Raw genomic sequence first — 144,179 nt, forward strand, 5'->3', positions numbered from 1 at the left:
GTATCTTGCAACCTTGACAAACTCACTTACTAGTTCTAGTAGATTTTTTTGTGGATTTCTTTAGATTTTGTATGTATATAATCATATCATCTACAAATAGAGATAATTTTTTTCCCTTTCCAATCTTTATGCATTTTATTTCCTTTTCTTGCCTTTATTGCACTGGCTGGAACTTGTAGCACGATGATGAATATGTGAAGCCATCTGAACCTAGATTTTTCTTTATGGGCAACTATTTAGCTATATATCTCTAATAGATGGATGTCTATCCATGTTATATATTTCTTCTTGAGTGAGCTTTAATGGTTTATATCTTTTAAGAAATTTGTATGTTTCATCTATGCAATTAAATTTACTGGTGTAAATTTATCAATAGCATTCCTTTATAATCCATTTAATGTCTGCATGATCTGTAATAATGGTTCCTTATTCACTTCTGATATTTGTAATTCACATCATCTTTTTTTTTATCATTCTGGCTATAAGTTTAGTCATTTTAGTTTAACTGACTTTTATTGCTATCTCATTGATTACAGCTTTTCATTTCTTTCTTTCTTCATGCTTTCTTTGTCATTTTCCCCCTAGTTTTTAACAGTGGAATCTTAAATCATTTATTTGAAACAATTCTATTAGTACAAGCATAGATGGGTGTAACTTTCCCTCTAACTAGTGTCTAGCAGTCCTGCTAAAGCTGATTCAGAAGCACTCCACAAATTAGAAGTCCTCATTTCATTTTCTATTAATTTAATATATTTTCTAATTTACCTTGTGATTTTTTGGAATATGGCTAATTGGAAGTATGTTATTTAATTTCCAAATATTGAAAGATTTTCCGGATATATTTTTATTGATTTCAAGTTTCATTATTGTCATTAGAACATACTTGTGATATTTTAATCTTTGTAAATCTCTTGAGATTTACATTAGAGCCCAGAATATGGACAATCTAAGTGCATGTGTAATCTAGGCCTATATACACTGATGATAGTAATCAGGAAGTAAGGTCTCTGGGACACTTTCTTAGAATCTTGCAGACAAAATCAGAGAGGTGGCACTTCTGGATAGCTGACACACATGGCAAAATTAAGCACTATTTCTATTCTCTCTCAGTTCGTTTTTATCCCCATCTTTTTTTTTCTCTTGGACACATTTTAATGCCTTTTCCCATTTCAGCTGTGTCTAGTTGCCTCTTTGCCCCAGCTCCCTCTCTTCTTTCTTTGCTTTTTCTTCTTTAGACCCCTTGTTCTCCTCATTACTACCCTATCTGGCTCACCTTCTCCTCCCAGCAAATACTGGCCCTTTTAAACAATAATGCTTACTTTTACATAAATTAGTTTTTCATCTTCAATTCCTGAATACTAAGTCTGTAATAAGAATGTTTTATCTATAACAAGAATACGTATCTCTAATATCAGCCCATAAGGACAAAACAAAAGGAAGATTAAGCATTTTAATCCTTCATAATCTGAATTGGTACCTAATGGAACACAGACACTGCCCCTAGAATATCTCTGATCAATTTCCATCTCCATAAAGCCTACATGGAGCCCTAGTTTACAAAATTTACAAAATTGAGCAGTACTTAGACTGTCCACTAGATGGCAAAAATTACACGGAGACCTAAAATAGAAAAATGATTTTATAGAATGATAGTTGTTACAGACAAAAGGAAGATTTTTTTTCCTTTTTACAAATGATGTAAGTAGCAAATAAAATATCCTAAAACTACCTTAAGTCTTTATTCACGAAAAATTCCTTCCAAATCCTATTACCTTATAATTTGTTATGAATCAGAAACAAAGCAAAAATAAATAGAACAATGATTATGTAGAGGAAATGTTTCTCAGCTATAGGGACTAAGCAGAAGGTGGACAATTATTCATGATTGAAGTAGGAATAAATAAAATGAAAATTTACTATAAGTAGTCCTGTGAATAAAATGGTCTAGATTTAAAAAAACACTATAAATCACTTATAAGTAATAACTTTGTCTAGAGGGGAAACATTAATGATCATGTGAAGGGGACATATTCAAATAACATAATAGTTCAGTAAGGATGAATATATTATTAGGGGTGGAGTTGATTACTATAATTAATCACTGACTTAAGATCTGTTGAACCAAATTAAAATCATCTCCATGTACTCTGTCATATGCAATAAAATGACAAATAATAGGTCAGTGACCTTGATATTTCACGCATTCATGCAAATCAATAAACAAGTGGAACTCCATCAAACTAAAAATCTTCTGCACAGCAAAAGAAACAAGCAACAAAATGAAAAGGCAACCTATGGAGTGGTACAATGTATTTGCAAATCATATGATAAGGGATTTGGATTTTGATTAATATCCAAAATAGATAAAAAAAGAAAAAATGCATACAACTCAAGAAGCAAATAAGCTAATGACCTGGTTTTAAAATGGACAGAGGAACTGAATAGATAATTTTCCAAAGGAGACGTACAAATTGCCAACAGGCACATGAAAAGGTGCTTGACATCACTAAGCATCAGGGAAATGCAAATCAAAAACATAATGAGATATCACTTTACACCTAGAAAGCCATTATACCTCATACCTCTCCACAAGATATACATTATTACACAAAGGGGAAAAGATATAATTACGTTAAGGGTCTTAGGAAGGGAGATTATCATGGTTTTTCCAGGTGGACCCAAAGCAAACACAAGGGTCCTTATATGTGGATAAGGGAGGCGGGACTGAGTCAGAGAAAGAGATGAGGGGGTAGAAGAAGAGGTCAGAGGAATTCTATATCTGGGAGTCAGCCAAGGGGTGTGGGCAGCATCTAGAAGCTGGGAAAGGCAAGGAAATAGATTCTCCCCTAGAGCCTCCAGAAAGGAACACATTCCACTGACATCTTGAGTTTAGCCCTGTGAGACCCATTTTGGACTTCTGACCTCCAGAACTGTAAGGTAAAAAAAATTGTGATGTTTGAAGCCACTGTGCTTGTGGTAATTTGTTATGGCAGCCATAAGAAACTAATGCAACTCCTTAGAAAAAACATATCAGGTATTTATTTTAAAGCAAACAGGTAATTACTTAAACCTGAGTAAGATTCACTTATGTCTCAGAAAAGACTACATAAAAGCATCCATCTTATGTTACACAAAATGAAATTTTTTTTCCTTGCAGCTGGTAAAATAATTATTTGTGAAGAAAGGCCTGACTCCCTGAGAATGTACTTGAGTAAGCACATCGCAAGTAGGATACACACTCTGGAAATGACGAGTGTGCAAGTTTCACTGGTAAGAGGAAAATAATCCTACATAATAAAAGAAACCAATGAGGGGGTGCAAGACTGAGCTGCGATGGGACAATTGTTGGAGAGGGGGATGTGGAATCTAGGAATAGGACACAGAGTACATGTCCTGGTGACCGTGTGAACAAAATGCCAGGAGCTACATGCTGTGACCCTCTCTTCATGGTTTCTGTATTACTCAGCTGTTTGCTGAGACAATAAACAGTCCCAAAGTCTCAGTGGCTTAAACAGTGAACAATTATTTCTCACTCATAGAGTGTTGGCTATGGCTCTCCTGGGCCTAGCTGGGTTCCTGGTTTCAGCTGTGCTTTGTTTCAGATCTTTACTGTGTCTCATGCTGGGACTCAGGCTGAAGAAGTAGCTGCTGTCTAAGCATGCTGCTCTCCCGGAGGATGGTAAGAGTGAAGGACGGTGATGGGCTTCTGCTAGAAAAAGGCAACCTGTCACTCCCACCCATGGGAGTCACATGGGCCAGCCAAGTCAGTGGGAAAGGGAATTAGGGTCAGGGAGAAAGAGTGTATATTTGCTGAACAGTATTTTAATCTACTATAAAACTTCAGTCAAATTAAGAAAATTACGATAAACCTGGTATCACGTGAAATTTGGTGAAAGCCAGAGTGTATGATGAGTTTTGCATTAAGGTCTTCACAGAGCTGAAACAGTGAGCCCAAGTGAATAAGAAAAACAGCAAGAGGGGGAAAAAATGGTCACGGTCTTATTTATTCAGCCCAAAGTAAAAGGAAAGTAAATTAACACTTTTATAAGTGACATCTCTTCATCAGGTACTATGCTAAATAATTTCATAACAAGTTTTTCAGATGAGGAAACAAGTTCAGGAAGGTTAAGGTTGTTGCCCAAGTTTGAGTTCCATGATGGTAATTCAGGAATGTATCATTAAGGAAAGTTGAAGAACTAAGGAACAGAGGGGCTCTGAGTGGAATCTGTGGGCATAGAAAGTCATCATATGTAAAAACACAAAAAGATGGCAACCTCCATCAAAACTGAAACAGACCTGATTTATTTGGAAATGAGTTTAAAACAAGCTGGTTCAGTAGCCAAGGCGAAGACATGGTCCAGGGGTTTCTGAAAGATAGCAGGACGGCACCAGCACCCAGGACACTGGCTGGTGCCAGCAGAGGCTGTAGTTTTAGAGAGAGAACCAAGGGAACAAATTCAGCCAAGTCTGTGGTGGAGCTAAGACAGGACCACTCGTAGCCCATTAGAAATACCCTTGAAAGTAAGAAAATTTGCTTTTCTTCCTTTGGCACAGACCTGTGTCAGGACACATAGCAAGTCCCACTTGCTCCCTACAAGAGGGTGGCCCAAATCTGCACAACCTTGGCATAAGAAGAGGAAGGGTGAAGGTTGCAATACAGGACGTCAACCATAAATAAAGGTATTCCTCCAAGCTGTTCATATGAGTGAGAAGAGTAGTCTGTTTATATGGCTGCCTCAAGGAAGTTTAAATATTCACCTAAAATTGAATATATATTAAATAGTTGTCTTCTTTTGTTAAACTTCGTAAAGAGTAAATGTGCTCTATTTTAGATACTACTACCAGGAACACTGAAAAGTAATTCTCAATGTAATAGCGTTCTAAGATTTTAAATACTTAGGAGAATTAATAATAATGAGCTCGCAATTAAACTCAAGTCAAATATTGTTCCACTAGGCCTGCATTTAGAGTATGCATTTTCCCCAAATGGGTAGTAATTCAAAAGTAGTTCAAATTATAAAATATATAGAAAGTTCTTTCTCTGTCTTACCTAGTTTTTTATGAGATGTCCCATGTCAAAATTCCATCCAGCCTTCATCATCTGATTCAAACCCTCTCTTCTTCTCCAAGGCTAACCTTGGTCAGGCCTCCACAAAGGAGCCCTCCCTCCTCTGATTCTTGGGTCCTTTGCTTGTGCCTCTGTTAATGACTTAACTTTTATTATGATGGGTAAGTTTTGATTGGAACACCCAGAAAAACTACTTATGAAGGCAAGCCTGGCCAAAAGTTTCTCTTTTATTTGAAATCACCCCTGACACTCTCTAACCTACTCTATGTAGTTAATCACTCCCTCCCTGTATGCTAATTGGAAAGGAAGTGTTCACATAGCCTGACCTTTATTAACTTGAACGTTGAGAAGGATTGGGGTGGTGGCAGAAGACTAAACATTTGTGAGATCATTGAGGGCAGAGGATATAAGATACCTTTTTGTTATTTGCTCCCTTATACATAATATAGAATCTAGATCAGAGGTCTCAGCCTGGGCACTTTTGTCATTTGGGGTCAGATAAGGGCTTATAGGGGGCTGTCTTGTGCAATATAGGATAGTTAGCAGTATTCCTCCTCAGTCCTGACAGCCAAAATTCTCTCTGGACATCGCCAAATATTCCTTGGGGAACAAAATTACCACCAGTTGAGAACCACTGACTTAAACCAGAGTGGAAATTAAGTGTGTGTTGAGTTGCTGTCAGAAATTGTCAGGTTTTTCCCTCCACTTCAGCACTTCCACATCTCCTAGCACTAGCGAGGCGTTCAACAAACATATTTAAATGAATGAGCCGTTCAAATAAGTTGCAAATAATGCACAAGTCTTTCCTCTGAGCCATTAAAAGCAGAGTTTATAAGACTGATATATATCCATCTATTCATGAGAGAGATGGTATGGTATATTAATTAATGGGGCGAATTCTGGAGTCAGACTGGGTAGGTTCAAACCCAGAGTGCGTGGGTTCACATCCCTGCTTGCAGCTTCGTAGCTCAGTAAGCTCCAGCAAGTCGTTAAGCCTTGCTGCACCTCAACATCGTCGTCATAAAATGAGGATGCAAACAGTACCTATCTCACCAAGACTGTGAAGACTGCATAGGGCATATGCAGAGCACTTGGAACAGTGCCTGACATGCGTCAGTTATCATGTAAATAGCAAACTGAATACCTACTGTACTCCGGGCATTTTACGGGTGATGGAGGTTTAACTATGGACGAAATATTGAAGCTCTCATGGAGCTTGCAATCTGAAAGGCTAGGAGGAAAGGGAGAAATAATAAAGAGCTGTAAGTGACAGAACGGCAGGACAGACAGGAAAGCTGCACTGAGGTCCCAAATGAGGCAAAGAAGCCGTCCCAGGAGACAGCTAAAGGAAGAGCCTTTCCAGGAACAGTCCTGAAGTCAGACCACACTGCATGTGTTTAAGGTATGGCAAGGAGCACAGTGCGGACTACATACTATATATTATGTTTTTTAAAAGGAAAGAATATTATTTACCAATATGCTAAAATTCCCTTTGAGGGAAAAGAAGGTAAGTAAATTTTAAAACACTACAAAAACATGCCAAAAATATAACATGTTTTGTTTGGGTGATGAGACTACAGTTGATGCATATTTTTTTCTTTTCTGTAATACCCAAATTTCCTGAATACATATTAATATAATATCCCTAAAAAATCAAAAGCACTTTATCAATGAAAGTACATAAAATACAAGAGGATTTCCATTTATACAGGATTATTTATTATTTTTTTCCTCTATTTTATAGCCAGAATGTTAATATTTTTGCTTTATTTTGAACGTTCTAATGCAGGCTCAACGTAGTATGTTGCAAAGTTTACTTTTACTAATATCTCATCTAATATTTTGACTGAAAAGTTTTTTTCTGCCCATATATTGAACACAAACTGTATTTTTTCAACTGACAAGTCATGATAAGAGACATATGTCTTTTGAAATTTCTTCACATCTTCTACGGTAAAAATGGCTCTCCATGTCACAAGCTTTTCTTCAAATGATTAGTCGGCAAAAATGCTGTGATAGTTCACTTAACTGTTCTTTCAAAACAGACTTTTCTAATCCAAGGCAGCAGCAAAGGATTTGCAGGCATGAAATTACACATCTAGAAAACAAGTGATAGCTTTAATGTCTTCATTTATGTTCAAGTATATTTCTTAAATTCTGTGCCTCAGCTACAACACAATTATAATTTAGCATTGATACTTCCGCATTTCACAATCATTTTTAAATGAATAATGAAGTTACCCACTTTGAGTCTGACAGAAATATAACTTTTTAAGTTTGCTGTCTTTTGCAGTGTCTTCTGATAATTTTCTTGACCTAGTATTTCTATTATACTTTAACACATACAAAACTAAAATTTCACTAGAAACTGGAAACATGCATTGCCAGAGTGAAAGGATTGGGGGTGGCTTTAATTGTTTGCCCTCATGAGATACACAAAATGTGGGAGTGGTGTTTCCACGGGTTCTACTGCTTTATTTCCCTAAAGAAGTGAAGTGTAGATCACAGAAATTCTTCTCTTCTTATAGCTATGTGGTCATTAAAAAAGAGAGAGAGAGAGATGGTAGGAGAGAAAGATGTAGATCGAATCCAAAAAACAAAATTTCTTGAAAAATAAAGATTAAGCTTTATAAAAGGGGAATTTAGGGAAATTCTCTCTTAAATTTATCTACCTAGAATCAATAGGGCCAAACATTCTTCTAAGTATCATAACTATACCGTTGAGGGGATGGAGAGAGTGTGAAGTTGAGACTTTTATATGATCTCCTATTGCCATCAGGCTCCCTCTCTGCCCCTCCTTTTTTTTTTCCTTTTTACACTATAGGTGAAGGGTAGGTTAGTACCCTACCTAGTGTGGTTGCTGGTAAGTACACAGAATAACTGTATGAATTTTTATTTCATGTAACTATTTAAAAGAATGCCAGTGTAAGACATATTCACACATACACACACAAAGGTATTTCACATACCTAAATAACTATGTATTTTTTAAAATAAGCACCAAAAATTATTTTAATAGATGCATAGCATTTTCAGTTCTTCCCAAATATAATTACTTCATTTTAAGTTTTATGTAATGATTAGGTATGTATTATATTAACTATAATCAAATGTATTTATCCGAAATATTTTTAGAATAGAATTTAAAAATATACTAATAGCTTTAAATCTTTGAAAAATCTCTATATGCATGCAAAATTGTATTTTTTATAACTCATTGAGAGACTATAAATAAAAATGTCTTAATCATTCCGTGTATTTTCACATTACACTTTCACTCAACAGTGTCAGAATATTAATTACCAATATGCTTAAGAACAGTTCTTAAAAATATTAAGCATTTCAAAGTTGAAGAAAATCTCAAACTTGGTTATTATATGCAAAAGTGGTGTCCCTTCCTAAAAAACAAAGAAATAAAAAGCAACAAGAAAAACTACTTGTTCACTTCGTATCTTCTTACCTTCACTCAGTTCTTGTATATCAAATGTAGTGTCCAAAGTTGTATCTGCAGATATCTCCTTTCCATAATTAGCAGTTAATTGATGATATCTACCCATGAAGAGAAAATATATATGAATTCCAGCACTCATGAATATTTAGCTCAATTCAGAATATATAATTAACAAACCAAACCCTTAGACATTAGCTAATGCCTTCCCAAGTACATCACATGCTCACTGCTGACCTCGAGCCTCTTCTGAAGCCAACTCCAGCAACAGACATCATTTTTATCTCACATACTCCCATTCTCTGGCACTTCTCTTCTTGTTGTCATAAATAAGCCACTAGCAGGGTAGAAAAAGTGGCTTTAGGTTATCCTTGGTGTGTTAGTTCGCTAGGGCTGCCATAACATGATACCACAGATTGGGTGACTTAAACAACAGAAATTTATTTTCTTGCAATTCTGAAGGCTGGAAGTCCCAGATCAAGGTGCCTGCAGGGTTGGTTTCCTCTGAGGGCCATATAGGAAGGATCTGTCTGTTCCAAGCCTCTCTCCTTGGCTAAGTTTTCCCTCTGAACACCAGCACCCTAGATGTGTCTCTATTTTCCTGATCTCCTCTTAGAAGGACACCTGTCAAATTGGATTACAGCCCACCCTAATTGCACAGTCATTTTAACTTAACACCTCTTTAAATGCCCTCTCTCCATACACAGTCAACTAAATTCTGAAGTACTGGGAGGTGGGACTTACACATGAATTTTGGAGGAGCACAGATCAGTTAAGCTCATAACACTTGGGCTTACCAGTAAACTGACAAAGGGAAGACAATTAACTCAGTCTGAGACTGAAACATATCTAGTAAAGAATAAACTTTTTCTCCTTGCCTGAAAAGAGCTCATTCTAGCCACTCATGAACAGGCATATGATTAGAGAATTTCAGTGAAAGAAATGAGGCAATGTATGAGTTACAACTAACTGTAAAATAAATATCTAAATATAATTCCCTCATTTGAGACAGTTTCACTCATTTTTTAAAAACTATGTATATGAAAAACATATTCTATGTTCCCATTCTTACCAAGCCCCAGAACCAGGAAAGAGATCTAACAAATGGTCCTAGAAAGCAGAGGCTGTGTACTGAATATGGTGGATGGCCAACCGCTACTCAAGCAACAAAAGTCACAACTACAGAGAGCTTAGTTCCTGTTACAAAAGAGGGGCAAAAACAAGCAAACAAACAATGACAGGGGAATTAGATTGCAGCTTAGAGTTATTTGCAGTTTTTATTAAATGCTAAAAGTTCCCACGTCCTAAAAGTAATTGCTTAGTCATTAGGAAGTTACCTCTCTTTTACGTCTTAGGGAAAAAGAAAAGTAATATAATGCTGTTAGAATTTTCATCATTGAAAATGTTAAAGTAACACTGAGGTGGTAAAAATTCCACGGTCATTTATTTATTCTTAAATTAATGATGGAGCAAACCACAAAAAGAATGTTCTAAAAACCACTTGGGGGAGATGAAAGAAGTTTGTGAGATTTCCTTTCAATTACATACCCAATGATAGCTTCACAAGATATACAAGCAAGTTATTTAGATATACAATCACTGTTTTCAGACCAACAGATCTATTACTATACAGATATATGTGTCCCGTAGTTTCATATATCCAGACTTTCTAAGTGATGAATGAACAGTTAGGAATCTCTGTTATAAAGCAAATAATCCTTTTTATAGTATAGATATTCACCAGTAATTTATCTCTTTATTTCATTTAAATTTTTAAACATATGGTTTGCTTAAAAACCCAGGTAAAACAAGATACACATGTCTGATATTGCAAAGAAGGAAATAGTGTTTTCAATTATGGTTCATATATTTAATCAATTATGAATTCCTTAGTTTCTAAAGTTCAATTAAATTAAGACTTTTAAAATAAATATCTGAGTGTGTATATGAAAATTATTTCTTTCCCTCTCTCCCTCTCCCCCTTTGATTGTCACATGAAATTAATGGCTAAAATATGAATTTTAGGTGGAAGAAGAATAAGAAAGCAATAAAATAACAAAAATACCTATGCATAATTTATAATTACTGTTAAAATTATAAAGAAAATATTCTACATGTTTAAATTCATTAGCTGTGAAATAATCTGTTCATTGCACCTTATTTTCTCACTGATTATTAAAATCAGAAATTCGTGTTCATTATTAAAATTTTGTCTTTTGGGTATAATGAGAATATACTTAAGAATTCTGAATTCTGAAAACTTATCAAACTATCGTTATCTAAAGACACAATAACAATAATATTGTTTTTGAATAAACTTGAAAAAAACTTTACTAATATGTAAAAACACTTCAAGGGTCTTGTGTGGATTAATCATCTTTTGCCCAATTCTATTGCCCATTTATTTTTTTGTTGTTGAAATATAGTTGATGTACAATATTATACAAGTTACAGGTATACAGCATAGTGATTCAGTTTTTAAAGGTTACACTCCTTTAAAGTTCTTATGAAGTATTTGCTATATTCCCTGCACTGTACAATATATCCTTGTAGCTTATTTATTTTATACATAGTAGTTTGTACCTTCTAATCCCTACCGTTATCTTGCTCCTCTCTGCTTCCTCTCCCTACTGGTAACCACTAGTTTGTTCTCTGTATCTGTGAGTCTGTTTCTTTTTTCATTATATTCACTAGTTTGTTTTATTTTAAAATTCTACATAGAGGTGATATCACACAGTATTTGTCTCTTTCTCTCTGACTTACTTCACTCAGCATAATACCCTCCAAATCTATTCTCCATCAGATCTGAATGAGAGCCTTGCTGGGTAGGGCATTCTTGGTTGTAGATTTTTGCCTTTCATTGCTTTAAGTATGTTGTGCCACTCCCTTCTGGCCTGCAGTTTCTGCTGAAAAATCAGATAGTCTTAAAGAAGTTCCCTTGTATGTTATCTGCCGCTTTTCCCTTGTTGCTTTTAATATTCTCTCTTTATCTTTAACTTTTGTGATTTTAATTACAATGTGTCTTGATACGTTCTTCTTTGGGTTAATCCTATATGGGACGTTCTGCCCTCCCTGGGCGTGGATATCTGTTTCCTTTCCCAAGTTAGGGAAGTTTTCAGCTATTATCTCTTCAAATGTATTCGCAGCCCACTTCTCTCTCTCTTCTCCTTCTGGGACCCCTATAGTGTGAGTATTAGTGTGTTCGATGTTGTCTCAGAGGTCTCTTAAACTGTCCTTGTTCCTTTTCATTCTTTTTTTCTTTTTTCTGTTCAGCAGCAGTGATTTCCACTACTCTGTCTTCCAGCCTGTTTTGTCCCCAGAGCTATTTGCTCTAGGGGTTCCCTCTGTGTGGGCTGGGTGGGTCCTTCTGTTGTGACAGGCTGATTACCGTGGGTGGTCTGGTAGGCATGGTTGGCCCCTAACCAGGCTGCCAGGCCCTGCCTTGTGCAGGGCCTGCAGGACATTGGTTGGCAGGGCTGGGTCATGAGGCAGCTGACTGCAGAGTATTCTTTGGTGTAGGTTTTTCCTGGGGTTCCCTGTGGCTAGTGCTGGCTCACAGGTGGGTGCAGACAGGGTCCAGGATACCCTGGGGCTGTTGCCCACCCTCTGGTAGGTGAAGCCAGATCCTGGGGCTAGTGCCAGCTTACTGACTGACAGAACTGGATCATGGGGTCTGCTTGCAGGGCCCAGGGGTCCCAGAGCTGGTGTCAAATCGCTAGTGGGTGAGGCTGGTCCCAGGGAAGGATCTGGGCTGCTCATTGTGGGGGCCAGGTCCATGGGCTATGGGACTGTGGCTCATATCTGCCTGAGGGTGGGTGAGGCTGGTCCTGAGGCTAGAGCATGCTCACTGGTGGGTGGGGCCAGGGCCCAGCAGGTCCCAGGGCAGAGTATTACCTGCTAGTGGATGGGCTGGGTTTGCAAGCTGCAGAATTTGTGTCTGCCCACTTGTGGGTGGAACTAGGTCCAGGGTTTTCAGGTTGGAGGGCCCTGGGGGTTCTGGGTCTGATGCCTGCACACTAGAGTATGGGTCCAGGTCTGGGCCCATGGATGGCTGTGGGTTCAGGGAGTCTTACGGCAGCTGCTGGTGGGTAGAGCTGTGTCCCTGCCTAGTTATTTGCTTAACCTGAGGCATCCAGCACTGGTGCCTATAGGCTGTTGAGCCAGGGCAAGGCTGGGTCCTGAGGCTAATAACCCAAAGGAAGGTTTCCAAAATGGTGCCTGCCAGCACCAGTGTCCACATGGTAGAACCAGCACCCAGATGGCTGGCACCAGTGTCTACATCCGCAAGGTGAGGTCCAGTTGCTTCCTGCCCCTCCAGGAGACTCTCCAAGATCAGCAGGTAAGTCTGACCCAGGCTTCTTTCAAATTACTGCCTCTGCTCTGAGTCCTGGAGAGTGTGATGTTTTGTATGTGCCCTTTAAGAGTGAAGCCTCCATTTCCCCCAGCCCTCTGAAGCCACATGCTCTGAGGGCTTGTATTCCCAGTGCCAGACTCCAGGCTGGGGAGCTCGATGTGGGGCTCAGACCCTTCACTCCTGTGGGAGAATCGCTGCAATTCCTATTCTTCCCTTGTTTGTGGGTCACCCACCTCGGGGAGTGGGACTTGACTATATCATGACTCTGCCCCTCCTGCCTGTGTCCTTGTGGTTGCTTCTTTATCACTTTCCCTGTAGAAGATCTTTTCTCGTAGGTTCTGGTCTGTTTTGTCAATGGTCGTCATGAAATAGTTAAGTTTTGGTGCGCCCGAGAGAGGAGGCGAGCTCAGGCTCTGCCACTGTTGCCGATCTCCTCTTAGGTTTTTTATGTTTTATTAATGGCTTTGTCACTGTTGGCTGGAACGCCTGTTCTGGCCTACTTGAAATGCCTGTGCCATTGGGAATTAATCTGTAGACTCGGCCTACCTGCAGTACTTACATTGATCGGGCCCTACAAATGGAAGAAATCAGGCATCTCTGGATCCATGGGTCCAGATTTCTGTTTACCCTGTTGTGGAGCCTACTCCAGCTTTGTACTTTGGGGCTCGCATTTCTTTCCTGATGCTCAAATTCCACACACTTGCTAAAGGATACGCAGCATCACTTACCTGGTAAAACCATTGAAGGAAGCATATTCCTCAGCTGTGAATCCATAAATATCTTGGCGGGATAGGTCCACTTCTTGCTGAAGAAGAAGACTGACTAAACTCGATGGTTCATCGCTCAGAGCAATCATAAGGGCTGTTCTGGAGCAGGAGATATAAATAAATGTTCATTTATGAATCTTAAACTTGTGTTTTTAAAAAGTTAAGTCTTTTAAATTTACTGTTCATATGTAGGATCTCTACCAGGAAAGGAGTCAGGACAAGGATGTAAAATGTGGGGCAAATCTGCTCAGAGAGGTGTGCCAATCACAGGTCATGTCGTAGACTGAAGAAAAGAGACCCTAGGAAGCAGCTAGTTCAGCAGATCTCAATCCCTGCTCCCTGGAACCCTTTTCTAGGAGATGTCTCAGAAATTCTATGGAGGGGTGTATCTGAGACTCTGGGTGCCCCATCCCCATTTAACTATAGCATCTGGGACTGAGAGGTTGAGTTCCTGTGGAAGGTTCTAACATTACAAAAAATAATAATAGTAATAACCAGTATGGCCCAACTCTTTGATACTACAGATGGAAAAATAGATCCTGGGAATTCAGGTAATTTGTCCAAAATCATATGGCAAATCTTTTCAATAGCAAATATATATAGGCTTAATTCAAATTGTGGGCAAGAGCAGACTGGAGTATTTAAGAAATGAGCACTTAGCATTTTATATATATTCCTGTTAGATAGCTGTAGTTATATGCTCTTGTTTAACATTAATTATACCTTTGATTTTTATCTGAAGCATTCACATCTGCCCCTCTCTTCAGAAGAAATTCTACCATTTCTGCATTATTTTCAGTAATGGCAAGTAAAAGTGGAGTATACCCATCCTGAAAAAATTATTTCAAAGTGATTATTTATAATACTGTACCAACATTATATGCCTTTTAGAATTAAGTTCAATTCAAAAATAAGGATGCTTATATGAAACTTCTGAATGTACACTCAAATTTTAAAAGATTTTGACATATAACAAAATATGACTTTAGAGATCAAGAAAATAAATTGGAGTTGGCCAGTCAAAAAATAAAAGTTTCTACTTCAGGCTTAATTCAAACTGTGGGCAAGAGCAGCCTGGAATATTTAAGTAATGAGCACTTAGCATTCAACATAAATACTGCAAACCATTAATTCACATTTCATGATTTGTTACAGTTGGGTTTCCATAGGGTTTCATTTAAACCTCCAAGGTTAGCACTTATTTGAGGCTGTCACATAGATAAAGTATCAGTGATCTAAAGTGTTAAGAAGCTTAAAAATAAATACTCATCAGTTATCAATAAAGTCTTAATAGGAGAGTTGGGTTACTTTGAGTATAACAAGTGATTCTCTAATACAACCCTATTCTTATAATTATTCATAAGTTTTTAAGTAAAATTTAAAAAGATGTAGATTTTGTGATTTTTAATCAATATTCATTTTAGGGAAAGCAAACATGTCTCATTTGATATAGACCTTTGATCAGTTATAATTGTTAAACATAATCCTTTGTAGGTCAGGGGTATACTCTGAAATGAAATGGAGAAAGATTTTTTTTAAAAAGGAAATTCTCATCAGTATTGGATCACCTTCTCCTTCACCCTAATTTCACTTTGGAAAATTCACGCTTTGTATAACATGTGTTTCAACAGATATAAATGATCTGCGATGAATTACCTTCTTTCACTACTTTCTAAAATATAATGTGTTGTTTTCAAGAGAAGACTACCTTATTTTGAGCTTCAAGGTTAGCTTTGTGTTCGAGCAATTTTTCAACTAATGAGATACTTGGATGACAGGCAGCGTAGTGAAGAGCAGTATTGCCATCTAAATCCACCAGGTTTGGGTCTGCACTGTGCTCCAGAAGAATAGCAGCACAGCTCTCCTTGTCACGCTGCACTGCCTGGCAGTACAAAAAGAATATATGGGTAACCGATTTACTACTCAGGATCTGATATGTCAAACTAAAGTCTAATACTATGTTCTAAAATATGAAATATAAGAAAAGCTAACTAGGATTAGAAGAAAAATTCAACTGAAAAGGAAAAACTAGCACACCTTAGTCGATGGAGATCTGTTTGCACCATTCCAGACACTTTCTTTGCATTGTTTCTCAATTAAGAGCGAGACAATATTTGAATTTCCATTAGCACAGGCCAGGTGCAAAGGTGTTCTGTATCAATATAATGAAACACAAAGTTAGAGGTAAGTCTTAGTTGGAGAAGATGCCTGCTATACTCAAGAACAAGCAAGATCATATATTGTTAAGGTACTTGCTTCATGTACTTATTTATATTTATGCAACATTTACACTAATTATAATTGCTTTTTACAGAATGAAAATGGCTGTGCAAATGCCTTAAAGATCAAATATTTAACTGGTTTTGCTTTGAAGAAAATTTAACTGTGAGTTAAAAAATGGTTTGTTTTTCTTTTAAAAACACCAAAATGGAGCCTGATCCTTGGAAAGAATGATAAAATTAGACATCCAATAAAACCTAGAAATGTCCTCCAAAATCTGAGGTACATGTGCCGGCTCCCAGGAGGAGGGGGCATTGCCTGTGTTTGGAACCCCTATTCCATGGCATCTGCCCCTAAGAATGTGTCTCTCCCTTTGCTCAGCTATAAAGTTGGCATTTGCATCTAAGAAATGAACACAAAGGCGAAAGCCTAAGGACCCTTTAAGTTGTAGATCTCAACCCAATTTTAACTTATTAAAATAATCTCTGCTTCTCAAAGAGCGATGTTCTGTGTAGCCCTTCCCAGAAACCAAGCACACACTCATGAAGTATGTCAGATAGGAATTAGTTCCGTTTAAACTTTGTAGTGTTTAGCCTGGACTGGCCCTCAGTGAACGTTTATTTATTTGTGAAGGTGGTATCGTCATATCCTTGCTTTTAGGTAATTTTAAAATACAGAGTCCTTATATACATAGCCCCGTTCCCAGATGAGAGACTTCAGATGCCATTGCCCCACTTAATTTTAGGTCCTCAGAAGTAATTTATGGGTCCCCAGACAGACCTGTTATTGACACTAACAGTAGCAAAGTGTGTCCCAGAAGGACTTGAAAATAATGTAGCTTTCAAAGAACTAGACTGACGAAATCCATACATGATGATATAACTTACCATTTATGGGAATAAATCAAGAAAATATTAAAAATAACTTTGAACACTTAGAAATCCAAAGTTCTAATCAAGTTTACCTGAATGTAATCTCTATCAGCAAGACTATAACTACAGTACAAAAAGCGGACACCTAACCAATATATTATTCTGTTTGAAGAAACACTATGATCAGAAAGAGAATGGTCAGCTTGGATGACAGACTAAAGCCAGAAGTTATACATGATTTACATCCTCCATGATAAAGAAGATCTGAATTTAAGGAACCCATACTTGCCAGTCATTGGAAAGGAATACTTTATTGTAGAACAAAAATGACTCCTCAGACATCCACGTGTAGATGAAATATCCCCCAAAATTACCTACTTTATTTTGCTGTGATTCCATCCTTACCAAACACACTTCTGATAACTAATTTGATTTCTCAGAAATCCTGATACAGGGAAAACACTGATTAGCCTTTTTATTAACATCCATAATTTAGCTTAAAGATAAACTTCCTTGCATAATAGGAAGTTTCTCCAGTCTTCAACCCAAACATACAGGGCCAAATGGCTTTAAGCTGACCTAAAATAGCTTCTTGCGGTAGCACAGCAAATCCAACAAACATTTTGATCCATCTCCTTCACTTTTACAGATATCTCAAGAATTTAGTCTTAAGGAACGTAGATGGCTTTTACTCAATTTTTAGATCCATCTCTCTCTCTCTAACTCCAGTTCTCTTTTCTATGAATTAAAATATACAAACAAAACCCAAAAACCAGAAACAAAACCCAATTTCTCTTCTCTAAGAGAAGGTAAGTGGCATTTGTTAATTCCTGGTAGGTCCTCCAAACGTGGCTGCTGTAGCCCTGCTGGATAATTTCACTCTACAAATTAAGTCTTAAACACTATGTGATGAACTTTTATAAAAATTTCAGAGCCCATCCGTGTGTCCCAAGAACATAGGAACTCAGCCACAAATTCAATAGAATAAAATAGCTATGAAAGCTTCAGCTTTCTAAGGAAGTGCTGAGCAATACAGTCCTGTGGTCTTTTACACAAAATCTGAAAGCAAGACTAATTCATGTACAGCAGGAAACATTACAAAGTTTATAAGATCACTCTGCCTTTATAAGACCACTCAGCCTTCAAGACAGTCTTCTAAAGATTTTTACTCAGAATATTTGGCATCCTTTTAAATGACTCATCCTGATTTAAAAAGACAAAATATCTTAAGCATATGTGGATATAACATTTGCCTTCAAGTTTTAGATTTAACTGTTCTTAATCCCAAAGATCACAATTAAAATATTCATTCTTTGTTATGGCCATTTGCCAAATGTGTACACATATAAGGAAAATGCTTCAAGACCAATGTGAATGTTTTTTACCTAATGTCAAAAACAAAAACCATTCTGGTTTTTTTTTTTGAAACAGTTGGATGCAAAACATATATTTACAAAAATTTAGAGAAATGCTTTAAAACCAAGGAAACTATTCGATTTCTAAAAAATCCGTAACTTTTATTTTATTAATGTATTATATTCTTATATTCCCAATTGAAGACTTTCTATTGTTACTTTTTATCTCATAGTACTTATCTTACAAGAAATCTGAATTCTCTGGGGCCTAGTGCTGGTTCCTAGGGTTTCAGGTGAGCTAGTGTCCTGTTTCATTCAAGTTCTGTTTTCTCTCAGTCTGTCAGTCTCTCATATACCAGTGAAAGAACTGTCAGCATAGATTGTGGACAGGTGAAGAATTGTCAGATCCAAGAAATCTCTAACTGAACTTTAGAAAAAGGCATGACTTGGATGTGAAGAGTCATTACTATGGAGACTGAAACGAGAATTGTTTTCCACCACACAGGGGGAGACACCAGGACACAGCTGCCATCTTCAGTTAGGTCCTGTCATGAGAATAATACCCTTCTCATCAGCAGACTTTGTTGGGCTCTTGATCATTTAGAATTCAGGGTAAATGGAGAAGCAACCAGGAAGCTACCTCATACTGGACCATTACATTATTTCCAACTCTAGGCTGGGCATGTTATATCTAATCTGGGTTTGAATAATGTGACTAGAAATATTCATTTGGATTTGACACTTTACCTACCAGGCTATATATAGATCTGAAGGACTTTTTATTAAAAACCATAGAAGTAATTTAATTTTATAGCTGGAAGAGCTATTCAACATCTCCTGTTTATTTTCAAACTTATTAGGCACTGTGCTCTTGAAATAAAACTTATTAGGTGCTTTTGAAGTAAAAACATAGGTACATGCCAAATAAGCAAAGCACATTAACAGAGAGCTACTTGGGTTAAATAAGAAGTAGTCTGCAGTAGGGCTTTGCAGATCTTGGTTTGAAAAACACTAAATCTACTAACAGTTCTGATTTGACAGATGAGATTTAGGAGCAAGGTCATACATATGCAGAGCAGGCCTCAAATTCAGATTTTTATTCCTGAAACAATGTTCTTCCTACTGGGCCACTATGGCCACCATAAACATGATAAAGAACATTTCCATCACTCTAAAAAGTTCCCACATGCCCCTTTACAATCAGTCCCTTTCCCCCAGTCTCCATCTGAAACTATTAATTTGCTTTCTGTGGCTATACTTTTGCCTTTCTAGAATTTCACATAAATGGAGTCATTCAATATATATAGTCTTTTGTATCTAGTTTATTTCAGTTAGCACGACACCTTCAAGATTCATCCATGTTGTTGCACGTGTCAGTAATTCATTTCTTTTATTAATGAGAGATATCCTTTTATTGCTGAACAGTATCTCTAAATTATTATATTTATCTCTATGTATGTATGTATGTGCACATTCATCAAAAAATATTTATTAAGCACTTGCTATGGCTAGGCAAGATTCTAGGTGATAAAGATATAGCAGCAAGCAAAACAGACAAAAATACCTGTGCTTTTGGATCATACATGGCTAGAGGAAGACATCAACAACAACAACAAAAAACTTAAAATACAAGATACAACAGACAGTATTAAGTACTAAAGAGAAAAATCAGGCAGGGAAGAGAGATGGAATACGTCAGCGTGAAGGGGGTACAACTGTAGGTGGAGTAGCCAGGGAAGCACTCACTGAGAAGGTGACAAACTGCTGAAGGAAGTGAGAGAGCACGTCATGTGGACATCTCCGGGGGAAGCACTCCAAGGAAAGGAACTACCAAGTCCAAAGTCCCTAATAATGGCATGTCTGGCATTTCTGTGCAACACTAAAAAGGCCAGGGTAGCTGGAGATGACTGGAAGGGAGAAATGTAGGAGGTAAGAGCAGAGAGATAACAAGGTGGGGTGACGGTCATGTAGGGCTGTATGAGACTTTGGAAGGACGTTGGCTTTACCCCTAATAAGATGGAAAGCCAGTGGAAGTTGTATAGGTAAGGGATGACATCATTTGACAAACATTTTAGAGGATCATTCTGGCCAATGTGTTGAGTATAAACTGAAAAAGTTAAAAGAAAACTAGCTGGGAGGCGATGGCAGTAATTCTGGTTAAGATACAATGGTGCCTTTGATTCGCATGGTAACTGTGAAGGTGGAAAGGAATGGTGGGGTTTTAGATATATTTTGAAGGTGGAACCAAAAAGATTTGCTGTTGAATCAGATGAAGGATGTGAAAGAATGAGAGAAGTCAAACTCTAAGAGTTCCAGCCTAAATGAAGGAAAGAAAGGCTTCAGCATTTACAGAAAGAGAAATGTCTGAGGAGTAATAACAGGAGTGCGGTTTGGGTATGTCTGAGATGTCTGGGCACTGAAGGGATGGAGCCAGTGGCTCTCAGAAGCCAATCGTTAAATTTTCAGTAATTATTCAGTAAACATAACATTGGCAGCCTGAAATCAGGTCTTCTCCGCCCTTTGCCCCACCCCCACCCCTACTCAAGAGCCTGTTTATATTAAACATTTACCAGCACACCTCAGCCTACTAGATACACAAGTGATAGTGTAGGCATTTATATATATGAGTCTAGAGTTCAGGGGAGAGGTCTACTGGAGATAAAAAGTTGGAAGACATCAGAATATGGATACTTAAAGCCAATCTCTCCTCACCAGGCAAATGAAGATAAAGAGAGGGGGAGAGAGAGCGAGAGAGCGAATCCTTCAAGGTCTGAGCCCTCCAATGTTCACCAGTCAGGAAGATGAGGAGAAACCAGGAAGGGAGTCTGAAAAGAAGGGTCCACAGAAGTGGGAGAAATGCCAGGTGAACCAAATGTCCTGAAAGACAATATTTCAAAAACTAGTGATAGGGCACGTGAGAGATGTGGCTGAAATGCCAGCCAGGTAAGACTGAGAACTGACCACCGAATAAAGTCGTGTTGAGGTTATTCTTGACCCTGTAAAGTAATTCAAAGGAGTGGTGCAGGATAAAAGTCAGGTAAAATAGACTGCTTTTGTTAAAAGAGAAGGAGGTAAAACAATCAGCAAGCTGTCACCAAACCTCTAACCACTGTGTCCAGTTGCCTGATAATGATGAAAGGTGATGCCTTTCATGCCCTGGGACTTGAAAACTCCCCAGAAGATTTTAGGTAGGTACATGCAGTACATATTTTCTGTTATTGGTGCCAAATACATAGCATCTACATTTTTAAATATTTATACATAATTTTTTTTTTTGCAGGGAGTGGTGGTTAAGTTTTCTGAGGATCCTCTGAAACTGGAAAAATATTTTCATATGAGATCACATTAAAAAGTTAATTGTTTTGCTGTTTCAAAGTCTTAAAGTCTTAGTAACCACTGTATCTGGTAAGTCACCTCTACTCTTTTCCTATAAGTACATTAGTAATATGGGAAATCTTAGGTGGCTGGGGACAGTATGTACCACAGGATGGGGAAAGGGTGGAGCTCGAGGTGGAGATTAAGGCAGTGGGAGGGGCAGAGGGAATCAGGGAGGACACAAATGCCCTCCAATATCCAGGTAAGCATTTTTATTATTAATTAATTAATTTAGTTAGTTATTTTTATTGAAGTAGTCAGTTACAATGTGTCGATTTCTGGTGTCCAGCACGATGTCCCAGTCACGCATATACATACATATATTTGTTTTCATATTCTTTTTCATTAAAGGTTATTACAAGATATTGAAAATATTTCCCTATGCTATACAGAAGAAACGTTTTAAAATCTATTTTTATATATAGTGAGTAGCATTTGTAAATCTCAAACTCTGAAGTTTATTTTTAAAACAAATAAGCTGAAAGTCAGTCGGGGGAGTGACCCTCTGCCAGTGGTTATCAGACCTCTCCCCGAAGGGCAACACGCAGTGACAAGCAGTGGAGTCCCCCACACAAGTCCCGTTTATGGTTAGAGAACGCAGTGGCCCCAGCTTCCCCTCCATGCCGCCCTTCCTCACTCTGGTCACCTGTGTTCTCGGTCCAGCATGTTCACGTCATGTTTCTTGAGCTGAAGGTACTGCTTCAGCTTCTCCAAATCCCCAACTGAGGCAGCTTTGTGAAGTTTCTTTAAATCCTTATTTCGAAAGTTGTAGCCTGGCTGGGCAGGGGGCCCAATACTGGCCTGGCCTTCAGACAGGTATGAACAGGAACTGTGGGGCTCAACCTTCCTCCGCCATAAGGTGAAAATCTTCTTCATGGCGGCACAGGAGACAGTCCTTCAGTTGGACCAAGAATGTTCCTGGGCCTCCTAACTGCCCTACCTGACCCGCGGGCCCGGGCCCCCTGGCTCGCAGGCTCCTGTGGCCAGGTCTTCACCCCGGTGTAGTGGAAGCTGACCAAAGGTCGGAACCCGGCTGGACCGCTTGCCTCGGTTACCTGGCAACACCCGGGGCCTCGCGCAGCCGTGGTTAGGACCCAGCTGCAGGGTCTACCAGTCAAGATCTTGGATTAACTGTTACACTCTCAGTCTTCCTATTAGATGGAATGCCTTTGGGTAGAAAGCTACCAACTTTCTTACAAATAACCCTTTCGCCTTCAAGGACAGACCTAATGGCGTAAACTCTTGCAGACTGAGATTTACCTTCCTCGTGGTGGAGATGAAACTCCTCTAGGGATCTTGCCTCCAGCTTACCCCTAGCCTGTCACCAACAAGGTTCTCGTGGTACAATTCATCTTTAACAATAACTGAGATCCCTTCATAATCTCAATTTCAAACATACTTTTGAATACCATCTTTCATAATTTAAGCTCACTTTCTCTCACCACAAAACTCAAAAAATCCTTCCAACTCATTGCACCCACAGTCCATTAATTCTGCAACCTTTCTCTGACCTTGACCACCCTGTTCTCTGTCCTCACTTCCCTACTTAACTAGATCAAAGTCCATGGTTAATCATTATCATCACTCCCCTATATATACCTTCAATATCTTTGCCCCACCCCCATTTCTTTTTACTCATCTACCTAAACCACTGACCTAGTTAAATCTAAAACTCCCATCTAAACTTGTTTTCCCTGGGCCACTGGATGTGACTAAAGGAAAATACAAATCTATGCTGTCTTTTCTCACTTTTAGTTCATAAAAACCCTCCTGAAGTGGATTAGTATGCTTCCCGGCAATCCTTAGATATTTCCCTGATCCATTCACACTCACACATTCCTTGAACATTTCATATATTCTCCCTCTTCAAACTCATTCTTGGCTGATGAGCTGGCTTCCTGACCCATGGAGAAAAGAGGATGAATCAGAAGAGAAATTCTGTAGGCTACCAGAACATCTACCTATGTACCTACCCCTTGATAAAAGAGTATTTTTTTGTCTCTCCTGTTCATATTGATGATATGTCCCTGTTTCTATCAAAGCCGGGACTTCTATTATGTACTAGAACCCCGTCCTCTGTATTGCTTCAGCAACTACCCTCTCCTGCTTTCTCATGTCTTTAGTTTCCCTCTCTGATGATATTCTTATTAATGTAAGTACATGCTATTATTTGTCTATCCTAAAAACAAAAACAAAAAAACAAAAAACAAAAAACAAAAAAAACCCCAACAAACTCTTCCTGCAACTATTGCCTCATTTCTCTCCTTTACAGCAAAAATCCTTAGAATTGTCTATAATCTTGTGGCCTCTGCCTACAATCTTTCTTCCTCTGTTCTCACTTTTAAAGCAATTCCCATCATTACCCTATCTCCCATTTCTCTCAATCCACACTGTTTTAAGTATGATTGACTATGAGCTCCATCATGTGAAATCCAATTGTCAGTTCTCAGTTTTCATTTTAATACTTGTTAATCCATCGCTTGCTCCTTGAAACACTTTCTTCACTTGGCTTCGAAGACATCACACTTCCTTTCTGATCATTACTTCTCAGCCTAGGTTGCTGACTCCTTTTTATCTCCAGTAATGGAGAGCCTGAGGATAAATCCATCAGTAGCTTAATTTTTTTTCCCTCAAATTCTTGGAGTCATCCTTGAATCTTATCTTTTACAGTTACATTTAAACTGCCAGCAAATTCTGTCAATTCTACCTACAAAATATATCCAGAATCCATTTAATTTCTTCCCCTATCCCTGTTCCCTTCTGGGTGACCTCATTCAGTCCCATGGTTTTAAATACCGTCTGTATACTGTCAACTCCAAATTTGGGAGTTCCAGTCTGGTTCCCTCTTCTGAACTGCAGACTGTACATCCTGTTGTCCATAGACTCTGTAAGCATCTCATACTTAACATGTCTCAATTCATCTCCTGACACTCCACTCTGTTATTATCTTTCTTACTTAAGAACAGGTAACTCCATTCTTTATGTTGCTCAGGTAAAAGAGTGTTAGCTTTGACTTCCCTCTTTTTCAAAGGCTACATCTAATCACTTATGAAATTGGCAAGAACTACAAATCAAGACTTGTCTTCAATACTCTTTATATATACTCTCAGAAATAAAGAAAACAACAAAAAAAGGAAATTTAGAAAGAATAATAACATCAACTAGTAAAGTATACAAGCAAGATTTATGAAGAAAAAAGCCTCTAAAATAATGTGCCAGGGAAGATTGTGTATTTAGTTACAAGTGGTTTTTATATTTGTTTGTGGTTAATATTTTCCATCTTTTTTCATCAGTTTTTCAATTTCTATAACTAACATTAATATTTGTATAGAAATTCTCATAATGGTATAAGGAAACTATTCTTGGAAAATACAGGAATAGAAATATCACAAACTTAAAAATCATATCTCTCTTGTTAGAATAGTTTCTTCGAATTAATTGAAAATAGACCGTTCCTTTTCCAAATTAAGGAACATATTTTTACCCCATCTTATGAATTTTACAAAGACTAGAATTAGGTCTTAATTGAGAACATTGAAAATTAATAACAGCAAAAAGATGATACTCCAACACCAAAATTACTACTTTATAAGTTTCCTTTTAAAATTGTGAGTTCTCCAAGTGCATTTGTCTATTAATTCTTCCATTCATCCGTCCATCAAAAGTGAATTGAATTTTACTGGGACATTTACTCCCATCTCTCAGGGCCCTTCCAGCTATTAAACAATTCCTGTCTACATCTGGCTTGTGTAGGTTGAGAGAAGTAAAAAGGAAGTAAAAGTACTATGTGCTAATTAAAGGTGTCCCTCTTTCCTTTTAAAGTAAAGCATTTCTGAATAATGGCAATTGTACTAGGTGATCTTTCAAAGTTTCTTTTACAGTAGTGTTTACTAAATGCTAGTCTAGTCATTGGAAATGCCTGATGGACAGTCATTTCATTAAAAATTTGCTCTACTCATTGTAAAATGACTATAACTCAATAAAAAAAATGTTTAAAAAATTTCCTCTACTGAGCTTAAAATGCTTGGTGCTAATGACAGTCCATAGGTCCATTTACACTCCCACCCCGTGGACCACTAGGTCATACCTTCTCTATCTATCTGTCTCTTCCTCTGATGAGCTTGTTCACATTTCACTGAAAAGAAAGGCAACCAGAAGGGAATTTGCACAAGCCTGGAAGACCACACTGACCCACGTGCCTGCACCTGGCCCACCATTGTTCCTTCTTTCCTGTTACTGTGGATGAAATATCCCTGCTCCTAAGGAGGGCAGTCTCTCCACTTGGGAAACATGATCACTTCTTGACTTATTAAGGATGTTGCGCCATCAATTTTCCCCTCTCTGACTCCAACAGGATCTTTTTTTCTCTTTTCCTCAATATATGCTGTAATATTCCAATGCTAGAAAAAAACCAAACAGACAAATAAAAGACAAAATCTGGAGCTACTGCCCATTTCTCCCTTTCTCTTAGCATAAAATTCCTTGACAGAGTTGTGTGGGATGATTGTCTCCAGTGTTTCTCTTCATATTCTCTCTTGAACTCATTTCCATCAGGCTTCTGTCTCCTCTTCTTTGGGGAGATGACACCCCTGTCTTACGGACCACCCTTCAGTTACCAGGAGCTCTATGTTTGTGTAAGACATATACAGACATACTGAAGGGTTATTACCTTCTACATCTAATGAGCTGCCCCATCTCTGTTTGTACCCTTGTCACCCATTTCTATTGCCATAATGTGGGCTCTTACTTCTTCCTTAAATTATTACAGTAGGTTCTAAATGATCACTAAGCCTCAATCTTCACCACCCACTCTCACTCACCCTCCATACTGCTACCAGCAATAACTTTGTACAAACTTTGATAAAAACTCTCCAACAGATCTACACTGCCTGCAAGTCAAAGTCTAAACCTTTAGCCTGATAATGACATGGACAAATTACCCCAAGCCGTGTAACACATGTCCCCCAGATAACACAGAGGAAACAGAGCTAGCTTAGAATAGTTTTCAGATAATCTGTTGAGTTCCTGATACCTGCTCATCCTCTTTGCTCCCAGGTGGTCTCCCAAGACCTATGTACTGTGTAGCCACCTGTGTCAGGCTATGAAATTTCCTAGTCATCTATCCTAGAGCAGTGGGGGACTACTTACTTACCTTAGATTCTCACTGTTAAGGTCAGCTACTCAGATCGTGAGTTTGACATAATGATGAAAATCTCTATTGTGACTTGGGTTTCCACCTCCGTTTTAGGAGAGGCTGCAATAATTTTCAAGGTTCAGCAGGATCCTTTCTCTGAATCTAAAGGAACTAAGTCTCCCAGAGGAGGTTCATTCAAAGGTTATCTCCCCAGAGCTGGTCAGGGCCCAGTCCTTTGTTTGGAGTGTGCAGGATATGAGTCTTTGGTGCACAGATAGATCAGTCTATTCCTGTGATTCAAGGAATTATTACACTTGCTCATTCCTGCCTTTGTGTCTACCAATTTAGAAAGATTTCCTAGCCATTTATGCAAATCCTTACTATCCTTAAGGGCCCAGCACAAACCTGTCCATTTCTTTGAACTCTCCCCCGTGCCTCCCCACATCTCTACACATGGAAGCGTTTGCAATCTCTGACACGCATTGGGCACATTTGTATATTGCCTTCAAATATCACTTTACTGGGCATGTTGTCTGTCAATGTCCTCATGCAGTAAATACTCAGGAAATGAAATATGATTGATGAATTGCTTAGGTTATTCATTCTTTAATGTAGAATTTCATTTGCCCTAAACTATTCTTCCAATCTTCATAGGATACTTAGTTTTAATATACAAAATTAAATATGCAAATTCTTATTCATTTTTCATTTCCGACTGCTAGCATAGTCCCATTTCCGATTTACCTTTTCACACGGAAGAGTTTTAATCTTTTTGACTTCTAATCGCTGTGACTTTAATTGCTTTTCTCTGTGCTTTCTCTGCCTCTGGATTAAAAAAAAATGTGGTGATTAAAATGTCACATCACCTTTTGCACAAAGAAAAGATACTTTGATTTCCAATAAACTTATAGGTCTGAACAGAATTTTGCTAGTTTTTCTTTTTTGTATCAAAGAAACTTATCAAGGAATACTCTTAATTATTTTTGAGTACTTTCCCTAGGTCACAATAGATAACCTGAATCCATCATTCAATGTTAGGATAGATGTTAGCTACTATTAACATTGACAGATTACTATGTTCCAAGCAGTGTTCTAAGTGCTTGTTATCTTAATCTTCACAGCAACCCGAGGAGGGTTGTCTCATTTTCATTGGAGCAACCAAACATGGGAAGATTCATTTGTTTAAATTGCAAGCTAAGTCTGACTTCCCTCACTGCCATGCTACACTGGCCTCACCTGACTCTAATATAAAAATTCCTAAAAATGATACTTCCTATGTGTCTGAAGTGTCTTTGACCCTTTTCTGCATAATTAAATAAAGTTTATCCAAGTCAGGTTGAGAGATCTAAACACTTTTTTTAAATACAATTTTACCTTTTAAGATAAATAAAAATTTAGCTATCATTACGACCTCTTACAGATCATTTATTTTAAAATGTTATATTAACCATATTGTAGCACTCTCTGGCAACTTTTATGTTTTAGAGTTTTCCTCTTTGTAGAGACAACTTATTATAATCTATAATTTTCCTCATATGAGGCAAATTACATGAAACATAAGATATTTTTGTGCATATTTTCAGACATCAAATAGGAACATCTTATTTTTCTGCCTGTCTGCAACCCCAACACACACACACACACACACACACACATTTTTCATACATGACAGAATGTGTTGTATCCCCTGAAATGTCTTTCACCCCTGACCCTTGCTCCTGGATTCTTTCCCTTTTAATATATTTCACATGCAGTAACAATTTGGTACTATTTTCATTATGTGGTATTTGTAAAGCCAGTATATGGGGAAAAGCAAACTGAAAACAAAATGTCTACAGTAGAATTGAAAATTACCCTAATGGGAAACGAGTAGAAGCCATTTCATAGCTGAAACAACACCAGAGTAGAGATAACAGGAGAGACTCTGCTCCTAGTTTTACCAATACTTGACCTGCGTCACTCTTGACAAGTAATACACTTATAAAATAAAAGGGGGTTTAAAAAAGAAACATGTACACAAAAGATGGAAGTAAAAGGGTAAAACAAAAATTATAATACAAAAATTAGATGTTTAAAAAAATTTATTAAAATTTATTAAAATGCTAAACCTAAGAAAAGATCTGGAAGATGGTTTAAAGAATAGTTCTCTGTTCCTCTATTCACCAAAGGGATGATAGTTTAGGCAACAGATGGTACAGTCTTAACCAATGAGAGAAGTCTGCTGGCCAAGCCCTATTTTGCCTTTGTCCTTAGTGTTATGCAACCTACACAGTCTTCAATCCTAGAACAACAACAACAAAAAAAGGTTGGGAAAATTACTAATATGAATTACAGTCACTTAAAAAGATAGTATCTGGTCACTTTAAATGAATCCAAGCCCCATATTACCCCAGAGTACTGAAAGAATTTGGTGAAATAACTCATAACCTTGGACAGTAAATTTTTGTGTCAAGGGGATTTGGTTGACTTGCTACGTAGACAGATAAAAGCTTCACAAGGACAAAAGACTTGTTAATATAGTTTCCTGGTGTAGCCACAGCTTCAAGCACATTATCTCCCATGCATTAATGGCTTGACAGGTGTCCCTGACAAAACTCCAAAATCTACTTTTTTAAGTTTGTAGACACATGGAAAAGGAAGCAGTGATCACTAGGAGGCAGCACTGATTCACAAAGACCAACTGTCCTCATGTCCCAGGTTCCCCACTACAGAGAGGAATGAAGATTTATATATTCCACTCTTACAGAGATAACGATAGCAAGTGGGACTCTGAAAGACTAAGGTGACAAGACCCACGTTTGTAACTTTTCCGCACCGGCCTCTGAATACCTAGGATAGCTGTGTACTGTTAGAGTCCACAAATCACACCAGGTGTTTTAAATGCAGTCTGAGCTCACTTGTCCCAACCCTGGAAGACAGGTATTATCTTCTCTTAGAGGTAAGGATTCTGAGACAGAACTAGGGACTCATCCAGGCATATGACCAGTGCTAGGTCTTTTTTAATATTTCCACCACACTTTCCTTACTTAGCAATTTAGTGAGTATTTCTTTTGGCCCATTGCAGATCTGCTGAACCACATTTCAGATCTACTGAACCATGGCCCAGGACTATTCAGAGCATCTCAGGTAACCAAATGAAAATGGTCCACAACACAGCTTTGGGAACTGCCTTAGTTGTCTAAGTATTTCCTTCAACCAGGCTTCTGATAGATATTTGACAGCAGAGATTTTGAGGTTATACTTTCTGCTGATAGGCAGTCTTATATAAGGAGTACAAAGACCTGGCTGAATTAGAGCCCTGTTGCCCACAAGCACGACCTCCTGTAAGACACTTAACCTTGTTGAGCCTCAGTTTCCCCATATGTAAAATGATCAGTACTATAAGCACTTGGCATCCTGCCTGGGACATGATATCCACTAAGTGCTCCCTAATTTTGAAGGTGAAGACCCAGAATACACTATCTTGCCAGTTAAGAGTTGCTTTTTAACCGTGGCTCCTATACAAGTAGGTTCACGTGCCATTATGAAGGGACTGTATACTTTCTCATCCACATGGCTAATCTATTGTGTTACACAGCTGAGAAAAATGCTGACATGGATAGCTTACCTTTGTATCAAATACTATTTAAAAGTTGTTTTTATTGTATTTATTTCACATTAGGTTAAAAATTCAGAATGACTTCATAAAGGTGTTAAACAGATGTTAAGTAAAGCAGATATTAATAAGATTATCTGTTTTAAACTGTTAGTATCTTTTCAGTTAAAAAGAAATGAGTCCTTTTTGCAGATAATTGCCCATTACAAAAAACTTTAGTGAAAATATCTTGCCAGGAATTTCTCTGATTCGTTGTTAAGCTGGGCTTAGTGTCTGAGTTATAAAGCAGAGGTAATTACAGGTTAAAACTGACTTGAGCCTTTTTATAAATAAGAAACTGATTATAGAGTAAGTCTCATTAAAGAATATAAAAGACTTGATGGTGCATATTAGTCAAGTTGCCACTTGGAGTTGCGGCTCCCTTACAAGGCTCATGCAAAATGAAATCCAATTTGAATTGGTTACGAGCATAAAGAGCCTGCCATGTGCACTCAGGAATAAAGAATTGCATATACTACTTGGTGTATTTTCATGCATTTCCCCTACAAATCATTAACAAAGACAGCCAGTTTGCATTTTGGGAATGTTTTTTCTGGCATCAATCAGGAAAATATATCTTTATTAGGAATTTTAGATTTCAAAAGGATACATCATATTAGAAAACTCATTACTGTGAAGGAGAGGGACTGTGGTTTGTTTACTGCTTTATGTGTAATTTGCATTAGGGTAAGCGTGTTGAGAAACATCTGACTCTGGATATTATTTATACTTAGCAACTGAATGATCTGTATTCCTTATTTGATTTTTGGAATTAGTTTACCAACTTAAAATACCATCATTTATTTATATAGAACATTCGGTTTACAGTGCCTGATTAAAGTAGTCTGTTTGCTTTACCCACTTTGCATTATTTTCATTTAATTACTAAATTGATTATAAAACTTTATACTACAAAAGCTGTTTTTATAAATAGCCAGTACTGGCTAACCTTCCTCTAATCCTCCAGAGACAGCCCTGAACATCAGAAGATCAACCAAGTTATTCTGGTTGATGGTTCTTGCTGACCAAGGAAGAAAACTGTCTCAACAGTTCTCTCCTTACAAGTCCTGTTTCTGTGAAAATGTAAACAAAGATATTTTCCTCTGGAAAATGTTTTGTGAACCAAAAAACTACCATGTCTAATAAGTAGTTTTCAATATTAAAATATACAATGAAATTCACCTTTAAACTCTGAAAGGATCCATTCCAGAATCCCTTTTCAGAATTTATACAAATTAGCTGTCATCTCTTCCTGTTGAGCTTGTGTTGTTTAAGCCGAGGGTCAGCAAACTACGGCCTGCAGGCCAAATCTAGCCTGCCACCTGTGATTATAAATGAAGTTTTATTGGGACACAGCCACAACTATTCATTTACATATTATCTATGGCTGTTTCCATGCTATAACAAGAGTTGAGTAGCTGTGACAGACCATATGTCCCTCAAAGCTTAAAATATTTACTAACTGCATCTTTACAAAAAAAAGCTTGCCAACTCCTATTTTAAACACTTTTATTAAAAGAAAAGAAAAAGAAACTATAGAATGTAAATATTTTTCTATTCTTACCACAAAGTTACACACTTTGGCCTACCTGACTTGATTTTAAGTTCTGGGGACTAGCCTGGATATCTGAACACTACTTATAACGTTGTTTCTATGGATTCTTTTAAAAGTATAAAAATGAACTGTATAAAGGAGTTTTAGGAAACAGCCTATTTGTAGATGAGGGACATTAATTACTTAATTGATTCACTCAAATAATCAACCAAAGAATAGGCCAGACATGCTCAGAGAAAACATGTTTACTTCTTTTGAAATCAGGTTTATGGAAATAGGGAGTCATGGAAAGTTGTTGACAATAATAGCGAGCACTGCCTCCATATAGACTTAAGGTGTATTTACTCACATTTATAAACAACACAAAACCCCTTTAATACTAGAAGTTCCCCAATTCTTAAAATTAAAAGCTCAGATGGCTTATAGGACTATATATGGAAACAATTTTTTTCAGATAACATACAACTTTGTTAGCATGTTTCCTTTTCTCAACCAAACACACTTTTACACGCACTTCCAAAGTGGTAGGGGGCAACCAGCAGGGCAGTGTGATAAATAGGGATGGGTCAGATAATTGCAGAAGACAAGACTTACCTTCCTGTGACTTTCTTAAAAATCAGGCAAAGAAACATTTGTATGCTGTACAACAAATGGTATTTGTATGCTTAATCTATAGAGCACATGAATTTCTCTTTTCAACTAGTTTTCCATAAACATTAAAATACCAGAATATCCTTTCTAAACGTTCTCAAAATAATGATTAGATTTTACACTATTTAATAGAAAAATAAAACCAAGCCACCAATCTTACGATTTTTAAAAAAAGTTTTTTCAAGAAAAGTGTAGAAATATTTTAATTTACATATCATATTACAATGAATCAATATGGAGTCAAAATCCACAATTACACATTGATAAAAATTCAGCACATCATCCTCAGAATAGTCAGTTTCTGTACAAAGATTTACAGATGTCCAATGTATGTAGTTTTTTCCCTCAGTGTGCTACAGAGTTCAGAGGTTCTGCTCGTATATTCCCCAAATCAAGTGCAGAATCTGTCTCTTCATCAATTTCTCCAATGACTGCACTGTAATTATTTAAGGGAAAAAAAAAGTTAAAACAAGCTCATTTCTGACTAAAACTGAGAAAAGATAGTAAAAAGAACTGCTTATGGTGAAAAACATTTTCATGTGGTAGTGAATTGCACGTTTGAGTCACAAAACTCAAGAAATAACTTGAAGACAACATTGTTACAGGAACAAATATTAAAGGACAGACTGCATATAGCGTTACTGGATCACGAGTCTTTAAAGGAAAAAGACACATAAGGGATAGATATGGTACAAAACCCAAAGCTTCACTGGGGCTGGGGGGTGAGGGAGTGGGGAAGTCACAAAATCACTACTAAATAAGCAAGTAAAAGTGTATTATTTGAGTAACTTCAATGAATTAAATCCATCAATGGTATATATAATATCTACTAGTTTCCTTTCCCTGATTTCTCAGTTTACTCAACTTAAATCCAATACCAAAAAGAAGTACAGTTCTTCATATACAAAGATAATCATAGATACTTAGGTATCTAATAAATGAGTTTTTGATATGACTGGCTAGGGTTAAAGCCAGCAAACTTTTCCCTGATTCGACATTAACATAACACCTATAACATCAGTTTCATTAATACCATGGAATACCAGGTAACCAAGCCATGGCCTCCAGCTGGATGTAGTCATTGCTACATCCAGACCACAGGACTTGCATAAAGCATTATTCCATAAAAAACTGGTTGTGTAAATTTGTTTTGTTTTAATGATAGTAAATCCTACAGACAAATACTTGTAATACGGAATTTGCCTGATTTTGCTTTAAACTATATAAAGTTTTCAGTTCGCTAATAAATGGGAAGCACCAAACCCTAGGGGAATATATTAAGTTTTCTCAATATGAAACAAATCAAAGATCTCAATTCCATCCTTAAAAATTTAGTATCATTTAAAATCCTTATGGAAGACAGTGGAGTGCTGGTAAATATTTTAAAACCAGCTCTCCAAAGAAAAATGGGGAGGCTGATTTGCAGTGTTGACTGATATCTGCAGTGTAATACTCCCACTATGGCCAATTTCAAGCTACCAACAAGACATCAATCAACCAGTTTGCAAAATTCCCCAAAATATAAAAATCTGCTTCTATAAACCAGTATAAGCTGGCTCCAGCATACCACTGGGTCTACAGCAATGTTTTAAATTCTTTAAAATTGAAGTTCAAAAAAATGTTTTATTTCAATTAAAGTAGGAGAAAGCATCTTAAAATCAATTATTAGGCAGAACCCCAGTATAAACAGTCAGCACTGTTCTGGTCAGGGGAACTGGTCTGCTTTGCCTTCCTCTCATTCTTTACAGCTCACTTCACCCAAAAGTCATCTCTCTAGAATATTTTATAAAGCCCCGATTTTGATTAAAGAACAAATAAGCTATCCATCTAAAAGTGATTTTCTTAAGACAGACAATTAAAATGACTAAAGTATTCCTCCATCTTCCATACCCTACTTGTCCAACAAAATAATCGGAGATACCAACATTATCTTTTGCTGCCTTCCAGCTGTGTTTTAATTCTAAACAGTACTCCCTAGAAAACTGATTCAACAATCTTCTGGCCTCTGTAACTGCACTGTGTAATAAAGTAGCTGCTAGCCACAGGTGACTATTAAAATTAATTACAATTAAATAAAACCTAAAATTCAGTTCTTCAGTCACACCAACCACCTGTCAAGTACTCAACAGCCACACACATGGCTGGTACCTACCACAGTAGACAATGCAGATACACAACATTTCCATCATCCCCCAAAGTTTTACTGGACAGTATTGCTCTACACTATTGCAGACTTTTCCTAAATTGCTGCCACTAAAATATATCTTCTTGAACTGCCATATCAATGTGTCCCAAATTAACTGAGGCCATGACATAAACACGGGACATCTTAAGTGCTAATTATACTAAAAAATTAAAAGAAAAAATAAGTAATGGATAAATACTTGTTAATGAATTCAGCTATGTTTTAAAGCATTAATTATTTTGAACTGTTCACACAGGAGATTTCAAAGACAATTTTAAACCCTAGCCGTGAACCCTAGAAGTATATTTATGTTCCTCTGAAATTAGGGGTATTTTGTAAGAACATTTTAAGAAGTCTCTCCAATGAAGTATTCAGTGTCAAGGCAGAGCCCTTTCTGGACCTTATCCAGGCTACTTCTATTAGAAATACAGACAAATCTCAGTAGATTAAAAAACTTTTCTCCATACAGCAAGGTAGTACATGAGTAGTATATTTAACTTGCCTTAAAAAAAGATGCATTGTACTTACACATTATCTCCTCTTACAATGTATAACCCTAGCACCACTTGTTCTACTCCCTGTGAAGAGCTGAACACTCGTTCATGGCTTTCATCCAAAATCAAATTAATGGTCTGGTCAAAACCTTTCAGTGTTCCCTGTAAAGAAAACATTAAGAGGAAAAGACAAATAATTCTGGTTTATCTGAATGCATACACAATTTTAGTTGCCAGGTACTCCAAAAGAAATACCTATTTTAAATATGTATCTATATATCCATATCTATATATCTACTGTAAAACAAAATACCTCTTTATGAGCAGCAGTATTCTTGGGCACAAAATTTACCTCTTGGTTTTTTAAGGGGGGAAAAAATAAAACTACAACACACTTCTGAGTAGCATGCAGAGTTGTTGAGAATTACAAAGGACACAAATGTACTAGTTTATTTCCAAGGAAGCAGCATAAAAGCCTAATAGTCCAAGAGCAAACATTTTTAAAAATATAAACTAAAACAAGGGGAATTTAAGGGAAATATCCCTATACACAGCAGCTACAGCAATGTCACAGTATCACTTCATATTACCTACCAGTACTAGACCTTGTGCTAAACATGCTGCATACAGTACCTCAACTAAACTCCACTCTTCGAGGTAGATACTATAAATATTCCCTCATCAGAGAAAACTGAGGCACAGAGAGGTAATCCCTCAAGGTTTAATGGATAGAAATTAGCAGAGCTAGAATCTGAATCATGAAAGGCTAGCTTCAAATCCAGACCAATGAACTACTGTTTTATACTACTATGAACAAGCAAATATAATCTACCACTTTAAAGAAATTCAAATCAGTCCCATAAGTATACAGAAACTTCAACTGGTAGTAACAGCTAAGACTTAATGAGTGCTGAACGAGGTATTTGCCAAACAGTGTTCTATGGGCCTCAAGTGGATTTTCTTACTTAATCCTTTCCAATAACCCAGTAAGAGTAGGTACAAATGTGACTGTAACAATTAGAACGTTCCAGAACTTGAAGGAAATATTAGCTTTGGAGTCGAATCCAATTTAAACTCCAGTTTGGTTCTGCCATGTATTGTCCACACGACTCTGGGAAGGTGACTCACGTTTTCTGAGCTTGGTTCCTAACCTACAGTACAAGGTTAATTCTCCTTCACAGAGCTGGACTGAGATCAACTGACATAACACATGTAACGTGCACGGTACCTGATATGTTTAATAAATGGCAAAGTCTGACATTTTGGTAATAGTCACTTAACAACCCACTGAGAAAAAGCAAAAGAATTAAACAGAAAAGAAACAAAAACAGAACTGCAGAATGGGAAAATAAAAGATTAAATTATATGAATTAGATAGTTAGAAAATAGAGAAAGTTTAGCAGCCTTAAAACTTATTTGACAGTGAACAACAGTATGAGTTATAAATAAAGAAATAATTAAGAAGCCAAAAATCATGGGATAAATTCCTCAGATCAAGAAACAGGTCAAGGAGAGAATCTAGGATTTTTCTGGAATTAAAAGGGGATACTGTGATAGCAGCACAAGTAAATTTAGTCATTCATCATAATTTATTCTACAGAAGACAGAGATCATACCAACCCAAGAATATCCAAAGATGATCACCATAAAAGCCTTACAAGTTCATTATTTTATGGAGGTAGTCTCTAAATCATAAAAAAGTTTCTAAGAGGCAGACATAAAACTTCAAAAAGATTGTATGATTCATGTAGAGTGGATATCAGAGCACTGAATGCAGAAGGAAATAAAAAATGGAAAAGGAAGAAGAATAAAAAGACAGGCAGATATCTGCAGACTAGACTAGAAGCTCTCTGAAGGCAGACTCATCCTAGCTTCTAGAAGCCTTGAATGTAGCATACACTCAATGTTTGTTAATAGAAAAAAGAATGCATTGGCAGCTATTTATCACAGTGATACAGGGCTGAATCATAAAACTGCAATGCAGGTGTACTGTGGTGCCTAGGCATTAGAGATCAGAGGTTCTACATAATAATTTACAACCAGTAAACCAGCTAGAATACAGAGAATGAACATGCCAAGTACTTACCACAATCATTCTCCCGTCAGAAGTAATAACAGCAACAGTTCCTGATAAATGAATCAAGGAAAGCATTTCTCTTGGAATGCAAACTGAAAACTTAAAATCTTGCAAGGAAAAGATTTAAATTACTAGGGAAAAGGTGACAGAATTAACATATAGCTTTTCAACACAGCCACATTTACAACATAAAAACTATGCTCCTCATTTTTTGTGTGTGAAAATTACACAATTTAAAAACGTAAAGAAATAGGAAAAGAACATCCCTTTCTGTATATGATCAGTGTATCTTATTCCAAAACAGCTGGGGTGTTTGGTACTCTTTTTTCACTGGGGAATATTGCCAATCTGACAACTGAGCAAGACATTTTCCCCTTTCTTAGACCTGTATATTTAACTCTAAAACGAAAATTGGATCAGTGTTAAACTAATGAATGCTGACTGATTTCAAGCACATTAAGACACAATCTTCCAGGACCAGGCTTTTGGAATTCAAGAGAAAGAAGCAATAATCAATGCCACTAGGTACCAATATGCTTGCATCATTAAAAAGCCTTTTAGCATTTCACTTTTGCCCAAAATTTGTACATGAGAGTACAATGTAGTAGTTATGGCCCGAGACGTTAAAAAGGTAACAGGTGTATAGGGTACTTCACGTGGGCTTTTTAAAGTTATTTGTCCCTCAGGACGATCCATTACAACAGCAAGCATTATTTAATTCCATCAACAAAGAAGCTGGGATTTCAAGTGGTAAAGGGGCAGAAATTTTATTTGTGCACCATCTGCAAAGTTTTTGCTATCCTCAAACAATGAACAATGTCTATGAATGAAACAAATGCATGGATTTACAAGACCATTGTCGCCGCTAGTAAAACTTCAAATATTCCTAAACCTGAACGTATAGGCCCTAGGGAAATAGTAAGGATGAATCAATAGCTGGTTTCCATACAGACAAGGAAAAGTTTGGAATAATCATACTGGTTTTTTTTTTTTTTTCCCGGGTTAAAATTAAAAGGCGCCTTGGGCCCGCAGAAGCTGCTGGTCCCAGCCCTGGAGGCGGGACTGGTGAGTCCCAGGTCATTAAACCCCACACCCGCATCCCAGGCCTCCGCAGTGGCCGGGCGTCCCAACCGCCCGCCGATCCCGACCTCTCCAGCATCAGTCCTCTCCGGTGCAGACGCGGGCCTCGCCACGGCCCGGGCTAATGCCCGCGGCGCCAGCTGGAGGATACGGTTGATGTAGTTCTCCAAGGCGGACGTCATTATGCTCGGCCCGGCCGCTGTCCACACAGCAGCGCCGGCGACAAGAGGAGCCAAAAAGGCCCGCCAGTACCCTACGGCGGCTTCCGCTGACTGGCAGTAGCAAATACCGCGAGAGTCACCGCAGGCCGCCTCCGCGAATCAGAGACTGAAAGAACCCGGCCAGCCATACCCGAGAGGCAAAGCGCGGGCCGGTTTTAATGCGCGTGCGCAGTGTGTTTCCACTGTTTTTCTGGGCGGTGACCTCGGAAGCTGAGGGGGACAAAAGCAAGCGCCAGGAGGAAGAGAGGAGGAAGCTTCCTGAAGGTGGGGTAGTGGGGAGACTGGGCGAGCGGGTTTCCTAGCGGAGTGGAAGGGTTTGTGGCAGAAGTTTCTTACCGGGGAAATGTTGAGGAAAGACAGAGAAGGCGGGAGAAAACGAAATAGGTGTTTTCGTCACAAGTGAAATAGCGAGATAAGCGCTGTTCTGGTATGAAATGTAGACGCGGGGAGGTGGAATCTGGTTTTCTGCCCCACGGGCCAAAAATTAACCGTTTAGCAGCTACAGGGCCCAGGACGAAGTTGCACACGTAACCATGTGGTATACATGTCTGGAAAACACAGCAATAAAAAGCATGTTCGCTTAGTCTGCGTTTCCCTCTAAAAGCGCACCAACGCGGAGGCGTTGTTACTCATTTATTTAAGAAACAATGCAAACGGAAAAGTATTGAGTCTTCCTTAGAAAAACAGTCTTCCTTCTACCACGCCCCAAGGCCTCCCTGCCCTCGGTGAAATTAGTGACTAAAAGGCTGGCCGGCTGCACCGCCCTGGAAAGGACTGATTGAGGAAGAGTCTTCTAGATAAGCACCAGGCTGGGTTCCAGTCCTGCTATGCTAACGACATTGTGAGGGTGGCCTCGCAACAGTAACATCAGCTCCTCCGGGCCTCAGTTTCCTTAGACCCCATTTGGATATTACCATATGTTATTAGAAAACCTCACTCTTATTTTACTGCGGTACCCTAACTTCAAAGGACTTGAATTTATGAAAGAATCTGTATACAAAATACTAGTGATAGTAGTTTCCCCTTTTTACAAAATAGCCTTATAATTTCAGTTAGACTTGTGATTTCTTAACTGGAGAGTTGTGGGTTTGAAAACTTTTGCAATGTTGTCAGTTTTCTTCTGAAAAGTGAAGCGTCTGTTTTCAGTACAGCATACCCATGAAACTACCTACAGATCACTCCCAGATATTTAGTATCTTGTATACTGAAACTTAAGCTCTGACCTGTCTGAAACCACATACATTCAGGAATCAGATGATAAGTGCCCCGTTTGTACTGGGTGGGGTGGGTGGTGGTGGTAAATGAAAATACCTTCCATAAATTAAAAAACGAAGATACTGTGTGGTTTGCAAATGTTAGACATTAAACTGAAAGAAAACCAAAGTACTAATTAGTGATAAATGAGGTATCATTAGTAAGGAGGTTTTAAAAATAATGTGCCAAATATTTAAAAGTGAATAATCCATGTAGTTTTTCATCTCTTAGAGTGCATTTATACTTGAAAATGTTTAGTAACATTATGTAGTAACTTACAGAGCTAAGTTCATCAGAAATACATTATACGTTTATGACCCTGTAGTTTCCATTAAATTAATATGCCAAATAAATAACAGATGTGCAATGTTTATAGGGCATCACAGAATCTCTTTGATTTGAACATTTTTTACACACACATCTTAAAACCATGTTTTCTGTAGTCCCTAATGATCACAGATGTGGAGAGAAAGCCTATGAATAAAGAAAAGTCTTTAATTAAAGATAAAAAATGAGTTACATCTAGATGCAGGTCTTACATATGTGATTTATCTAAATTAGCCTTGTGGCCTTGGGAGTACATGGACATAGAGAGTTTAACACCTCATAATGGAAAATTAAAGTTCCCAAAGAGGGAAGTGATACATATAAACATCTGACAACTAAAAAGTCAAGTAGGGGTTCGGTGAGATTTTTGAGCTTAAAATCTTTCAATGTACTACTCATGTAAATAATATTCTCACTGTTAAAAGAGTCAAAGTTTGCTGGAGTGCCTTTTTATTTTAGTGATGGAACATTCATTATATTAGTTCTAAATCTAAACTTTGAACAGAAAACTAAAATTTTCTGATATGTTTAGTTTATTTAAGATTTGCCCAACATTTTATGTATCTCCAAACCCAGTCATGAAACTCTCTCTCATTAGTAATCCCATTGAGTGTATCTAGAACAGTGATAAAGATTTTTCAAGAATAGGGCAGAAAAAGAGATAAGAAAGGATAGGATATCTGACATTCCTGGAGTTACTTCCTATTAGTAGCAACCAATATATATAAAATGGGTCTCTCTCTGGAAGTACTGCTTAATGATTCCCATGAGAAGCAGGGCCCTCATCTCCCTTTGTATCCTGTATTCTTTTCATTAATCTGAAGAATCAAACTCATACTAGATTCTGAGGAAACTGAATTTACACTTTTCCTGTGAATGGTTCATGGAAAAAAAATGACAATCATAATTGGAAAATTAAGACATTATTTGTGACCTAATATGATATGATCTTTTATTTACTTTTATTTTTTATTGATTTGTATTTCTACAAGTTTTACAAATGTTAACCAATTAGCAAAATATATTTATTAGATCTTTCTAGGGTTCTCCAAGGCAGAAAAAGACATAAATAAATCAGGTTCTCTCCTTACAAGGAAATTTCTGAATAGGTACAGAGCTTTAATTATAAACATGAAATAATTCATGTATGGAAAAATAATAAATATCCTAAATGATAAAGGTAATTGATGTGGAAATATTAGTTCATTTAATTATAAATTACTAAGTTTTTCATATATTATGTATTTTTTTCCTTTTAAGTTAAGACAGACATTTTTAACTCTCATTTTTAAGAGATGGAAAAAAATCAAACATAACAGCCTTGCTAATTGAATAGCAGTATAGAATCATAATTAAGGACACTATCTCAGGAGCTAGCCTGTTTGGAATTGGATCCTGTGTGACTTTGAGTGGATTACTTAACCTTCTTACTTCAGTTTTCCCATCTGTAAAATGGAGAAATGATGGCATTTACATCATCAAATTTTGGGGGGACTAAAAGTAATTCTTATGAAGACCGGCATGTAATAAGCACTCAATAAATGTCAGTTGTTATTGCTCGTGGACATAGACTGCATCACAGGCAACCTTTTTCTCAGTCCCAGAGCTTATTCTGCTACAATATTTTATTCACTGCCTTTTTTCCTTATTGGACAAATTGAGCAGTACACATTTTAATTGCTTGAGGAAGAGGAAGGTGAATGTTAGAATCTTGAAACATTGTATGAGAGAAGTAAGATGTAAATCAGGCTTGAGAAAAAGTGCACATGTACTTTAGGAAAATTAATCTGGCAGTAATTATTTAGTAGAGATAGGAACTGAGGATAAGAAGGCTAACAAGAATCCAGGTTTGTTTCTGATTTGTAGCAGTAGAAATGGTAAAGCAGAAGATGTGATTCAAAGGTAGTGGTTAAGAAAGGCAGACAGCAAATCATGGACGGCATAGTGATGGTGGCTGGTGAATCGGAAGAATGGCAGGAGTAGGGAGATCCAGGGAAAGACGGCTACTTGTTAGTAAAGTAGATGGGACCAAGCTGTAGAACTGGGTGGACGTGACACTGCTCACCAGCCAGTGGCGAGGCCACCAAATACATGGTTATACTAGTGATGGCATACACTTCACCCTAAAGGTCTGGAGAGCCAGTCTGTCTCCAGAGGCCCACTGTTTCCTTTATAAAGGATGATGCATGTTAATAAAATACTTACATACACTTTCATGCATTCATGCTTTATATTTTGGAAACTCAGAACAGTAATGTAAACATTTTGGCTACATTGTGGTATGTGCATTCCTGAAAACCAGCACACTGAAAAAAATAGCTCACTTAAAATTAACAGACGTTAAGGAGAAAATACGTGTGGAAAAGACCACTCAAAACCTGAACAACAGAACTAGAGTGGTGGTTCCCAAACTTTGTTGCTCATTGAAAACACCTGAGGGTCTTTGGAAACTGCTGATGCCCTGGCTCCCACTCCGAGACGTCTGAATTAAATGGTATGAGGGGAGAGCCTGGGCATCAGGATTCTAAAAGCTCCACAAGTGACTGTCATGTGAAACAAAGTTTGAAAACCACATAGCACTGAGACAATAACAATCCAAATGAAAATAGCACATTTAAAAGGACATGTTAAATTCCTAACAAGTAAAGAAATGCTATAGTAACTTACAGAGCTTTACCTTTAAAAAAAAAATTGAAGGTAGATTGAAAAATGACAGTCTATGGAAGAGCTGACACTTCTGGGTGACAGAAGCAAGGGCAGGAGAGCATCATCCGCAAAAGTAACAGGTGGAGAAGCAGGTGCAAACTTTGCACAAGGTTTAGAGGTGCAGAGATGATGGCTCTGGCTCATTGTCTGATGTTGCTTTTGCGCAGAAATCTAAGAGAATTGCAAAATAATCACGCCCAGAGTAGAGCACGAGGCTGAGCTATGCCAAGGGAAGAACAGGATGCCACACAGTGAAAGGGTGTCATTTGTGCACTGTATCCCTCCAGGCCTCATGTGACCATGCAGTCAACTGTGTGACTTTACATTCAGCTGTTGGATCTTGGTAGCACAAGACATTAAGGTGCTAGGAAGGATTAAGTATGAACCAATCAATGCACTTTCCATGGTATTCTAACGTTACTCCCGTAGTTAACAGTCAAATGTGAGCTGATTTGTTATTACACAAAGCAGAGCTGTAGCGCAACAGACTGTTAATATTCCATCGAGAATCTGGACCTTCGCTTTGGTTAACCTGCCCCTGTTTTTACTTGCCTCCTGTAGCACCAGGTGAATTTAGGGGTGGGCAGGTCTTATACCTCTGACGTTGCCTAGGAGGGTACTTGAATTCGTACAACTTGGGACGGCTTTATTTAAATAGCAAGCAAAGAGGATAAGTAATCCAAATGGAGCACCTAGATCTGAGCCTTTTCAATATCTTCTGTGTGTTTATGTTTGTAAATTACCATTTTTGTGTTATCACTATTACAAAGCAGATTAAGAACATTATTTTAAGCTGAGTGCATTTACTTGCTTTTTTGGTTATTTTTGCTTGGCTTTTAAAGATGATTGTCTTTGGTGGCTTTGATTGTAGTACAGGTAAAATTACACTGTCCTTGTGATTTTGGCATGACAAACTTGGAAAATAATGTTGATGGCAGAAATAACTTAGGTCTCCTGGATCTCCAGTCTGAACTCATTCCTGAGTGATATAATCCACACTGAAAGAATAGCGTGATTTAGACTTGGAGACATTAGATTGTAAGAAAGATCAAAGGTAATTTTTTGATATACTGAGGGTTAGGCTATGAGGTAAGAATAACGTGAAAAAGTACAGAAAGATAAATGGAGTGGTAGTGTGATGTGTATAAAAATTGTCTTGACAAAAACTTAGTTACCTTGAGTCACTAACGGAAAGCAGATGCCTGAAATTACATTAAAATGTGTATGGAGTAGGAAAAAAATGAAAAAAAAAAGTTTTATCGTACTGTTTCTAAAGAATTCTCATTTTGCTGTGGTTGTTTGATTTTATACCTAAGATATAACTACTCTCTCACCTCTACCCTTTTTTTTTTTTCCAGGCCATGGATCTAGATTTTAAGAGCTAGAAGGAAATCTAGGAATTTCTCAGTCCACTTTTCTCCTCTTGTATATAAGAACACTGAGTCCCAAATAAGCTGAGTAACTCTCTGAGGTAGCAGAACGTACAGTGAAGGTCTCCTGGATTCTAGGTCAGTGCTCTTTACAATAATTAGTAATAAAGTAACTTTTACTCACAGGATAAAATTTGAATCTATCTACAAGTGATCAGCACATGTCCATGGATAATGTCGTTGTCTGCCTTTGTAGGTAGACTTTTTCAAAGATCAGAAGGAATTGATATCCAAGAGTATACTCTAGGGCAGCTTGACATTTTTCAGATATCAGAACCACTAGAAATAATAGGAAAAACAAATGGATTATTGTGGTAGGCAGACTAAAGGCCCCCCAAGGATGCCCACATCCAAATTCCCATATCCTATGATTATGGTGATTATATTACCTTATATGGCAAAAGGGAGTTTTCAGATGTGCTTAAGGTTAAGGTCTTTGAGATGGGGCAATATCCTGGATTATCTTACTGAATTTGGAGGAAGAAGGCCATGAGCCAAGGGAGATGGTTTTCTTTACCTGGGAACACCCTTACAGTTTACAGCCAGCAAGAGAACAGGTATCTTGGCCCCCACAAAGGCAAGTAAACTGAATTCTGCCAGTAAACCAAGTGAGCAGGTCAAAATATAATACATGTCCATCCCTGAACCAGTCACTGACTAGGTACATGATGCTCTGCTGGACTTAATGTGGGGGTGGGATCTATCCTCTCAAACCACACAACTGCTTTGTATTGGGGTTGGGTGAGTTCTCCTGTGGAAAATGAGGTCCTTCTGGTTGTGGAACAAAAGGGGAAGTGGATGCTCTGGAAGAAGCCAACAAATATCCACTTTGCTTTAAGATGTATTTGAAATGAATGCAACAAAGCTCCAGTATTAAGATACTTAAGTAGCTCATAAATTTAGTTATATTGAGTTGAATCATAGTCCGTACTTAGAATAGCTGTGTAGTATCTAAAATATTATGAAAATGTCTATTTTTCCTTTTAAGTTTGTTTGAGGTTTTTTTTAATATAAAAAATCATGAACCTAAATTTGGAAATAAAGATTTAAAGTTATTTGACATTTATAATTACTATCCTTTCAGTGAGGAACCCTAAAAATCTTATGGTTCAGAATATAATTATTTTTTTCCAGAGACCCATGCTCACAACATTTCTGGACAAAAAGTATTAACCCGGGGCCACTGCCAATTGCAAGTCAGAAAAGCTTTTCTGAGGCTTTTCCTCCTGTGTTTGCACCTGATCAGCTCCCCTACACATTTTCAAGTAGCCTCTGAAAATACACAGTCTGTACCTTTCCCAACAAACCCTGTAATTCCTTATTCTTCTCTTTTCTTTAATAATTACTTTCAAAGTTTTACCACATCTTAGGGTGCTATACACATTGAATAGAACGAGCTGTGCAAAATAAACATTTTGTTATGGGTCCAAAAGAGCTATACCTTTTTATGTCTGAGAAAATGTTATAAAACTCACCACCTACACAGCAATAAGTGGTTTAATGACAGTCCTTTAAGTGCGCCATCAAAACTCTTTTAACAGAATTTCATGAAAGACACATTAGTTTATTTCCATGGAGAACTGGTCTCATTTTAAAGATGTTATACTACAGAACATTCCATATAAACAACTCATATTTTCTGTAGTCTTTTTTAAAAGTTTCTTTTAAAGTTTGATCTAGTATTCTCATCAGGGTTTGATGAATCAGAGCAGTGCTGTTGTGATAACAAGGTAATAACTTTGCAGTCTTCAGTAACAGGCCAGAATTGCATGGGCTGTATTAGACCTTACATAAGATACAAAACAATACATCATTTAGCAGCTGTAATAATAAATGATGGCATATGTATGTTCGTGGGTAGTAGTGAAACAAGTCAATTTTAAAAAATATTTTTATTATTCTTATCAGTTATTTTTACTTATGTCAAATATAGCCTGAGTTGCTAATTTAATGGTAGTAATATAAAGTATCCTTTAAAAATAAACTTATATAAAGACATGAGTTTATTTGATGAAAAAGAATCAGTGAAATTATAGTTGTCCTCAACATATAATAAAAATCATGAAAATGATATAGGTATGACTAAAATTTGGGGAATGTTGACTTTGCCCTTCAGCATGTGCTGATGGACTTGTACGTATAAATGGAATGTTGTCTTTTATATGGAGGTGATCCTAGATGTCCTCAAAGTACTCTGAAAATCAAACAATAACAAGTACAGTGTATTCAGTGCAGAGAAGAGCAGAATCATCCTAGAGAGATGTTTCTGCTCCTATGCAGAGAGGTACTAACATCTTCAAGGAATGCTTATGTATTTTAGAAGAGGGGTGTTTAGAAATACAGGTGCAGAAAAAGGGAAATTTGCAAGAGCATGCCTTCATGTAAAGAGGGAATGTTCTGTCAGGAAGCCACTTGACGAGGATATCGCATGGAAGCCAGCTGTCATTACACATTCCAGTAATGTCACTCTTTGTTCTGCTTCCTTGTTTTCCAAACACCCTCATGTTGGTCCTGCTCAGTGGTCAGGCTAATATATCTAGGCTGCTTGGCAATTACACTCCTTATTGTAGATAAGTAAAGTGGCTTTAACAGTAGTCTCTGATGTGCTTTGTTAGTAGGAATCCGCTTCCTGAGACTTAATTGTATTCACATTGAGGAGATTAAATTTCTAAGTGTGAGAGGTTGAAGGACAGATCCTGGTGACTGCATCCAGATGCTCACTTTGTGGGGATCTGTCTGAGTGAGCGTCACACCCGGGAAATCCCTAGGTCTCAGGTCTCACCTTTTCTGAACTTTTCCAACTCTACTGTTCATCTTATTTGTTATTTGAACCATGCTCCTAATACTACTTTATGCCATATTAACATGTGAGATAGTTTGCAGATACTCCCTGAAGGAAAAAAGATATTTATTTGTTTTTTATTTTTGATAATATAATGACTCAGTGTTTTGCAAAAATATGTTGAGTTATTTGAGTACCTACCTGGCCTGACACTGAAGCATTAGACAGATTAAATATTTCTCTTACAAACTACTGTATATCTTTTCTCTTTAATTTTTGATTGCCAATTTTTTTGAATGAGCCATTTGCTCTCACTGCCTCCACTTCTTCAGTGCCAAGTATCTCCTCTCCACCCCCCACCATCTGGCTCCCACCCCCATTATTCTGCTGAAACTTTCTCTAACATTTCTGACTGATAACAGGCAGAGCTTCTTATCCCTCATTCTGCTTGACTTGTCTGCAATCTTGGATGCTCTGCTTTATGTCCTTCTTTTGAAAATGTATCTCCTTCCTTTCCTGATAATCCAGGATGTACTATCTCTTTAATTTTCCTACTGACAATTTATACCCCCCTCTCTCTTTTGGTGTCTTTTACTGAAAGCTTTTTTTTTTTTTGAAAAAGAAATATAGCATGGCAGATAAAGCAAATCTACTCTTCCTGCTCTTCCCCTCTCCTCTCTGTTCTATCCTGAAGTTGTATTATCGTTAACATACTTTTCTACATTTCTGTCTGTGTACAATGTATGTTACTCTGTTTTAAGACTCAAACAGAATCAACCATCCTTTGCAGCTTGCATTTTGTATTTGCAGCTGAACATTATGTATTTGAAATTTATCTATTTTGATATACCTAGATTTTGTTAATTCATTTTAATTTCTCTGTAATCTTCTGTTTATGACTTAATAACAATTTTAAATACAAATTTTATTTTTTTAGAGCAGTTTTAGAAAATTTTCAGTATCACAGAAAATTTGAGGGAAAGGTACAGAGATTTCCCATATACCTTCTAACCCCAACACTTTCATAACCCCCCCCCCATTATCAACATTTCTAACAGAGTGTGGACATTTGTTACAGTTGATGAACCTACATTGACACCTCATAATCACCCAAAGTCCATAGTTTACATCACCCTTCACTTTTGGTGATGTATATTCTGTGGGCTTAGACAAATATGTAATGGCATGTATCCACCATTACAGTATCATATAGAATAGTTTCACTGCTCTAAAAACCCTCTGTATTCCGCGTATTCACCCCTTCTCCCATCCCAACCCCTGGCAACCACTGATCTTTTTACTGTCTTCATAGATTTGTGTTTTTCAGAATGTCATACAGTTAGAACCATACAGTATGTAGCCTTTCAGGATGCCTTCTTTTGCTTAGTAATACGTATTTAAGGTTCTTCCATGTCTGTTCATGGTTTCATAGCTCATTCTGTTTTAGTGCTTAATAAGATTCCATTTTCTATGTATCCATTCACCTACTGAAGGACATCTTGGTTACTTCCAAGTTTTGGCAATTAGGGATATAGCTGCTATAAACATCTGTGTGTAGATTTTTGTGTGAACGTAAGTTTTCAACTCCTAAATACAGACTTTTAAGAGACTTTTTTGTTGTTGTTTATTTTACATTTCCTTAAATGATTTCATCTGTTCCCATTGCTCAGTTATAGAACAGTGACTTCCATAACTCCATTAGTCTTAGAGATCAGCTTGGGGATAATTTGAGCAAACTCCATGTGTATTTCTTCTTGGTATTGAACTTGTCCAAAATGAAAATCATCATTATTTCTGGAAACTTTCACTTCTCCTGCCTCTTTTCTTTTGCCACGGTTGAGGACACTCCACTCGCCCAGTCATTAAGAATAGAAAACTTAGAGTTGTTTTTTTTTAACCTATTTTTTCTCTTTTTTTCTCATATCTGTTTATCTAATCCTACTGATTCCATACTGAAAATGTTTCTCAGTGTTTTCTGTTTTCTGTGTCCACTTCCATTGGCTTAGACTAGGCTTTTGTCATTCTTACCAGTACTAACACAATTTCCTTCCAAATATTTTCTGTGCATCTAATTAGTCCCCATTATTGTTTATCCTTCATCATGGTACCAGAGTTACCTTTCAGAAACAAGGCCTGGTAAATTTTTCTATAAACTCATAAGTAGAAAATATTTTAGATTTTGAAGGTTATATGGTTTTTGTGGCAACTATTCAGCCTTGCCATTGTGGCATGCTAGTATCCATAGACAATACATAAATGATGGGTGTGTTTCAATAAAACTTTATTCACAAAAATAACCAACAGGCTGGATTTGGTCCAAGGGCTATAGTTTGCTGACCCCTGCAACATAACTTAGATCATGTACCTCCCATCAAAGCCTTTCCGTTTTCTTCAGAACATACTATTCACCATCCTTCTAAATCTGACATCATCCCTAACTTACTACTTAAGGTCAGTTGCCTCAAAGTCTAAAGTTCTCATCTGTATTCTGATGTGTTATTGATATCTCCTGATTTGATGGAGATGGGAAATGGTTCAGTGGCAGCCAAGTATGGGGATTTGGTCATGGGAGGATGAAAATGTTTCCATCTGATGTTCCATCTTCTCAGTAAAGTATGGGCAGGGATACTGGCTGATGAGATCAGGTGGAAGTAGTGGGGTAGAAGATTGAAGAGAGAAGATCCAGATCAATACTATTATCCTGGGGAGCAGAAAAGTGAACTTACTATAAAAATGTAGCAAGATTCCCGGGTTCTATCAAGATTGACGCTGTAGCCTGAGATACGAATTTAAAGCAAAACTAGTCATCTGATTGTGTGATTTCTGTGATTACTAGCGCTTTCCTGTTTAGATGCAAAAAAGTCTGAAGCAAGCGGAGTTCACACACATATTAGGGTTTTGTAAGGTGAACTCAGCTGAGGGAAAGAAGGAAGTCGGAGTTGAAAGTATTTGCAAAGGTGCACTGTGTTGATTATGGAATCTGTGCTGAACAAGGTAGGAATTGGTGATGGGACTGATATTAAGAAAGTGGTGGAATGAAGGGATCAAATGTCCCCACATCATTAAAGAGCCATGTGGTATGGAAGTACTTGTATCAGTGAACTGAATGCAAACTATGCACTAGGAAAGTTAAATCTTTGTGTCTGAAAAGGTTCATATTATAAAGAGATGTAAATGTCCAGGGTGTGACCATAAAATGAGTGACTGAAGTGGAAAAAAGAAAGTCACTGGAATATGGAAATCAAGAAATTGAGAAGCTGGGGCTTTTTGATGGATCATCCACTCACTGAAATCACCAAGGATAAAGGAAGGAAACCAAGTGGAATAGAAGACTGTCTTCTGGGAGTAGACTAGTGAATGAGGAGGTGTGACTAGGAGGTGGGCAGAAGAGTGTACGAACGTATAGAAAGAGTGGTATATCCCAATGATGTTAGCATTAAAAGAACAGGGATTTTTGCAGGAGGGAAGGGGTGAGATAACTTGAAGGGAGCAAGGAACACACATCCACATCAACTCCTGGCCCTGATATTTGCTCAGGACCAAGGTGGGTTTCAGCTAATGCAAGGAGGTGAAGGGAGTATTTGAAAGAAAGGGAACAGCCAATCACAGACTGAGATCACAGGAGTCACTGGAAGGGTTTGTTTGGGAAGGAAGGGAAATGGAGAGGATAAAACAGAGTTTGTAATTTGAGTTTGTGAGAAAAAGAATGACTTAGAGAGGCTGGTGAGGGACATGGGGTATGAAGATGATGAAATTAGACCCGAGAGGCTCACATTGTAATATACTCTTGGTGGTGTGTTAGCCCCAGGCATTAAGTTATGGCATGGCCTCAGGACTAATAGTTTCTCAACAGCTGAGAGTTCTAGAATCATCTGCCACAGTCAGTTCCATTACCTTGGATGAGGCACCAAACCTGTCAAAACCTCAGTCTCTCCACATATGCAGTGAAGAGTTGGTTTAAGTATGCTCTTAAACTTCTTCAGGTGTTTTAAACATCTGAGAGTAAAGAAATAGGATCATGCCATTGGTAAGTTTGCAGTGCTAGAAATAAATATTCATCTTGCAAATCAATGATGTATCAGGAGCTAATATTAGGAAGAATGAGAAATATCTGAGAGTTTATACATCTGTTGCATTTGGCTTCAAAGCATGTTAATGATCTCAACAAAACAGATAAGCGACAGAACAATTCAGCATATTTTAGAGACATTTGGTTATGCATTCCTGCTAAAGCAAATACACTTTGAAACTCATAAATATGAGTTAGTAATAGATTTATGATCTCTCAAATGCTAAATAGTAATTGAAGTTGAAACCAAATTGCCAACGCTTATCTCTCACCCTTCTTCCATTCTGTTGTCCCCTCATCCAACCCGTATTATTAGTTAATTGCATTATTGTTATTATAACAGTAGAATAATGCATGAATGAGACACCTGAAAGCATGCAGTCATAATTGGTGAAGGCAGTGAGTTAATGATGAAAATGCTTCTTCCCAATTACTTTTTAATGTTTAGACTAGTATCCTAGCCTACTTAGTTGAATTGATGGGTCAGTTCAGTCAACCCTACAACCACACTAATAACCTACTGGTTAAAAACTGCTTATTTCAGTCCATATTGTGGAACAGCTTTGGTTGCAATCGGATGATGAATCCTACTAGCTGAGATTTTCCCAAGATCTTGCTGTCTAGCTGAGTTCGGTGTCCTGGTAGGTATCTTGATGAATGGCTTAGACTCTTCGGGAGAGAGGTCTTAAAGGGAAAACGCAGCAAATCTTGAGCTTGGTTGGGAAAGGAAATGCATAAGATCAAAAGAGGGGCAACGTGGACATTACATTTCCTTATTTGCCAATAAAAATGCTATATATTGGAACTGAAAACCTTATACGTGTGAATTAATTTCACTCAACAAAAAGTTCAAATTGGTTGAAAAATAGATTTACATATGTATGAAAGTGTTTCAGTAGTTTCTTTATCTTGTGATACTGAATGTAACTTTAAAACTTTGTGTTTGAGAAATATGGCATATTAGTTTATTTCATCCTAGGTATTCTACCTACAGTTTGGGTAATTGGCCGCTAGATGGCAGGGCTGTGACTTGAGTAATGATCGCAAGACAATAAATGAGCATTCCATGGGCATAGACAATTGAAAGCCAACCCACAGAATGCCTTGCAATACAGTTTAAAAGCACAAGTTAAGCACATACTTATATATTAGGAATTTTGTAAATGCTAGAGATGCAAAAATGAATAGTAATACATGATCTCCATCACCAAAGAGGTGATAGTCTTGTACCCAGATATATGTGCAGCTTTTTTTTTTCTTTTTTAAAGCACTGTGATAGTGTGTGATAAATACTATTACAGATTTTTTTTAAATTTCAAAGTACAGTGGGAACAAAGGGACTGTTACAATTAATTCAGCCTAGTATGATGATGTTGAGGCAAGGAGTTCTTAGAAAATTATAGAGAAGGTAAAATCTGAGAAGAGCTCATCTTTTTATAAAACAGCAAAACAAAGACATATTCTAAAACCACAAATTACAAAGAAAACATATCTTTAATTGTTATAGATAAAGTGGCAATATAAAATTGTAATATAAAATTGTGAATGTAATTTAAAAAAAACGAATTCCTGTCTAATCTTTACTTCTAACCCAGTGGCTCTCAACCAGGGACAATTTTGCCTCTGACAGCACATTTGGTGATGTCTGGAGACATTTTTGATTGTCACAGTTGGGGAGAGGATGCTGCTGGCATCTGGTGGATAGAGGCCAGGGATGCTGCTAAACAGCCTACTATGCCCAGGACAGGCCTCCACAAGAAAATCACCCGGCCCAAAATGTCAGCAGTGCCAAAGTACTGTAAATATAGGCCAGTATATCCAGAGGTTCAGGATTGGACAGGAGAAAACCAGTAAAACTCAGCATTTACGAATGAGTTTGGTTTGGAACATGGAAACTAGAATTTTTGTCTCAAGATCAAGAGAAGATGAGGTCTGGTGTTTGGAAAGAAAGCTTAGAAACAACACCTTGGATTAAAGCTATTTAGCCAAGCCCACTCAATAGCATTTGAATTTGTACAGTTGGAACTAGGACAGCACAAGCTTAATCTTGTCTTGGCAAATAAGGGCTAGATGGTGGAGTGGCCAGAATCAGCACCATGGAACATGCAGGTCAGGGTTTGGATCTAAGCTCTGCCATTTATTAGCTGGATGACTCATTTTACTTTCTATGTTTCCATTCCTTTAAAAGGGGGAAATTTGTTGAAAGGATTAGAAATGTATGTTAAGTGCCTAGGACATACAAAGTACTTAAAAATGATGCTTAATGTTACTGAGATACTGTTAGAGTCCTAATTATACTTCTTCCACAGTTGTCTTCACCCCTTTTGGAAAATAGGTTAGTCAGGGATACAACTATATTGCATAACATTGAAAATAGAAAAACATATGCATTGTGGGATGTGGAGAGGAAAAGTAAATGACAAAACACAAACAAAACTTCTGCAAGACATCGTCGGGAGACATATTGAAAGCTCTCTGAATAAGATTCCTACCTGTTAGGGAGGAGATGGCTGACATCTCTGTGAGGAGGGTGGGGTGGGGGGTTGCTGTGATTAGCCACACACAGCCAGGTTGAATCCAACTCTTCTGCAGCTCCTGCACCCACACAGCTGAACAGAGTGACGCACACAGTGGTGCCGACTGCTCTCCTGCTCTCACAGCCGCTGTCCCTGAGCAGGTGGTGTGGCCCTGCAATTATGCTGTGTATCCCTAATCCACACTCCTTGCTGATTACTTCGTGCTTTCTGAACCTTACTTTAAACCTTGAATGCATCGTCCCACGTAATCACTCTTAGCCTTTGACCTTGGTTCCCATTTCACTGGCAAAATAGAAGCCTCCAGAGGAGGACTTCCATGAACCCTCACACCCCATCTACTTACCTCGGGCATCTGTGTGTCTTCTCTCTACCTTCTTTCCTGTTACTAACAATGAACCAGAACTGTCTATACTCCTAGCTAAGGCCAATCTCGCACTGATGCACTGTGCTATATTCCATCTCTTCTCACCTACTAAAGGCATGACACCAGAAATTCTCACCCATTCTCTTGGATCATCACGATTCTCTCTCTTTTAGATCATTTCCATCAGCATACCAACTGCTGTTGTTTCTCCCAATTAAAAAAAAAAAGGTTTTACTGCATCAGCTTCATTTTGCTTTCTCTCTTTAAAATAAAATTCCTTAAAAGAATTCTCTGTATTGACTGGCTCACTTTCTCTAACTCTGTTTTCTCTTGGACTCAGTCCATTAGGCTTTCACCATCACTGCTCTGCAAAAACTGTTCTTTTTAAGATCACCAGTGCAATTTATATTATCACAGATCCAGTAATCAGCTCTCAAACCTCATCTTCCTTGAACTATCAGTAGCATTTGATTTGGTTGGTTACATTCTCCTCTTTAAAACATTCTCTTTACTTGGTTTCCTAGATGCCACATTTTGCTGGCTTGCTTTCCACTTTGATGCTTCTCAATCCCTTTTGCTCCCCTCTACCCACTCCCTCTGCCAACCTCTACACTTTGGAATGCCCAGGTCTAAGTTTTTAGACCTCTTCCCTTTTCTGTCTGTGCTCAGTCCCCTAATGATTGCATCCATTCTCATGGCTGTAAATACTGGTTGCTGCTGACTCCCATACTTGTATCTCTAGCTTGCATTTCTATGCTGAATTCCAGGCTTGTTGCCTAAACTTCCTCTTCAACATCTTCAGCTGGAGGTTTAACAGCCAATCTCAAAATTAACCTGTCTAACATTAAACTCTTTATATACAAACACCTTTATCTCAGTGAGTGGAAACTATTCTTTCAGTTACACAAGCCAAAACTGGATACCTTTCTTTTTTATTAATCACACCTCATATCTGAAATGTCAGCAGATTCCATTGTCTGATTATTTTCAGTTATATCCCCAAGCTGCCTAAGATTTGTCCACTTCTCTCCACCTGTACTGTTACTTTTCTGGTACAAGCCATTCTTCTCTTGTCTGGATTTTTGCAGAGATCTCTCGGTTGGTTTCCCTGTGTCTTTTGTCCTCTTTTCTGAGTCTATTTTTAACACAGATGTGAGACTAAACCTCTTAAACACTTAGATCATATCACCCCTTGTGCTCAAACTCTTCACTGACTTCTAGTCTCAGTCAGAACAAAAGCCACTGTCTCAATTATGACTAAAAGATCCTGTGTGACCTGGTCCCCTGTTAACTCAGACCTAATCCTTCACTTTGCTTCCCTTGCTCATGCAGCTCCAGCCATGACGGTCTCATCACTGTTCCTTGAATACTTCAGACCCCGTCTTGCCTCGAGTTTGAGTTCTTTGTACAGGCTGTGTTCTCTGCTTCTCCACTAGATTCCCTTGTGGTTCCCTCCCCCTTTTCCTAAAGGTGTTTCCTCAAATGGCATCTTATCAGTGAGGCCATCTTCGATCAATCTAAAATTTTTTTTGACATTTTTTATTGATTTATAATCTAAAATTTTAATACCCATCTTTCAACATTTTCTCTATTCCCCTTCCCTGCTTTAGCTATTATTCGTAACACTTATCACTCTCTGTGTGGTAAATATTCTATGGTTATATTCTGCTTATCTTCTCTAAGGGGACAGAGATTTTTCTCTTCTTTTCATAATTATAATAGCAGTGCCTAGAACAAGGCCTGCCACATAATAGGTATTCAATATACATTTGTTCAGTGAGTTTTAAATGAGTATTTATTCAGTGAACATTGACTGAATCTGGTAGCCCAATAACCATCCCTGGGGAGGAAGGTTAGTGTCTGCATGACAGTTTCTCACACAATAATGCTCAGCAACTAGTTTGTCAAAAGATGCCAAAAGCATTTCCTTTCAGAATCATTGAAAATCTTCAGAGTCGTACCTGATGGGCAGGAGTTGACAAGAGTTGCCATGTGGGTTGGTGAGGAACAGACAGACTACAAGATTCAGTTCCCCTTGTATCCATGGAACTGTTTCTCAGAAAACTGATTCTGGGAAGCATGATGTACGCTTCTCTGTGTGACTCTCTTGCCCACAGTTAGAACTTTGATAATGAACTCTTATGTTGGCCTTTCCTATTATCAAAAAGCATAAATTTCCCTGGCCCCTCACTCCTCTGTCCTAAGATCATCACCCAAATAAATTACCTGCACTCAGGGTCTTGTCTCTGACTCTTCACCTGGGGGTGGGGACACAAAGTTAGGGAGGTATTTTATCTGATAATGAAAACAGTTCTTTCAGTTCCATTTAAAGAATGAAGTTAGGACTTGGGAAATTGTTGAACTTGTGCCTGTAAGTTCCAGTAAAAGGGCTTATAAGCTGAGGGCTGGATATGTGCTTCATGTATAAAGCTCATGGTCGTGAGGGGGGAGGTTTAGTCCTTTGTTGACTGGAAGGCCAACTGGAGAAGATGACTCACTCTGTCTTGGCTATTCCTGCCTAGAAGTTGGATGTTTCCAGATTTGGAAATAGTGTGTTTAAATGCGCATGCAACTTTTCTGTTTTAGAATAGATTAAAGCTTATTGAAAAGACAATGCTGTCTCCTTACAAAAGGTGACTATTGCAGAATGTTCCTGTTTAGGAAGATATAGTATTTGGTACCCAGAGGCTTTAATTGTGGCTTATAAGCTAAGAACAGGAACCTTCATTCACTAAATAATTCAGTTCAACTGGAAGAACAAGTTCTTGTGCAAATTTTGGAGGCATTTTCATGTGTACCTGTGAATGTTTACACTAGTAGTTGAATTTATATTTGAAGAAATATAAATATATTTCAAATAATGTCTTTAAAATATATTTAACTCTTTTCACAATTTATATCTCACCTTCTTCAAAAAACAACTTACAGCTACTTACAATGATCCATTATATGTGACCAGGTAGGATATATTAGAACTGAAGTAAAAGAACAAAGAGTAATAAGGATGGACACAAAGCAAATACATAATCAGATTTCATCTGTGTTTCTATACCGGCCTTTGTCATGCCTGCTTCACCTGAATGAATTAGAAAAATACCTGCGGAGGGCGAAGGTTCTCCCTAAAATATACTTTGGATCTATTCTAGCATACAGATGTACATAAAATAGAGTCCAGAGCTCTGCTCTGTGTAGCATGGCAACAATTGATTTAGCTTAAAAATAACTTAAAGCACTTATAACCAGATGCTCACTTTAGATAAACAACCACAAAAAAAAATAAACATTAAAAAAAATCCCTGCCTTTTAGCACCCATAGAATAGCTGACTTTGAGCAGAGCTACTTGCTCACACATTCTCCAAGATGCTGTTTTATGCTCAATATTCGCCCAGATAACTGAGGTAACTTGTGTTGGCCTGTTTATAAACTGATTAAAGTTCTGGGACATCCTCCAAAAATAACGATTTTCACGTTTAAAAAGTTGGTCTGTAGCTGTTTCCTGGCAGTAATGAGCTTGCAGAGCCTGATTGTTCAGGCCACTCACGGTTCGAGATAGTAATAGAACCACGTCATTAGTCTATAAAACAATGCTCATCTTTCTGTTCTCTATGGGACTGTGTCCAGCTCATCCGAAAGTGGCATCTGATCATTAAGAATCAAGTTATGAAGAATGTTGGTGGTGATCATTTTTCTTTACCCTTGTGGAAAATTTTAGCTCTTCTATCAGAAGTCCATTTTTGATAAATCTAAGAATTGTTCTAGGCTGCTGTTGTAGTTAAGAATAGCTTAAATTAATTTTGTTGTTATGTACTTAAAAAATTAATATGTTTAATCAGCTATCACATATCTGGGCATCCCCAGGACAACATTTATAAACCCATAGAATTTTATTCCAGTTTATGTAGATTGATCCTACAGTTTCCCTTTGTCATCAGCTCAAGAAGCTTGGCATCAACCCCTTCCTTTTTTGTTGTCCTTTTATCCACTCTCTCCTAACTCGCCTCCCCCAGAACTGTCATTCCAGCTCTAGAACTTAGCTCTTTCTCCAGTCTGTGCCTTTGGTAGCAACAATGACCTTAGCTAAAGCACTGAACTTTTCCATGTCTTAGATTCCTCCACTGAAAGCACCTACCTTCATAGGGTTTCTCTACCTTCCTAAGTTCTCTGGCTGAGGCCCTGTAAATTGGACTAACAAAAAATGGATTAGCTGGAGGAGAAACAGGTTTATTAGCATGTGTATTGCACAGGAGCACTCAGAGATGAGTAACTCAAAGGGGTGGTTAGAATTGAGGGTCTATTTACCTAACTTGGTAGGGAGAAAGAAGGGGGAGAAAGGAAAGATAAATGGACCCTTTGGAAAGATAAATGGACCCTTAGGGCAGTATATGAGGGACATGAGCGTTTGTGGCTCTGTGTGTCTGGGGGTGGTGCTGACTTCTTTTCTCCCAGAAGAGAAGATTGGAGTTGCTTCCTGGAGGGGACTTAGGACAATTGAGTTCTTTGGGAAGGCTCTCTCTGCTTTTAGGCAGATGAGGAGTTTCAGGAACTCGGATGCCTTCAGCTCAAAGTAATCCTTATATTGAAGTGGCATATTTGGGGATGGCATATCCTGATCCCCTTCAATGCATAAGACCTTGTAATAGCGTCAGAACGTCCCTGACAAGCAGCAAGCACTCTCCAAGGGCATGGTGCTGTTACTGCAGTAACTGATACGCTGGGATTCCGTATGAGCATCTGAAATGGGAGGTTTAGGTCAAGCTTGCCTGTAGCGGAGCCTGTGTCCACGATGTTAAAGGTGAGGGAGGTCCTCATCCCTCACCTCTCCTTCCTTCAAGATTCTGAACCAATGAGAGCAGACATAAGAAGGCGGTAGTTCTGGATGGTGCAGAGACAGTGTGGGTAGAAGTGGACCCCTGAACCTCTGGGGCTGCCTGTAAAGTGGGCACTTGAGACAACACAACCTCCCATGAGGCAAGAACCCTGAAAAGTTGGGGTCTCTCTGAGAGCACAGATAATTTGCTTCATGTTTAAAAATTAAAGCTGCTGCCACTGTAGAAGCTGAAATTTCTTTCCTGCAAAAGATTATAATTCCTCTCTCCTTTGGCTAAGGAAAAATTGAGTATGAACCAGTTCAACTTCTGTGTTAACCTGATAACACTCCCCTGTCTACCAGTTATGTGTGAGCTAAGTCACATTAAACAAATGTATGTAGCAGAACTGTTCTATGAAGATGGGGCTCATATTTGCTCTTTCATTTTAAGGTGAAATCTGAATGTCAGCTACTTAGTCCTGCTGGTGCAGGACGAGTGGAAGCAGGTCTCAGCACCTGCAGGTGGGGTCCCACAAGCCTGCCAGCAATGGGAGGGTGTAGACACTAAAACACACACAGACACACAGATACACACACACACAGACACACAGACACAGACACAGACACAGACACACACGTAAACCACGTGTCCCAAAGTTTCACTCTGCTGGGTTTTTTGGTTTTGTTCTGTTCTGTTTGCACATTTTTAGTATTCTCTGAGGCATCCTTCAGCCACGCTGAGCTGCCTGCCTGGGTGTTCAGAGTTCGCTCTGAGATAATTATTATTCTTTTGCTTTTATTTATTTGTTTTTTTAGTGTCCTGGTCACCAAGTTGCATAGATTTTGAGTGGTCTGCTCATAATCTGTTTCCCCATAAACTCTAATAATTTGACTGAGCAACTTTTTTTTTGAGCAACACATATTTTCATGATATAGGAGAAATATACATATATCTCGTTTGGCAAAAATTACAGCATATCAAGGGAATGTGGAGAATGGGGCTTCCCTGCTCGGTCTGACCTATTTGGTCTGTAGGTAGGCCTTGTACCTTTGGTCTGTAATTAGTCTGTTTATCATATGGAAGCCAGAAGTAACAAAGATCTCTGACCTTTTAGAAATGTATGTGGAAAGAAGTATAAGAGAGAGTAGGAGATCTAGAAGGGGCGTGCATGAGCTCGAAGAATGTGGACACTCTAGTCCAGCTCTCTAGGCTCGACTCCTGCTACTCCACTGATTAGCTCTGTGACCTGAGAACGTATCCCCATTTCCCGCCTGGAAAAATAGAGGCGCTATTACTAGTACCCATCTTGTAGACTTCTGTTGTGAGAATTTGGAGAGATAACCCGCATTAAGTAGATTGAAGAATGATCCCCCAAAAGATATGTCCATTTTCTCTTCCCTAGATTGGGTGAATGTTGAAAAAAAGGTTTTGCAGATACAATAAAGTTAAAGATCTTGAGATGAGGAAATCATCTTGGACTGTCCGGCTAGGTCCAAAATCAAGTGACGAGTATCCTTACCAGAGTGAGGCAGAGAAAGGTTAGACCAGCAGAAGAGGAGGCAGCTGTGTGGCCAGAGAGGCAGAGATTAGAGTGATTCGGCCACATGTAAAGGGATGCTGGCAGCCACCAGAAGCTGGAATAGGCAAAGACTTTCTCCACCAGAACCTCTGGAGGGAACACAACCCTTTCGACACCTTGATTTCAAACTTCTGGACTCCAGAATTATAAGAGAATAAATTTCTGTTGTTTTAAGCCAAGTTTGTCATAATTTGTTATAACAAACAGCCAAAGGAAACGAATATACCATGCAAGCCATGTAAGGTTCCTGGCATATAGCAAATACTCAGTAAAGATTAGGTATATTATTATCATCCTTGAACAATAGAAAAATGTGGCCTAATGGATGCTTGTTTCTCCCTGGTCTATCCAGTCATTCAAGTGACTACTCTTTGCATGAGGAGTTGCTAGTACTGAGAGTGGCTAAGAATGGAAGATTTTTATTTGGCACTTCTGAGAGGGCAGAAGTGTTTGTCAAAGTCTCCAACACTTTCCTTGGAGAAAGGAAATGTTGATGGCAGTTCCTCCATTTGGAGCCAAGGCAGAAACACAGTGCACAGATAATGAAGTTTCTATTTATAACCTGGACTCGTACAGATTTCTTCACCAGAAGAACACTGGCAGTTGGACTAGAGATCCCACATGTGTCCAAATATATTTTGTGTGACTTAGCCAATCTCAAGGCTTCCTGGAGCTGCAAACATGAGCAGATGGTCCTGGCAGGGGTGACACCGCAGCCTGTGTGCTGAAAGCTTCCTCTGGAAGCTTCTCTGTGGAGAGGGATTGTACACATTAAGTAGGGTGACCATGACCATGCATCTGGCTTGTCTGGACTGTCTGGAGTCCTCCTGTTGTACTAGCACCCCAAATGGTTTAGCATTTGTCGCTCTCAAAAACATTCCAGTTTAGATGATAAACTATGTGCTTTACCTCAGTGTGGAGACACATCATAGTCAGTTTGCCAAGGAACAAGATCTAAAATCACAGGAAAAGATTTCTCTCCTAATGAGTTAGGCAGTGTTGCAACAGTAGCTCTAAAGGACAGAGGTAAGGATGGTAGACCCACCTGTATCTCTGTAGGATATTTTTCCCCTCATGGCTGGAGCATTAAAAGACCCCGAAGACCAAATACAGAGAAATGGATAAGGCAATTAATATTAAAAAGCCCTCAACATTTTGGAGACCTTACTGTCTGAGTCCCAACCAGCCAAAAATGCATGACGGGATTCTTGGAGAATGCAGATCATACTCCAGACCTCCCAGGATTAGAAAGACACACTCATTACCGGTGCCATGTGGCTGGTGGCCCAGGGTGCCATTGCCTGTAGAGCTGTGCATTCCACATCCAGCTGGCCAAGCCCACCTGGGCCGAAGTGGGGAATGAGTCTGCAGGATTCCTGATGGACCATTATCCCCACTGGACTGAGGCTCCCTGGTGAGATGGCTGGATCAGGCAATGGGGGCAGATCCCCTCATCTGGAAAGAGTGAAGTGACCTCTCATTTTCTGAAACTTTGTGGTGTACTTGGGATGGCAGGGTGAAGAGGTAGGAAGAAGTCAGGAAGATGATTTAATATTGGGGAAGAATCCTTTCAGTGGGAAAATCCTTCTCTTGGTGGAGGACACAGAGCCAACAAGAGGTTTAGGTCAAAGAGGGAACTATTAACAGAATTGTTAGTGTAGCTTGGATCCAAATTTGATAAAGTGTCCTCTGAGGGACTCTTGTTTTTCTCAGGATAGTATATCCCTGTAATTTCAGAATTTGGGGGAGTGGAGAGGTTCGGGGACACAGTGATAGAGGTAAAGTGGAGACCTAGACCATGATCAGAAAGTAAGAAGAAAGATACAAACTATGCAAATATCGTATAACGTGTTAACAATGCTATATATTATTGGTAGACACAGATCATAAAATGATACCAACATGCATGGGAAGAGTACACATCCACCAGAGGGAGACAGTTATCCCTGGGAGCAAGGGAGGGGACAGAGATGGGCCATAGTGGGGGTTTCAGACGTCTCTGTCATCATTCTCCTTAAATTATGTTGGAAGCGATGACTTTGAAAGCAGTGACAGGAACCTGATGTCCATGTTCCTGCACTCCCGTTCCCCTCCCTCTAGAGCCCTGCTGCTAGAGCTGCTCCTGGCGCCTCACAGGGGTCAGGCCAAAACTGCATATTCTTGGGTGCGAGGTTCACCTTGCTCTTCCCTCCTAGCATGCAATCTCCAAGCTTTGCCTAAAAATCAATTATTCTATAGTTTGGATACCACAGATTCAAAGTCACGTATTTTCTCATGGGGAGAATGATATGAGGTTCTAGTAAGTAACCTTTTCAGCCAATCAACGACCCACATAAAGAGGAGGGTTAATGGCCCTAGGAGAGCTCATACTGAGCAGGGAGTGGAATGTGTTGGGGAGAATCCAAAACACATGTGGGTGCTTAGTAAGAAATGGAGAGGGTTTTCCCTAGTTTATGATAAGGACTCTCTCCTTTCTTCATACTCCTCCAAACCAGTGGATCCCAAAATGTCATCAGCTGGCAGCCTCAGCATCCCCTGGGAGCTTGAAAGACATGCAGATTTTTCGGCCCCAACCCAGACCACTGAATCAGAAACTCTGGGAGTGATGCCATCTATCGGTGTTTTAACAAGCCCTCTTGATAACTCTGAGGGACACTAAAGTCTGGTAACCACTTCTTCAGACTCACTCCCTGTTGCCCGTAATGGAGACAAGTCATTAAAAATCACCACCACCATGATTGCTTTTTAGTGTATATACATATGTTGAATTACAATGTTGTTTACCTGAAAACTTACATAATGTAATATACCAGTTTTATCTCAAAGAAGTTATAAAATTAAAAAAATCACTGCCACCAGCCTAATAATCCCTGTCCCACCCTCCATCCAACACAACCAAAAAGAACAAACAGGAGAATGAGGAGGGTCAACGAAATGCAAATGAAGGACAGGCTTAAACTGGTAATTGGAGTAAAATATTAGCGAGTGATAACAGTAAAGCAAAATGAATTAGACATAATGATTTAAAGTGACAGGGACACCTAAAAATAAGCAGAAGAACTAAGATAATGCTAAAATTAAAATTCAATGACATAAGCTAATAGTGAAAAAACAGAGTAAGAGGAACATAAGTGAAATTTTCCATAAAAATACTGTCTGCCTATATAGTGCTTCCTTCATATCAGGCACTGTTCTAAGAAAAGTGCCCGTGTCTCTTCTAATTTATTTCATTCTCCCAATAGCTCCACGAGGCAGGACCATTACCATCTCTATTTTATAGCAAGGAAAAAAAGGCACAGAGGAGTAATTACTTTACGTACTGAGCTGTGTGACTTTGGGCAAAGTGAAGAGCAGAAATCTGCTAGGAAAGAAAGCAATGCAAAACATACCTAAGGGAACTATGTTCAATATCTTGTAATAACCCTTTAATGGAAAAAAATATGAAAATGAATATATGTATGTGTGTGTGTATATATATATATATATATGCATGACTGGGACATTGTGCTTATGTACATCAGAAATTGATGCATTATAATTGACTGTACTTCAATTAAAAAAAAGTGGGCATGTTGGGGGGTAGGGGTGCAACTCAGTAGTGAGCACATGCTTCGCATGCAGAAGGTCCCAGATTCAATTCCCTAGTCCCTCCAATTGAAAGAAAAAAAAAAGTTACAAAAAAAAGAGTGAACATGTTAAAAATGAAACCCATGATGTTAATGAGTTTAAAATTAGGAGAGGAAAAATATATGGGCAGAGGGTGGGAAACAGAGAAGAAACAAAACAAGAGCAAGGTCCCTAATGATTGATGTGCCTTCCCAGCCTCTGAGACAGAAGACCCAACTGTTCCTGGTGAAGACGCAAAGGGTGGAGAGCTGGCACACCTTCATAGCCTTCCCTTCCACTCAGCCCTCTCTTAGGACCCAACTCTCCATGGAAGCTGGAAGCAGATCTCCAAGGTAGAAAACCTTTGGTCTGTCCTGGTTAATTAGGAGTTAATTTGCTTTTGAATCAGGTCAAGGTTTTTTGTTTTTGTTTTGTTTTCTCGAAATCTTGGCTATAATAGTTTCAACGTATTTGAAGACATACATTTTCCACTAACCATCCAGCAGAGGGAAGAATGCTAAGCCCATTGAAATTACTACTATTAATTGGATTGAAGGAGAATTAAAATGTCTTTCCTGTTTTAAGTTTAAGTGTTTCTTCCCCTCCTTGTCTTATTTCGACTCTTCAATGAAGAGGCACTATTATGATGGCCCAAGAGCAAAGACAGAATATCTCTCACCCCAGCAGTGCTGGGATGGCAGAGATGAGGAGAAAATGGAGGCTTTAGTTTGATGCATCCAGGTGTGTCCTGGGTGCAGCCAAGGGCAAGCTGCCTACAGCTGTGGCTCATGACTGCATAATTAGCCTAAAAGCTGGTGGGAAGTTTCAGCGTTTTTCTCCTCTGGGAGAGCCAGAAGAGAGGTGAACCCCTTCCCAACCACAGATAAGCAGAGCGGGGTGAAATGTTCAGTCAGATTGGAGGTAAGTCTGCATCTGGAGGGTGGCTAGCTCCATGGGCTGAGAAACTGATACTTGTACTACTTTTGAAAAAAAAAAAATTAGAATTCATTTTCTCTTCTACTAAAAGAGAAAAAAAATGTTGGGAATAATAAAACTGAAAGGCAAAGATTAATTGTGCAATGTTAATGTGATTCAGAGGGGGTCCGTTTTCATTACTGAATAACATTTTGATGAGGTAATACCTGCATACAGTACAAAAATTTTTAACTACCAACAAATAGGCTGTTAAGATGAAATCTCCCTCTCACTCCTGTTCCCTAGTTCTCTGTTTTCCCGCTCAGGAGGCAACCAAATGTATATTGCTAAATCTAGTTTAAAGATTTTTCAATGTTTTGAGTTGTTGGTCAGTTAGTCAACATTTCATTTTATGTTCAGGGAGGGAGCACACTGTGGATTGCCTTGTGGTCAATTTCCTGTGCTTTAACTTGGCCAATGCCAGCAAACAACCTTTCTTCTACATTCAATAGTTGCTGATGAGCCAATATTTCCATGTTGCACATGTATCTTTACTCTGAAATAAGATATTCCAGATCCTGAGATAGGCATGTGGGTGGAATCTGGAATGTCTTTTGCTATTAAATACAACTTGACAAAGGGATTTTTAATAAAGTATGTTGGAGATGCCATCAGATTGGCCTTAAGAAAAGCCATGAGGGAAGGAATAATAATGATGACTGTTCCAGACGGTCCCCAGCTGACAGTGGTTCAGCTTGATTTTTCAACTTTGGTGGTGGTGTGAGAGACTCATTCGGTAGAAACCACACCTTGAATTTGGAGTTTTGATCTTTTCCCGGGCTGGCGAGATGGAGGGAGACCCCGTCTTGTGCTGCTGGGCAGTGGCAGTGAGCCCCAGCAGCCAGGCAGCCACAACATCACAAGGGAAAACAACAGAGATGCTTTCCCCCATTCTGTTTTCCGCTTCCGGTACAGTATTTGATAAATTACTAATTTATCAAATTTAAATGAAATATTCAGCACTTTTTTATAAAATAGGCTTTGTGTTAAATGATTTTGCCCAGCTATAGGCTAACATAAGTGTTCTGAGCACATTTACGGTAGGCTTGGTTAAGCAATGAGGTTTGGTAGGTTAAGTGTTTTAAATGCACTTTTGGCTTACAGTATTTTCAGTTTGCAATGGGTCTGTTGGGACGTAACCCCATCGTAAGTGAAGAAAGATCTGTATTTATCTAGACCTACTGCATGCTCAGTCCTTCAGTGCATTACTTCAAAATTTGAAGGTGAAGTATTAGCAGCAACTCTGAGAGGTTAATATTAGCATGCCTATTTAAAGGTTCAGAGATTTACCCAGGGCTCTACAATTAGCAACAGCCAGAGTTTAAACTGGGCATTTCTGGTTCCAAAATCTGTGGGCTTTCTCTTATCTGTTGTTTCTCACGCTGGCCCGTGCTGACTCTTAAAAAGGGGATGGCATATGAAATTGCTGAAATCACAAGAAAGAAAACAAAATGGAATTAGTGTAGAAAAAAATCTGAGAAGAAACCATGGGGGTTCAAACAGGGGCTGGATAATTTTTTTTACATCTTATTAAAAAGAGCTGTTTCATGATTTATATCGTATCACAAACTGTATTTCCCTTTTGCTATGGTCATGTGTGTAGTACTTGTGAGAATTCTACTGTCACATTAGACCCCTCTGGGAGAAGAATGGTTTGCTTTCTTTCTGGTTGTTTGCAGTCTTGTGTCTGCAGTTTCCAGTGTGGTTCACTTGGACCTGGATACTCAGATTGCTGGATGACTGGGCTGAGGGGTAACAATGTTAGATATGAGATCCCCATACTGACCCTAAGCTTTGTGATATAATATTTTAACAGTTTTCCAAGAAAAAGAATATAATAATTATCTTTGCATAACTAGTTACCTTAAAATTTGATGCCATAAAACAACAGTAACTGTCTTAAAATTACTGTGTGTAAGAATTCCAGGTGCCTCTTTAGCTCAGGGTTTCTCACAAGTTTGCAAGCAAGGGCTTGACTGGGGTCATCTCAAGGGTCAATTGAGGGAAGATCCACTTCTACATTCACTTGTGTGGCTGTTGGCTGGACATGTCAGTTCCTTATCACTGGAGGCTCACCGTAAGCTCACAGCATTGCAGCTGGCTTCCTGCAGGGCAAGAAACCAAGAGAACAAGGATGCATGCTCAACACTGGATTTATAATTTTCTATAACTTAATCTTGGACATAGCATTCCTTCCCTCTTCTCTTCTATTTTCCTCTTCCTTTCAGATAAGTCAGTGTGTCCAAGCCACACTCACTGGGAGGGATGTCACAAGAGCAAGAATACCAGTTCACTGGGACCCTTGATGCCATTTAGAGGTCACCTAGCACAAATAGGACTGCCTGCTTACTTAGAGCCTGTTGACTTCTTTGTTTTTCCCTACTTACACACTCCATAAAAGCCAGGGCTGTGCCTGCTTTGCTTACTATTTAACAAATGTGGTGGCCAGTGGGTAGTCAGGGAAGGTTTGTTTAATAAATGAACAGGTTAAATGGTAAATTTCGAAAGTGGATATGATGATGATTCTCATAAAACTGAGCACCTGCCAAATCTTCTGTTTAACTCACTAGTTAATGAGAGTACAAGTAAGATATAAACCACTCAAATGGGAACTCAAAGTACCAAATATTTATCGTCCCATGAGGAATACTGATGTGATTTTTGCAAAACTGGTCAGTATTCACAAGGCAGTAATCAGTGGTCACACTGGACACATTAAATACAATTTGCATTTCTACATACAAAAATTATTCTCATTACTAACAGTTTTCTACAATTAGCATCTACCTCTGTATGTTGTAAAATAACATACTCAAAGGCAAAGGCGCTGATAACCTTTTGGTGAATGAGGCAATGTGCTCACTAAATTTCAAGACCTTCCAATTTTTTATTTCTTACAAATGAATGGTACAGACTAGGAGAAAATGTACCTTAGGACCTGGCCAGGCAAGAGAATAATCTAGCTCTTTTCTTTTCAAATTCGTATAAGCAGTTAGAACACTTAATTGGAGACTGAAGTTTCTTGATTATTAGGAAATAGGATTTCCTTAATATGCTAGAGTGTCTCAGATATATCTCCGTACTTTTACAATATGTTACTGTTTCCTTACACATGGTTCTTGACCTTGTGCAATAGAGAGTATCTCTGGGAATGGAGAGTAAAACCAAACCATCCCAATGCTCTGGGAGCTGGAGGGGGGTGGGGCGCGTTGCTGGAGTCTTGTGTGTAGATTCCAAGGTCCCAAGGCTTATGAGATGGAGGGTTCTATCAGCTGTTTCCAAACACAGGTGGACCAGCCACCTCAACATCTTCCTAGGTGGGGGTGGGGATAATGTCCTTGTCAACAGATATATTGAATCAAAATATGCTAAAGTGAGGCCAGGCTAATCTTATTTTTAAGGTACTTCTCAGATAATTCTAGGTGGCCTATTTTATTACCCACTGGTCTAGATCATTTTTCATTGAACACATTCATGGTGTTGTGGCTATGACCAAAATGCATCTGAAAAGTTTATGGAGGCCTCTGTGTCTACAATCGGAAGGTTATAGGTGGCTTTTACTATGAGTTTCTCCAGGGAATATGGAGATGAAGGTTTCTTCTCTGCTAGGTCATTAATCAAGAAAGTTAAATCTCTAAGAAAACACCTAGTATGCTATACATTAGTTGTAAAATCATTACAGAGAAAAAGGAAACAAATTAACAAGAAGTGTAAATCTCTTCCTATATCTTCAAACCATAGTCCATGGTGTTACAGAATTACCTGAGTGACCTAGCCCCAGTAAAATTCATACTTGTTTTTAGCATCAGTCAATGGAAGTTTTGACAGATACTCCCAGTGTCCTGCTGGGTCCTACTGAATAAGAGAAAGGCAATTATGTACATTTTCCTACCATGTGAAATTTTGCTGAATCATTTCACTACACTTGCAAAGCTACAACTATTTGAAATTCAAATGAATGTTTGCCATCTGTGGTCTTCATTAGCATTATAATGGCATGATTTCAAACGTTTCTGTTGATGAATATCAGTTTTCTTGAAACTTATACCTGCTAGTTTTAATTTTGTAGTCCATAAAGTGTAGCTGGTAATCTGATGTATTACATATAAATCATGGAGTGAGAGGAGACATCAGAATCAATTTCAATATCCCTCTTTTATGAAAGAGAAAACCAAGACTCAGAAAAGGGAAACTGTAATGGGCTGAATTGTGTCCCCCTAAAAATCCTTATGTTGAAATCCTAACTCCCAATATCTCGGAATGTGACTGTGTTTGGGGACAGGACCTGTAAAAAGGTAAATTAAAATGAGGTCATTAGGGTAATCCCATATAATTGGTGTAAGAGGAAATTTGAACACAGGCATTTTCTTAGTCTGTTCAGTTTGCTATAACAAAAGAGACTTGGTGGCTGATAAACAACAGAAACTTACTTCTCACAGTTCTGGAGGCTGGGAAGTCTGAGCTCAAGGTGTGGGTAGATTTGGTGTCTAGTGATGACTTGCTTCCTGGTTCATAGAAGGCTGTCTTTGCACCGTGTCCTCAATGGTAGAAGGGGCAAGAGTCCCTCTTCTAAGGGCACTAATCCCAATCATGGGGGCTCAACCCTCAAGACCTAATCACCTCCCAAAGGCCCCACCTCCTAATACCATCATCATATTGGGGATGAGGACTTCACTATGTGAATTTTGGGGAAATATAAACAGTCAGGATGTTGCAGGCACATCCAGAGGGAAGATGGTGGGAAGACACAAGAAGACAGCCATCTGCAAATAAAAGAGAGAAGCCTCAGAAGAGACCAATTCTGATGACACTTTGATCTTGGACTTTTTGCCTCCAGACTGGGAAAATATAAATTTCTGTTGTCTAAGCCACCTACCCTGTGATACTTTTTTATGGCAGACCTAGCAAACTAACATAGGAAGCAAACTGCCCAAGTTTAAAAAGAGCTCATTAGCTATAGAACTGGGACTAAAATCCAAGGCTTCTACCTCTCAGTTTGGTATATTTTCCTTTATGTCATGATGCTGTTAATATGTAAAAATTAATTCTCAAAAGGCTTTAGTTAACGCAAAAATCACAGAGCAGTTTGAAGATTGTCTCTACTTTTCATTTACCATGAACATTAGATAGTCTCACAGATGTTGGCTGTCAGCATGAGGTTGAACATTAAGTATACTTTTCTGCCTTGAAATCTAGACTAAGGATCTTACCATTTCAGTGTATAGGGCCTATAAGACATGGAAAACTTTGACACTTGTTATTATGTCTATAATAATCTCATCTTTGGCGTCACCTCTGCACTCTGGTCTCTGGATTCACTGTGTTACGTACTGTGTGGAGTGTCTGCAGCTCCATGACTTTCTCTCTATATAGTTTGAATCCATGATGACTTTTTAGGGTGCTGAAACCTTGCAATTTGGAGCCCAAAAATTTAAAACAAAAAGAGAAATCTCAGGATTATCTGACAGAATGAGAATTTTTTTCCATCTGCTTTGGAGTTTTGCTCTTTTCACACTTAATCTGTAGTTTGCCTATCGACCCAAAATAAGAAACCCAAAGTAAGGTAATTACTGTATTTGATTTTCTAAAGTGACTAGAATCTTTCATCATCAAGGATAATAAGCAATTGGAAAATGTTTATCATTGAAGTTGAGCCACAAATCCTGCAGCACAAGTTTTATGTAGAGTTGACAGGTAAAACAGAGGACATTCAATACAATATTTGAGACATACTTATACTAAAAAATCATTCATTGTTTTCTGAAACTGGAATTTAACTCATGTTCTGTGTTTTTATTTGCTAAAGTTGGCAACCCTAATTTCATGGACTTTAATGATAGATTAGATACCAAGATTTTTCCATGTAATGAAGGACCCTAGAACTTTCTAACATATGCAGAAAAGATTATATGAAGCATATTTGGTGCTTAGTTTCTCAAAGCAGAGATCCCTTTATTGGAGAGGCAGTGATCTAAATAGGAAATAGATTGTCAATTGACAACGTCTTGTAAAAACTACGAAATCTGTTTATAAACAAAAACCAAGTTATTGCTTATTCCACTGAGGGAGGTCATTACACTGACAGTACTTTAGAGGTATCTCAGGAAGTGAAGAGCAAAGGCAGGGTATTTGTAAGGACTGGGGAGTCTAGTTTAAGGTGAGTCCTTCAATGTAGTAGGAGGGCTAATAGGAATTGGGCAAAATTTATAAAATAATTTTTTTAGGATTGATGGACCCAGCAAGGAAAGGGTTTTGAAGTTAGCCTTGAAAAATAAACAGCCTTTGGTGAGACCTGTGAATGATCTGTTATTCTGATGAAAGAAAGTTTAGTGGTTGATTATTTGGATAAGTGGATTTTTAGAACATTGATCTAACAAAAACTATATAACAAATAACAAAAGCAACAATAACAGTAACAAAACATATAGTTAACTTTAAGCTATTTGCAGCTTCATCTTCTGGAGCAAGAATTTTGTGGAATAGTTAAGTTGTGTAAACACAAAATGTCCAATATTAAAATCATCTTAATGCAGGCAGTATGCTGCATAGCTGGAGGTCAGTGGTTCTCTGAGTGTGGTCCAAGAACCACAGGGATGCTGAGATCTTTTTAGGGGCTCAACAGGCTTGACTCTTTTCCAGTTATATGTCTGTGTGAGGCTAGGTTTTCTCCATCTATTTTAACCAGAACAACATATTGCAGGGGACTGAATCAGATAAGAGCCTCTTTTCTATTAAGCCAGACATTAGAGATTTGCAAAAATGTTAATGCTGGTCTTCCCATTACATTGTTTGTTGTTACTGTCAAGAACTGTAAGGGCTCTGAGGTTTTGCAAGTTAACAAGTTAGCTTATATGGTTTAATGGAGGCTGACAGAAGGCATGAGACTCCTGTGTTAGAGTCAGAAGACTATCATTCACAGCAGAACCAATAGTCAGAGTGTCAGAATGTTTACATCAGTTTCCCCCAGTGAGCACCAGTTCCCCAGGGGTGACAAGGATGGGTCTAGATGGATGCCTGTACACACGGTGGGTTTCATGCCAGGAAAGCAAGATTGAGCTTGAGGAACCTGCTATTTATAGCTGGCAGTAAGCAAGCCTGCTCTTTGTGAGGTAAGGAGGCATTACCTTATTCCTCAAGGCTGCTCATTGCCTACATGACCATGAGAAAACCTGGGTAAAGAACTGTCAGAGTCTGGTGTTCTTGGCATCCACAGCCAGGTGTCTAGGAGCATGAGGAAGCTTCCCCCCAATAGTTATTTTTCATAAAAAATAGTTATGTCCGCATATGCTGGATATATTATTGCTCTCTTTAAATGAATTAAATAATATTAAAACTTTTCCTCAGTTTTAATTTATAATTGATAAGCCAATCATAACCCTTTAAACACACTCTTTGGGGTCCTCAATAATTTTTTTAAGAGTATGATGTCCTGAGACCAAAAGTTTGAAAACTATTGTAAATAGTTTCACTTCTCACCACTATAAACCTCTCAATTTTTCCCCTTCACCTTGTTCCTAGAGAGAATTTATTTATTGTTGCCTCAGAATGCCAAAAGTTTTATGTAATGCATGCTCTGGCATAAGCTATTTTGTTTTATTTTATTTATTTTTAAATGGAGGTACTGGGGATTGAACCCAGGACTTCATGTGTGCTAAACATGTGCTCTACCACTGAGCTACTCCCCTCACCCTTTTATTCACTGATTGATTGATTTGGGGGAGGTAATTACATATAAGCTCTTTTAAATGTTCCCCTGATACCACACCACTGCTGGTCTTCACTGTGCTCTTTGTCCCAAAGAAGGCTGGAAGAACCAGGTGGCTTCTGGCCCAGATGGCTCTGGAAGAGTTGAGACATTCCACCCAAGGCTCTGCTGGCGAAATTTTGCAGAGAGGCTTTTGGGTTTTCGTTCTTCTCTATTTGATATCAGGATGGAAACAGTCAGTTCTGAACCTTGGCTGTCTGTGATAATTCTTTAGTTCTCTTTTACTAGAAATCCCCTGAATGGTTTTTTTTTTTCCTTTGGGAAATCTTTGTTCTTCTTCATGTTTATTCAATCCTTTCTTTCAAGTTTGTCCAACAGGGATTTCCTTGAGATATATATATATACACACACACACACACACCCCCCTTGTAATTCCAAACAATAGATGATACCAGTATAGGAGCTTTACTTTCTAACCTATACATTTCTGTAGCATTTCTTTTGTAATGAGCAGGTATCAGTTTCTTTTTAAATAGAAAATTATATTAAATTGTAAAAAAGAAAATAAGAATTTAAAATATAATAATTAATTGGCAGCAGGGACTTTAAGCTAATGCTTTCATTCAATACAAGGTATTGTACTGCAGGTTCCTTTAGGTCAGGAGTTACATCTTACTCTACTTTCTATCCTGAACACTAAGAGAGGGTCTGAGCACATCATGGGTGTTCAATAGGTGTTTGCAGTATTGAAGAGATGAATAATAACAAAAATTATTTAGTGCTAACTTCATAGAAATCATAAAACATCTCCATGGAGTTATCTTCTTACTGGATCATTTGACCTTCCCCACTCAAGCTCCCAAATCCATTTACACAGTTTCTCAATGGACTTCCACCATAAGTGAATATACTCAAATTATTTGGTTGAATCACATAAAATTGTTGTTTTGTAGAATGATCAAGTAACAGCTATCCACGTGGCTTATCCTAAATAAATGTAGATCAGTGTTAATTTTTCTCTTATGTATACTTTGGTAGGGGTAAAATAAGGCAAGGAAAACAGGTGGATGGTCTCTTAAATGAAACAACCTCATGGTGCTTCTATATTGCAGAAAAGGGGGTAGATTTGGGGGGGTGGTTACCATGATAGATTAGAGACATAGGAAGCATTAGTAGGTGAATTAGTAAGTCATAACCAGACAAATTTTGTTTCTGAACCACTCCTGTTAATGGTTGTCTGAAACGGGAAGAATGTGAATTTGGATTAGAGTTCTGAAACAGATACTGAATACTGTGGAGGTATGCAGTCCTCTGTGAAAATTGAAGCAAACAGATGCACACAATTCATTTTGTACTTGGAATTTTAAAAGATATTATTTAGCCCCATTTATAATGGGAGATGCCATCCATGAATAGGAAGCACTAAGTGAATTAGTAACAGCAACTCTGGCCAATGGGCTCTCCAGTGGTGCTGGCCAAACTTTTTGTTTTAATTATTCTGCTGAAACTTTCCTTTCTGGAAATAATAGACTTTTTGGCTGACAGCCTTTTGATTCCTAGAAATGTCTGATTCTCCTCACCTCCCATCTCCAAATAGACACACACACGAATATTTTGTTGGTTAAAGCAAACACTGGATGCAAGTGATATGTTTCTGGGTGGCTTATGGCAACAAATGTGTCCAGTGTATTACAGACTAGCTTTTACTGCAAATCTCACAAGGAAATTCATTGTTCATCATGACCCAATACACATAGACAGATGCACCCATACCTGAAACAGAATTTTCATAAAGTAGTATTTACTTTTGATATTCAGAATTTACATCAATATTTTCATTTTTTTATTCTATTCCATTTTATCAAAAATAACACAACTCACTAAATTGATTTCCTGAGTCACCAATAACTCCTCATCTACAATTAGGAAGCAAGGAAGCATTAATCTGTAAATATATAAACTCTTTATTTCAATAAAAGCTGATTCAAAAATGTAAACAGGTACAGGTGTCTGTAGAAGTGAAAACTTGTGGGAGAGCATGCTTAGTGGAACAGAAACCCTCAGCAGTACTTTGAGAACAATTGAAGGAAACTCAGGTATGCCTGAGGGTGGGATTTTGTTGTTAATTAATAGATTGTTTCAGAAGCAGATGCCTGTATAACTTCTATTTACCATGTTTCAAATCTGCATATACAATGATTTGATTTTTAATTGTTTTTAACATGTATCATTAATTTTCTGATACATTATTGCTAATGGTGGTTTCAATAATCATAATTTTTTTTTCAGGAATATGAGTCTCATGATTGGCAAGAGGTTATAAAGATACAGAAAGCAATCTTTTGCCAACCTTGTTGCACATATCTGTATCTGTGTTTATTTTTTATCTGTCCACATATATCTATCTAGCATATTAAATGATGGTAAGTCTAAAAGTTAAGCAGGGGAAAGGGATAGGAAGTGCCGGAGGGGGACAGTTGCAATTTTAAATAGAATAGTCCAGAGAAGGTCTCAATGAGAAGGTGACGTATGCATTAGGATCTGAAGGTAAAGAGAGCAAGACATGTGGATGGATATCTTGAGGAAGAGCTTTCCAGGCAGAGGGAAGAGTGACTGCAAAGGAACTGATGTTGGAGCTTGTCTAGTGTGTTGGAGGAGCTGAATGGAGGCCACTGTGGTGAGGCAGAGTGAGTGAAGGAGGGAGTAGTTGGAGGTGACATCAGAGTGGTCACCTGGGACAATTGTACAGGACCCTTTGAGTGACAGTGATGATTTTCACCTTTTCTGGGAGCAAAATGTGAAGCCACTGGAGGGTTGGGAGCAGAGGCATGATAAAATTTGTCTTCCATTTGGACAAGATCAGTCTCGCTCCTGTGTGATATGTAGACAGAATGGAGTAGGGGACAGTGTGGAAGCAGGGAGACCATTCACAAAGACCACTGCAATACTCTACACCAAAGATGATGTTGGCTTGGCTAGAGTGGTAGCAGTGGAGTGGGCAAAAGTGGTAGGACTATGGATCTATTTTGAAGGTGGAACTGATAATATTTTCTTATAGATTGATGTAGGTGTGAGAAAAAGAGAAGCCAAGGATGACTGAGATTTTGGCCTGAGTTACTGAAGCACTCTTGTAGATTAATTAGGAAATGATGGACACCTCAAAGGAAAAATGGGTCATGAGGTAATTGGACTCAGAAAGTGACTTCTTTTAAGCTTTTTTTTTTTTTAGTAAATCGATTATCAAGGAAAAGTGCACAAATCAGCACCTAGATTAAGAAACAGAACATTAGCTGCACTCAAGCAGCATCCCCTCCCTAAAGTAATTATTTTTAAACATAACTCTGCATTGTATTAAACTTTTCCTGCATAGCAAATAATGTAGTTGCAGAGCAACAGGCCACAGAGAAGAGGGTACCTTTGGAAATCAGGAGAGGAAGAGCTAAGAAAGTCACCTGCAACCCTGTGACAGGAATTAGTCATCTGCTTGATCTCATGAAATTCATACTGAAAAATTCTTTCCTAATAATACAATGTGAGAAAGACAGAAGGTAAAAATAGATATATTTTCTACATAGGTCTCAAAATTAGAAAGTTCATAGGAGTTGCTAAAAAAAAAAAAGAACCCTGAGTTGACATAAAAGAAACTTACATAAAAAGTGAAATTGAATGTACTAAGGTCTAATGATCTGTACTTTTAAAGTAAAATTTTTATTATCTGGAAATCTTGGTAAAGTTGAGCATCAGAATAAGATTTAGGTGCTGAGACTGAAAACTGGATTTGGAATACAGAACCTATAGTTAGAGTTTTTCTCAGAAGATACATGTGAGAAAATATATGATCCAAAATGAGACTGAGGGACTGGGGATAGAAAAGCAAGGAGAAATAAGAAATGAAGTTAAGTTTCTAGGTGATTATTTGAGCCCTCCTCCCACAACAACCCCCCCCCAAAAACTTTGGAAATAAAAATCTTACATTTTGAAAGTGAAGACATCTCTTTCTTTAGATGCTTAAAATGCGCTGGTTGTAGAAATGAATTGCATCATTATTTTGATAGCATCGAAAATGTTAAGTGTATCTCAAAGGTCACTGTTTTTATTTTTGGTTAAAAAAAAATGGTGATCAGAATTGAAATTTAATAGCAAATGTTGACTCCCTTATCCAGAAATTGTGAAGAGAATTATATGCTGTAGTGACTGTGTTGGGCTATTTCTATGTATTTTTGTCTGCTGGTACTCATTCCGTCTCTTTAGGTAAGGCACCCCTATTTTGTCCAAAGGAAATTACTTAACCTTCACTGTGTACAATCTGGTAAGAGGGGAAATCAAGGTGCTCTGTCCTTTTCTGGCAGCAAGTGGGCCTGTGCCCCAAGGGAAACCATTCGTGCCTGTCTGTTAGAACAGAACTCTTGAGCTAAGTTACCAAAAAAGACAGTACATAACTGATGCTGATTCATTCAGGAAGTTGCTCCCGGAACACAGTGTCTCTCCTCTCCTTGAGCTGCTCTGATTCTTGCTCTTTCTTAGATCCATCCTTCAACTTTTCTTTCACCTTTGGAAGCCACCCCATATCCTATAAACTTCCATTTTTTTACCTAAATTAACTAGAATTGTTTTCTATATCTTGAAACCAAAGAACACCAACTGGCAATCTAATGCTATTTATCAGAGAAGGATCACCTTTCCAAAATTTTTGCTAATGATGACAGTTTTGTTGAATATTAAATGAACATTTGGAAGAAGACCAGGAAATATTTCATACTTATAAGTAGAAACTTTTTAAGGAAAAATATTCAATAGTGCCATCCTGTTCAAGATACATAAATTCTTAAGAATAAATTTAAGAATTGTTGAGAGTAAAATATGGGTGTGTACACACATACACACACACACACATGGAGAGAGAGAAAATGCATCTATCAAAATTTTCATTTTAATGAAGACTAAAAGCAGCAAGATTTACACTGTTTTTATATTGCCCCAGTTTCTAGAGGGCAGGGGCTGCTCTGCTCTTCATGCAGAAGAACTTGATATTTATACGTTGATGATGCTAAAGAACGTGAACTAAACCATGATCTTGCCAGAAACAAATCACCCTGTTGGATTGTTTTGGAGTCCATTTCCAGCCATCACTTAAACTTCATGAGCTGTAACATGAACCTATTACAAATCATGTGTAAATATTCTTTTAAATTTCTGTTCAGAACAAAGCCTTTGTGGCCAAGTACATGAATTTTGAAGTGAAAGAGACAGGTTCAGACCCTACCTCTTCTGAGCACTATAGCTTGAGAAAGTTAATTGCTCTGGACCTAAGTTTCCTTAACAGGAAAATATGAATAATTACACCTACCTTATTTGTAAGGTGTTCATAGTTGATAATAATGTTAATGTATTCAGTTGTAGAAATTACTGTTTTAAGACGCTACTGGCATTAGAAATCAATTTATAAAATTTGCATGTTTCTTGGATAACCTAAGAAGAAAACGGATTTTCATATTTAAATTCAAACTGTGACTATATGGTAATTGAGATTACTTTTAGGAAAAGCAGAGTTCTTGATTTTGGACAGAATAGAGAAAATTTCTTATTTCTGATTGAAAAAGACATCTGTAAAGATTTCATGCTGACAACACAGGAATGATCTAGGCAAATATAAATTTTTCTTCTTCTTAGGAAGGGAAAAGAAACATTTTAAAACTCTAAGAAATGACTGAAAGTGCTCAAAAGCCAACAAAGGCCCTTTCAATAACTGATAGAAAGCAACTGGGAGAGCATGTGGATTAGAGCCAGACTCCACCAAGATGCATTTATCCTGTTCTTCCCAGGAAGGTGCTGTACTAGTTGTTAATGTATCTAAATATTCTTTACATCGTCTTTCTTAATTTTATAAGCTTCATTCCATCATTTTGAGTCTGAGTCCATGTCTTTTGAAGTCAGCCAATAGGCTTGACAATTCAGGGGCTAAAACCAGAATACAGACACATCAAATACATCACAACTTGATACATTTTTCTAGATAGTTTATCTTTAAAAGGTCAACTTAAGAAGATATTCATGCTCAGAGTCCTCCCAGAGAGATTCCTGAAATTGGGTCCCCATGAAAGGTAAATTCTAAACAAATGGGTGCTCATCAGGCTTTTAAGAATTACCCAAATAAGTGACTCATGTAAAATGTTTCATATTCAGAAAATCTTTCATCAGTTCTAATTCTTTCGGTTTATTTTACCTCTTTACTCTGAGTGATAGTTGTGTGTGTATCATCTTACTGCAGAAGCATCATTGCCAACATATTTTAGGGGTCTTCCACTGCTGTCTACTAAATCTTTCAGTTGTGTTCCTGGGGTTGTCCAGTCCTCCTTTTGTTAATGTTCTAATCATCTTCCCGATGATACACCTTTCTGCCGTGAGACTGAATGGCCTCCAGGTTCCATGATGACAAGAACAGTATTCGTTTTGTTTACTGCTATATTCCAGCTAGTAAATATGCAGAGACTGGCACAAAGTTGATGCTTAATCAGTGTTTGTTGAATGAATATCAAATTTGTGAAGGCCGCCATGCACTGATGGGAAACCAGCCATGACAGTACCCCTGGGTTTTTCTTTATTTTTCTTATCCCTTCTGGTGTCAACACCATCCATCCACAGCACTCTGTCAGAAGGCCTATCAGATGACTGGGACCTCTGGAGGCTAAAATTACTGAAGCCATGTTTGCCAAGTATATGTTTGCCAAGCCTGGCCCCACCTCAGATATCCACGTGTCACTGCAGACATGTAATGTTGGGAATGGGGTTGTGTGCAAACACTCTCTTGACATTTTTGAAATATGAAATACTTCAGTGCAATGACACTCACTCATCCTTCACTTAATTTCAAGTCTCTGTCTCTAAAAATGCTGTATATTTTACAGTCACATGATTTCTACCAAAAGTAAAGTAAACAAAAGGCAAAAGATGGTACCCTGCCTTCCCTGGAACCATCTCTATAAATTGTTCAGTAATATTTTGAGAAAAAGAAGAAAAATCAAAATTGTACGAGTTATTTCTAAAGTTATTTTGATCCCTCCTACCCTCCCTTAATTATTCATCAGAAAAGGAAAGAGAGAATGTCAGTATTTGTTGTGTCCCCACATGACAGAAGCTTTATGTTTAGGATCTAATTTAACTTTTGCAACAACACTAGCTGGTGGTGAGGTATTACCCTAATTTGCACGAGACTGCTGGAGATGAAGTGCACAGCCCACGGGCACAGGGCTGATAATTACAACAGCTAGGAGTTGAATCTCCTTGTGTGACTCAGAAACCCATGTTGTATCGCCAACATCTCAATGCAAAAAGTACACAGTGGAACTCACACAGCTCCAACGGAGATCTCAGATTGGTTTCATGGTCTTTTTTTCTCCCCTGTATTTTAATTTCTGTCCTGTTTTCAGACTTTTTAATAGTAAGAGCTGCTAGTGTGGGAGACCTCACTAAGGGATCTTTTCAAAAAGGGAATTGATAGTATGTAGGTAAAACTACACAAGTGTTGAAGTATCTATTTTGCTTCTTCAGTTTCACAGCTTATTTAGTTCCAAAAGGCAGAATTACTGAAATAAACTTTTTGGTGTGTAAAAATGGTCTCTCAAGAGGAAAATTTCCTTGCTCTTGAAAATATTTTTGTTGGAACACATTGAAAGGTGCCACAGAAGCTTTTTTCAACAAATTACATTGAGGCAGCAACTCTGTACAGACACAGTCTGAAAGATTTGTGAATTTGAGTAAATACTTCTGAAGGAGACCTAATACATCAGGGTTTCAGCCCGATTTGGGGGCATATTTTAAATAAACGTTTATCAGGCAATACTCTTTTCTGTGACTGTAGTTTCATAAATGTTGAAACTGAACTAACTTTTGCACAGGGCGCATACGCAGTCTTTCTCAGAAGTTATCTGGGCTGGGGAGTAGATATAATCTCATTGCCTATTATTTCTAGGACAGGTTAAAAAAACAACACTAAGTAATACAATGTTTGCTTCTATTGATTGATTTTTATCAAAATATAGTTGGTTTACAATGTGTTAATTTCTGGTGTACAGCATAGTGATTCAGTTATACATACATATGTTCTTTTTCATATTATTTTTCATTATAGACCATTACAAGATATTGAATACAGTAGGACTTTGTTTATCTATTTTATACATAGTAGTTTTGTGATGTTTGCTTCCAAATGTTTCCTAGAGGGGGCAGTAGAGGAAGAATGCAGCAATAAAGTTGTGGTAGATAGGAAACCTTTCTGAATAATCAATTCTAACAGATTTTTCATATAGCTGGTGAAAAATGTATGTGTATACCATGATATTCTTTTATTCATATGTATATATAAAATTGATAAGATTGAATTTGCTTTGTTTTCAGAAACTAGTAGTCCACAAAAAACACTAGAGATGAAATATAACCATCATAGTTATTTGGAGGATGTTTTTAACCCCTATAGTCATCAGACACTTATAATTAAATGAATTTTAATTGAAGGTTAAATTTCTTCTACATAAGCACAATAGACTCTGTTTTTTACAATAATTGAAATGGTATCAAAATAACTCAGTTTACAATTCTCCTCTTGGATTATTTTTGACTCATATTAAGAGCTCAATATGTATTTGTTTAATTGGATTCTGATCTTGTATTTTTGTCACAGTTGCACAAAAATCCCAATTCTTTATGCTCTAAAATCCACTAAGTCTAAAGCAGTGTTTAGAATAAACTTTGTGTATTGCATGAATTATCTTTATCAGTTATAGGGATTTATTTTAAACAAATTAAATTTGGAAACTTCAAGACATTCATAGTTTTAGTTTTTGGTTTTTTTCTACCATCTGGAAAAAGGAAAGAAAGATCACTTTTTATTGAATACCTATTAAGTGCTGTCCCAGACAACTTGCATAAATATTATTACAGTCATGACATTGTTCATATACCAGTAGATGGTGCTAATATCACTTGACCCCATTAAGACCAAGACAGCTTGCCTAATCTTACTCATTTCAAAAGAACTTAGAATACAAAAACTGGACTGCCAAATGGTTATTAACTGTTCTATTAATTTGAGATAAAGAACATATTTTAGAACAGTGTCTAAATAACTGTTCTGTGGCTGGAATCTTCTTTGTACAGCTCCTTCACACATTTATTCAGCAGGTGTTCATGTTCCTTGCCACAAAGCAGAACTCAATACCTTCTGAAGTAGTAATTCCACTCTGAACAGCTTTTGCCCTGAGAAAGTTTTTCCTAATATAGAGTAAGGATCTTCCCTCTAAAATCCATCCACTGGTTCTGAGTTTATCCTGGGGGGGTCATGTAGAAGAAATCCATTTGTTATTCAACAATTATTCATGGCGCGTATTACCTACTGCTTATGTAACAGAATACCGCACATCAGATTGCTTATCACAATAGAAATTTATTATCTTCCATTTCTGGAGGCTGGAAGTCCAAAATCAAGGGAATGGCAGAGCCATCCTCTCACTAAAATTTCTAGGAATTAATCTGTTCCATGTCCTTTTCTTAGTTTCTGGTGTTGCCAGCAAACCTTGGTGTCCTTAGCTTTAGCTGTATCTCCCCCATCTCTGCCTCCATCATCACACGGTATTTCTTTGTGTATCTGTGTCTGTGTCTTTGCTTCTTACAAGGACACTAGTCATATTAGACTAGGGCTCACCCTAATGATGTCACCCTAACTTAATTGCATCTGCCCAGACCCCATTTCCAAGTACTACCACATTCGTAGATACCGCATGTTCTTAATCCACATTGTTGAGGGATTATCTCCCAAGTGATTTGGAGTTCCAACTGTATTATATAAAAATTATAATGAAAAATTACAACAACAATAATCCTAGATCTAGGAATTGTTATTAAGCATTTAATATACATTATTGTACTTAAAAACCAAAACAGCCCTATTATTATCTTGTGTTTTATTACTGTCATCCTCATCTCTTCTCTGCAACTGAGGACACTGGGTTTAAGAGAAGTTAATAAAACTCATATAAGGTTTGAGTGTTTCTGAAATAATGCTTTCTGATGGTCAAAACACACTGCTCTAACTATTACAGCTTTATCATTTTCACATCAAGTAGAAGAGTGGACCAGCTTTTTGAATGTAGATTTCCACTCCACATATTCTCTGCATACAATTCAGCTTGGGCTTCACCTCTCATGTTTTTGCTCACTGCTGTCTTTCTAGTTGAAGTGGTAGCTTAAGAACTAAGAGATTCTATCACAGCTATTTTTATTATTGAACTCTCATATCAAATGAGATCCTTGGAGATCTTTTCCTTGTCTATCTCTTGAGGCATGTCTTGAATCTCCTCTGCTTATTTCCTGGGATATCAGCCACCTTAAAGAAACAAGTGGCAAGTCGTTTTTGTCTTTATATGTAGCAGACACTCCTGGATTTTCTAGCTTCTAGAAGGTGCTGATCCCTGTTTCCCAGTGCTGTTGAAGGGTTTTCCTTTTTTTTTTTTTTTTTTTTTGTCTTCTTTTGGTCATTTCAGTGAGGGGATATGGGTGTAGAGTAGGAAGTTGGAATTTTCCTAGATAGAAATCTATAACGATCTTTAAAGGATGAGTAAATATCCCTTAGTCAGAAAGAGGAGTAAGGCATTCATGGTAGGAAAATGATACGTGGAAAATGTGGAAGTAGGAAAGAAGCTGTTTGGAGCTGATGTGGTTGCAATTCGAAAGACGTGAAGTTGGGGAGGTTATTTAGAATGAGATTGCGCAAGGTTCTGTGTGTCAAACCGAGGTGTGTGGGCTTGGTTCTTTAAGACACCAGGAGGCATCAGAGTCCATTCCCTCTATAAATGACAAACCTTTCAACACATGAAATAGCTAACATATTTCCCTTGAAATTGTCTTCTGCAAACTAATATGCCCACTTTCTTCTTTCTGTCTTCACATAACATGGTTTATTTTAATCATTTGGGGAGTAGTTCACCCATGAACATACTTCAGTGTATATGTGGCAGTTACTTAATATACCTTTTTACCTTTTGCATTTTTTTTTTTTTTTTTTAGTGAAGTACCGTCAGTTGCAATGTGTCAGTTTCTGGCATACAGCACAATGTCCCAGTCATGCATATACATACATACATTCGTTTTCATATCCTTTTGCATTTTTAAAATACTGGTTTCACATATATAATTCCTTGTAAACACAGGCTTTATCATTTTCCTCTTTTTTATTTTCTCTCCTCCCACCACACACATGATACCTCCCAACAAAGGCAAAATATCAGAATTACATTATTAACTGAATACAGACCTTATTTTTTTGCTGAATAAACTGATTGATTGCTGGTATCTACCAATAATTTGTGTTTGGTAGGGATGCTACAGACATCTTGTTCTCTCTTTCTCTCTCTTCAACAAAGTATCAGAATGGTGTTGTTTTACATGTCTGAAATGAAGTAATGCCCAAAGATCAAAAGTAGGCAATAGCCGAGCTCTCAAATGGGGACCCATCAATTAGATATCAATTTCTAAAATTCCAGAATTATCTTTTTCATCCTGAATGCAAAAGGATAACTTATTTGGAAACTCTAAATATTTCAGTCACTATTTTCTTAAAGCTGGTCTTACAATAGAGCTAAACCATTACCATACTTCTATTAAACCAAAATAGAAAAAAAATCAGAGTAAATGTTATCTACTTCTGATATCCCTTCAGCCATGCCAAGTATCTTTAATGGCATTATTGTTAGCCTGGAATGTCATGTAACAGCCTTTGCAGATGTACCAACTTAAGTAGGGAAAAAAACAATGGCTAACTGGGATACAAAATAAGGTGGGGTAGTAGCAAACACACCCCAAATAGTTTAAACAAATGTCCTGAAAGTTAGCCAGTGGAAATTTGGAAGAATGTCTAATTGTCTGGGTGCAACCCCTTCCAGCATTCCTATTCAGAAGTAAGATGCTAACATACTAGATTCTTTCTAAAGTGATCTTGTACTGAAATACCTGGTCCAATAAGAATTTAAGAGGGGAAAAAGTCCCCTTATAACAAATGATCAAGGAAAGACATACCATGGGGATATCTAGCAAGTCTTCCATAGCAAAAGATGGTTCTTTGATATTTAAAATTATTTGTGACTGTTCATAAGGGATCCTGTGTGAGTATGTAGGCATCGAGGGGTGCCTCAGCATGTTGCCTTTTATGATCAGTGGGTGACATCATTTTTTATAATGAAGCTTGTTAATATAAGCAAATGATGATTTTAGGATAATAATAACAAAAATCCAACAAAGTATATCTAAACATGATGATATCTGAATTTTTTAAAATACATAGATGTTTGTAATTATAAGTGGATACCAGAGTCAAAGTATTCAAGTGTTAGCTTTGGCCGAGGCCTTGCACATATGTGCAAACCACCCCCATATTTCAAAATGTGGTGTGAGGCTACCGTATGGGACTAGCACAGGAGATGGTCAAAAGCTAGTTTTATGTAGATCTTTACCCGTATTAAAGGTATAAAAGAGCAGAAATAGAGATTAGAAGAGGGTTTATGGGGAAGCTATCAGAGACCTTTAAGTCCCCTACCCTCTGCCTCCTTACTCTTCCCAGGATGATAGGCATCAGAAGAACCAGAGAGCTTGGCATGTGTCCCTTGCTACTTGGAAGACCCAGTGGACTCAGTCTCAGGTCAGACAGATTAAAGGGTAGGAGGCTGTCGGTGGCTGGCTGGCTGCCCTGATGGTGGAACTAAGAGACACTGACCCACTGGGGCAGGCTGTTCTTCCAGAATTTGTTGGGGGCAAAGAATGTTTAAGAATCTCCCATATACCAGATAAGGGAAAGGAGACATGGAGGGGAGCAGGTGATATGGCCTTGTTCCCAATCAAGAAGATTGCCAGGAGGGATTCTCTGTTTCAGAAGAGAGAGGCTGGAGGAGCACCCTGGATGTCTAGGGGCTGAGGTCGGGATCCTGGGCTGTCTGTCAGAGGTGATGCATTGCCCCACACCATGGGAACTTTGGAGAAGTGATCCCCAGCAATGGGCTTCTCTCCAAAGAACCTTGAAAAACATCTGGAAAGAGAATAGAGCTTTAAACACCTGCCAACTCCAGAGAATAGCATCTCCAGTTGTCTACAACAGTAAATGACGAGTGAAATCCTGCTCCTTCATCTTCTCCCCAGCCCCCACCAGCTCCACCCTGGGAGAAGTGGGAAACCGTGAATTAGCGAGCTGTGGGGAGAGAGGCAGACACAGAAATGGAGATGAAGCTGACCCTCCTTTGAGCAGGTTTGAGCTAGGGAGAAGAGAAAGTTTGGTATAAATGTAGTTGGAAGTTTTTACAGTTACATGGGACAGGTGATTTTAATATTAAAACTGATTTAGAGGACAAAAGTAACCAGGGATTACTCTGAGAGTGACCTGCCATAAAGTGCATCTAAAACAGGGAAAGAACCAGGCCTGCAGATTGGATTTAAATGGACAACTGTCTTCTGGTTGCACATCTGAGGCCTCCTTGCTTAGTGTAATGTGATTACTGTCAGCCTCTTCCCAAAGCCGGGGTTCTGGATACAAGGCCCGTTGGCTTCCTTTGTTAATTTCATCCTGATAAAGGGACCCTTGCATCCCTACATATTTCAGTAGCTCAGGATCCACTTACCTTATTGCTGACACCTCTAACCTTGTACCTTGAACTTTGACTTAATGGCTAGCTAGCCTTCTGCCTCTTTCCTTGTCACTGTGTCCCCACCTTGATTTCTGAGTTCAGTTTTGATTTGCACCTGACATCCTTCAGCTATTCTTCCTGGGGCATAAGCCCCACCCCCCAGGGGCTGCCAATCCCCCCGTCCGCCAGCCCTCCTTAGGGCTTCTCCCCAGACTCCCTCAGGCCATGCACTTTGCCCACTGGGACATCCCACTCGCTCATACACAAAACCTCCCTTTGCAAAACTCCTGCCCAACTTCTCCCTGTTCCTGGCTCTGTGTTCCCACCCTTTCTGAAACAGACTCCTTTTGCCCATGTTGAGCCTCTCTGACTCTCTGTTCTTGCTACTGATAAAAGCCTCAGTTACTAAAAGTGCCCCAGCGATGGGCCCACCTCATCTCCTGGCCCATGAACCTTGGTCATCAGGCCTGGGCCCCCTCCGTCTTCTAGACTTGGATTAAGGTCATGCAGGACATGTTCTCTGATTTAAGAAATATTTATTTAGTTCATCTCTGACCTAGGTGCTTTGGAGTTAAGAAACTTACCCTTATATGCCTTATGTGACAAAGGCCCATTTATCCAATGTTTAACTTGACCCAAAAAAAGTTTAATAGATTTTTAAAAATCCATTTCTCCATTAATTGCTCTTGCGCTTTTTTTTCCTTCCTCACTCAACCTTGCTGAATGACTGTTAGAATAGGAGAGGCCTTTTCTGCAATCCCGAGCCCATTTATCAGGCCACAAGGAAAATAAGCCTCTTCCAAGGCTATGGCCACTTCCAGGCATCAGTATTTCCTTGTGGAAAAGGTGTACCAAACTTCCTTGATTTTATTGGGTACCTTGACATGTAGAAACCCAGATTCATGATTTATTACCTACACCAGCTTGATCAGCAGGTGAAGCAATAGGTCTGCAATGCTAAAGATGTCAGGAATGCAGGCTTAGATCTACACATTTATGCAAAGCAAATTCCCTTCCTTTCTCTGTTTCTCTTTCTGCTCCATCCAGAGTTCCATCCAGTACCTTCCTGTGGCATTTGTACTGTGAAGCTTGTCCTGGAACTGTATCCCACAATCCTGGTTCCTTTGGTTACAATGTCACTTTAATACAAAGTAATAGAACACAATTTTTTAAAAGAAAATATTGTTTTAATCTTTTTTAAAGCTATAATTTCATTTAATACTTACATTCGAATTTAAAGCAGGAGATAGGACCAGCAGTGGCATTAACAAAGGTACCAGTGACACTGGAAAGTTGATATTTGACCATAGTTAAACATGTGGTAAAATTGGATAAGTTCCCAGGCTTCTGATCCTGAGCCAAGCATTTGTTCCATCATTTCAGACCTTATTTTTATTAGTTCTATTCTTTTTTTAACTTGAAGTATAATTGATATATAGCATTATACTAGTTTCAAGTATACAACATAATGATCTAATATTTATACATGTTGCAAAATGATCACCACAATAAGTATAGTTGACATCCATCCCCATAAGTAGTTACAAATATTTTTCTTGTGATGAGAAATTTTGAGATTTAGAACAATATTAATTCTAAAGATTAGGTTTTGTTGCAAGTGATGGGAAAACCAAAACGATGGTGGTTTAAACAAGATAGAATTTTATTTATCTGATATAAGTTCTCCAGAACAGTATGGTGACTCTGTGGTCATCGTGGCTTCTTCTGGATAATTGCTTTCCCATCCTTAATACCTGGCTTCTTCATCTTTTCAAGATGCTTAAGTCCCAGCCATGGGGTCTGTATTACAGCTACCAGTAAAGGACAATAGGGATGGAACTCATCTTCTTCCTTTAAGGATGTTATCTAGAAGTCATACAATACACTTTTGCTAAATCACATTGGTCAGAATTTAATGTCATGACCCCAGCTAGCAGCAAGGTAGGCTGGGAAGTATAACCTTTTTTCTGGATGGTCACATGCCTCAATAAATTTGTAGGTTCTATTTCTAAGAAGAAAGGGAGGAAGGATGTTGATGTGACAACTCAGTACCTACCACAAATTTGCATTTTACACTTTGGCAGAGGTCTATTTTCCTCAGATTATTTTTTAAATTTATATCTACTTCTTTATGAAATATATGAGATTTTTAAGTCTCTTCTTATATTTTATTTATGCTTATAAAGTGAGTATCATAAATGTCAGTAATCATAGAATTATTTTTAAATATTTATCTTCAGCATAACTAATCTTTAATATGACATCTTGCCTGGGTTTTAAGTAAGAATATGCTGAATATTTTCTTTTATGTAATTAGTTTATAACACAAAGCTTTGTATTAAATACTCAGATATATTGATTAATAAAGTATGTTATACCACCACTTAGGTCAATCCCTCATTATTGGTCATTTGGACTTTTAGTAATCACCCATCTCAAACTCTTTCCCTTAAATACATTAAAAATATCACTACTGAAATAATTTCCCTGCAGGACAGCTATGATAGTGTCACTTTTCCATGTAAATGCCTTAATGAGTTCCCCATTTCCTATAGAATAAACCCAAACTTTAAGCCTGGAAGTTACCACTTCCCACAATATTATCCGTAATCTTTAGGTCTGTCTTCCATTATATCCTTTGTAACAGTCATCCTTAGTGGAAATATTCCAGTCATCCCATAAGTGCCTGACATGTTTACTCCTCTCTAACTTTGCTTATGAAGTTTTGTCTGCTTGGACCAAGCACCTCCCCTCACACGCAACCTCTGCCTCAACCCCCATGTTCCTTCTACATATTTTATCCTTTTTCAAGGAACTATGAAATGTAACCCTCTCCATGGCCCAACACCAATATTTCTTTTAAGCCTATTTTTCTAGGCCAGGTTTTAAGGAGTTTGTACATCTATTATTCTCTCACTACATCGTGCACTTACTAAATTAATACATTTTATTTAATTTTAATTCATCCCACAGTACTTTGTATTTTAAGTATATGTGGTAAATATTTATTGAATGAATGAATAGCATAATGCTTTGACTTTGTCTGTGAGTTAGGGCTCCTTGAAAGCAAACACATATCATAAGAGATGAAGAAGCATATTTAGGCTCTAAATTTTTACTTACAGCTTAAATGTTGTGTCAGGCAATAGGATGTGAACAGCATTACTACTTGATACCAAATGAATAATTCACAAAAAACTAATTCAGAATCAGTCTAAAATCTTTTGTAAGAGCAACAGCAACAATAATATATTACAAACCCCAAGTATTTTATTCTCATAAAGAGTGTATCTTTATTAGTCATCCTTCAGCATTCCTTCAGCATGATAGTTCCTTCAGCATGATAGTTTAAATTTATAGACAAATATGTCTGCAACAGTCAAAAAAGAAAAAAGATAGGTATTGTAAGTTATAACAAACCTGGTTAATATCAAATCTGGGCAGCACTCAGAATGGTAACTAAACTGATAATTTGTGAATACCTAAACTAGAATGTGGTAGCTATCAGAAGGAATAAAATACAAGTTACAACAAATTAGGTTTGCTTCCTCTTTTGGTTATCATAATGGAAAATCTGGAAAACATTATGTACCAAGTATATCTTTCTTAGTTATTTAAAACTGTTCTTCATGTAGAAATAATAACAGCAATAAAGGAAATAAAAGAGAGACACATCATGATCTAACAATCATTTCTCTTTTTTTTTTCCAAATTTCCTCCAATTCTTTTTTTCATTTATTTATTTCATCACCAAATATTTGTTGGACAGCTTTTCTATATTTCATATAGAATATTTAAATTTTAATAGTTAATTTGACTTCCCAGATATCTGTGTGAATAAGATGATGAAATGTGAATTTAATGATGATGGAGCCAGATTAATTCCCAGTTTGTTAATTCACACCTAAAGGATGTGAATTACTGATTTGAAATCAACCTGAAGGGATGCTGAAATTTCTATTCTTTGGCCCAAACCTAGTCATTTTGTTCATCACAGTCTCTAATTTTGAAAGAAGTAATGGTAATGAAATGTGCAGATGTGCAGATGAGACAAAATTCTAAGTGACAGGTAATGTCAAGGACGATAAAAACTAGAATTTAATTCTACTTTCTTTATCATGTCATAACCCCCAGGAACTGTGTCTACATTATTGATAATAATTATACTGATGGCAACTAATGCTTTTAAAGGGGAACTGATTTATGTATCAGCCACTGTGCTTAGTATTCGATCTATTTTATTTAATCCTTGCCAAAAATTTTAGGATGAGGCGGTCATTTCACAGATGAAGAAATGAAGGTTGAAACTGATAGGTAATAATCTAGAGAGGAGCAAAGTCAGGATTCCAGGTCTGATCTTCTGACTAGAGCCTGTCTTAATTTTTCTTCAACCCCTTTGTATTGGAGTATACCTAGAAAGTTTTCTTTAATTTCACAGTGTTTTCCCAGTCCTTAACTCATTCTGAAAGTTTTCAGCCCATTCCACACTATATATTTGCAGATCTGAGCCTCCTTGACCTTTAAAATGAAAAAACAAGGAGGATTGATGTGCCCCAGAGCTCTGTGTACAGACACATTAAGCCTTCAGCCACCTCTCGTTTCTCGCTCAGGGGGTTCTTTTGTAATTTTATTCCTGCTCCTTCATACTCTCCTTCACTGACAGTGGGGTCAGTCTAATTTCTATAAAGTTTTTGACTATTTACTTAAAAAAAAAAAACAACTTTTAAGAACAGTTTTAGATTCACAGCAAAACTGAGCAGGAGATATAGAGATTTCCCAAATACCCACCAGTCCCACAAATGCACAGCTTCCCTCATTATCAATATCTCCCACCAGAATGGTACATTTATTACAACTGATGAACCTACAATGACATATCATAATCACCCCAAGTCCAGTTTATAATATGGTTCAGTCTTGGTGTTGTACACTCTATGGGTTTGAACTAATGTATAATAATATCTATCCATCATTACAGTATCATACAGTCTTTTCACCTTTTCACTGTCATAAAAATACTCTGTGTTCCCCTTATCCACCCCTCACTTCTCCCCAATCCCTGGCAACCAATGATCATTTTACTGTCTCCATAGTTTTGCCTTTTCCAGAAGGTCATATATTTGAAATCATATAGTATGTAGCCTTTTCAGATTGGCTTCTTTCACTTAGTAATATGCATTTAAAGTTCTTCCATGCTTTTTTCAGCTTGATAGATCTGTTTGTGTGTGCTGAATAATATGCATTATCTGGATATACCACAGTTTATTTATCCATCCATTTACTAAAGGACATCTTGGTTGCTTCCAACTTTTGGCTATTGTAGATAAAGTTGCTGTAAACATTGTGGGAAAGTTTTTGTGTGGATTTAAGTTTTCAGTTCATTTGGGTAAATATCCAGGAGCACGACTACTAGATTATATGGTAGGAGTATACTTAGTTTTATAAGAAAGCACCAAACTGTCTTCCAAAGTGGTTGTACCATTTTGCATTCCCACCAGCAATGAATGAGAAGTCCTGTTCCTTCACAACCTCGCCAGTATTTGGTGTTGTCAGTGTTTCAAATTTCGGCCTTTGTAATAGGTGAATAGTAGAGCTGTTTACTTTTTCAAAGACTGCTGACATCATTGCCTATCCCTAATACATACTTCCTTGTCTATTTTAAATTATAAAATGGCATGATCCCAAGGTTCCAGTCAGTTTTTCTTCATCAATCCTCTGCAGTCTTAGTAAACAAGTTTAGGCTAGCAGTTGCCTTTATTGCCTTCTCTAAAATTTGAAAAATGATATTATCTGTAAGACAAGGCAAATTTTACCAGACGCACTGATTTTTAGCAGAATATAGCTTTAGAAGCTGTCTGGGCAGTTCACAGTTTCCCTTGTGTGTATATGTTGTTTCTGGGACAGCTCTGTGATTTGCCTTTGGCAGCACCTTTCACGCCCTCTATCTGACTGAACCGTCCATATCTCTAGCACACTAGCATCATCATTCATTCTTGTCTTCATCAAAATAAGGTCCTTATACCTGTTCTTAGGGGACATCCAAAGTTTGTTTCAACACCAAGATTCTATAATTTTTGTCTTCTGCAGTTAAGAGCCTGTAGCAAGGCAAGATGTCCTGAATGGATAGCTTTGATATTTATTTATTTGTGATTTTTTTCTTAAATAATGGTAGTCATACTTAATTATGGTATAATTACCATATAATTATGGTAAGAGTCAGATTTATAGTGCCAAAAGGTCACCCAGGATTTAACCCCAAGCTTCCTTGACTAAACACCGAGACCTAGTTCTGTTACATTTTCTCCAGCTCCTAGAGTAGAAAGTGTAGGTTAGAGATTACTATTAATCAGATCCTTTTCTATACAATTTGAATAGCCTTATCCAACCGATAAAAAGAGAAGAAAAAGAAATCCCTGGAAAGCTCAGAAGTATTTGTGATGTTTAAAAAATGATGGCTCAATATCAATTGAGTCTGTAGACAAACACAAAGAACTAGTTTCCAAAGCAACAGTAACCAAGTTGCCCTTATAAATTCATCTATGTAAATTATTTATTTCTGGAGATTCTTCAGTAGGGATAATAAAAACAAGTACACAGTAGCTTTTCCATATTTATAGCAGCTGCCATTTAAAAGGAAATTCATGTTGCATTTAGAAGACATAAAATAAAATATTTGAACCACCACATTTGTGCATTATCCTTCCCATTTATCTCATCTTAATGGCATGGGAGAAATTGTGGGAAAGGGGAATGAATGTTGAGCTTTCTATATCATGTACAGATGAAGTAGGCATATTGTTTTTAGCAGAGATACACAGCTAATGGATAATATCTAAGCACTGTTCCACCAGCAAGACTCTCTAGATATTTGAGTAGAGAGGTACCTCTCATTCTCCATGAAACCAGGGCCTTTTCTATATTCTTTCTGCTGATAAGTGGGCAGTGATTGAATAGGTAATAGGAGAGAGAGGTGATTCCACCATCTGGGGTCAAAAAGACCTAAGTTTCATATGCACTTAAGCAACCTGTGATAGCCATCCACCATCACTGAGGAATGAAATTTTTCTTTATCATCCTTCCTTAAGGGCCCTTAGAATGCTCTCTGGGCATGTCTTTTATTCTCTTTGAGCCTACACTTACCTTCCTTTAAATCTTCTTTCTCCATATTCGAAGCAGAATGGTGGTATTGAGTATTTAGCATCTCCTGTATTGGCACCCCCTAGGCATAGCCTTAAAATGTTAGTCTCTCAGTTTACCCTCTCCTGTCTCTCAAACTCTAAGTCTGACATAAAATGTATCATAGCATGGAGGGTATCTAGCTCAGTTTTGGACATGGACATAGAACACAAGGCCCTGTTTTCCCAGGTCACTAGGGCTCTCCCTCTGCTCTGTCAGCAGTTCAATGCTACCAACAACAATAGCTGGTAAAGGCTGATTCAGTGGCTTCAGTCTTGCATGTTCTCTTTTGGACAGAAAAGAGTAAAAGATGGAAACACAGCATAGCTGTTCAGTAACATCTCATATCTGTCTGTCTTTAAGAATGTGGTTGAATTGAGCAAAATTAAAAACCGTACTTTTTCTGGACCCATATATTGGAAGCATAGACAAATTATTAGAATCGATCTCAACATTTTGTAATTGTTCTTTTAAAAATTGCATTAAATATGTAAATCACTTGCTTCATGTGAAATAGGACATTGACTTTTGTTTAAAGGGGCTTGAACCACCTTTCTTCCCTCTTAGGTGACACTCAGTTTATAATTAATTTTCTAAAGCGTATATATTGTATTTAGCAATTACTTAAGTAGTATTGACCATTTGAGTATCAGACTCCTCAATATGCTGATAAATAATTTCTCTTAAAACAGAGTGCATTCATAGCCACATTCCACCAAAATTATACAACCTGATACCTGATTAACAGGTAGTAAATAGTCTGCTATCTCAGTACTGGACTAGCACTCCAACAATTAAGAACCTCTTGGCTTTTAGCAGCTTATAGTTTCCAATTTTCCTCTAAATTGCAGGGGTTGAGTATGACCACCTAAAATAAATGGGTATCAAATCCAAGCTTTCCTCCATTCCCAGACATAGAGTCCCAGTGTTGACCATGAAAGAAAAAGACCTGAAAACCTATTCCAAATCTTTTTGCTGAGGATGCATCAATATAGAGTTTTGCTTATCTTTATCAGAAACACCTTCCTCTCCCCATCTTATTCCAGTACAGTTTGCATGCATTGTTTTACAACCACTGAGGAGAGGTAAAGGATAAGTAAGTGTTGGTCACAATTATATACCCGGCTGTACTACGATCAGGCTGCAACAAGTGTGAAATAAATCTGTTTTAACTTAATAATCTGAATTAGTTTTGTGCTCAGTTAAGTTCAAGATTGGGGCACAGGGTGAGTGCTTAGTGGTGAAAAGAATGTTAAGAAGCAGAAAGAGCTCCTGGAGAGAGATGTGGAGGCAAAGCTAGGGACTGTGGGAGGAGGATGCCAAGATTATACTTCCCTTGCTGAAAATGTTTGAATTGGGGAGAAAGCAGGGAGTCATGTAATGGCACGTATTAATCATAGTTGTTATGGGTAATCCATAGAAATATGAGGTCCCCAGATGTAAATGGAAGCTGTTTATTCACTTGAACTCTAAAGTTTCTCATTTTTCTGTCCATCCAAATTTCACCCATTGTGTGAGATTGTAGTTAATTTTATTTGTTAACTCAGTCATGTATTTGAGGAATCTTGCTGTGTATCAGAAATTATGCTAGATACAGACAGTGAGGATACCTCATTTCCCCAAGAATTGCAGTACAGTAAAAAAATACTGTGTTAAAGATCAACAAACATGTGGGAAAAAAGAAAAGATAGAACCAGGAAAGTTTAACTTAGGAAGAAACATTTGAGCTGGTGAAGAAGAAAGAAGGCAGAAGAGTATTCTAGGCCCCAGAAAACCATGTGCTGAAACGCAGTGGTATGCATGAAGATGGTGTAGTTGGGAGTACAGCATATGTACAGTTGCTTGGCAGGTTTTCGGGGCATAAGGAAAGAGAGAGAAAGAAAATGAAGCTGAGGGGTAGGCTGGAGAGGAAGGACTCTGCAAGCCAGGATTTGGCATTTCAGATTTTTCATTTGGGCCCTTAGAGAGGTCCTGAATTTTTTAACTCTGAGGATTAACGTGGTAAGATTTGTATCTTTGAACAGAAGGCAGACTGGGAAAAGGGGAAAAATGGATGAAAAGAGACAAGTAGTCAGACAATTATTGTTTCTTAGCTGGTGCGAAGTATAGACTCACTGAATGTTTGAAGAAAGAATAACGATCCACTGAGAAATTCAGAACATCGATGTGGAACTCAGAGAGATGGAGGTATGTAGCAGTGACCAGCAGTATCGGTTGGGTGAGGTGCCTAGGAAGAGGGAAAAAAGCATAGGATGGGGCTCCAGGAAACACCAATATTTAGGAGTAAGCAAAAGACAAGAAACCAGCAAAGAGTGGGGAAAAGCCAGGAGAATTTAGTTTCCATGGTCCTAATGGAAATAAATTTTAATAAGGAAAGAATAAACAAAATAAAATAGTTCAGTAAAATACAGCAAGATGACTATCGGTTCTGTCTTTGGAAGGCCACTCCTGGCCAGAATGACAGCAGAGTGACAGCCAAAGGAACCAACCGGTGGTGAAGAGGGTAGGAATAGAAGGTGAAGGCAATGATGGAGGGAAGAGAAAGATAGGATTGTGAAAAGTAAGAGGTAGGGCTTTTTTTTGGCAGGGGAGGAGATAAACTTGATGGATCAAATCCCAGAGAAGTCCCCAAGCAATGGGATACCACTAAACAGGTCAAAAGAAATTTTTGTGAGAAGAACCTCAGAGCTGAAAAAATACTTAGAATAGAGGAGAGGTAGGAATTGAACTGGTAATTTATTCATACATCTGCCATAAAAAAGCTGATCTAAATTACATCCCTAATCCTGGTAAGAGGGATTAAAACACTCAGCATGAAAGCCTACTGTTTAAAATTATTTGTAGATTCATAGATTGTCTATTTGAAAGTAACTTGAAGAATCTCTTACAGCTCCTGTCAGGCCAGCAGAGTGCTGAAAATGGAGGAAAGTCATCCTTTTGGGGCCTCTGTTTCTGGGTCTTGCTTCTAGTGGTTGCAGTGGTTAGTGGAGAGGGGAGGTGCTCCTTTCTGCGTCCTCCTGCTGCTCCCATCACCGCAGGGAGGTCCAGATGGTAGGTGGAAGAGGATAGGGGCTGAGATTGGTCTGGATTCTGCAAGTGCACTGAGGATTTATTTTCACTGCTTATGATTGGTGGTCTCTGTGCCACCAGAGTGTTAACAAGTGTCCTTTGGAACCCATAGCAGATAATCAAAATCATTTTTTAAAAAGTTCAGTTGGAATGAAATAATATGAAATTATAAACCATAACGGAAGTTTCCGATGCAAGTACCAAGTGATGACACCATTGCAACTCCTTTTGTACATAGGAACCTGTATTTAATGGGAGTAATTTCCCAAACGCTCAATATTTGAAGAAGTTAAACAGTAGTAGTAAAAATAATTTTAATGTTACTTCATTTAAAAAATGGATTTGTATTAAAACATACATGTACTTCTTTTAAGATGACTTCAACTCTGAGAAATAATTGGTGTTTGAAACATTTCATGAACTGTTTTGCAAACTGAAAAGGAAATAAATTTGTTTTTCTTGATTATAAAAATAATGCATACTATGATTAAAACATTAAAGTACGTAAAACATTAAAAAGTTATATAAAATGCCACCACCTAGAGATATACCCTTTTTCATACTTAGGTGAATATCTCCTCAGACAGCTCTATGAAAGCATGTATACACACATTTGCTTACCATAATTTCACTAAATGATTAATTTTTAATGATGTCATAAAATTTAATTTTTTTAAATTTATTTTAAATTTCAGAATTTAATTTCCGGAGGTTGAAGACCATGACTTCTAATCACCCTTTGTGTTACAGCCTAAACTGCAACATTATAAATAGGTGCATTTGGCAGGTGAGGATGTTTTATGTTGGTTCATGTTAGTAGCCATTGTTTCCAATTATAAAGAGCCCACATAGCAGAAGTTTTTTTGTGTGTGTTTCTAAGTGATTTTCTCCCCCACACTTTTCATAGAAATCTTTACAATACCTTCCTTTTCCTACTAGTCATGATTTTCCTCAATAGAAAGAGGGAAGGTCACAGCATTCAACAATGATGGTATTGTTTTTTTCTATGAAGGGACATAAAAATCATTAAGAAAATAGTTTCATTTAATTAGGCTGAGAAGTTTTATTTACAACCTGAAGACATGCTGTATGTTTTTCATACTCAAAATAAAAAAGGGAATCTTTTTTTCCTTTTTTTTTTTTCATTTAGAAGAAATAGGAGAAAAAGATTTCACTGTGTCACCTAGGATTTATTTTCTGCCTGACGAAAGGAGGAACCAAACGAAGACATCCAAAAAGAGTGGGAAACTATTCATGAATTCCCAAAAAGGATTAGAGCACAAGGGCCAGCATCCTCTTTAACGCAGGGTTTCAAGGAGAGCTAACTCATTTTGGTAGGACAGTTTAAAAGGGGGAAGGAAAATAATTTTTTTTTTAATGAGAGAGAGTAAGAAGAAATAAAAGACAAGGGTCAGGGAGAGAAAAGCGAAGCAGCAGGTGGATGTGGGTGAGCCAGCACCTCTAATTCCCAGGACCCCTAGTTCCCTCCTCAGCTCCTAGGGGCCAAGTCCCCTGCTCTTGCTCCACCCTTGGAAAGGATCGTTCCTTCACATGGGGCCGCGTGGATTTTTTCCATGTGTTCTTGTGTTTACACTGTTTTGACTTGCTGACTGGTCTTGGATTCCTGTTCTTCCCTCTGCCTTTCTTCTGTTTGCCAATGAAACCAAGATTACATGCCTTAAAGATAGGTATCTGGATAGAGGTACCTGAGGGAGACCAGACATCCTGAATGGCCAGGGTAGGGCCACGTGTCCATCTCAAATTTCCTTTTGGATCAAGTCTCCTCACATGCACTTGGAGCCAAATGAGCGCCAGGCAGTGACTCCTGCCTCTCCTAGAAAGGAAGGTGGCCAGGAACACAGGAAGGAGATAAGTGCAAAAACTACATGTTGGTTGCAAACCTAGGATGTAACTTTATGTCACTAGTTTTAGCATTTGGTATCACATGTTTTGTCAATATTTACTCCTCTGTATTATTTACTGCTTTTTAAAAGAGGTTCTGGGAAGAGTCTATTTTATGACTAGACAGTCCTTTTTATGTTATAGTTTCAATAAAATGGCACCTTTGAAGTGGCTTTTCTACTTGGATTCCAATCAAATCAAGACAACAAATTAAGTACTTTCTTTTCATTCGCTGATATATGGAGAAAACTGTTTTTGCTTTTCTATAGAAACTAAAATTAAAATTTAACCTCTTGGACCTTTTGCAAAATAAGTAAATTATGCGCTAAGATTTAGCTTCACTATAGGTTTAATAGTCTCTAGGAATACCCCAGAAAGTGCTCTTACATTCTGGGCTTGATTATTTCTTAATTTAGGGGATGTTTAAGCCTACTTTAGTCTATAATCTTTGCTTATTTCCCTTTTCTGAAATATATATACACACTCAAGAATTCTTTTCTACATAAAACATTATGAGATAATTATTTTGCTTCAAAAATGACCAAAAGTAAATAGAACAATATTAGCTATTATTTATTCTAGTTGGAGGGAATTTGGGTAGGTTTTTTTATGTTATTCTTTAAGCTTTCTAAAAATTTTAAATATTTCACAAAAGAACTTTTTACTGAAATACTTTTATTTTGACATAATTTCAGATTTACTAAAAAATTACAATAGAACATAGAATTCCTATATACCCTCAGCTCAAATTCTCAGAAATTAACACTACCACAGTACCTTTCCAATTTAGTCTTTCTACGTATGCATGGTTTTTTTTTTCCTGAACCATTTGGAATAAGTTGCATGTATGATATCCTTTTACCCCTTCATTCTTAGGGTACATTTCCTAAAAATCAAGGACACTTCTTACAATACATTTACCAAAAATTAATATAATATTAGTATCATGTTGATACAATACTAGTTGCTGATTAACAGATTGTATTCAAAATTCATTCAATAGTGTCCTTTTGAGGAAAGGAAATCCCGGACCTGAGCGTTTGGCTGTCAAGTCTCCTCCGTCATCTTTAGTCTAGAAGCATTTTCAGTCTTTCCCTTCCTGTCATGAACTTGGCATTTTTGATGAGTATAGGTCAGCTATTTTTGTAGAATGTTCTTAAACCTGAGTTTTCAAAAGAACTTTTTAAGATTTTAGAGACAACAAATTTTCTGTTTCTCAAACTAACTTAAAACTGCATGTAATTCTACACTCATTTCCCCTCCACCAGTCCCAGGTCTCCTCTATATCCTATTTCCACAAAAGGTATCATCATTTACCAGTTTTAACCCAGGAACTTAGGAGTTGCCCTCCTCCTTCTCATCCAGCCGCCATGATGGATGGAGATGTTATCTCATAAACCCATTTCTGTAGGCCTCCCCTCTCCTCCTTGCCCACCTCCCTTCCTGAGTCCAGGTTCTCACTTTCGAGAGCCCCTGGCCGATCTCCAGTCTCCCCTCCTCCACACTTGCCCTCCCCACAGTCTTTCATCCTTAAATCTCCCCAAACAAATCTTTATATCTAAAATAGGAATCTTTCCCTACTACTCAAGATACTTCAAGGATTGTGCAGAGTTTGTGGGATAAATCACAAATACCTTTTGAGTGTATCAGAGCCTACCTTGCTGGCTTTAACTCCCAGCCCTCCCTCTCTTGCCTCCTCTGCCCCAGTCACATTGAACTACTTGAAAATTCCCAAACAGCCCTGCTGCTTATGCGTCTGAGCCTTGGCATGTACGCATTCCCTTGGCCTTAAATAGGCTCCTCCCTCCCCACCCACACTTCTTTTTTACTCAGCTAGCAGTGACTTTTCTATTAAAACTAAGCTCAAATAGCACCTCCCCTGACAAGACTTCCCTACCCTCGTTCCCCACTTCTGGCAGTGGGTAGAGGGTAAGGATTTTGCTCTTTTTCCTATGATCTCTGGGGACACGAAATAAAATTCTACAACAGTTGTAACCACTAGAGAACACTTCCTGGTACTGACCCATTCCTGAACCAAACCAGCAGTTTAGAAGCCAGAACTCAGTGTGCCACCCTGAAGAGGATAAAGGGTTCGTTTATTTTGTTCTCCCTGTTTTGTCCTGCAATAGTAGCTTCATCTCCTACTGCTCTAAGACACTTCCCTGTGTAACTGGTTAGGTAAAGTTGCTTATGATGCGTTATTACATTTATAAGCTCTCAAACTGAGGCTTTTCCTCCTGGGAGTGGACTGCTGGCTGTCTTTTAAAAATCACGTCAGTACTAATTATACACGTATAAATCACAAAAATTGGCAGTGTCAGAATAGCGAATGGTAGCAATGTCACTACCGTAAAGATTAATTGCCCAGGAAGAAAATCTGATGTGATCATTATTGTCAACGTGTTCTGGAAAGTACAATGGTTGGTACAAACGGTTTATGGGCCTCTGGCTAGGCTTCCTCTGCTCTGGGTCATTGTGTGCCTAGCAGACTGCCGGAACTCAATAAATATTTGTGAAATAAATAGTGGTCTTGTCAAGTCCAGGATACAAACAGGCCTACAAAGAAATGGGGAAACTATTATTCAAGTTATCTGCTTCAAAGAAAAGACTCAGCATTTAGTATGAGAGGTATGAAAACTAATTTTGGCATATTTTCACCCAGAATCCCAAGACTGCAGTCAGAATCTTGCAATGAACCTTGTTATAACTCATATTTTCTACACACTTACTTCAGCCTGTTTAGTTTCTAATTTCCACTCCTGTAAGTCAGTGATTTTCAAGTCTGCCTTCACGGGAGAATCATCTAAGATACCTTGAAAAACTACTAGTATCTGGGACCCACCTCCAGAGATTCAGCTTAAACTATGCCTAACACTGGTGTTTTTGAAAATTGGGCATTTTACTATGAAGTAGCAGTTACTACTGGGAAAAAAAAATTTTTTTCTGTCCAGGGTCTGAACAATTTTTAAAAATTTTACTTTTGTATAAGTTTGTTTTTTTAGTTTGCTTGAGGCTACCATGCTAGTTATAACTTTCATAGTCATTTTTATATAGATACTGCTATGTTTAACGTATGTTTTCTTCAGAGCAGAGCATCATGGAAACACTGGAAGGATTTAATCATTTAAATAGCATTTAGTTATTTGAATTCCCACATAGGATTCATAGGAAAACATAGGTATAATGGACGACACTGAAGTTATCAATGCAAAAATAAAGACAAGTCCTAAGCTGCTATACTGTTGTGAGTGATAAGAAAATGACTAATGGCATTTTCTGTGAGTTCCGGGAAACAAGACAGCTAGGACCCCTTACAGCTGCGAATCTGAATAGAGTCTAAAGTGAATGGAAGGTCTTTAAATTATAAATAATTGTTGAGTCATCTAGTTCTTCTTTAAGTGGCCCCATGCCCAATCTTTCATGCAATAAAGATGGCTTTCAGTGATACAACAATAAATTAAAATAGTTAACCTTTATTTTAAACCAGCATGTTGTGTAGCCATGGCCACTAAATGCTATTAACTGGCTACATCACTAATGTGCAGTTTAGATGTCACATCAAAACTCAAAATTAGAACTCATATTCTTTTTATTAAATGTAAATTAAAATGTTGGCTTTCCACATTATGATTGCTATTTTGTTTCTAAAAGCATAGTCTGAATTCATAGTCTATTTTAATTGGGCACATGAAAAATTAAAAGAAAGGCTGAGCAAATTACATTGTAGTCAGCTAGCTTGTAAAAGTTTTGCCACCCAATTAATATAGTAAAAAGTAAAATTAGGGTTATGAAAATGTTTTGACTGTGTTTAAAGTGACTCAGATCCTTTACATTGCAGGGAGAAGGAAGGGCAAGGGTGCTAAAAATAATTTATAATGGGCTGAATTCAAGCCCCCCATAAGTCATTAATACAGAAACTACTTTGGATATCAACCAACTCTTGCAAAATATTATTAACATTTAAGTGTAAATGAGTTAAAAACATGTGCACTCTGTTTTCCTTAAACTACAGTTATTAAAACACTGGCAAAAGTGGGGAGAACACAAGAGTAGCCAGTCTTCAAGTGCCACTTGTGAACACACGGATACTGGCCTTGCTTCTGCCTTTCCAATGGGCCCAGGCTTCTTAGCATAACATTCCAGTGGAAGGACTGTTCCTAGTATTCATCTCTGGCAAAAAAGGAAAGTACTAGTAAACTTGATCAGTGGTTTGTAATACATGTACTGTTTATAAAAATGATGGCAAAGTCTTAAATGTGTCCTGTCTCACACTGGAACGTAGTGACCATAAACAGAGTGAAAGAACTGCTTCAGAGGTTCTGTGGCCTTTTTGCCAAGATCCACACAGTGGATCTTCCTTTCCTGTCACCGAATTATCTTTCCCCTTAAGCTCTGACTTTATGGTTGGGAGGTATCAGAGACAATATGCTACTAGAATTTCAGGTTTTTTAATCAATATTCATTTGTGAGATGACTTGTGATTTCTGGGGCTCTACTCGCTAATTCCCTTTTATTTGAATATTCAAACACCCCCTTTACAATGATCTATAAAATAGTGATAATTATGACACAGGGAGCATGAGGATTGTACTTTACTTACCAACAGCTCTAAGAACCTTGCTTTATACCGTGTAACTATAACTAAGCCAATTGAAAACTTCATAAACTGTGGAGCAAGTATCAACTGACGTTTATGACAAAGAAAATCAAAATGCCTCCCAGGTATACATGACTTTCAAACAACAGCACAGTCACACTTACATTTTTCTGCAGTGTTTCTATTGTCTGGCTGTGCAAGAATTGTCATGGCTCCTACTTACTGAGAGTTTCATGGGAGAGTACCGCAGTTTTCCTTCATTCGTAATCAGGGAGAATCTGATTGTCTAAGACCAGGGGTGGTGTAAGTTAATGGCTTTGGAGAGTGTCATTTCCTCCACCTTCCACAAGGATTAAATATTCAGACGTGATTTAAAATGCTGATTCAGGAGATTTGGAATGGAAACTCATCAGCCAGTAGGTTCATTTGTCCTGTCAATGCATTAACTGGACTCATTTGCTTGAGAAAAGTGGGTACGATTGTGACAAGTCAAATGAAACTGACTTTGTTGAAATTTTTATTCAGCTGAAGGCAAAGCAGACTTTCTGCCATTCAGAGAGGAGACTGAGGAGACTGTTGCAGCCGGGGTGGGTTCAAACGTTCAGAAGAAAGCAAGAAATACTCCCATTTGCTATTTCTAGGACTTGTAAAATGGGATAGGTTGTATTTTGATCAATATTTTTAAAAATAAACTAATTTCAAAGTAAGTTATTAGTTGGGTGGTCTGAGGAGAAAGGTCTAAACCTTAGATTTTGTAGCAGATTTTACACACTTTGTCCAAGTAGGAAAGGACTCCACTCGGGTGTTTCCTGAGCCCCTCACTTTCCTCACCGCAAAGTGTAGCCTCGTTAGCACGGCAGGCAAGAATATGTCAGCTTTTCACAAAACTTTCAGGGGTTGCTGTATGGTTGGTATATCAAGTATTATAGGATCTTAATTTATCTGTATGAGAAACAATGGGTATTAATGTATTATAAATGCTTAAAAACTGACAGGAGACCATCGCCTAAAATCCTTCCATAGTCTGTTGATGGTCTGCTCACTGCTCTGATTTTAAAAAATAAATAAAATGATTTCATAAAAAAGGGTGAAGTTTTCATCTTGGCTATTTTAAAATAGATTTATCCCAGTATGTTTTTCAAATACTCTAATCACCTCCAGATGAAGCACCCTGTAACATTATGAATTTGGATATGATGTAAATTTGGACGTAATGTGATCAGTGATTGGCCAGCCCTCACCAGACCTCTTATTTCATTAATCAAGCAAATTGTTACCCCCACATTTATGCAACTGAAGTTTCTGGACCCCTCTTGCAGGGTATGATGGATTTTTACTGTGTTGTGAAACTGTATTTCTGAACTAAACTCTAAAGCTTAGGACCTTATATATTCCTCATTTTCCTGTAAGTATATTTGGAAATCAAGAAATTATTGTAGGGAGTATCAGATGTGTAGACATTATGATTCAGATGGAAGAATGATGCTGATAATACTGTGAGGAACTCACCTTTCTTTGAAGACTTTGCTTCCATAGAGGGGGAAGGGATGAAGAGGACTGGAGGGATCAGTGGTGGGTGTGAGAACCTTAATTTTTCTAATTAAAGGAAATTTTCTATTTTGAAAATTTGTCTCTTCCAGATTAAATCATTTTGAGGGCTATAAATGCTCAGTTTTTCATAGTTTCTTCCCCTCCCCTTTCTCCTTTTCCAGCCGGATAACATATGGGCACCAGGAAACCTTTGAAACCTCATGGCCTCAAAGGGAGGGATGTCTGGTCCACATGCCAATTCAGAGTGTTCTCTGACATCTCTGGGTATTTCATTCTCTGTGGGATTCATGATACTTTAAAGCAAAGGGGTCTACTTGTATTTAGGGCAAGTTAGCAGCTGTGGCTTCTGATGTCTGTGGTCCCTGTCGTGACATCTGGTAGTGACACTTACTTGCCTCATCCCTACTTTAAGAATCCATGAATCCATATAACTTCTCAACATTTTTACCAGTTCTCTGTGGGGAGAACTTCTGGACCTTCCCTTATCCTTCATAAATCCCAGAGAACCAGGACCACATACTCACTTAAGACCTCTCCTTACCTGAACACAGATAATTGCTGTTTCTACCCAACAGCAGTCCTCCATTCAGCGCAGATCACTTCTCAGTTGGGAAGAGAAGTGCAAATCCCATTTGCTCTCAGATCTCTCCACCTCTCCTTCCCTCCAGCCCCTCCCCACTCCCAGTCAAGGTCTTCGCCCTGGGAGAGGGCAGGGCCAAAACATTACCAGAGGCTCCCTCTCATCTCATCTTTCTCTCTCCTCTCACCACTCTCCAGGCTGTCACCTCCTTTGTGACAAGAAATTGCCTCTAGAAAGATCACAGTGTACATCCTTTCTTCCCCATGGCTGGTAGCAAATCTCTATGCTTCATGATTCTTGATGTTTAAAGGGAAGCTGTAGGAATTTAGGAAACCCTTTTTCTTTCTGAGGTGCCAGGCTGTGGTTACAGGAAGCCTGTGCTTCCATGACCATCTATGCCTAACTTTTTAAAAGTTCATTTTGAAACCTAAAGATGAACATTTTATTCTTTGTTCTTGGCCAGTTCTGCTTATGTTCTGAAGTAGTGGCTGCTTCATCCTTGTTGGGTAAAAGATTGAACAACAAGAATTACCCCCAAAGTGAAAATTATATCAGATGATATTTCAAAGTATTATCCTGTTATGTAATTATTAACAACTTGCACTTAATTCCCAAGCATAATTACATTCTTTTCCAGGGATGAGCATGGTAGGCAAGTTATAAGAAATGAAGGGGTATTCACTGATAGAGTGAAATTATCCTGTGAAACAAATTTAAGGAATATAGATTTTTCTGTTTTTTAAATCACATGGGTCTAATTGAAGAGAGGGGACTAGGAAATAGATTAGATTAATGTGTTGGCAGGTATCACATAGTCAGTTATGATGTTAAATTTATACATTGGTCAAGCTGATTGACTGTCATTACTCCTACTCTCTCAAGATGTCTCTCTGGGATGCAGACATCTAGATTTGGTGACAGACAGCTGAGAACAGCAGGACTGAGTTACTCACCAGGAATAACTCTGGTTAATCAGTTTCAAGTAAAGACTAACTTCCAGGCAGCCATCTTTGCCACCACTCAAGCCTGGAAATTCCCATTTACGATCAGTGTCAAGGTGAGGGTGAAAACAGAAATTTGCTTTGAAATGGCCAAAAACATTTTAATCTCTCCTTTCACTTTAAAGATAAGCACTTCTAAGCAGCAACTTAGCTTGTTCTGAGAGGATCAAAAATATGTCTTTATAATGCCTGTGTTTTCTGATTGCTTCATGGGGGAAGTTTAGTCTTTTTTTAAGGGAAAAGTACTTTTATTTATTTTATTTATTTATTTTAGTGAAGTTTAGTCTTAATAATTAGATTGAGAGTCTTTAAGGGGAGCAGCCATGCCACAGATACATCGTGTATCTCTGAGAATGTCTAACCAATTTTAATTATGTTATAAATAAGTTGGTATATTATACTCAATTAGTAGATTAATCTTCCATAATTTCATGATAAAAACTTACAGAGAAATTGCTTAAGTAGTTTTATGTAATATGTGGAATTTAGAATTTCCCTTGAACTTTGCAAGTGGATGGGCATTAGATAAGGAGGGAGAAAAGGGTTATATTTAGTGGGAAGGCTAGTGAGAGTGAATACAATGCACTATGAAAGGGGGAGCACATCCATTTGACTATGTTGGAGACAGGGAAGAGAAGAGAGGCCAAATGTTGGAATACTGGAAAGTGAGAAACAAAATTAGTGAAGTCACATGATGAAAGTAGTAAGGTCTGTATTTCCCATGTTTCCACCTACATGGAAGATGAATTGGGTACCAGTAGCACAAAAGAGACAAATAAGATGCTTTTTGGCTTTGGTATCAGCTCTCCTTAAATTATTCAAAAAGACTCCAGAATGAATCATGAGTGATTATGATTGTTTTTTCCTGCCAATCTTGTGTTCTCTCCAACTCCCCTTGATGAGCCCTAACAATAGCTGCAGGTGTTCTGTGTTGTTGCCATGACACCACCTACCATCTCTGATGTACATGCTGTGGCCTGGCACCCTGGTCATGGTCCTGTCTTCTGAAATGCTTCTGAGGTCCATGACACTCAGCTCCTCGCAGTCCCTGTGCTAAATTGGGCTGCTCCCGCTCATGTTACGCTCTGTTACTTGGTCATGGAGCAGCAGGCGCTCTCTTCTCAGGGCCTTGCCTAAAGTTATTATCACAGTCTATTTCCCCTGGGCTCTGACCACAAGCTGTGGGTGTAAGGGAGAAAGCCAGAAAACAATCTTGATTTACGCACATTAATACTGTTGTATTAGTTATCTACTGATGCATCCCAAATTGTTCCAGAACTTAGCTGCTTATAACAACAAGCATTTATTATCTCCTGGTTTCTGTCAGTCAGCAATCGAGGCATGGCTTAGTTGGGTCCTCTGGCCCAGAGTTCCTCTTCCGGCTGTGGTCCAGGGGCCAGCAAGGGCCATGGTCTCACATCAAGGCTCAACTGGAGGAGGGTTCAGGTCTCCTGCTGACCAGAGACACCAGTTCCTTGTCAGGTTCCTGTCATACAGCAGCTCATAACATGGCGGCTGGCTTCTCTCAGAGCACATGAGGGAGACACTGACCGAGAGCCAGCAAGACGTAATCAGTTTCTCTTGTAAAGTAGTCTCTGAAGTGACATCTCATCACTTTTGCCGTATTCTGGTTGTTAGAAGCAAATCAGTTGTTCCAGGCCACATTCAAGGGAGGGAATTACACAAGGGCATGAGTACCAAGAAGGAAAGATCACTGGGGCCATTTTAGAGGCTGCCTACCACAACTGTGGAGAATTTACTGTCTTTTCAGGTGACTGTATCTTTTTAAAACCTTGGGTTCTTTGTATGAATACCCGGCAAACTCAGACAAATCTGAATTTGTAGAGGCTCTCACTGTCAGACTCATTTTACAATTTCTTCACAAAAGGAATCTGGCAGCAATATACTAGATGGATTAAAGACTGCATGTGGTTGGGGGACTAAACTAAGGGACTATTGTAATAGTCCCGGCAGGAAGTAATCAAAGTCCAAACCAGGATGGTGGTAGGGAGCAAAAAAGAAAGCCACATATGCAAAAGAGGCAGAAAAGAATGAATCAAAAATACCTGTTTCCAGACTGGATACTGAGAGTGAGAAGAAAGGAACAATGATAACTTGGATCCCCAGGTGCAGGGTGTTGATGACATTTACAAAAAATGGGAAAATTTGGGAAGAAATAAGGTTTGTGGAAAAAAAGGTTAAAATCGATATGCTAAATTTGAGTTCATGTTTAAATCATGAATGAACATACACAGTTTACCTAGTTTTGTGCCAGTTGGCTTCCGACGTGGTAAAAGAGTCCCATGACCTCGAGGATATATGATGTCAGAGAGTGACTGCAACTAAGGACAGAGGTCAGGACAGGGGTTGTGGGTTTATTTCTCTTCAGCAGAGAAACTTTGAAAGAAGTTGGAGTCAAAGGGCCAATGGGAAGGCTCCGATCTGGCAGACAGGACAAAGACAAAGGACAGCCCTCAGATAATCCTTACATTTGAAATCACTTTGTGGTTTACAAAGTGCTCTAAATTATATTCCTCTTTTAAAGCTTTGGTGAGGCAGTTACAGTGATCTACATTTTATGCATGAGCAAAGGAAGGATGGCTCAGACCTTAAGTGACCTCCCTAAGATCACACAGCTTGTAAGTATAAAAACTGAAATTTCACTGTAAATCTTTAGGTATCCTGCCTACTCCCTTGGAGCCACCTTTTTAAAACAGGTGAAATAATAAACAAGAGAAAAGAGGAATTTTAGAATTACATGGTACTGTGAAAAATTAGAAAGCAGAGAGTTTCTTTTAAAAGAAGTTATTAGTAATCTCAAACATTACAACAAATTTGTGGACAATTGTTTCAGAAAAAAAGGAAAATAATAATTTTACACTTGAGGAGTAGAAAGAATAAAGTATTTTACACATGCAAAAAGCAGCAGATTGGGAGTGTACCGTCAAGCTTTCAGCCATCCTGATTGTTAGGACGGGCTCTAAGTGGTTAAGCCAGGATAGGGTTATGAATAGCACATTCAAGGAGTGACTACGAAATTAGATGTTTTACATCAGAATAGAAAAATCTCAGTTTACAAGCCACACCATTAAAAATCCGTATTTCACCAATTCTATAACTCCAGAAGTTGAAGCCTATCTTCATGACCTAAATCAATTAATATTTCCATCTCTTTTGGCACTTTAAGAGCTAGAGTTTCTTTTGAAAATTTGGAAATCCTTCTATGTCCTTAATCTTACAACTTCCATTTCTTTCTTCATGGCATTGAGGTTATTAGAAATTAAAGTTTAAAAAGACAAAAAAAATTTGATGTACAAAGTAAATTCCTTGACCACAACAGGATGAAATTAGAAATTAATAAGGAAAACAGCAAAATTCACAAATATGTGGAAATTAAACTGCACACTCTTTAAAAAAAAGGAAATTAAAATTGTATGGACCATAATAAAATAACATGGAGTTCCTCGACGTTTCTAACAATGCCCTAATTAGAGATAACACATCAAAAAATAGGCAGCATCATTCTCTCCTCTGGGGCTTGAGGAAGATTTTATACGGAAGTATGTATATCTTTACTATGAAGACTGGTTCGTTCATCAGTATCCTCGAGGCAGCAGACTGCCTCAGCAGGAAGTGTCAGAGGCTGGGATTCTAAGGGTAGGAGGTGAGTAAGGGGGAAGGTCTTCACTGCTCCTTCTTCCTCTTTTCTTCCCGCTCCCTCGCCCCTGCACCCCCACTCACCAACAGGTGCTGCTTCTAGGATAAGAGTTCCTCCTGGCCTCCATTTACTGACTTCCGCACGTCTTTTGGCATTTCAAGCTATTTCAAAGTAAAACATCAGTACTTTTACTTTTGCAGTAATTAAAAAAAAATACTTCATTATTTAAACAACCCAAGTGCTGAAGCATTTATAATTTGACATCAAAGAACATTGGCTTAATTATTTCATGTCTGCAAAAAAGAGGAGAGCAAGGCTGGTCTGCAGGTCTAGGCCTCCTCTGCCCTGCGAGCCGATCAGCCTCTGTACTCCGGTGGGGTGGGGAGCTCTTTCTGTGTAGTACGACACTCACCAAGCGAGGGACCATAGACACGACACCCTTGCCGTTGACACCACCAGTGCTGCGTGACCGCTCGACCTGCCACATGGAGACAAAAGAAGGTGAAGAAAGCAGAAATGCTTTATCTGAAAGAAAATCCACAGTTTTCTATCGATGCAAAGCATGCAGTCCTTGCAACTAAAGAAAAGAGAAAACAATTTTTAAAATTAAAAAACAAAAATGAAACTAACAGAACAAAAAAGCCATTAAACAAGAAAAAAACGCCAAAGGTGTTTAAGAAAGCCCTCAAAATGATCGAAAGAGATGGGGTTCTTCAAAGAAGTCTGAGGAAGTCATTTGGATGCAGCTTGTTTCTAACTCCTCCCCTTTTCTCCTCTTCTTTACTTTTTTTGTTATATTCTCTCCTGTCCCCTCATTTTCCCTCTTCTGTCCTCACTCCTCCTCTTCCTCCCTCGCCTGCAGACTTCTCCAACCCTCGTCTCCAATTGTATTTTTTGTAAGGTTAAAAATAGAAGTTAATTGGAGGGCACTTGGACAGTATGGAGAAATGAAGTGGAAAAACCTGCAGGTCATACTGAGAATCATCCATAATTTAAATTTAAAAATTGCCACCAGCACAATTTTCTCTGTCATGATGCTTTCTTTTGTATCTTCTTTTTATTTTCTTCTTCTTCTTCTTCTTTTTCATTTTCTGCAACGCATTTCTCAATTTCTTCAGGATTTAAAATCTTGAGGGGTTGATCTCACCTCATGACTAGAAGTTCAGTGTTTTTGCCGCACGACTGAATCACTTCCAGAAGGGCCTTGATAACCAGTTTAATGGTCACATCCTCCACTTCAGCGGTTTTGCCAGTTACAGTTCTTCTCTGGAAATTCATGTGGTGACTCAGAACCCAGCCTGTGGCATTGGCCTTCTAGGTGTGGTATGTGCCTGAGGGGTCAGTCTCCGGGGAGACCGGAGGGTGAGGGTGAAGGTGAGTTGGGTAAGAGGCAGCCCCACAGGCAGGAACTAAAGCTCACATCAAGGGCCCCGCAGGGGTAAGACTCCCAACCTCGTCCTGGTGGTCATCACGGCAAGTTTATAAATTCTCTGTTCTCTCGGAACTCCTTTATATTAGAGTCAAATAAAAGGTAAACAAAATGTTTTCTGGACAAAGATAAATAAAAACTATTGCAGAATTTCTGTTTTGTAGAATTCCGTGAAGGAGGACTGTTTCACTTCCAGGTTCTCTTGTAACTGAGGACTGTTAGTATAGGGGATATTCTTTGGAAAGCTTTCCTTTTTCTAAATTAAAGTCTTATAGAATATGGAAATGACCGAAAGTCTTAACACAAAGCCTGATTATGGATATTTTGTAGGAAATAACTCAAAATGCCAAAAGAATTTTTAGCACGGAGTTGTTAGTATAGCAAAAATGTGTTACAGAAATGTGTAAAAAGGAAGCCGTGGACCCATAAATCGTGGTGTATACATACAATGAAATCTCTTGCAGCTACTAAAAAATGATTCTTTCCAAGTTTTCAGTGATATATGGAGGTGCCTAAGTAGAAAAATAAAAGCACAGTAATCTTAGCAGCAAGGTAAAGGAATGTGATCAATCTCTCTGTATTGATATGGAATCATCTTCAAGACGGATTAGGTAGCAAATCGAATTTTTCATAGTCACAAGCTTTGTTGTACAAAAATGTAATGTAACTTGTCCTTACTCTAAGATCTGACTCTTATTTCCCATTATCTCTAATGGAGGAAGACATAATCCAGTCATTTCTTAGGTAGACTCTGTCAAATGCAGTGATTTCTCAGTCAGTCCCAGGTTCAGTTCGAGCTAATTGAGGTACTGGATGCTGGAACTCTGCCACAGCTGACCCTGAAAATCCAGACGCCTTTGCTACCAGGTTTGCCACAAGGCTTGTGTTCATTACCTGTTACCTGTGCACTCAACTCTGTGTCTAAACCTCACTGTGGGTTCAAGAGATTGACAGATAAGTTACATGCCTGTCACAGTTTCAAGGGGATGTTAGAAATGTAATTTGCTGTTTTGTTTTACTTTCCAGCTTCCGGTATGTAATCTCATGAGGGGTTGGAACTGTTTGGTCGTGGCACCATATTGGCTACAGCATCATTCCCATTAAGCGGGCCAGACTGGTCCACAGTTTGAGATTACTGACCTTGTACCAGCTCCGTGGTATCTAATAATTGATTTTAATGATACGATTTGATTACCCAACTGACCGAAAAAAGAGTGACTTTAGTAGTTAAGTCTCTCTTTCCAATCATGTCAGATTTACCCCTGTGGAATTGCAAATATCTCTCAGAATGAAAGTAATTGTCAAAACAGACAGGGCAGTCATTTCACGATCATTCAGAGTATCCATTGGTTTGTGAAGTGAAATAGGAAGAGATCCACATTTTTTAGATGAGGAAATGGGGGTTCAGAGTTGAACCATTTGCCTTAAGAAAGCACTAGTAAATGGTGTGACTGGGGCCAGGACTCAGCTGATGGTACATGGAGTGCTGTTTCTAGTATTCCACATTGTCACATCTTCTGATGACTCTGTAAAGAGGCTTTGGTAGGGAAACTGGACAAAGCCTGGGGAGTGGGAAGGGGATACCTGTGGGTGGAGAGGATGAAGGAGGGGTTTTAAAAGGAGAAGCTGGTGGAGCTGAGGGCTCCCTCTTTCACCATCTTCCCAGCATCACCCAGGACCACCCTCCATAAGTAGGTACATTTCCAGGTCAGGTTCTGTTTTTTCTTTTATATCTCCTCCCCTCCCCCTTTTTTGGGCCAAAAAATACCTTGACCATTAGAAAAAAAAAGTTATGTGTTTTAAGTATGAGATCCCACAAGGTGCCACTTGTCAAACAATACTATAAACATCTGTGGCACTTGGGCCTTGGGGAGGGAGCTTTCTGTCCTTTTGACAATAACTTGGTGAACTCCTGCCTCTGACCTGCAAACATAGCATCTCTTTAAAGCTGGAGACCTCTGGTGTGTGCTGAAAAGATGGCAAAGATGAGAAAAATGAGCCCACCGATTCTGAGGACCTAAAAGTCATGGCCTCCCTGATAATATTTTGTACTTTTAATGTTTGCCACCATGTTTGGGAATAATTCAAGAAGCCTTGATTCTATTTACATAAAGACAGAAGGCCTTCTGAAATCCCAGGTGAGGAGTGGGTGGGAGAAAGGAGGCGACTAGAAGACAGGGTCACATAGTGTAAGCCAGACGAGAAAACCAGTGCACCTCTTCTGCCAGTTTTCAACAGAAGCCCAACTTCCAATGTCAACAAAGGAAAAGAACAAAGGGACGAAAATAAGAAACATTCACGTCTTTCCTAGGAGAAAGCAATGAAGGTAAATATTATGCTAAATGACTTTAGCTGTGTTCTGTCAGCCTGACAAAGAGAAACTAACTGCTTAGAAAGTCATCCAACAGCCTTGGCAGGGGGGGCTTCTCCCCTGTGTCTGTTGGGAAAGTGTTTTCATGTTGGTGGTTGCTAGGCTTAGTCAGCACGTTGTGATAGCTAAGCCAGAGCCACGGGTTTAGTTGGTTGCTTGTTTGTGTAATCATTTGCACTTGGCTCTGTTCTAAAAACGCTTTGAGGTGGCGGTGCCCAGCAGCTCATTTTATACTTGATACTTTATGCCTTGATCAGATTTATTAAAAGCACAAGTGATCATTTCAGGGGACGCTGGGATGAATAGAGGAGTACAGCTTTATCACTGTAACTAGGAAAATAAACCAGGATGCTTTTTAAAAAAATTAACAGTAGGTCTGCAGCAGTTTCAGCAATAGATGAAGGATGGACACTTTTAGTTGAAATTAATCGACAGTGTGCTATTCTCCAAAGGATCATGAAGTCCCACTGAGGCTGACATATGACATACCCAGCTACCCTGCTCTTGGCATGACCCCAGAAACATACTCCAGGGGTTGTCAACCTCAGAGAATTTTAACCCAAACTAGTGCCTCTTGTACCAGGAAAACTATAGCGTAGAGACACTGGGATATGTCACTAGATACTGAACAAAATGTTTCTATCATGACTGATAATTCCATTCAACCTAATTTTTATCTTGAACTAATTTGGACTCTCCAAGGTTCAAGAACAAAACACTTGTTATGGCAGAGTTGCAAAATGGTTAAACATGAAGTCTCCGTCTTTAGAAAGATGGGTTTGAGGACTGCCACAACCATTTTCTAGCCAATTCTGTGGACGTGGACGTCACTAAAACTCTCCATGCTGAGTTCCCACATTTGGAAATAAGATAATAATAATACCCGTCTCATCACCTAGTTGTATCAAGTGAAATAACACTTATAAAATGCTTAGCACATTGTCAATGAAGCTTGTTGATGTTGGCTATTATTACCATATGCCTGGTACTATCTTAGGACTTACAGATACCAAGATGTCTGTTTGGGCTGCTGGGGTGAGGGCAGAAGGGGTGAGGAAGCTCTCTTTAATGAGGGCACTAATCCCATTCATGAAGGCTCCACCCTTATGACCTAATCATCTCCTAAAGGCCCCACCTCCAAATACCATTGCATTAGGGATTAAGAGCTCAACATACAAATTTTGGGGAACACAAGCATTGAGTCTATGGCACAACATGATTAAAATACAGTCTGCCTTCAAGGAGCTTCTATTAGTCTGGGTTCTTCAGACTAACATAACCAATAGGGTATAGATATATCTATTGATTGATCCAGCGATCTGTATTTATATCTATATATATTATATAGATGTAGATGATAGAAATATCTCTCTCTCTCTATATATATATATATATATATATGTGTGTGTGTGTGTGTGTGTGTATTTATGGAGAGAGGGAGAGGGGAGGGAGAGAGAGAGAGAGAGATACTATAAGGAACTGGCTTACAACTCTGTGATTACAGAAACTGAGAAGTCCAAGATCTGCAGTTGGTAAGTTGGAGACCCAGGAGATCCATTGGTATATCTCCCAGCTCAAAGACAGCAGGCAAAGAGCAAGATTCTTTCTTACTCAGCTTTTCATTGTATTCAGACCTTCTGTAAATTGGATGAGGCCCACCTACATTGATTAAGACCATCTGCTTTTCTCAGTCTGCTGATTCAAATGTTAATCTCATCTAGAAACACTCTCACAGACACACCCAGAAATAAGTGTTTAAGCAAATATCTGGGCACCCTATGGCCCAGTTGAGTCGACACATAAAATTAACCATTGCAGAGCTTGTGGTGTGGTATGGAAGACAGGTGCGTGAATAAGTAATTGCAATTGAATGAGGAGAGTGAAGTAATGGAATAATACACAAAGAATTATGAGATTTGAGGAGGGAGATGCTAATCAATCTGGGGTAGTTGGACAAGGTTCCTAGCAGTTTGGGTAAGTCTTGCAGTCTGGGGACTAGTTTTCCTTACATCCAGGTGAATGGGGGGACATAGAATTCTAGGCCATGTCGAACCTACTCAGTTGCTAACATGCAAGTCCAAGTGACCATCATTTGCAGTACGATATCCCACTAGCCTTCTAACTGGCCTCCAGCTCTGATTTGTGTGTATGTGTGTGTGTGTATAATGAATTTCCCCTACAGCATCCAATGGGGAGCCTTTAAATCCACAAATCAGTTCATGGTACTCTCTGCTATCAGTGCTCCAGCAATTTTCCATCATACTTGGTAGAAAATTCGAAGTCCTAACGCTGCAGTGTCCTGTCTGATAGGACTCCTTATGACCTCCCCAACCTGATGTCCTGTGACTTTCTCTCTCCGTTGCTGGGTTCAGGTACATGGAGCTCTTCCATGAGTCTGACAACCCTGCTTTGACCTCAGGGTATTTGTTTCTACCTGGAACACTTTGTCTGTAAATATTCCTATGGCTCCCTCTCATTTCATTCCAGTCTCTGCTCAGTGTCAGCATCCTTACAGAGCCCAGCCTCCCTGTTATCAGTTTATCCTACTTCCTTCAGATTTGTGTGTTGGTTTTTGTTGTTGTTTTGTACATGTCTAGAAAGCTTCTTGGACGTGGTGATGCTTGAGTTGGGTATTGAAGGATGAGTTTGCAGGTAAGAAACAGAGGGAAGAGAATCCCCAGTCAGTGGACCAGCATGTGCTCACTCATCAGGAAGCAGAATGCCCCCTCGGGGAAGGCAGGTGGTTCTGCTGGAGGGAAGGGTGCTGTGTAGGTGAACGAGAGACAGAAGGCTGGTGAGGAAGACAGGGCTATCTGCTGAACACACGCACACAGGACCTGCAGCCCTGCTTCCCTTGCTCATGTCTGCCAGCACCCAGTCCTTCAGTATGAGATGCTAGTCTCATACTCATGTCTTACAACCATGTCACTCAACCTTTTTTTCAGTCGTCCCCCAACACAAGGAAAATTAGACATATATCCCTAATACTATTATTGCCTATGAAATTTTAATACCACAGATATGTATTTATCTTTTAATCTACTGCATGTATTTATCTGTGCTTTATACATAGAAATAAGATTGTCCCCTCCTGAGAGCTGGTTTTTGCCCCTGTTCAGAATATATGTTTATAATATTTGCTGACAGCATGATTCTCTCTCTATTCCTCAGACATACAGTTTCCAGGAAGAGCATCTGAATACCACAGAATACCACATATATGTGATAAGACTTGAACCACTTTTGCATGCTATTCATTAAGCTCACAGAAACTCTGGAGTGATTTCCCTTCAGCTAGTGTACAAGGGGTTAACAGCACCTTCCTAATTCTGCCCCATTTGTCATACATGGACCACTTATTCTTTATCAGTGCTTCTTCAGTGGCATTTGAAACTCTGAAACGTTCCAAGGAATGTCAGACAACAGATTCTTAGAGCTCTGCCTTCAGTAATAACTCATTAATTCAGAGGTTACTTATCCTCAGAGTAACGGCCTTCAAGGGAAGGGCCTGAAGATACACGCGCAGGGCCCAGGAGGAAACAAAAAAGGCATCTGAGAAAAAGGCCTCAATACTGCACTCACTGCAGCAAAGCATGTGGGTTTGTTAAAAAGTCAGTTTCTTACCCAACATCTATTTACATTTAATGTATCTTAAGTTTGGTAACCTAGTTTCTAAACTCATGATCGTTTTGAGGTAGCAAAATAGAAAGGGGAGGGAAGAGCTGATACGGGCAACACATGACAATGAGAAGTATTTAACAACCAAAATACAGGAAAGCAGTGAAAATCACATCTATTAATATAAAAATTACCAATCTACGGCCAGTTGGTATAGGGGCAACTGATTCCAGGTATGATAAGAAGCAGAATTGTACTGTGTTTATCATGTTCCTAAATGATTACTATATTACCTTTTATTTAGGAAGATGAAGGATATGAATCTTATTTTCCAAAATTTCCAACTAATGTGGTTGAAATAAAGTATTGGCTTAAATTACTAAAGCTCCAACTAACTGGAAAATTCAGCTATTCACACAGACTTATTTCCGTGAGGATTCTGGATAGCATCTGCCTTGAACAATTGCAGGAGCCATAACATGCACTAATGCATGATGTTCAAAGCGCCCATGACAATAATAGATTTAAATAATAGATAATAGGTTTCGTTCATTTTAAGTAATGATCTATGGTATGAGTGAATCTGAAATGAAAAAAGGGTTATTGGTTTACATATCCAAGATTTAAAAAATACAATCCAGTATCCTGAGTAGCTTTAACACTGGTCAGCACATGCTGTGATGAAAGCTGTAGCCAGTCCCCTTAGTGGTGATGATGGAAACTGAATGTGTACAGAGGTTTATTTCTATCAGTACATGTAGATGAATTGACTCAGTGATTGAGCAGTGCTATGCAGCTAGCAGAATTGTGTTCAGGTTAAGCACGTTTGTCAACAAGAATGTTGCCTGCAGAGATAATAAGCCATTAGGATAAACTTACTTCTGACTAATCTAACACCCGAACTTCACTGAGAGAGAAAATAAAGCAATGCCTTAGCAGCAGGGGATTGATGATCACCAAGAATCAAACAAGATCCATTTGTTGAATATGGCGGGGCGATGTAAACGGGGGTCGGGGTGTAGACATATCTTGAATTTACGGATTATTTCTTATAACTAGTGTGTCTGTTTTGCCTGTATTATCAATAGAAAGATGACAGTTTGGTCACAAAAGTGCATGTTTTTCTTCCTTTTCCTTTCCCATTTGTTTCTATTCTTTTAGTTCTGTTCTCTTATATCCAACCAACCAGCTTATTTGAGCAGACATTTCTCAAGCTTGATGGACTGACTGCATTAGTTGCTCACAAAGAAATAACCTGCGAGATTTTTAAAAAATAAAATTGACCAAAAGTAAAGCATAAAATCATCTTTCTTACTGTAAGGTAGTATTGTAAATACCATCAGAGAGCCATCAGGGAGAGTGACTGTGGGTGCAGAAAAAGGAAAAGATCTGATGGGAAAGGGTGGGGTCATTTTGGCTGCTGCCCCGTCCTCTCCTCTCCAGCCTGCTTGCTGGACAGGAGACTCAGAAGGCCCTCCAGAGCTCCTTTATTTGGAGGAGATTCAAAGAAACTTTGAGGAGAGGATGTCCGGTGATCTAACATAGAACCTTGTCAAGTGGAAGGACTGGATTAAATGCTACAAGAGCTGCAGTAACAAGAGGCAAACCTGCATTGGTTGGCCTATTTGCTCTGTTTCCTTTATTTCTATTTCACTGTGACAACTTCACAAATAAGAGCCTGAGATTCAGAGATTTCTAAATCTTGGAAAGTCATTCTTGTGTAGACAATCCTTGAATTCTAAGCAGTGGATTTTAAGAGGTCATTTCAAGGGTTAATATTTTGAAACTAAAAGAATTTGAGACTATTTATTGTGTTTACTTATCTTAAAACTCTTTTCTCCCTGATTTACACGAAACAGTTAAATTCTGGTTCTTCCCTGCATCCCAGACTACTCATTATGTTCACTTGTTCCTCATCAGAACCCACGTTAGTATACCCGCCATGGGTGCATCCTTGACAACTCTTCTTTTCTTACTCAGAATACTCTGTCTCAGGGGTTCAACCTTACTTCATGGGTTCAACTATTATCCGTATTCTATGAGAACGCTATATGAAAAGAAAAAAATTTTTCAAAGAATATACCTTACACTAATAATCTCTAGTTCTAATAGAAACTAGGAGTGAAATAGCCCTCTCTATGATATTCTACAATATGAAAATTCTATAGTAGTTTTTATTTGTTCTGTATTTTTTCCAGAAAGGATTGTACTTACCCTTTGTTCAACTCTGCTGCAAAGGAGTTCAGAGAGAATGCAGAACCTATAAACTCTCTCCATCTTGATGGATGGCCTACCAACATCCAGTGCATGAAGTGACTTTCAGAGGTATGCCATAGAACCACCTGGTGATGCCATTTTGGTCTTTATTTAAGTGAAAATGTGTTATTAGTTTTAAAATTCAGAACCCATCTTATTTTTTCAATCACTGAAACTGAAGATTTAACGTACTGAAAATACTAAATTTTATAAAACTTTTACACAATATGTAAAAATGTAAATGTCTAAAAATAGAAGCTTAGTGGAAAACTAGGAAGGTCCAGACTTTTCCAGTGTGCTCCCGCGGATGGTTAAGACGGTGGTTTGGTCCCTGGGTCTTGGTAATTTGTGGGATGTGATCCTCCCTGATCTGCCCAGCTATGAAAGCCTGTATGATCCCTGTCAAAACGCTGAATCTGTTTATCTTTCAAGTACCAGGAGCTCTGAAGCTGAGGAGGGAAAGGCTGGCATCCAGCTGGCTGCTGGGACCATGTTGGAATTCCTGTCCCCACCAGGATCCTAGAAGCTTAGAGATGAGGTTTAGCTCCTGCTTCAGATTCTGCCTCTCACCCACCCCACCCTCTAACTGGGATTTATCCTGCCTTCATCCCCCCCCCCCCACCTCACTCCATATTAGTTACTAGTGATGTCAGAGACCGGAGAGCTGAGAGGGAGAGGAAGAGCCAGGGGGGGAGGACGAGATGGGGTCTCAGGAGGGAAAAACATGTGAGAAGGGGAAAGAGGGAAGAGAGAGGACAAAGGGGAGAAGTTAGAAAGAAACATCTAAATATTGTTCTCAGATGTCTAGAGGGAGAGGAAGAGCCAGGGGGGAGGACGAGATGGGGGCTCAGGAGGGAAAAACATGTGAGAAGGGGAAAGAGGGAAGAGAGAGGACAAAGGGGAGAAGTTAGAAAGAAACATCTAAATATTGTTCTCAGATGTCTTCCAGTAAGCGTGTCTTGTTGGATAACTTGGAGGATTTGTTTTTTTGTGTCTAAGTCTTTGGGTTTCTTGTTTGGTTGGTGAGGTTGGATTTTTGTGTGTTTGCTGGCTTTAGTTCGTTTAAAATTTTTAAGAGTTGTTTTGTTCTGCTGCCAGGACTTCATGAAGTGTTCCCTGACGCCACAGCTAATGAGAGTCCTCTTTATGCTTCTCCACCACTTGCCCTTACCTCCAGCACAGTGTTTGTGTCTTTGTTTGTTTTGCCATTTCAGTTGTCAGCTTAAACCACCAGGAGGACAGGGACCTATCTATCGGGTTTTTTAATGGTAGGCATTCACCAGAAAATAATCTTTTCTTCAATACAAAATCCTGCACATGAAAATTCTCAATACATAATATATCAAGAATGAGAGGAAAGTACAGAAATATGAGCATTTGTTCGTTTTCTTTTATGACAGTTCTTCTTAAGAACATGTGGGTATAATTGTGGCCCAATAAAAGATGTGCTCAAATTGTCTCTCTTTGGTTCTCCCTTTGAAATACTCCCTAATTGATAACACATTTGTTTAACCACTGTGCTAGGTAGTTAATACTTAAAAACTAGAGACTTTTTAAGAGTTAGCAGAACATCTGGAAGCTGTGAAAACTGATTTTGACTGAGTTTCTAACAGTAGGTTTTCTCTGCTTTGTTCAAAATTCTTTATTCCCATGTAGTTACACTTGCATCCAATTTCTGTCAAACCTGAATATCAAGGAATTTTACCCATAGCACTCTTAGCTTTCTCCCCACAGAAACCTAGACACCTGAACATTGGTCTTTCCTGTTGAATCCTGCAGTCCACTAGACCTTGTGAATTAATGGATGCAAGGGGAGGGTAGCCAGGAAGATGTGTTGTCTGTAAGTGAAGAAAAAAATGTTAGAGAGAGAGCTGGTCCTGATCTCTTGGGCCTGTCCTTTACAAAACTGATTTGAAATTATTCATAGAAGTAAGGAAATTGTTATGTAGCTGACCTCTGCTCTGAAAACTACAGCCAGGGGATTGCTTCAAATTATAACAGGAAATATAAAGTCAAAAGGCTCTGTCGATGGCACTTCTCAGATTACATCCTACCTCAAAACGTCTCTCTTTATGGCAATGTATCAGAGACAAAAACAATACTTTGCGTCAGTTCAATTTAACATAAGTCTACCAGATCAAAGAGGGAGAAAGAAAAAGAAGTTACAGGAGAGAGAGGCAGAGACACAGAACCAGAGAGGGAGTCAGAGAGACAGAGTCCGAAGGCCTTTCCCTCCCCCAAAAGTCTCATGGAAGTACTAGCATTTGAACCGGGTATTGAAAAACGGATGTAATTTGAATAAGCAGAGGTAAGATAAATGGAAGTAAACACAGGGATCTGTATCATCAGCAGGTAAATAGTGTATGAACAGAACAGGCTGGTTAGCTAGGGCGTGGAAATGTAGGAAATATGGCTGAAAACATATACAGGGATGAAGGTGTGGCAGGACTTAAATGCCAAGCTAAGGAGCGTGGATCTGATACAGGTGGGAATGGAAATCTATTCGAGTCGTGATTTTCAATCTTGGCTGCGATTGGAATCATCTGGGGAGCCTTAAAAATACCAATACCTGGGCCCCACCCCCACGGATTCTAATTTACTTGTTCTGGAATGTAGCCAAAGCGCCAGGACTTCTGAAAGCTTCCCAGGTGATTCCAATGTCAGGCAAGCTTGAGAACCAAAGCACTAAAGGAGTTTGAGGAGACGAGTGGTATTATCAGGGAGCGGGTTGTGCTCTTTCTCCGGAAAACCGGTAAGTAGTTTACAGTAGATCTATTTTTGTTTGTTTGTGTTTTATAAAGCCAGACTTCTAAAGACCCTTACCGCTGTTTGAATAGGGTGCCGTGGGCGTCAATCCTGAATTCATTAAAATGTGGACTTCTCCTTTTTACCACTTGACATTGTCATTTTAATGTCATCTTTAAGGAAAAACCCTGCTGTGTTGCCTTTCTCCAGAAGCCAGGAGTTCTGAGCAGCTGCCATCCAGGTGCTAGGATCCTGGCAGATCTGCATTAGCTCTGAAAATGAAGTTCTTATTCTGTGATCTTTAAACTAGCACTCGTGCCAGGGAAATGCCAAGAATTGCCAGGTTTTAGAACTTGTCATCTCCTTGGGCATTTTTTTAGAAGGCCATAGGAATCCTCACCTTTCCCCACCTACCTTCCCACCTAGCCCTGCATTTTAAGAACAAAAGGTGGGTGTTGACACTAAAGTTTCCATGGCAGAGATCCCTGCTATCATAAAGTGAGTCTATTCCTAGCACCTCGTCAGTTGGAAGTTTGATAAATGGAAACTTTAGATACTGAACTCTGGAACCATCAGTGTCACAGTGGGTCCTCTTGATGTTCTGTATCATAGTGGTATGAAGGATTTATTTCATACCTTATATATGTGCTTAACATACTTTCATGCTTAATATACTCTCAACTACATTGTCATAGTTATTATTCAACAATTCCACAAGGGAGGTCTTATCTCCATTTCACAGGTGAGAAAAATGAGGTTTAGAGGGATTGTGACCTGTGCAAGGTCACTGAGCTGGTAGGTGGCTGGTAGGTGAAATTTGAGTACAGCTATTCTGCTTCCAAGTTGAGTGTTCTCACATTATATATATTTTATGCTTTGAGAGAGTTGGAGCATAATTCCTTTCCATTATATCAATCTCAGAAATTTAGAACACTTAAATATTCCTGTTTCCTTTAATGTATTTTTTGGATTATATTAAACCCTGTTTAAAATTTCATATACATTTTCAACACATGTACCTTGTAAAGGAGATATGTAAATTTACTGTGTTCTTTGCAAATCCTTTCTGACTTATATTTATCTCTTAAATTTCAAAGGATGCCTTATTTTATATACTGGATTTTCTGCGAGTGGGAGGGAGGAGTGCGTTCATTTTGTAGGCTTTGTTCCTATCTCTTTTCAGCCTCTAGCTTTCAGACTCCCCTCTTCAGATCTACAACTGTACCTTTGCTTATACCATCCCCTTAGTCTAATTTATCATATGGGGTCTCCTAGTGGTTTATTTTACAAAGCAGTTTTTTGAGAACCTGTTAATGTGCCAAGATCTTTGGGGATGCAATGGTCAGTAATATTGCAATGCTTTTCCAAACGAACCCTCACTTTATGGAGGTGCAATATCAAGTGCATGACACAGCTCAGGTGAGGCTCTCGCATTCTGTGTGCAGGGTGTTGATAAGGATTTATGTCCAACACACGTCCTTGCTATACCCATTTCTTGGTCTTCTTGGTTGTCAAGTTGTATGGTTTCAATAAATGCCCGTTAATGCACTTTAGATAATTTTCCTGTAAGAAACAGGTCAAACTTACTGTAAATCAGAATTTATAAATCTTTAACTTTTGTTTGCTCCTTGAGTATTTGTATATTGTCCCATATTGAAACTCTTTTGTCACTTTATCCACTGACATAGCCTTGTTCTATTTTGTTGGGATTTATCTCCATCTGGGTAGAATTCTGTTACCTGCAACATAACTTTTATCTTCAGGCTTACAAATGGCACTGAGCTCTTGCTTCCTAATTATGACCATTTGTGAAATATTCGATAAGACAGATCTCAGCACCAGTATCATTTGTGTGTCAGTTTTGCTGAGTGGACACTGAGATTTTCTATGAGAAGGGAAAAATATTCCTCGTACTGATAGACATTCAGGGAAATTTTTTAAAAGGTTGAACTAGAGAGTAGATTTGAGGTTGTAGAAGTTACTGACCAACTAAAAATAACCATTACAATAAGCACTGATTTACTGATTATTAAGATACATATAAATGAGTATCATATCTATCGTACCTTTATGTGATCTGCAACTGCATTTTGGGACACTGGAACCGTCCCACATTCCACTGGTCGGTCAGCACTCCGAATGACAACAGTTGTAGAATCAGTTGACAAGAAACATAGGAACCTTAAATAAAGTATCAAAAAAGTGTAATAGAGTCTTTGATATTCAGGAAAATACTGTTTGAGATTCATTTCTGGTAATTGAAAGAATAATTAATTTTCCAAGTTGAATTGGAATTCATTGGAGGAACCATTGTTTCTTGTACTCTGATCACAAATCCCTAAGTCACATGAAGGGACTTCAGACTCACAGATTCCCACTTTTCTAAGATTCTGACCTTGGGGCCATTTTTTCTGTTCCCAGGAGCATGTCATATTCACTCTTTCAGGCTCCTGTACTCTCTGAACTCCTCTTTTCATCACAGCAGACCACCAGTCTTTTAGCCCATGCCACACAGACTCTGCCCACTGACTTTCTCCTAGTTTCTATGGCCAGTCTTCAGCCACTGGGTTCTCTCCATCAATCTGGTATAGAGATAGTCAAGAGACAGGTTTCAACCTCCAGTTCTCAGGTCTGGTCCTGATTTTGCCAGTAATTACTATAAGATCTTACTTATTCCCTCATGAGTATATCACCGTCTCTTCATTGTAAAGTAAGAAATTGCACAAAATAGTCTTTCTACTTCCTTTTAGCTCTAAATATTTTGCTTCTCTTATTAGGTACAGGGTAGAATAAAGGGGAGTAACAATGGCAAAAGAAATGCATATACTGCCAATTTTCCTCAGCTTTTTTACTTTCAATTTTAATGTAACCCTAGTGGCTGAACTAAGTCTCTCATCCAACTTTGCCCAACATTCATCTGATTGGATGTATTGATGAGTGACAAAAAAAATTGCAAAGGAGAAGGTTAAAGTGTAGTGTATTAGGGAATCACTTTATTGTATTGGTTAATCATGTCCATGTGAGAAATACTGCCCTGTGTGAGAAAATATGGAATTTATTTTTTCGCAAGTCTAAATTCAGATTGAATTTAAAAATACATATTGCATGAAATTGGAGAATCATCCTTGATGAAGGGCTATGATACCCTGATCCAGCTAAACCAGTCAGCTCATTCCCCAGTTGTGTCCCAAACATTTCTACATCTTTGATCACTAAAATGCTTTCTCTTCTCTTTTTTTTTTTCCTACTTGTTTAATGTTCTGTGTCATCTTCAAGGCCTCTTTGGGTTCTAGTGTTTTTGTAGGAAGATTTTTCCAGCAGCCCAAACCCAGAATAGCCTCTTGCTCCTTTGAATTGCTGGAGCACAATTATCTGCTCTACTTATTCTGTACTTACCTCATGTTGCCATTTGTTTTTCTTTATCTCTTGATGAATGTATCCTGTCTTTCCAACTAGGTTTTAAGCTGATTGTAGAGGACCATGTCATGGCCCTTTATCTGTCCTCAGCATCTGGCTTGGTGCCCAGCACACAGTCATCGCCCAATAAATGCTTATTGGTGGTAATAGCACATAATTCCTTAAGACTCACTTACATATTATTGACAGTGTATTATTTGAGAGATACATTGTCTGCCTCTCATTTGGCAAGAACATCAATTCTTCACTCCTAATGAAACTAGCCTTGTGGCCCCAAACACCAGCTAATGGATAGTCAGAATGTGAGTCAACTGAACATTTTTTGTGGACATGAAAATGTTTAGTAACTGTCAAATGACTGTCTTAATCTTTTCAGTCTGTTGTAACAAAACACCACAGACTGGGTAGCTTATAAACAACAGAGATCTATTTCTCACAGTTCTGGAGGCTGGAAGTCCAAGATCAGCATGCCAACGTGGTCGGGTGAAGCTGCCTCCCAGGCTGCAGACTGTCAATCTTTCATGGTGTCCTCACATGGCTGAAGGGGCTAGGGGTCTCTGTGGAGCCTCCTTTATGACACTAATCCCATTAAAAAGGGCTCTAGCCTTATAACCTAATCACACCCCACAGCTTCCCCCTACCTCTTAATGCTGACAACTTTGGGGAGGTTAGGATTTCAACCTGTGAATTTGGGGGGTAGGGGCAGACACAAATATTCAGATCATAGCAATGACCGATACTAAGCCAATAGATACCACAGAAGTTTTATGTGGTTTTTAACTCTAGAGGCATTAAATGTTATCAAGAGCCTTAACTGTGTGCCTGTTAATATATTAACAAAAGGAAAATATAAAATAATAGCTTACACTTATAGAATGTTTTATGTATATTTAATTATTAAATATTTACAACAACCCTTTGAAATAGGCCATGTTTCCCATTTTATAGAAATAATATTGTTTCTGATTTTATAGATGAGACAACAGGGCACAGAAGGGTTAAGTAACTTGCTCAAGATTGCACAGCTAATAAGGGAGTAAGCTGGAATTTGAACTTAAGAGGCAGCTTGACTCCAGAGTCTAAAACTAATAGGCCACAAAACAAGTTGGTTCCCTGTATTCTGTAATGACTGGTTCAGTATGAACTAGTAAAATTTATTTTAATTAAAGAAATTTGAGTATCGGGTGGCTTTTCCAAGTGGGAATGAAAACCACATGAGAACTGGAAAAGCCCCTGTGCGGAAATGCATTCTGCCAGCTCAAGGTCAGCCTGTGATGCTCAGCTCCTTTCCCATCCTTAAGTTATTTTCCGTTATTGTGAAAGAGAAACAGAGCCCTGGCTGAGGTGAAGAGGGCCTTTCATCTTCCCAGGCTGGGGGACCATTTGGGAAGGCAGGCTGACGAGAGCTGTGGGGGAGATGAGCCATTTTAAAAACCCATGAAAGTAAGAGCTTAAGAGAGGATTTTTATGAGCATGGCAGAGTCGAGGGTGTATACTTATACAAGCACGCAGGAAACGTGGGTTAAAACTGATCAGTGATTAAAATTCCTTAGACCTTTAAAATGCAAATGACTTGAAGAATGTCATATTTTTTAAAAGTAGGCATTCTCATTTAGGGGAGCTACAACATGGTACTTGATTCTAGAGAACATTTGAAGTTGCATGAAATTCGCTAGAGCTCCTGTACAAATTGTTAGCTAAAACTGTTGCCTGCTAGGGCTTGGGAAAGAATTCCATTGATTTTTCATCCCTACCTTTTTGTCTTTCAGAAAGTGGTGGGACAATTAAACTTTTACTTTTTTACCCTTTGTGCAGATAATGGCACAAATACTTCAGTGTAAATTACAGAGACAATGTCAAAGCAGTAAGTTCCAGCTTGCTGTCCTGATTTCTTGGAGATTGAAGTCAAGCACATGTCTTTTCAGTGACACCCACCTTTCCTTTGTCCTTCTGAATTTGCTGCTGCAATTTCCTCTAGCTAATACATGCTACCAGCCAGGTTCTTCAATACGGATACTGACTACTCTGGCTCTCTCACTGGGACGCTCTAATTATAAGACTAAGTTGAAAGATTTCAACTTATTTTGGCGCTCAGGGCGGTGATGCAAGATTTAATTCTCTCAAGCCATCTAATTAATAAAACTCTCTAATTTTTGTCAGGATACATTCAGCAGGGGTTTAAATAACTAGTTCTCCAAGAGCCCCATTTTCCTATTGTCAAAAACTGTTCTTTAAATCTGCTAAAAATATCCCAGGATACAGTAAAGAGAATGCACGGCTTCCTCCCCTTGTGAAGATCCTCTTGCATCTGACTGTTTTAAATATATGTCAAGAAGAGTGGGAGGAAGGAGGAGTGAAATTTTTGGCACCAAAAACTACAGGGCTCAAGTGACTGAAGATCTACCTTCCCCATAGGGATGAGGGAAGGAAGAGTTTAAAATTTCTAAGCTCATCCTTTCTTCCTTTTTCTTTCTCTCCTTTATTAAGTCTGCATATCCTACCTGAACAAGTGAACTTCCCTGCAGAATGAATTCAGGTGGAGATGCATTCTTCTAAGAAATAAGGTAGGGGATTTTCCCTTTGATTTTGCTTGAAACTCTACCATGATTAGCGATCCAGGGTAGGAAATCCAATAGATAAGTGACAGGAAAGGGAAATTACACATGGAGAACATGAACTATACCATTATTTAAAAAAATTTTTTTATTGAAATGTGGTTGATGTACAGTGTTAGTTTCAGATATACAGCAAAGTGGTTCAGTTATACAATATACCATTATTTTGAAACTATCTCCATAATGAAAAGTTTCCCAAACCTAGGTTACAATCCAATTCCAGAATGATATACTCTGTGCAATTGCAGTGAAACAAACAGCAGTTTGTGTCCCTGATTCACTGCAGTGAAATTTGGCTCATGTATTATTTTTATTTTAGAAAATTAATGTATTCAATGAATATTTATTGAGCATCTTCTGTGTAATAGTATTCCAAATGCTGAGAACAGCAGAGAAACAGAAGTCTCTCCCTTCATAGACTTGGGGAGAAAATTCACCAGATAAATAAGCAAAATGTACATTACCTTAGATAGTGACAAGTGCTAAATTGACAATTAAAATAGGGAAGGAAGGATGTAAAGTATCCTGATGGATTACAGTTTTAGAGAGGGTGGCTGAGAAGCTCTAGCTGAGGAGTTGATATTTGCATAAAAACTGGAAAGAAGTGAGGGGCTGGTATAGGGGGAAGAATGTTCCAAGCAGAGGACCAGTGCAAAGGCCCTCTAAAGCTGGGGCAGGTGGGCATATTTGAGACACACCAAGGAAATCAATGTAACTGGAGAAGAGTGAGCAAAGAAGAGAGGAGAACTGTGCTGGCGGCCTGATTGTGGAGGGATTTATACATTATTATGAGGACTTCGTCTTGTTCAGAGTAAGGTGAGATTGTTCAGTCAAAGAAGGTTTGATGCAGAGAAATGACATGATCTGACAACTTTTATCAAGATTACTCTGCCAGCTGTTTGAGAATAAGGTAAAGGTGGGGCAAGAAGAAAAACGGAACCAGATTAGAGATGCTGCGATAATCCAGATGAGAGTTGAAGGTGGATGAGAGATTGGACCAGGGTAATATCGAAGGAGGTGGTGAGATGTGGTCAGATGTTGGACTTATTTTGAAGTTACAGATGACAGGATCTATTGATGACAGAGTGACATATGAGAACAAGAATCAAGAATGACCCCAGCAACTAGAAGGATGTGGTTTCCATTTACTGAGACAGCGAGCAACATGAAGGAAACAAGTTTGGGGGAAATGTCAGGGCAGTTTTGCATGTGTTAAATTTGAGAGGTTCCCATGATCAGGGTAAGATATCAAGTCTGGAGTTCTGAGGAGAGGTCCAGGTTGGGGACACATACATTTAGGAGTCTTCAACCTATAAATGGTATATAAAGCCATGGCATTGGACAGGATCTCCAAGGGAATGAGTACGGCTGGAGAAAAGAAGCCCAAGGGACCAAGGCCTCTGGCACATCAATCCTTTGATTTCAGGGAGATGAAGAGACACCAATGAAAGAGACTGGAAAGCAGTGACTGAAGAGATAGGAGGTGAGCCAGGCAAGTGGGTAGGTTAACCTGGGTTCTCTGTGCAGAAACCAAGATAGAATTAAACATACAGGTATTTTAGAGGAAATGCCTATGAGAAAAAGCCAGAGAAGGGAGCCACATAAGAGTGGGACAGCTGACAGTCTGCAATGATGGTCTGACCACAAGTGAAGAAGGGAGGGGACAAAGTTTGAACGGCTACAGTTTAAAGTGGATTCAGCAAGTCTACTGGGAAGTTCTCAAGCTAAAATCAACCATCTGAGGGATGCTGATTTCCCAGGAATGGGCCTGTCTTGATATCCCTGCTACAAGCAGCCATTTGGAAGCCTGGTTTTATGTGCTATGCAAGTATAACAATGGATTTTAGAGGCAGTAGTTGGGGGCCCTTGGTCCATTAAGCCCCCTCTAGTTGGAGGCAGTGTCTTCATGCCTGCCAAATGTGGTAACAGAATTACTTATTGCTGTGTGATAAACAACCAAAACTTTGTGCCCTAAACGAATAATTCATTACTGTACGCCAAGGCTGTATGAATTTACTGAGCTCAGCTAGGTGGTTCTTGCTTGATATCTGTCATCCAGGTGCAGTCAGATCTTGGCTGGATCTGAAGTCATTGAAAGCTTGGCTGGGTTGAAAGGCCAGAATGTGTTCTTTACCCACATGTCTGTCACCTCAGTACTCCCCCATGTGACCTCCTGGGGTTCTTATGTGGCAGCTCAGGGCTCCAAGAGGCATAAAAAAGGGATCTGCTGGTTCTCTTAAAGGCTAGATCTGGACTATATCTTACTCATGCAAATTCAGCAGAATATGGACTAGTCATGGACTAATGGGAGAGATGGGTTTAAGCACTGCTGTAGTTCCGCCAAGGGAGTAAGATAAAGTTAGAGAGCGGCAAGTTAATTGTAGGCACATGTAAGGGGGTGACTATAATAATCAACTATGGAGTTTAAGATGCTGACTTTGATCACTAAAGTCATGCCCATCTCAAAATGTTATGCTTTTGTGTTTGGGCTTTTAAAAAATTTCCAGTGTTTTATTCCTTCTTTTATTCTGTATATGAAAGCATCTCAGCATTTGAGTGGGCTTGCCCAGTGACTTATCTAGCTTTATAAGTGTTACACTGAAATATTTTTAAGGGTTTCCTGGGGTTCAGCTCATACTCTGTGATCCTCTTAAGGATTAATTGTGTAGCTGTTATGTGCAGTTCTCTACAGGAGGTGCCTTGGGATTGACAAAGAAACATTTGATGTGCTCTAGGATCCCAGCAAGGTCATAATTCAGTATCTTTTTAAAGTAAGTTTAAAATACAGACATACTGAAACTTAACTATTTAGTGGTTGGTGAAAATTGATACTTATTGATCAATTAATTCTGGTCCTATGCAACTGCCAAGGTGGGCTAACCCCCATGTTTGCCCTGACCCTCCCACATCATCAGATTCCAAGGTCTAGCAATTTTGCCTTCCAGAAACCTAGATCAGAGGGAGGAAAATGGCTCATTTTACTTTAGTAATGTCTAAAAAATGGTGGATTCAAAGAATTTGTTCATGGGGGGGGTCACTGGCCAATGTGGGAAGATTCTGGGCACTTTGATGACTCCAAGAAGGAAAGAATATTCCCCTTTTGCTGTCATGTAAACATAATCATAGTCTTCTTTGTGTGGAAGAATGTGTGAGTAGTATATAGGCCATTTCTATATTCAGCCCCTGCACTAAACTGGGGCACAGCTGATGTCCTCATTTCAGACAGTACCGATTGCCGCACGTGGACTTTGCATTTATCAGTTGGCATATTCATTAACTTGACAGAGGTGAATGGTTTCAGTTTGCCACATTCTGGTTATTTAATGTATAAAGTCCTGGTGTTACTCTAGGTACTTGGGGCCTTCAGGCAGAAAACATCATCTACACAGAAGTTTATTACTCTTGACATTTGTATCATCCGGAAGACACCAGCTCAGGATTAAAGACTCGTGTGTGCTGGCACAGCTGGGAGGCTGTGGAGAGGGTTTTTCCATTACATCCAGGTTTAATAACGGCAAGTGCTATAGTAATGTCCACTTAGTTTGGAATTATCCTCTTTCTATAGGCAGGAAGGATTATGAATGACAAAAGTTATTCTCATGTTGCTGAAATGCTCCACTTTAAGAAGACACAGTCTAAATATATGAAGAATGTACATTTGGGAAAAGAATTCATAGCATAAATGAATCCTTTATAATATGTAAATGTTTGCCCCAAAAATCCTTTAAATATTCAACTACAGCTGCATTTTTAAATTACCTAGTTTACCAAAAATAGTTTTTCTGTTTATTATATAACATGAGTTGCAAGAGAACATTGACTTCTCACTTACTACTTACAGCTGAAACTAAAAAAAGAGTAGGGAGGAGAGTTTATAGGTCAAATTTGCAATGCTTTTGCAAACAAAACATAAAAGCAACAGCACCAAAACCCTGCAAAGTTCTTTCTATATAAAAATAAAAACAGCAAAAACAACAATAAAAAGAAAAACAAAAATCATGTGTCAGAGGAGCAGACAAAGCTAGATACGCAGCTCAGGCAAGCAGGTGGGTAGGGGGTTGGCCCAAGAGTGGAGAGGTGGGTGGGCAAGCTGGCAAGTGGTTCCATCCATGCCCAGGGTAGGAGTTGCAGGCAGGGTCCAGAGAATGGTAAGACAGATTGGCAACAAGAGAAGCATGAGAAAATATGGCTGTAGGACTTCACTGTTAAGACAGAGGCTGTTTGTGCTGTACTTTCTCTATGTGGGCACATCACCTGCTATGTGTGGGCAGTCCTGGCCCACAGTGTTAGAAAGAGCCAGAAAAAGTCAGGAGTTCAAGTGAATTGTACCTCTGATTAGAGATGCTCGGGCTAATTTTAGCCCTTCACAAGCCTTGTGAATCTGAAGGGGAGGATCACTAACAGAACGTTCCCTTTGTCTCTGGGAGTTGATGATGGCAGAAATAACCCTGCACTTTTTGCCAGGGACTTCAGTCATGCAACAGACGTCACTGGCAATTGAAGCAAGTAAATGGCTCAAGAATTCAGGTGGCCGTCCTTGATGTTACAGAAGACCTTGATAGGGTTGAAAGTTAATTTCTCCTGAGATTCCTGCTTGGAGATCCATCAATTCAACATGAGTAAATAAACCTTGTGGCAAATATCTTTGAGTTTATGAGAAAAGAATTGATTAACTGGGGACAGTGGGAAAAGCGACAGATGTCAGAAAGAGTGTTGGGCCCTTAAGGAAGAGGCAGGAAGGAGGCAAGGGCTGATTTCTTTCCCTACCTGGACCGAGCGCCACCCTCACTGTTCTGAGGCTGCAGAGGCAGCTCGCCACTAACACAGGCATAACAGAAAGAGAGCCCATGGCCCAGATGAGCTTGCAGGTGATTCTCACATCATCATCTGCAGGCTGGTGATGCTCAGTGATTTGTCATGCTCCTTGTAAGAGATGTGTCCACCCTCCTAACAGATCTAAATTCCTCAGCTCTTAGGCCATAATTTGGCTTCCTCATTTTCAGCTGAGAAAAACAAAAAGCAAACTTTGGAGTTTTTCAGTTCCAGATGGTGGTCTCTGCTTCCAGAGGACATTTATTCCTTATTTCCATGCATCGTCTTAGTACTGGCTATGGCAAATTCTGTAGGGCTGCACTAGAGTGTATTTTGTGTCTATTTGTTTCCGTCATGAATACTGACACCCTATCCTAAGCCACCATCATCTCCTGCCTGAACTACTGAGATAATTTCCAGCTGGTGTGTCTGTATCCTCTTTTGGTCCTCAGCAATCCACTCTTCATATGCTCTTTCCACAGTTCTGATCATGTCAGCCCTTAAATTGGAATCTCATAGGTCTTTGCAGCCCTACAGAATTTGCCATAGCCAGTACTAAGAATCTTTCAAGAAATATCATTTGCACTTAGAATTAGGACCTAAATCTTTAGTAGATTTTGTAAAATTGGTGCTTCTCAAAGGGGCAGGGGGTAAACTACTGAGTTAGAATCTTTTGGAGGTAGAATTTGGACATTTGTATATATAATACCATATGAAGTATTCTAATTACAGTCAATCCTCATAAAATACCATATTATAAAATACTTAATGTTATAATGTATGATTAGTTTTTAGCAGTAAATACAGTTTCTTTTCACTAAAAGCCTAAGAAAAGTTTGATCACTACTTATCTCATTTTAAGATTTTTCAATTAAAAGTTTACTTTTTGTGTTTAATTCACTAATATTTTTAATATAATTGTGTTATTTTGATGAAGAATATGTTATTAAAAATTAAATAGTAACTCAATTCAGAAAAAAACTCATAAAATTTAAAGTCTCATGGTTAGAGAAAATTAAAAATTAAGATTTAAACCTATATGCATGTTTTATTACAGGTAAGCACAATACAATGGTCAACAAAATATTTTTCAAGCAAAAAGTACATCATTCAAGGGTAAATATCTTTAGAAATACAGTAGAATGGAAATATGAATTAGCAAAGAAAAAGGAACAATGGAAAAATTCTAAATGCTAAAGAAGAGTATATTAATATATTATAGATAGGTTATGGCAGTTATAAAATTATAGCATTTGATTTCTCATGAGACATATAGAAGAATATAGTAATAATTTTATTTTTAAATGTCAATTCTTCCAGTGTGCTGGAAATTAAATACTTTGCAACTATTTAATATTAATGATGATTTTTTTTTACCTGAAAACAACAATCTTTGAGGCAATGATCATTAAAATAATTGGAAAGGGTGCATGAGCGAAAACAAAGACCACTGTTCTACCCTACCATAGTAGTATTTGAGACAAACTTCTCTATCCCGGCTAGTTTGATCTCTTAACTGGGGGGGGAAAAGTGTTTGACAAGTTAATTTAATTTGTAAGTAAGAGTTGAGACAAGATACTCCTATAGATTATTGGGCATAAATTTACTCCCTGAATTTTAAAAAGTCAACTAAGGAAAAATACTGACAAAGCTTAATGTTCATCCATTTCCCCAGAAGAAGCCTCAGAAAAAGTCTGTGATCCCCAAAGACATAGATAAAAGGATGGTTGATTATATAACCCAATCAGGGTCCATTTAATCTCTAAGTGTCTAGAGACATAACTAAAGGCAACCCTTCCTATGTTGACTTAAAGTGACTGTCATCCAGACCCATGTCTGGATAGTTAAGAATGCAGGATTCTGCAGAAAAGTGGACCCAGTCAGACGGGAAGTATCCAAAGACCAAGAAGCCTGAGATTTTCCATGAGTTATGCTGCTGTTGAGAATTTGATCAGAACTGGGAGGAAATGGTCTGTTTTCCTCACTTTCACAGCAGGGGGCTGGAGTTAATTTGTTCTGGTTTGAATGTCTTTTCCATCCTTATTCTACATTAAACAATATTTCTGCTTTCTGTTATCCTGTGTTTCTTTTCCTATTAAACAGACCTACCTAGTGAAAATCTGTCCTCTCTTTATCTTAGAATATTTCTGCACCCTGTCAGTAGTATAAAGAATTTTTTGTGATAATGATGATCTGTTTGGTCTATTGACGTTAGACCTGGGGAAGAGGGAATCCAAAGTGATAACTTTATTTTTGTTTATTTATTTTATTGAAGTACAGTCAGTTACAGTGTGTCAATTTCTGGTGTACAACATAATGTCTCAGTCATGCATATACATACATATATTCGTTTTCCTATTCTGTTTCATTGAAGGTTATTACAAGATATTGAATATAATTCCCTGTGCTATACAGAATAAACTTGGTTTTTTAAATGTTTTTGTATATAGTGGCTAACATTTGCAAATCTCAAACTACCAAATTTATTCCTTCCCACCCCCTACCCCCAGTAACCATAAGATTGTTTACTATGTCTGCGAGTCTATTTCTGTTTTGTAGATGAGTTCATGGTGTCCTTTTTTCCTTTTTTTTTTTCGATCCCACATATGAGTGATATCATATGGTATTTTTCTTTCTCTTTTGGCCTTAGTTCATTGAGAATAATGATCTCTAGATCTATAAATGTTGCTGCAAATGATATTCTTTTATTCTTTTTTATGGCTGAGTAGTATTCCATTGTATAAATATACTACAGCTTCTTTATCTAGTCATCTGTCGATGGACATTTTGATTGCTTCCATGTCTTGGCTATTGTATATAATGCTGCTATAAACATTGGGGTGCATGTATCTTTTAGAATTAGAGTTCCCTCTGTATATATACCCAGAAGTGGGATTGCTGGATCATATGGTAATTCTATTTTTAGTTTTTTGAGGAATCTCCATGCTGTTTTCCATGATGGCTGCACCAAAGTACATTCCCACCAGCAGTGCAGGAGGGTTCCCTTTTCTCCACAGCCTTTCCAGCATTTATCATTTGTGGACTTTTGAATGATGGCCATTCTGACTGGTGTGAGGTGATACCTCATTATAGTTTTGATTTGCATTTCTCTGATCATTAGTGATATTGAGCAATTTTTCATGTGCCTATTGGCCATTTGTATGTCTTCATTGGAGAATTGCTTGTTTAGGTCTTCTGCCCATTTTTGGATTAGGTTGTTTGGTTTTTTTTGTTATTAAGTTGTATGAGCTGTTTACACATTCTGGAAATGAAGCCTTTGTCAGTCACATAATTTACAAATATTTTCTCCCATTTTGTAGGTTGTCTTTTTGTTTTGCTTACGGTTTCCTTTGCTGTGCAAAAGCTTATTAATTTAATTAGGTTCCATTGTTAACTTTTGCGCTTATTTCTACTGCCTGGGCAGACTATCCTAGGAGAACATTGCTAAGATTTATGTCAGAGAATGTTTTGCCTCTGTTTTCTTTTAGGAGGTACATCTTGTCTTGTCTTATATTTAAGTCTTTAAGCCATTTTGAGTTTATTTTTGTGTATGGAGTAAGGGAGAGTTCTAACTTCATTGGTTTACATGCTGCTGTCCAGTTCTCCCAACACCACAAAGTGATAACTTAAAATGAGAGGATAGTCAAAGACTACAAGCTTTCAGGTATGAGAATAAGTCCTGGGGAGCTCATGTGCAGCATGGTGGTTATAGCCAATCATACTCTATTATGTGCCTGGAAGTTGCTGAGAGAGTGGATCTTAAATGTTCCTCCATGAAAGAAAAAATTGTAGTTATGTGACATGATAGAGCTATTAGCTAGTGCTATGGTGGTAATCACATCACAATATGTAAGTGTATCAAATCAACACATCGCATACCTTAAGCTTACACAATGTTATATGTCAGTTATATCACCCGAAGGCTAGGGGAGAAAAAACAAACTGATAGCTTTGATGCAAAGATACCAAGTTGAATGCTTCAAAGAATATAAGATGCTAATAAGAGAGGAAAACTCACAAGGCAAACATAAGGAAATTAGGGAGAAATGAAGCTTGCATGATAGCAGGGAATACAATAAAAATATAAACAAGTAAAGCATATAGTGATGGATGCTAAAAAAAGAAGAGAAGAAAAAATTTACAGGGTGGGAAGGGAGGCAGTGAGCCACGTGACTGTCTCAGGAGAGAGCAAGTCAAGCTGAAGAAACAGCCAGTCAGAGACCCTGCAGTGGGAACATACACAGTGGCCAAAAGAAAAATAAATAGGCACTGAGGCCAGAGAGTTGGTGGTAGGCTGGGTCATACAGAGCATTATGAATGACCACAAGGACTTTAGCTTTTATTCTGAGTGTGCTGGGAAGCCACCGTTGTTGGGCTTTTAGCAGAGATGTGATGTGAAATGACAGGATCACCCTGGATGCCTGGTTGAGATTAGACTGAAGCGAAATGACGGTAGATTCCCAAAGGCTAGGTAGGAGGCAAAGACATTGATCCAGGTGAGATCTGATGGTGATTTAGACTAGGGAATTGACAAATGGAGATGCGAAGTGGTTCGAGTGTGAAGCTATGATAGATTTTACTAAGTGGAGAATGTTCATAAACATCAAAATAGGATGGCATCAATAGTATCTAGAGAGCTTTCAAGCCATATCATTCTCTTAGGTACCCCTTGATACCACAAAGTTAAAAGATACTGAAAAGGGGAAGTTATTCTAGCAGAAACCAAATACCAAGAAACAGGTTATTGGCTCTTTGTGTAGGGAATGCCGGCCTCTTGCTATTGACTGAGACCGCAAGTCAGTCAGTGACCTGCTTGAGCCTGGCCTTGTTGGAAACAGGGAGGTGGGATTGTCACATAGCCACAAAGAAAGGCCAGGTGGAAAGCACCTCATGCCGCCTAATATAATTATCTCAGTGATAAAGATGCACAGGCATGTGGCGGGGTGAAAATCTGAATTTGTAGCCATATGTGTCCCCTTTAGAGTGGTATTTTCTCAGCAGGCTGGAGGCATAGGGTTGGAGAGGTGAGGTGTGGGGACTGGTACAGAAAGTCAGAACACATGGAGCTGAGCTTTTGCCTCTGAGCCAAGGCAGTCAGATTCCCCTTCCAACTGACAACACACCCAGAGCTCTCAACTTTGTTCCAGAAGGTTCTTTGTTCTTCTATCTGAACATACATCTGCTAGCTAACAGCTTGGGAATTTGAGCATTTAATTCTCTTTCCTGCCAAAACCCAGCCCTTCCTGCTAGACTCGGGACTAAGTGATTGCCAAAGTAACCAATTAATTAGTCTTATCTCTTTTGCAAAGAGACACCAGCTATATTTTCATATGAAAGGGAACATTCCCAGTTACAAAATCCACAGGAATACAATGACAGTGGGGAGGTTGAACAGAGGGGGAGTGGTGATTATTTGGGAGAATGAGGATGGATAATAGAAATCCAGGATAAAAAGCTGGTTGGAATATGCCAAGAACCTAATACAGATCCCTGTCCTCACACTTTACTTTGGGTGATAAAAGCTCATCAGAAAACCGTGGAAGGCTCTAATAAATGACATTTAGGATGAGTTTTACTTAACAGTGAAATATTCATATGTCTAGTGACAGAGGTAACATGACCTTTCTTTGCATATGCTGTGACTACATTTTTTTCTTCATTGCTTTGACGGACTCACATATTCCACATCAAATTGACTGCAAATCTATATCGCTTCAAGATTATTCGCATATTTTCCCTCTTTCCCACTTACCTCCTCTCTTATCCTCTTTTCAGCTTTTCTAATGTACTCACACTTAATTGCATAGAATTATAACATTCTGTTAATGCTAAATCACTAAACCCCAAAATTTACTGTCACTAGATCAAAACCAAGGGTCATTAAATTTTCCCAGGATATTAGGCCCTTTGAGACAGACAAAAATGTATAAGGGCCCCTCAGGCAAGTCTCCTCAGTCACTTGGGCTCTAAGATAGTAGTGGGCTTGGTCAATATACTAATGTTAATAGACTCCTACTTCAGGTTCCCAGGCAAGCTTTCTGAAGGATTAGCACAACCCCCAGTGTCCTGCATAATTCTCCTAAAAGAAAAGCTAAAATGCATTAAACTTTAAGGCATTAAGCAAAATTGCATAATTAAGAGCCTTTAGATTTTCCTTTTTACACTCCCAACTTTTGAGAGCAGCACAAAAGGGAGGAGGAGTGGATGGGGGGAACAGGGAAGGTGTCCTTGTAGCTGTCCTTGGTTCTGAAAGGATGGTGCTATTGAAGTAACTCATTTATTTAAGAATGTCTACTAATGTCTAATGGATTATCAATATCCTTTTGTGTAACTGGTGACAGTGATGGCTCATAGCTCTTTGGTTTAACATTCTGCTGTGAATAACTAAAAATAGATTGGGCTGAATAGTTTTTTGATCATTAAACTGGCTAGAAAGATACAGTGATTTTAAAACTTTTGAGTCCTTAAGATATTTCTCCATGGCTAAATCCCCTGAACTACTGTGAAAATAGAAGTTAAAAAAAAAGCATAACAATAATAAGACAATGCTGGAGAATGAAGAGTAAAATACTGTCCAGTGAAATTGGCCATACAGTGTATTAATATGTTCTAGTTCAAATAATGTTTTAGGAAGAAGTACACTTTAAAACCTAAGGGGAAAAGTTTAAACTGAAAACAGAATCTAAAGTTCAAAGATGATGCAATATTGATGTAAATTTAATTAAAAAAACAAGTGTGTAAAACATATAGTGCTAAGTAATTGGTTCTTTGCATAAGTTAGGTTAGGGAAGCATAATATAGTTTGCACACATTTGGAATACAACCAGCTAGCAAGAGAATTATCTCAAAAAACTATGCTGGAGCCAAATGAGATTACTGAAGCCAACAAACCACTTCCTTTAATACAATGTCACATTTATAGCAGGAAGTGCGTATATAAGCCTAATTTCCATACTTAATTAGGGACTATCTCACTGGAAACCTGGATGGAGTCAAAAGACAGAACAAAGATAAAAATGGCTGTGGATTTTGTATAAATATGTATATTTTTAGATGAAGAGAAGACTATCCTTGCAGGAAAGCTGATTATATTTCATTACAGAGAAACTTCTGAATAATTTCATTCCTCAGTGGGGATTGCCTGTTTCCATTGCCTGTGGCAGAGAGACCCATATCATAGGTCTTGCTGTAAAGTAAATAAATAAATTTTTTAACACACAACATAAGTTTGGCACTGTCCATGTTATTCCCCCAAGTGCAGGAGTTGGTAAGAGGTAAAAGGAAGTTAACACAAATCAATTGACTAAATTTTTTAACAACTTAAAATTTAAATATTCTAAAACTTTACTTTGGCCTTCATGAAAATGAGTGTCACAACAAACATGTGAATCAACAAAAAACCATAATGGGTATTTGCTAGGTTGTACTATTTGAGGTATTCCTGGTAATTCACACACCATGTAGTGTTCAGGATACATCTATACCCACATCTCACTGCAAGGAAGTTCTTGTACCAGAGCACAACCCTTCAGGTCTTCAACAGACATGATAACCCTGCCAATGAAACATAGTGTACCTAGTGCCTCTACCCATTCTGATTCTTGGTTGAACCCAGGCAAAGGAAACCAACTCATCAAGAGAAGAACCCCATCTCTTCTTGGAAGCCAGGATCTGAAGGAGATATTCTCTGCCCTGTGAGATGCTGATAAAGCTGACATATTTTCAGATTAACCTAATCATTTAAAGCTCTGGCTTTGTTTGAAACTGAATAATCAGTAGAAAGTACATGATTGAAGAACTAGCACAGAGGAGTAGGACAAATAATTGCTGTATGTGGAATGCACTGGGAGAAGGCCATCCAGTAAATCTTGATATGAGGATTTTTAATATCTTGATTGTACTTAGCTGTATTATCCTGTGCTGTTAATATGTCCTCTAATACCAAGTCCTCCATGATCAGTTGCTCCCAACCAAGAGGTATTGCCTCAACTGTAAACAACCTTGATTCACAAATGTGGTCATCATCGTAGTCAGTGGTTGGCCCGTACTCAGTTTTTACAGAGCAAGTATTGTTCTATGCTTTGTGTCTTTAGCGCCGACTACTGCCTAGTGGGTTATCCTGTTCACTCTTCAGTAGGAAGCCTCCCTTCTGTTGCCCACTTGAGTGAGCTTCGTAAATCTTACAGAAGGGGCCATCTGGAACTCAAACCATTTAAGTTCTGGAGAATTCTCATCTTGAAAAAAGAAACCACTGTAAAATACTTGGGTTTAATCCAATGTAATAGACATCTCAGTTAGAACAGACTCAGGAATAGACAACTAAATTATGAACCTCCCAGAGTTAACCTGTTCTTCCTAATCTTCTTACTGTTCAAGATGGGATAGAAAAAAATCATCTGGTTGTCAGTCTGACTCAGATTAATGCTTCCTTAGGAAAATGATACAGTTGCCAGAGTCATATCAGTGGCTTAGTCCAAATTCATCCAGGTGTGCTTCTCATCAGTGTTCCAGCCAGATGGCCTGTCTGTGACCAAACCCATTTGTCTTAACCAAGGATACTGTTTTGGAATAAGCAAGGTCCTTTTAAACAATACAGTCTTACCGCCAACAGGTGGAAGATCCTGGAGTTGAAGCCCATACGGGCCCCTCAGTGGCAGGTTTGCATGAAGACAAATCCACTTTTAATTGTTTTTCAGTACATGTAGCCAAGGTATTTTCTGAGTGGAAAAAAAAAGATTCTTCTAAATTTTACTCTTGCAAACTGGCTTGCAGAAATGAGACTTACCACTTATCTGAAAAATAGCACCCTCAGCGCAGCTGTTACACTGCCACTAACTGTTCAGTATCGATAAAATTTTGCATGTTGAGACTACATCTATTCAAAGTCTCTTCCTCTGTGTAACCCATACCTGTTCTTTGATTTATGCATGACAAAGAGATTTTCCACTTGCTTCTATTGGAATATATTCTACAAGTGTGAACTTCTCAGCTGAGGAACTGATAGTGTCAGAACACTTACTGATAAATGTCTCATTCCTATATACATGGAATAAAAGGAGGAAAGCTTTCAGAATTTTCCATTTGCTTTATGTTTTATCCCACACATACTTAATAACAGGTCTCAAATGTATCCACAGGGAGAATCTAGGACGAATCTGGCTCGCATTGTAGCCTTGGTCTGTTTCCTGTGTGCTTTCAGGTCCATCCCCAGCCTCCAGCCCTGCAACATGCTACAGGGTGTGAAATCCTACAGATTAGGCACCCGAGGATCCCTTATCAACTAGCCTGCTATTAGCTTCAGCCAATGGGAGGCACAGGTGGGAGGCTGGAGAACAAGGGAAGAGGAGAGGCCAGGGTTTCTTCCCCTCCCTCTCAGCCTCAGGAAGCATCTCTAGCTGAGTCTGTTCCTCTGTGGTTCCAGCTCCTATTAGGCAGCTGCTCCCTCCGAGGCCCAACTCCCAGAGACAACCCAGACTCTTGTGAGGAGTAAACATGTTTCCTACCTTGGTCCCTCTAGCTCTATGACTGGTGTATGGCTTCTTTTTGTGCCATCTTTGGGTTGCCTGCCTAGTCCATTTTTCCCTTTCAGCTCTTCTAACACTTGTAAACTAGTGTCCACATTAAATTTCTTTTGCTGTATTACCAGGCATGGGTCTGTTTCCCTGAGTAGACTCTGTTACCATAAACTTGAATGCAGGGAGTCCATTTCTGTCTGAAAAGTAAAAAACCATAGCATCTGGCACTGATATCTGAAAGTTTATATATGCACTTTTGACCACTAAGAGTACCTTGCTTGCAAAATTACTAACACATGCAATAGTTTCTGCTTATCCTCTGATAAAAGGAAGGCATACTCTAGCCATTCTAAGTAACCAAAAAAAAAAACCCCAAAAAACAAAACCCAACCTACTTGCTAACTTGAGTGCAATCTATTTGATAAGAGGTGCATAAAGGCACTAAAGCAATGGTTCTCAACCTAGGCTTCTATTAGCACAGCCCAAGAGAATGAAGAAAATCCCAGCATGCAGGTTGCACCCCAGGCCAGTTAAAATGAGAGTCTCTGGGAGTGGAACCCAGACACCAGTACTTTATAAATCTTTGTAGATGATGCCAGTGTGCAGTCAAGATGAGAACCACCTGTTGTTTCTCCCACTGACTCAGTTGCTGGTGAATATAAATAAGTCAGTGTTAGCTGATTCTGGTAGTGGCTGCTGCTTCTCATCTGCCTGTCAACATTACCCCAGGACTGGTTCTGAGCTTAGGAGACCAGTGGAGCTCATTCTTTGATGGTGCTTGTGAGTAGAAATAAAGTTGAGGTTTAGCACTTATGATAGCCCACTGCCATCATCAGCCCACTCTCCCTGATCCTCATAGTTGCTAGGGATTGTGAGACTGCCTGGAGAGATGGTGAAGCGGGGCTGTCAATACCAGGCATGAGAGATAGCAGGGTAGGATTTTATTTCAAAAAACTTAAAAGTTATAGTTTCTCACTTTGACTAAAAGTGGGTACTTATGTTTATTTTCTGCTAGAATCTATCACAAATTTTTTTTTAATTTATTATTTTATGTAATACAGCTATTCTATTGTATATTCCATTACTTCAAGAGATTATAAACCTTCTCTTACCACTATGTTTCTTATCCTGGTTTTTGGAGCCACAGTCTACCAAAGTAAATCAGAAATCTCAAAGTTATCCCAGAATCTTCCCTTGCTCTCACCCTCACCCCGTCACCACTGGAGCACTTATTGAGTCCTGTTGACTCGAATTCCTAAATAAAACTCAAGCCTATCTCTTTATTTCTGTCCCTACTGTCACTGACTTGGCCAAGCCCAGTGGTTCTCAACTCTGGCTGCATAGTAGAATCATCTTTGGGAAGTCTTTAAAATGCTAATACAAGGACCACATCCCAGACCAACTAAAACAGAATTTCTGAGAATTACATACATATTTAAAAGCTTCCCGTGTGATCCAATGGACAGCCAACAATGAGAACCACTAGCTTATGCTCTCTCTCTTTTAGTTACTTGGACCCTTGTCGTAACTTCCTAGTTCATCTTCTAGTCTGTTATCACTCTCAGTTCATTGT

At 38.4% G+C, this 144,179-nt stretch overlaps 2 protein-coding genes and 2 long non-coding RNA genes across 5 annotated transcripts; 1 reads left to right on the forward strand and 3 right to left on the reverse strand.

The window, feature by feature from the left end:
- Positions 1 to 6,764: 6,764 nt before the first annotated feature.
- Positions 6,765 to 22,486, reverse strand: ANKRD7 (ankyrin repeat domain 7). 2 transcript variants are annotated; one of them, XM_072964619.1, is made up of 7 exons: positions 22,106 to 22,486; positions 15,675 to 15,789; positions 15,346 to 15,519; positions 14,361 to 14,467; positions 13,599 to 13,736; positions 8,529 to 8,617; positions 6,765 to 7,166 (listed from the first exon to the last, which is right to left on the reverse strand). In XM_072964619.1, exons 1-7 carry the CDS (start codon positions 22,333 to 22,335, stop codon positions 7,159 to 7,161), a joined length of 861 nt encoding a protein of 286 aa, XP_072820720.1. In that variant the 5' UTR covers positions 22,336 to 22,486; the 3' UTR covers positions 6,765 to 7,158. The 2 variants fall into 2 exon arrangements, 1 of the variants encoding a protein (XP_072820720.1); XR_012074319.1 differs by lacking the exon at positions 6,765 to 7,166 and adding an exon at positions 9,589 to 9,713 and having other exon boundaries at positions 8,534 to 8,617.
- Positions 22,487 to 32,012: 9,526 nt separating this feature from the next.
- Positions 32,013 to 38,572, reverse strand: LSM8 (LSM8 homolog, U6 small nuclear RNA associated). Its single transcript, XM_006217170.4, has 4 exons — positions 38,421 to 38,572; positions 37,199 to 37,239; positions 35,147 to 35,274; positions 32,013 to 32,869 (listed from the first exon to the last, which is right to left on the reverse strand). The coding sequence occupies exons 1-4, from the start codon at positions 38,449 to 38,451 to the stop codon at positions 32,779 to 32,781; spliced, it is 291 nt and encodes a 96-aa protein (XP_006217232.1). The 5' UTR covers positions 38,452 to 38,572; the 3' UTR covers positions 32,013 to 32,778.
- Positions 38,573 to 38,648: 76 nt separating this feature from the next.
- On the forward strand, positions 38,649 to 96,515 carry LOC140697360 (uncharacterized). The gene is made up of 4 exons (XR_012074320.1): positions 38,649 to 38,754; positions 44,136 to 44,285; positions 95,564 to 95,657; positions 96,361 to 96,515. It is a non-coding gene; the product is annotated as an uncharacterized lncRNA (long non-coding RNA).
- Positions 96,516 to 109,911: 13,396 nt separating this feature from the next.
- LOC140697546 (uncharacterized) lies at positions 109,912 to 111,058 on the reverse strand. The gene is made up of 3 exons (XR_012074690.1): positions 110,976 to 111,058; positions 110,241 to 110,306; positions 109,912 to 109,989 (listed from the first exon to the last, which is right to left on the reverse strand). It is a non-coding gene; the product is annotated as an uncharacterized lncRNA (long non-coding RNA).
- Between the last annotated feature and the right edge of the window lie 33,121 nt (positions 111,059 to 144,179).

This window comes from Vicugna pacos, chromosome 7, assembly GCF_048564905.1.
Source record: "Vicugna pacos chromosome 7, VicPac4, whole genome shotgun sequence".
NCBI classification, from domain to species: Eukaryota; Metazoa; Chordata; class Mammalia; order Artiodactyla; family Camelidae; genus Vicugna; species Vicugna pacos.

Excerpts from the sequence above, each read along its gene's own strand:
- LSM8 (XM_006217170.4), bottom strand. The coding sequence starts at position 38,451 with ATGACGTCCGCCTTGGAGAACTACATCAACC. Across the intron at positions 37,240-38,420 it reads CTTGGAGAACTACATCAACC|GAACTGTTGCTGTTATTACT; the intron begins GTATCCTCCAGC and ends TTCATTTATCAG. Across the intron at positions 32,870-35,146 it reads ATTGTAAGAGGAGATAATGT|TGCAGTCATTGGAGAAATTG; the intron begins GTAAGTACAATG and ends AAATAATTACAG.
- ANKRD7 (XM_072964619.1), bottom strand. The coding sequence starts at position 22,335 with ATGAAGAAGATTTTCACCTTATGGCGGAGGAAGGTTGAGCCCCACAGT. Across the intron at positions 15,790-22,105 it reads ATGCTGGACCGAGAACACAG|AACACCTTTGCACCTGGCCT; the intron begins GTGACCAGAGTG and ends ATATTGATACAG. Across the intron at positions 14,468-15,345 it reads ACCTTGAAGCTCAAAATAAG|GATGGGTATACTCCACTTTT; the intron begins GTAGTCTTCTCT and ends TAATTTTTTCAG.